The sequence below is a fragment of the Myxocyprinus asiaticus genome, chromosome 3 (genome assembly GCF_019703515.2).
Source record: "Myxocyprinus asiaticus isolate MX2 ecotype Aquarium Trade chromosome 3, UBuf_Myxa_2, whole genome shotgun sequence".
NCBI lineage: Eukaryota > Metazoa > Chordata > Actinopteri > Cypriniformes > Catostomidae > Myxocyprinus > Myxocyprinus asiaticus.
The window spans coordinates 38,834,972-38,969,314 of NC_059346.1; the positions used below are offsets into that span (position 1 = coordinate 38,834,972).

At 39.3% G+C, this 134,343-nt stretch overlaps 1 protein-coding gene and 1 long non-coding RNA gene across 5 annotated transcripts; both read left to right on the plus strand.

Moving 5' to 3' along the window:
• Window positions 1-4,203: 4,203 nt before the first annotated feature.
• LOC127424423 (probable global transcription activator SNF2L2) lies at window positions 4,204-100,376 on the plus strand. 3 transcript variants are annotated; one of them, XM_051669628.1, is made up of 34 exons: window positions 4,204-4,320; window positions 6,670-6,912; window positions 7,084-7,213; window positions 8,203-8,538; window positions 12,114-12,212; window positions 13,703-13,970; window positions 15,490-15,616; window positions 16,151-16,324; window positions 18,845-19,018; window positions 20,864-21,034; window positions 21,416-21,466; window positions 21,612-21,742; window positions 24,166-24,223; window positions 24,467-24,567; window positions 26,926-27,073; window positions 34,700-34,863; window positions 35,539-35,605; window positions 35,727-35,837; window positions 36,155-36,397; window positions 36,499-36,612; window positions 40,291-40,398; window positions 40,493-40,579; window positions 50,103-50,149; window positions 50,336-50,502; window positions 53,532-53,695; window positions 54,391-54,618; window positions 56,687-56,764; window positions 56,980-57,198; window positions 86,198-86,415; window positions 92,228-92,333; window positions 92,687-92,788; window positions 97,728-97,851; window positions 98,127-98,263; window positions 98,995-100,376. In XM_051669628.1, exons 2-34 carry the CDS (start codon window positions 6,685-6,687, stop codon window positions 99,028-99,030), a joined length of 4,716 nt encoding a protein of 1,571 aa, XP_051525588.1. In that variant the 5' UTR covers window positions 4,204-4,320; window positions 6,670-6,684; the 3' UTR covers window positions 99,031-100,376. The 3 variants fall into 3 exon arrangements, with proteins under 3 accessions (XP_051525588.1, XP_051525599.1, XP_051525608.1); XM_051669639.1 differs by having other exon boundaries at window positions 21,419-21,466; XM_051669648.1 differs by lacking the exon at window positions 98,995-100,376 and adding an exon at window positions 98,702-98,988.
• Window positions 100,377-103,134: 2,758 nt separating this feature from the next.
• Window positions 103,135-105,516, plus strand: LOC127424710 (uncharacterized). 2 transcript variants are annotated; one of them, XR_007894504.1, is made up of 4 exons: window positions 103,135-103,889; window positions 104,892-104,970; window positions 105,066-105,158; window positions 105,264-105,516. It is a non-coding gene; the product is annotated as an uncharacterized LOC127424710 (long non-coding RNA). The 2 variants fall into 2 exon arrangements; XR_007894503.1 differs by lacking the exon at window positions 103,135-103,889 and having other exon boundaries at window positions 104,517-104,970.
• The last annotated feature ends 28,827 nt before the right edge of the window (window positions 105,517-134,343 follow it).

The following is a 134,343-nucleotide window of genomic DNA, read 5'->3' on the forward strand; positions in this document are numbered from 1 at the left end:
ATTTATAGCAATGAGGTAGACAAAATGGACACTACATAGATTGAAGAAGTCAGATTTAGGGGTGCTTGGCAGGTTCATTTGTCTCTTCAGATTTTTTTTTTTCTTCTCACAAGTACAGACATATATAAACGATGTCTATACTACAGTAAAAAATAACTCCGGTTCATTAGGGCACAACTTATGACAACAGGGCCTGAAACCATGGGGTGTGTCGTTAATTGAAACATGACCCCACTTTCAAACTTTTAAAAGTCCTCCACAACTGATATTTGTTTTAAGCATATTGGATGTCAATAACATAAAATTGAAAAGTGCATTGGTTCGTGACAGAGCCTGTCACCCCTGCTGGGTGGCTTCATTTAAATACAAAAGGCTTAATAAGGAAAGTTATCCACCTGGGATGCGCAAAATACCAACAGCACCTCTTACAAAACAAACAAGCCCTTGCAACAGATGTCACATGTAAAACTAAATATAACGTGCCTTTGGTTGGGTCACACCTGGAAAACACAGGCAATTAGCCAAAGCAGCCTATGAAACCCGCTCCAATCTATGATATATATAGCTGTGGCCGCTGTGCAAACACAACGTGGTGAATGCCGATACTGCCATAGCGACTGCAATAACCGATGAACTAAGGCACAATGCAAAATGTGTTTATACAATGCCCACGAAAGCTAAAATTGTCTTTTTGTAAATATGTTGTTACATTTGTAAATAAATTGCTATGCATATATGAGATGCTTTGTTCTTATTTATAATATATGTTTTGTTATAGATTTTTCAGCTGGTAGTCTGTAAACAGGTTTGAGATTGAATCCCTTGCCTACATTGATGCCGGCATCAAGCTGCTAAGTGTCATTTAGCCTATTTGACTAATTCAAATATGTATAGTGACACTGTACTATAGTATGAGTGCAGGTTAGGTGACTATGTGTGCCCTAATTGGGACGATGAGCAAATTTCATGGTGGGGAGCCTGAGGAGGTCATGGTTTTAAGGCAAATTGATTTTGAAACCACTGCCCACTGTCATTTTCCATGTCAAATGAACGCTGGTCTGGCCTTTCCTGACCAGTGAATCTGAAGTGGAGGCACAAACCTTTCAGGTTATTTGGAGGCTTTATTTGGATGAATTTACATTCAGGAACCTTGCACACATCCTTTTTGAAAATGGCAAGAAAAGAAAGGATTACTGAGGAAAGGAAGCAGAGACAGAACCAAAACCATATACTTTGTTTACCTGTCCAAAGGCTATGCAAATACAGCCTATGCACTGTGTTGTCACAGCTGATTTGATTCAATTGATTTATTCCCACTATTAGAAAGCATGTTGATTATAGTTTACCAGGAATACGGCAATTGTAATAGATATTTTTTTGAATATCTATTGAGATATATAGAGAGAGTTGAATTAATGGTTTCCTTTAAACAACAACACAATATTTTTGTGTTTTTAAATATTTTGTGCATTTATCTGTAACATTAGGCCTATCCCACACTAGTGGTTTCACAAAAAACACAAATACAGATAAATATCAACTTATGTGCAGTATATTTGACAATAAATTATGCTTTGCAGTTTGATTCAAGTGTTAATTCAGATTTCTGTCTTGTTATTTTATTATTGCTTTTATTTAAAGAATATTAAATATTATTATATTATTAAGAATATGGAACATTATATTCCATTATGTTTATGCAGTTTTGCAAATATTCAAAATCATATCCTATGCTCGGTGTGAACAGTGGACATAAAATCAGTCCACCTGTGTGACAAAGAGTCATTTATTTTACCATGCGGTTAGAATGGACTTAAGAGAAACCACCACAAGAAAATAATCTGTCATTCCAACACTGAGGTCACAATAAACAACATGCCTATCTCACCTGATAGCATCAGCCAGGTGTCAGAGAAAGCTGACAGGCGATAAGGTTACACTGCAACCCAAATTACATTTTGTAAGGGCTGCATGTTACAATTTGTAAATATGTGATTACAATTCAAAAAAGCTAATGTATCAGTACATTTCAGGCACTTTTAATTAACTGTAGGCTATAATTCAATATAAATATTTTCTTACTTCTGTAAATCTACAACTTGAAATCTTGATTACTTAGTAAATAAAAATCACTCACTGATGACAGTAATGAGTCTTGGATTAAACATCATTTTGGTTATTCTGTGTAAAATATGAAGTTTGAAATAAATTGAAATTTGACTGTTTCTAGATTAGAATGTTAACGTCATCACAAATGAAACCTGTTAGAAATGTGCCTCTCTTTGGAAGATACAATCTTCACTTTTCAGCTCATGAAACAAACACAACCTTCTGTCTTCATTGTTATTTACACTGTGTATCAGTTACATTATATATGCTTATGCTAGCCAAGTTTTAGGGACATCTAAAACATATAACATGAGCCTTGAAAAAAATCCATATTCCTCCCATCATTTCACAATGAAGAATAATATGCCCATAAGAACATGATAATGTACTCAGATACAGTAATCTTTAAGTATTTGCCCTTATAGATTAAAACAATTTACATTCAAAACAATAGAATTCAAATTGTTTTGCATATGTTCCTCAGGTACAATAAGGGATTTTTGTATTAGCAGCTTTGCTTTATCTTGGCTGACCTTTGTTATTGTTGTTTCTATGGGGAACAGTAGCAGAGTTTTCCTCAATTGTTTGTATGAATTACTAAAACCGGTGACAAAAAACAAACAAACAACAACAAAAAGCATTATTTTTGCTATGTTTGTTCTTAAATGGTGAAACAATTTCCTAATCAGAAACAGAACATTGGTTCTATAAAGAAAAATACATATATCTGTATTTTTTTTTATCTCAACCTATTGTACATAAACAGTCCTCTCATTCTACTAAATTGCAGTGCATTAATATTGTGACACAGTGTTGTTTTCAGAAGTCTGTGGTTTAACCTCCATTCTCTCAAGCAATACTAATACCACTTGTATCTGTAATGTACTTGTATGTGCGTTCACTTGAACTGTGTTCTTTATGACATTTGAGATTTAATCATAGCTCTCAACTTCTTTCCAATAGCACAACAAAAGGGCTTTTTTGTAAAAAAAAATAAATAAATAAATAAAAAACATTTTTGAAAAATAAAAAAGTGCTGCTCTTGGTAGCATCATGGCTATATTTATTCAGACATATAGTAAATCTGAAAACTACAAATCCTGAAAAAATCTTTATTAATATTTCTTAATACTTTTTTGCAATATAATCGCAAATGAACAGGACCGAAACAGCACAATGTAACCCATGCGTGCAAACTGTAAAATACTGTACATATAGTTGGAAGTATATGTTTTACATAGAAATAAATAAAAAATAATAATTAAAAAAAGCTAAACAAATTTAGTTTTTTACGATGCATTTATATAAATAAACCATTAATATAAATATATTTGATCTAAACTATTATTAACACTATAAAATTTGTAAACCGACAGTTGAGTGACTCGTCGATGCATTTGCATTTCTGTCTCATTGAATTCTTATGCACTTTCTCCCCCGTGTGGTGAAGTCCTAAAACTACAGTTCTGCACCAGTGACTACTTCACATACTAAAGTTCCCAATGTCGTTGAATACAGCATGGTTATTACAAAATCAAATGCAATAAATAAATAAATAAATACTGTATAAAAATTAAATAATCAAAATAACATATCTATCTATCTATCTATAATGAAACATAATCTATATTTGCATTTGTCAGGTTTAAGGAATATGTTAATATAAATATGTTGTCCAGTTAATAAAACGTATTTGCCCAGCAAGAGTAACAACACGCTTGTTGTGATTGTGCATCTGGCATTCTACGTTCCATGAACGTTTTCGTGCTTTAATAAAACTTGTTTCCATTTCGTTTAAGCTCATCTCGCCTCTTTTCCACAGATGCTTGTGAACTCACACAGGCATGAAAACAGGACATTCAGTTTAGTGTGTTTGTGATAACCCGAACATTTTCATGCGTGTGTCCCCAACGACCGGCCAGACGCGACAGTTCCAGCACGTTCGGCGTGGCGAAGTGAAAGTACATTTGCAAGGCCCCGCCCCCAAATACATTACTACGTGATTGACGTATTCCTCAGCCAATCACGCAGCAGAGATGACTGGATTTCCTGCGCTCTCAACAAATCAGAAATTAAAAAACACTGGAAAAACAGCACGAACTTCAACTTGTCAGCAATACGGTGGGGGGAGGGGACCGAGATATGGCAGTCATATTTTTGAAGCTGAAATAATGTGCTAGACCTTGTATTGGGGTTTTTACCTCGCAGAAGGTAATTGAGTTTAAATACGCTTTGCTTGGACATTTATACTAATGTATTTATGTCAATGAGGAGCATTCATGGCGGTTTCTTGTTGATAAAATGTAGCAGGCTAGCATGCTAACATAACTGTACAGATGATTAGCGAGCTGCTGCTGCAGCTCGATTATATTCGACAGGGGGGCTTTACTGCTTGCTTGCTTTGAACTTTGACAAAACAAGAAAGCAGGTTAATGAACTGATTCTCTGTGAAATGACAAACGTTTTTTTCTAATGTTAGGTAACTGAAAGCAGGTATATTGTACATTTGTAGTTCACTGTGGTCGGCAGGTCCCAGAAAGTTTGTTGAGATTGAAGAAAACTGCAATGGCGTGAGGGGGAGACAGTCATGATTGCAGGTCGAGGAAGCCATGATCTCATCAGCGCAACTCTCTCCTAATATCACCCCTGCGGTTATATGCGCGATAAACGCATGTCATTGCTGATCAAATGCATTTATTATTATTTAAAAAATGGTTTTACTTACAGTATTATAGATGACGTAGAATTGTCTTATAAAGTTTCTAGACACCAAATATAGGCCTGCATGGGCGTATTTGTGCATTCAACTGCGAATAAATTCTTTATTTGTTAATAAGAGTTCCTTAATTAAATTTTGCGCTAACGAACTCAAGTTGTTCATCGACAGTCGATTAATTACTGTAATTTTAAATTGAATGTTTAATTAACTTAAACAAATATTAACGTGCCTTTACATTATACATTTTTGCTAAAAATTCACCCTGTGCATATTTTTATATTTGTTTTATAATTTTTTTTTCATTGGCCTCTGTGTAGTGGGCGTGTCAAAGACAAGCGCGGATCACTTTTATGCAAATATCCCGGGAGTTTGCATGCGACCTCGATTTAAAGGTGCACTCAGTAATTTTTCCTTCATAAATAAAAATAAACACTTTACTCCTAAAAAAAAAAAAAAAGAAACATATGTATAAAATCATTGCCACTCACATGAGATGAAGATAACAGGCACACTGTATCAGTAACCTTTTAAAGCTGATTTATTCTACAGGGAGAGGGTCCCCTCATGGGGGCTGCCATGTTAGGATCACATGACCAGTTGAATAATACCAAAGTATTTTTACTACTGGCTTGATCGTTGTAACCACCCTGTTATTTGTCTCTTTCACTCATGGATTAAATTATTCATGGCTGATTGTGAATAGTGAATTTCTACAATGGCATCTGCAACTGACAACGGTTGCGTTTGAATGGTGCTGCATTCAGCCCCCTACAGTAGTTGTCAGTGTAAGTCCAAGCTGACATTAGTGAAAAAAAAAAAAAAAAAATACTGAGAGATGGGTATAGCTGCAGGCATAGCTCCAAAAAGGGGCATGAGCTCCAAATCACCATTAAAGATATAGGGAGCCCTTACCCTTTCCCTAACCTTAACCCTTTTGGAGTTGGCACAGCCCCCGTTTGGTGTAACCCTGCCCCTTTTGGCGTACCCCCGCCCTCTTTTGGAGATTCCGCCCCCATTTGGAGGTCTCGGCCTGCAGCTATACCTACTTGCCTTTAAAGGCTCTCTGTCTATCTCTCATTTATATTACTATGTGGGTGAGCGAGTGCTTTTGCCCTGTTTATTTAAATAAAAAACAAACAAACCAGTAATCAGTCCTCACCTTAATAATAATAAAGCAATAAACAATATTAGAAAATAAATGTAGCGTATGAAATAATAATGGTTTTGAGACTGACTTTTCATAGCATAAGATGAATCCTTATGCTACATATTACAGCATTATGACAACACCAGTCATGACAGTATCAGTGTTTCGGTATGTTGATTTTACCATGGCCTAAAATTTACTTAACCATGGTAAAATAACTAAAGCACAACCTGTGTTCATTTGATGTTATTGTAAATTGGTATGTCTCATCACTGTCACAACTGCTATGTTGATCGGAACTGCACCCAAGAATTTCACACACCATTGCACTTGTGTATATGGCTGTGTGACAATAAAGTGATTTGATTTTGATTTGATTTTTGAAGTTGCTTACTGCGACAGCAAAATGATAAAAGACACCAATGTTCAATAAACGGTGCAATAAATTTGGAATTTATCTGCATTTTACAATAGCTTTTAGCACAGGTTATCCCATCACAGGTCCAAGTGTATTCTAAAACAGTAGAATCCACTTTATAATATAAAATATATTTGACTTACGCAAATACTTTTTTGTTATTTTGCTTCTTAACACAACAGATTCCTCTTTTATGCAACCATTTGACTTTTGGCATTTTTAACAGTGGTGGGAATCCATTATTATGAGTCAAGCATTTGTACACCCTTCCCACAGGTTCTTAGTTAATAGATGTCCATCCCCAACGAGCCACCAGTTGGAATGTCCCATGCTGGTCCTTCACCAGGCGCAGGCCAGTCTCCAGGGCCCATCCTAGGGCCCAGCCCTGGACCCGGCCCCTCTCCTGGCTCTGTACACAGCATGATGGGCCCCAGCCCAGGGCCTCCAAGTGTCGCACATGCTATGCAGGGACAAGGACCTGGAGATTATCCTCAGGACAGCATGCACCCAATGCATAAGGTAGAGGAATGCTTTTGACTTTTTTTCTGTTAAAATAGATCAATAGCTATTTCATAAATGCAAAATCAGAAAAAATAAATACATGTAAATAAACGTAAAATCACTTGTTGCAGTGTCGATGTTGCTAGTATGACAGCAGCATCAATTGACTAATCTTCGGCCTCTTTTCAGCCCATGGAGGGAATGCACGAGAAGGGGATGGGTGAAGAAATGCACTATGGGCAGATGAAAGGGGTGGGAATGAGATCCCTGCACAGTGGCATGGGTCCTCCACAGAGCCCGATGGATCAACACAGTCAAGGTACAGTTACATACAGTATAGGCTACATTGCAATAATAAAACAATCGCTGGTTAAATTTTACCCCTGATTATAGTTCAGCTCACCAAAAGATTTACTTCCACACATTGAAGTATGATAGGTTAAACTTGATAGGTAATTAAAGGCAATTATCTGAGAGAATTTATTTATTTACTGTACAATTATCTTAGGGGGTGCCTTTATGTTCTACTAATTATCCTGATATTTCATACTCTCTTCATTACCAAGAACAGCACATCTGTGGCCTTTACAGTTTCATTTGACTTGGAGTATATTATAAAATATTCATAATTAACTGCAATTAACAGTAACTGTTTGTTTAACAAAGAGATCACATGTTTAAATTTCACTGAATTGTTTATTGTATTTAAAAGTTATTTGTATTTAATTTTGACACATTTATTTTCATAATATATCACGTCTCGTATTTCATCTCAAGCATACTCTTCACTGATACTTTAGCCTCCTTGATAACCAAGTATACAACTTTTGTTATTAATATTATTTATTAGTTTTGCAATTGTTGGTCATGAAATAAAAAGTCGTGAAATAAAAAAGACCACAATTGAGGGACATTCATAAATTGTGAAAATATTTATTTAAATAATTTTAAATGGCTAATGATTATTTCACTCTATTAATTAATATTTATTATGATGGATTAAAAGATTTAAAATCTAGTCCAGGGACATGGGTAAAACAATAATACCTATACAATTAAGGCATTTGAAAAGAAGAAAACATAAATGATGAAGGCATGGTCAAATGTTTCCATGACAGTTTGAATGTGACCTGCATGTTCCAAAAAGCAAAAAAAAAAAAACAAAACAAAAAAACACTTAAAATGTTGTTAGTTTTAATAAAAAACCAACCCCTGGGAAATAAGTGTACATTCTTGAAGAAAATCTTAACTACAGCGTAAAGCTTTTCTTTTCATCATTTATTGAGTGTTTTTATTTTTGCCTCTTAGGTTACATGTCCCCTCATCCCTCGCCAATGGGCCAGGTTCCTGAGCATGTGCCTAGCCCCATGTCAGGAGGAGGGCCAACCCCACCGCAAATGCCTCAGGGTCAGTCGGGCCCAATGATGCCTATGGATCCCCAGGGGATGGGACAGCAGGTCAGGGGTCAGTCTGCCTTCAGCCCAGTCCAGCTACAGCAACTCAGGGCTCAGATCCTGGCTTACAAGATCCTGGGTCGTGGTCAGCCTCTGCCTGAAAATTTGCAGTTAGCTGTGCAGGGCAAGAGGAGCCTCCCCACTATGCAGCAGCAGCCCAGCAACAGCGGCCCCTACAACAGACCTCCAGGTGAATACTGGAATTAGTTGTAGAATTGCTTATAGTGAAGTGAATGTATCTAACAGGAAATTAGTTACGTATGGCTATAGCAGATTCTTTTATTACACTGAAAGTCAGGACTTGTCTGGGCTCAACAGTATGGATTATTAATGCTAGGTGGTTGGGCCAGTAGTCCAGTTAATTGCCTTGCCAATATTTTTACAGACCCCAACATGAAAATTTTGTACTATTTATACACAATGTTTTATACACAAATAATGATTTTTTTTTTTTTTAGCAATATGTGTTTAAAATCTTTTTATTACATTTCTGATTAAAGTTTTTTTTTTTTTTTTTATTATTTTATTTATTTTTACTTTGAAATAATAGCTAGAAATAATACAGTCATAATGTACCTAAATGACAGCAATAAATTCATAAATACACATTATGGTGCAAAACATTACTGACTGGTTTTTAAAAATCATGTTCAACCCATTCTAACTGATACTTCCAACACTATCACAAGTCATTATTGCAATTTCTGTTCTTGTAAATATGTGTTTTGCCAGCTAGATAATGTAACCTTGGATACATACAATATTTAAATTAATCATATTCAATACATTGCAAATGTTTGTGTAAGGGGGTTCAGTGGAAAGGAGGAGGCGAGAACCGGCTTGACAACTTAAATAATAATTTAATGAACAATTTAAACAAAACACACAACCAAACACACAGCACAGCTGTCTGTAATTCTCTCTCTCCCGAACTGTCGTCCCCGGCCGCCTTTATCCCTCGCGCGCCCCATCAGGCTGATTGGGGACCGGGAGTGTCTCATTCCAGCCCGGCCCCGCCCTCCTCGGCTCTACAGTTTGATATACAAATGTATTTATAGTGACAATGCAGCACTGGCTTGATTGAGCAATTGACAGTTCCTTCAAATGGCCTGAAACTCTCTTACACTGGATCTTCGGGCCATCCTTATTGTCTTAGTGTGATCACTGTATATATATATATATATATATATATATATATATATATATATATATATATATATATATATGAATGAAAAATATATATTTCTGTAACTGCTGATCTCCTGGGATTTTCACACACAACAGTCTCTAGAATTTACTCAGAATGGTGCCAAAAACAAAAAAAAAATCCATTGAGGGGCAGTTCTGTGGATGGAAATGCCTTGTTGATGAGAGAACACAAAGTTCAAGAGGGAGCTGGGGGGGTGGAACCATGGCGACATGGAAACATGGTAAAACAACGTGTTGGGTGTGGTTTGGTGAAAACATGGCGTGGAGCATGAGACCAGGGTGGAGCCTGTGGGGGGTGGAGCCATGAGAGGCTCGAGGGGCGAAACCATGGAGAACTGGATACCCGGAGAGTAGCTGAAGACTCGAAGGGCCAGGGTGGAGCCAGAGGCAGGGAGGACCTAGGCGGTGCCGGAGGTTCCGAGGAGCAAAGCCGAGCTGGGGGATCGGAAGTGTGAGGCAGAGCCGGTGGGTCTGAGGACCAAGGTGGAGCCGTAGGGATGGAGGTCCCCGGTGGAGCTGAAGGATCCGAGAGATGAGGTGTAGCCAGAGGATTGGAGAGCCAAGGTGGAGCCAGGTGACCAACAGACCAAGGAGGAGCTGGAGGGATGAGGGACCCCGGTAAAGCCGACAGGCTGAAGGACCTCGGTGGAGCCGAGGGAACATAGAGCTGAGGTGATGTCGAGGAATCGACAGGCCAAGGCGGAGTCCAGGGCTTGGAGGGTCTAGGCGGAGTCGGAGGTTCGAAAGTTCTCTGTGTCTGGGATATCTCAGAGGGGATGTTCGAGCCGGTGGCTTGGGGGGGAACTGGCTGATCAGGAGAACTCAGGGTGGGCACAAGGGCGGGAACCAATTCCAACTCGGATAGCCCTGTGAGAGATGGCTCTGGGATGGATGAGGCTTGCAACGCTGGTTCATTGGATGTGGCAGACGTGGGCGTTGGCTCGTTAACCGTGGCAGGCTTGGGCGTTGGCTCGTTGACCAGAGGTGAGCCTGAGACATTGCATGGAGCAGACTGAAGCTTGGCTGTGACATGGCATGGAGCAGTCTCAGGCATAACTGTGACTTGGCATGGAGCAGTCTCAGGCATAACTGTGACTTGGCATGGAGTAGACTGAGTCGTGGTTGTGACATGGCATGGAGCAGGCTCAGGCGTGGCTGTGACATGGCATGGAGCAGGCTCAGGTGCGGCTGTGACATGGCATAGAGCAGGCTCTGGCGTGGCTGTGACATGGCATGGAGCAGGCTGAGGCGTTGCAATGACATGGCATGGAGCAGGCTGAGGCGTTGCTGTGACATGGCATGGAGCAGGCTGAGGCGTTGCTGTGACATGGCATGGAGCAGACTCAGGATCCAGGGCAAAAGATGGCGCTAGCTCAGCAACCATATCGAGGAACTCTGGCTTGGCGGCCGTGACGTGGGACTCTGGCTTGGCGTCCACCAACCCCACAGTGAACGATGAACCACATATTAGTAGGGCTAGGTCGATATACTGAGCCAGGCTGTGGGTACTCTGACCGCCTGGCATTAGGGAAGAGATTGGCTCGTTCAGTCCAAAGCGAAAACAGTCCTTGAGGGCAATCTCATTAAAATCGACGAGGTAGCAAAGACCACAAAACTCCGTGATATAATCCTCCAGAGGATGATTCCCCTGGCGTAAATGAAGAAGCTGGATTGCTGGGTTCATTTTGGTTGGTCAGGTATTCTGAAACAAAACATAAACTTGACTTGACTTGACTTGACCAATCCAACAATGTTACACTTACAATACCTGACCATGGACAATGGCAGACAGGAGGCTTAAATACATGGACAACGGAGAAACATGACAATGATAACCACTGACAAGACAGAACTGATAACAAGGTAACAAGACAATAAACCAATGAAAGCAAGACACATGAACATGGAGGGAAACATGAAATCACATGACCAGGGAACCACATGACATGAAACAGGAACAGGAACTAAACTTTCAAAATAAAAGACATGATAAACATAAACACACATAACCCTGACACTTGGCTAAGGGAATACCCTTGTGAAACAGGAAGTCAGGGCTGAGCAATTTAATGTTCCTAGGTGTACTAAAAATGTTAAAATATGAATGGGAATATACTTCAGATATATTTTACTCATAAGAATTTCTAGGGGTGCAAAAATTGTGTTTTGGAGAAAAATATTTCTTTAATTATTAGATTTTTCCCTCCTTTCAATTATTTTACTTTAATTACAGGTTAGATTTTTGTGAATATTTTGAATGAAAGATCAAAAGGATAAACAATAAAGTCATATTTTTTTTACAGCTTTCTTTGCTCATATTTACCAAGGGTGCCAATGTTAGTAGAGGGCACTGTGTGTGTGTTTATGTATATGTATATATATATATATATATATATATATATATATATATATATATATATATATATATATATATATATATATATATATACACACACACACACAGTATATAAATGTGGTATATATACAGTATATACTGCATAAATACTATAGCAGTACTTCCCCTAATTATTTTTGCAAACTTATGCTTTTTTCTAGGTATGCCAATGCCTCATGGAGGGCCTGCAACTGGACCCTGTTCCACTCCAGCCATGCAGACACATACACTTAGTTCTGGTCCAAAACCGTGGCCTGAGGGTGAGTGTGGGATGTATTTATTCTCAAAAAGTGGCTTCTGTACATTAGGCTGTTGTGCAAAATGTATTGCGTTATCATCAAATTATTTTAAGGAATGAATGTTTATTGCAGAATTCTGTTCGCTGTTAAGTAAACTGTTCCAAAAATCTCGCTCCAAAAATGTATGCTCGACACTGACCAAAAATATGCAAATCTGGACTGATATTCTAATATGCATGTGCACATACAGTATGTGGTCAAAGTGCTCCATATATGAGATAAACTTTGAAAAGAATTAAAACTTTTAAACAATATGTCATGGGTCAACAGAGGTTAAACAATCTCCCTATCCTTTCAAATGAAAATTCATTCATTCATGGACTGCCACATCTAGGAAGGAAAGTTTCACACAAATTAAATCTGTAACTTTTTCAGTTTTAAAATACTTTCTTCTATCCCAGTTTAATATGCAGACAACTATGATTAAGCCATTCATAGGTAAATTTTCTTGAAAATTGTAAACACAGTGTCTCTGTGGCGCTATAAAAAATCCTGTGTTTATTTGGAGCGACCAGTCTTAGACCTGCCCCAACAGCGTTAGTCAACCAATAGCGTGAGTTGTGGGAAGGATTATCTCTTTGTTTGATCATTGGCAGATGGGAGGCCTTTTCGGAAAGCTGTTTTGAAAACATTGTTTATTTTTGCAATTCCATTCGGTGGCGCTACTGGTGCAGAAATGGCATACTTCAGCTTTAAAGATCGTCGTGCATTTTTCTTTTCAAGTGAACTTCATTGGTGTGTCAATTTGATTTAATTCCAATGCGCTTTGGTTGTAGTTAAAGGTCACTGTTCAGTTGATTGAAAGATACTGCATTTCAGGTTTGACTTGTAGTAGACCTTAATAATTGTGCAATATTTAATATATTTCATTTGGGGTTAGTTGTTCAATGGCGTTGTGTGAGATAATCTAATAAGGCCAATTAACATTTTCAATGCATTTTTGCTTGAGATAAAATGACTTCCCTCATGGTGGGTTTGGTAATAGTTTGTACTATACCAGAAATAGAAAGTGAGAGACTCCACTGTTCTCCTTCTTTTGAACTAAGCCTCTTTTATCCATCTCCTCTGTGTATGCCCTCATTTTGCTTGAGAATTGAATGCCCTTTCAGAAGTTTCTTTAAAGGCATTGAAAACAGCTCATATGAGTCCTGATAAAGATTTTTTGTTTCAGGGGTGGACGGCAGTTCACACTGTGCTTTGACATGTCTTAAAACCTGTCAACAACAGTTCTGAAGAACTTTGAATATGATCTAACATCTTAACGACAATGGTCTACTGACATAAGAAAGCAATATTACTTATGCTGTTGCATTATATTGACATGTACTGACAACCCCATATTGATTGCTGTGAGCATACTGCTTGTTTGCATTAATGAACATACCGTAGCCAGACGGAACATTTTGATAAATCCCAGAAGACGTTCATGACGCACATCTCCTTTCTTTCAGGTCAAGGGGCAGAGACCCCCAGCGCCTCACAGAAGCTGCCAATACCAACTCCCAGCGGCAGACCATCTCCAGCTCCCCCACTGGTCCCCACTGCCATCCAACCTGTCCCCAGCACCTCCCTCACCCCACAACCTCAACCTCAGCCGCAGTCAGTACCGGGCCAGCCCTCACTCATCATACAGCTCCAGCAGAAACAGAACCGCATCACCCCTATTCAGAAACCTCAGGGTCTGGACCCTGTGGAACTCTTACAAGAGAGGGAGTACCGGTATGTGATGAGGAATCTGCACTGCCTTACAGAGATAGTTCTGCTTTTTATTTTGAGTAATTAAAATATTTTGCCAATAGTTTGGTAGCAACCAGGGACTAAAAACGGTTCAAGGAACGAAAATGAACGAAATTTGTAGCAGTAACGTAACCGAAAACTGGAACAAAGTGATTTTCAATTGTTCCGGTGTGAAAACTTTATTTTTAAATGCTTGTAACCAGTTACATTTTGTTCCGATAATTTTTTCATGAAATCAAAGGTCAAAAGGTTTATCACAGTACATTTTTGGAACTATCACATCATGTTGCCCGAAAAAATTTAACGTGCTTTGATCCTGAAGGAAACTGCTACATCACACATTTCTTTGCCTAAGTGCCAGTTGTGGATGTCATATTCTCTGAATGAAGACCTTTTTAACAACTATGTATAATTACTACATATACTGTACATATACAGCTAATCCAGATACAAGGAAAACATTATTCAGTTTTTGCTCAGAACGAACAAAAAAGAAAAACATTTAGTTTTTAGTCCCTATTAGTAACACTAATTAAAATAAAATCAAAGAAAACAAACATTGCTCTCCATTTTCAAATTTCTTAATTTCAAGCTTTGTTGCCTGGCAACAGGGATAAACAGATTCCCATAACACTAAATTAACGGCAAAATCATTTTACAAACATGCCAGGAAAAGGGGGTACAATCAAATTTGGGTTCATACCCAAGCAAACATACTGTGTGTGTGAAAATATGTGTATGTGTGTAAACAAACCCATTGCTCTCCTGTCAGTAAAATGTAGTCAGCACTGTTGTTGTTTTTGTGTGCTATAATGAATGTTAGATGATGAGGAGCCTTTACGTTTTTGAGGTTTTTGAAGTTCTTCAGAAGTTGGTTCAGGGGCTTGCACTATCTGAAACAACAGACATGTGTTGATTGTTTGGTGCTGATGTAGCTTGAGGTAACCTGCTGGGGCTTTACATTTTTTTACAAAGTGAAAGTTTCAGATCTTGCTGGTGATTTATACTTCTTGATTGAGAGGTACTAGAAATTATTAATGCCTGGAAAGTGCATGTCAGTTCACCTTCAGAGGCCTCTGTCCAACAATGTGCCATTATTGCACTACAAAGGTATCATTATTTCACTGAATGACCATAAAACATCTCTATTATTCTGGAACAAAACCAAACTATTAGGTCTTTCAGACTGAACGCTTTCTTGCGTTAAAGATTCTAGACAGAGTGAAATGAATAGACCACAATGCAGGTGTCTTGAAACATGTTTGAAGTTCTTTTTAAGTTGTGCTCCTGCACAAGAAACTGAAAGAAACAGCGTTTTTTTACATGAAACATGCGCTAAACGCAACGGTAAAAGACTTCCGTTTAGCGCATGTTTACATGAAAAAACAGCACAGACAACGCAAAAACCAGTTTAGTGTGAACGGCCCCTAAGAAAGTGTTCAGTAGACATGTCCTTATCGTTTCCTCAATAATAAACAATGTTTATTATGTCTGTTAAAAGGCTCCAGGCCAGGATTGCTCACAGAATTCAGGAGCTGGAGAATCTTCCAGGGTCATTGCCACCTGATCTGCGGACAAAAGCTACCGTGGAACTGAAGGCCTTGAGATTGCTCAACTTCCAGCGGCAGGTACAAATTACTTAAAAGGGCCCCTTGCCCAACGGGTGCTCAGATAGTTCGTACTCCCGATTATCATAATGAGCTTTTCACAAGCGTATTTCCAGAAATGTATTATGCTCTTAAAACGGGAGACACCTTTAATGAAAATCTCTCCCGTTTGCCAGTGCTATATTGTACATTAAATTAAATATGATCATGTACGATAAGCCAAATGAAAATTGCTTCTGCATTTTTTTGATTTGCAGGATCCATTGAGATTTTTCCTATTCACAATTCCATCATTATGTCCACTGGGATGGTGTCAGGAGTTGTGCTATGAATGTGTAATTTACACAGTGTAATAAAAGCCACCATTAGAGGGCGCCCTTGTTGCATTCGTAGTTCACAGTGTCCCACAAGTCAGACCCCTTGTTCTGCTATAATTAGTAGCGATTAAAACTAAATATGTGTAAAATGCATCAGGATATGATTATTATTTGATGAAGTTCATTAGCCTAATGTATTTTGTCACAGATGACTGTGATTGATTCTTCTCTCTTTTAGCTAAGGCTGGATGTTGTAGCCTGCATGCGCAGGGATACGACTCTGGAGACAGCGCTGAACTCCAAGGCCTACAAGCGTAGCAAAAGACAGACACTGAGAGAAGCTCGCATGACAGAGAAACTAGAGAAGCAACAGAAGATTGAACAGGAGAGGAAGCGCAGACAAAAACACCAGGTAATCAATTCATGATCAGGGTTCAAAGTGTGATGAATTCAATGGACTTAACACACAGTTAAAAATAGATTCACTTAAAAATAGACAAACTTCCTCATCAAAATGCCCATATACAAGGACTAGGGTTGTGAATGAATAATTTTTTTTTTGAATTGATAACATGATTTGCTGATTAATTAATCAAATTCATCGTAAATAATCGCTTATATCAATATTAGCTGAGAAAAGTGCCCAAAAGAAGATAATTGACTTAACATGTTTGTGGCAGATGAACATACTATTGAATAGATATTACAAAATGTGGATCTAAAAGTCAATATGTTATTTGTTTTGTTTCCCTATGATTGAACATGAGTCACTGGCCCACAGTCCACAGCAATCAATTTTGCAATAGAGTTTGTCAATCAGGAGCCGTTCACACACATGATGTATTGTTGTAGTCCATTTCTACTATTTTTTTAATTAATTAAATAAAATAAAAAATCTTTTTAAGGACGTGCAACATTGTGTGCATTCTCAAGCATCACGTTTACATGCACTCCAGTAAATCAGCTTATTTAAAAAATATGACAAAGCAAGAAAACCATGTTTACATGTGCTTTGAAATAATCGTGTTATTCTCTGATTTTGACTTCAAACCGTGAAGAGACATGCACTCAACATGTGCGCACATTGGATAAGCTGGTGAGAACACAGTGAAGGTGTTTACATGCCACGCGAAATCGGCGTAATGGGCAAAAATCTACCCGTGATGACCGGTTTATTCTTACACTGTTTATCACCTTACACCGATAAAGGAATGAGGTTTATTGCATTTACATGGCCACACGCATTGCTGGCTTATATAGCATATTCAGTGAAAGAACGTGCATGTAAACGCGCTCAAGATTTAGAGGTCAAGCTCCAGTCAAACAAGACATTTTTTTCAAGTGAGTTTATCTAGCTAGCTAGCCTGGGAAATGTTTGCCAAAATGGCAGTGAAGCATGCTTTTACTCCATCATGGGAGAAGGAGTTTTTGTGAGAGATGACGGGCCAATGCACTGTATGATGTGTGATTGAACAATGAAGCAACTTAATCAATATCAGTGAGGGACCATTGTGGAAAGCGGTGCAAAAAGAGAGCAAAAATAGATGGCAGGTGTTCCCTTGAAAAGGAGCTGTTTTCTAGCAAAATAATGGAGGCAAGAATAGCGCAAGTTGTGTTGATGTCTAGTTTCATCAGTCAAGAGTCAAACAAGTCGAACTTTAAAAAGTCCTTGCATTATCATTTGGACTTGCCAAAGCAAAATAAACATTTACAGCAGACGTTCTGTTTGTTTGTAACTTTTTAATTTGCTTTTCCATTGAGTAGACAAAAGGAAACAAACAAAAGAACATAAATTTGATCTATTTATATTTCTATCTATCTATCTACATATAAATATATATAATATTTTATATGTTATCCATTTTCCTTAGTATTTTTTTAAAAACATCCTTTCTTATTTTCAGACTGTGATATCGAGGCATTTTTTGCTATCAGGGGCATCATTCTTAGCTAATTTTTAGTAATAGTTTTTTTTTACCAGACACATGCTTTCAAGAGACTTCATTAAATAACACACTTTCAGTTTACTTTTATGTTATGTTTGTCTGTGATAAAACCGACAGGATGATGACTCTTGGGCATAAATAAATGCGTTCGTTTTATCACTGTATTTCTTCATAATTAATTATGTAAATTAACATTTTAAATTGATAGCCCTAACAAGACTCAGAACTACATCCCCAGTCTAAAAAGAGAATTTAAGAAAACTATGCAGCAAAACAGTTTGTTCTGAAATCCTTGGATTACACTTCTAAAGTCAAAATTTAAATTTGACCACCTACATTATTAACACCAATGACTTATCAACACTGCCAATTGAGTGATCAGAAAATTGGTTTATCCAGGATAGGATAATAGGATAGGCACTACTATTTCTTAACACCAGAAGAACTAAGGAGAGTAAAAAGTGTAGATATTTGACCAAACCTTGTGCTCTTCATGGCTGTTTGTACCACTTATCCCTCTGCCTAAACTTCTAAAGCATACCAACATTAGAAACAAGCAGCTGAAGTTTATTTTTCCTGGTCGCTAATCGTTTAATTCTGAACGAACCATTTGTGCATCAAATTTTAGCGCTATTGAAGGCTGTTATTTAAGGATGGGGCAGTTAAAAACTATCCTGGACTCGGCAACTTACCCACAGCTGTTGTATAAGCGCAGCACAGCACTGTTTCTCATTTCACTTGCAAAGAATGCATTTATTTAGAGGTTTAAAATTCACTGCAGCAAAAATGACCTGTTTGATTTAATTTAATTTAACCTGAGTCAGAAGAGAGGGTCGAAAATTATCATAAATAAAGAGTTCTTGTTTTTGGTACAAGAACTTTGACTAATGTTATAAGTGCAGGCTTATTAAAAAAAGAAAAAACTGTAAGCACAAATGAGTTTTAGACTAACTACTTTTAGTTTTCTTTTTTATCTCTTCTTGTAGGAGTATCTCAACAGCATCTTGCAGCATGCAAAGGATTTCAAGGAATATCACAGGTCCATCTCTGGTAAAATCCAGAAGCTGTCCAAGGCCATTGCCACCTGGCACACCAACACTGAGAGAGAGCAGAAGAAGGAGACGGAACGAATTGAGAAAGAGAGAATGAGGAGACTTATGGTATGATGCATTGTTTCCTGCACCACTTTTCAGGAGAAATACTTGTTGCAAAATTATTTATTGGCAGTAAATAGTCAACACGACTTTCTAAATAGTCAGCGCGACTTTCTGTTGGTTTGTTTTCGCTGACGGTGAGATTGGTTTTATTGAACTGATTGGCTTGAACACAGGAGTCATTTGTTAGAATCATGGACTGAATCAGTCAGACAACTCACTTCCTCATTGAATCTACTCAGATGACTCACTCATTTACTAAACAGCAAGTTACTGTAGTAGGTTTGCTCGACTTCATGCAGTGCTGTGCAGGTCGATCGGCGGCGGACTTGAAGCAGTGCATGTCGGTTAGAAATGTTATCCGACTTGAGACGGCGCCATTGGCATGTCACTATGAGGTATAACATTAAAGTATCACAAGAGCGATTCGAGAGCAGCCACCTGGCGCAGCTGGCGCAGTTTCTCTGGAGTGGCTGCACAAGCTCTGATGATGACAGCTTTTTCGCGATTGGTCAGATATCTCCGATGACAAAGATGACGTGTGTTTCATGGGCTGCGTTTGCAATTGCATACTACATACTACTTCTGCTATATCAATCTATGGCAGAAATAAGAGTAGTGTGGCAGTATGCCATTATCATGGTGTTTATTCTGACACCTCAGGTTCCACTAAACTATAAAAAATCTGTGTTCTTATAACAGTACATCATGTTCATTGTAATAGATATAGTAATATCTTGTTTATTCATAAAAAATATTTAAAATGATTAAAAATAATCCTTTTTTGTTATTAAAGTATGAAGTGTATAATAGATGAAGTGTCTTTTTGAATTCCACTTCGTCTACAATAAAGCAAACATCGTGCAATCTTTCAGCACATGACGGGATGTGCAAAGTTCCCAGCTTGACGATTCTCTTTTCAACTCCTCCCCCGACTGCAACCGGCAAATCGCGCTGATCGGAAAATTGATTCGCAGTTCAAGTTGAACAAACATAATGTCTGATGTGAAAAGTGCTGAGCACACTTACTACGTTATGTACCGAATGCTTTTTGAAAGCAATGTTAAAAATGCTCAGTTTTAAAGTTTGTGAAACTAGTTATTCATATGACAGCATGTAGTTAAAAATGCATTTGCTACAGAGTTTTAAAGTTAATCTATAATATTGTAGGAAACATATTTTTGTGAAACATAAAAATATTAATACAAAACAAAATCCTGTAGGACAGGGTTTTATCAACCTATCAAGTTAAAAGTGATTCAACCTTGAAAAACGTGTCTTGAGATCCCTGACTTTTTTTCCATTTTATTGTGTGTAAACATAAAAATGTGTTGTGTGTTAATGGCCCCTAAAGGTTTAAAAAGCCATAGCTAAATATCAGAAAGAATGCAGCTGCTGTCAAAAAGAAAATTCTCTGTTTTCACTGTAAAAAATCTCATTCACATAACTTGTCGTGATCAAAATGAAGGCACGCAACAGATTGAAAGGGTGCAGTGATTTTCAGATGGCAATCACTAAAATCATTCTTGACGTAACTCTCCTTACACAACCCTGTAAATGCAGATACAGGGTTTCCATTAAAGAGGAAATGTCATGTAATTTGATCTGTTGGAAATAATAATCTGTCCATGGATGCAGGGCATTTATGTAATTCAAGTTTATTTACATGCACTAAAGAATTTGATTTCATGACTTGTTAAATAGGCATCTCCTTAGAAAAAGGTTTGAAACCACTACTGTAGGAAATACTGGTATGTCTTGCACTTCAAAACCACCTTTCACAGCTCCCCCTGTACAGCAGATGTTCTTTAAATGTTCTCACAGGTTCTCTGTGTTTATTCCCTGATGTAGGCTGAGGATGAAGAAGGTTACAGGAAGCTAATTGACCAGAAGAAGGACAAGCGTCTGGCTTACCTCCTTCAACAGACAGACGAATATGTGGCCAACCTGACAGAACTTGTCTATGAGCACAAGGCCGCTCAGGCTGCCAAGGAGAAGAAGAGGAAGAGAAAGAAGAAGAAGGTGTGAGGCTGCATGTCTATAAAAAAAAAAGTCATGCTCATATGGTCCACATCCTCAAGTTTAATGTAGTATAATTCAACACGTTTAATTCTCTTCAGTTCATTTTAATTTACCCCACTGTGGTTCTTGTAAATCTCATTTTTCTGCGCTCACTTAAGTCAGTCAGTTTAGGAAATGCTCGTGATCATCAAACATTCAAACATTCAGTAATCTTTCATTCCTGTTCAGCACGTTTAATTCCCTTCAGTTCATTTTAATTTACCCCACTGTGGTTCTTGTAAATCTCATTTTTCTATGCTCACTTATGCAAGTCAGCTTAGGAAATGCTTGTGATCATCAAACATTCAATATTTGTTCATTCCTGTCATGTTTAACCTTCAGAAGGAAGCTGTTGATGACGAAGCAATGGTAGCTATCGGGCCCGATGGAGAGGTAAGTGAATCGCAGTGAAAATGAAGCCAAGTAGTTGTGAAATAACCGTTTGATGTGTGTCCCTCTGGTAAAAGCTCACTCTTTCTAAGTGAATCTAACACAGCTCGTCACAGAAAACCTGCTTTATGTTTGTTTATTCCCACAGCCCATAGATGAGAGCAGCCAGATGAGTGAGCTGCCTGTCAAAGTCATTCAGACTGAGACTGGGAAAGTGCTACAGGGGACAGATGCCCCCAAGTCTAGTCAGTTAGAGGCCTGGCTCGAGATGAACCCTGGGTAAGATGTCCTTACATTGCACCTTCTCTGTGCCTGTTAATTTAAAATACTTCTTCACAGAAATCCACTAAGGATATGGCCAATTTCTTGGATCAAGCTGTGAATGCAGCAATGAGCCAAGTGTTTAGAGGAGTGGGTGTTATAGGAAATAACGAAAGGGATCTATCCAACACAGTATGCAACTTTGTGCAAGCCTCCTTTGCAGCATATTTTTAATACTGAGGAGTAGGGGTGGGTGGTATGACTGAAATCTCATATCATGGCATGAGTAATTGTATATCTATCTTAGTAATGGTATTTGCGAAGATACAGTTTTTTTTTTTGCTGGAAGTTCAACCTAAAAAAAATTTCATTACCACGCAGTAATGCCTTTTTTTATATACTGTAATCCAGTTTATTAAATCCTTTACAAATGGTAGTAGGCCTGTCGCAATTATTAAATAACCAACTGATCGCGGTTATTTGAGACAACTGCAATTATTGGGCATTCAAATTTCAATCACCTTTTAAAGCCCAAATAAGAGAATTTTAAGCGAGTATACTGTATAAATGCAATGAACAGTGCATTTGTGTGTCATTCGGCTGAACTCCGAGTCTGAGCGTCACTAAGCCGTACCGTGGAGGTCAACAAGCTCCTGTCCTGAAGAGCACATGAAGCATTCTGATGCACGTGCTGTCAGCAGAGGCTCACGCCAAACTCCCACGAAAATATAAAAGAACAAGTATAAACTTTGATAGTGAACGCAAAGCACTCTGGTTTCACTTTAAACAATCATACATATGAACATAATGACTGCGTGTTAATGACACGCAGTGACAGAGAGGAGGAGACACACACTTACTTTATTTCTGTGGAGAGTTAAAAGGATGAAACGAAATCTCAAATGTTTTGCTTCATGACAGATAAGGGCTCGTGCGTGGGTTTAGTCAGAGCAATAAAATAATGTGTGAAAGTGAAGAAATTAGGAAAGAAATGTTTTATTATTGCATAATATAATAAAATATATATACACATTTATATACACATTTTATAATAATTTTTTTTTTAATTATAAAATATACTGTATGAGTTTAAAAAACAAGTATAAATGTAAAACTGACCAAAACTAAATTGAAAAGGAAATCATAGTTTATTCCTATTTTATTTTTTGATTTATATATTTGAAGTTAAATATGTAAAAATGACTTCTTAAGGTGTATGAAGCACACATGCAGGGGAAAAAAAGCATTCCAGAAAAAATATGACAATTTATGACAATTTATTTGACAATTAATCGCCCATAACGAGACAATTAATCGTCACAGCCCTAAAACATACAATTAGTCGTCATAATCGCAATTATTTGTTTGACAGTTAATCGTCAGCCAAATTTTATAATCGTGACAGCCCTAAATGGGAGGTAATTTAAGTCATTTGATTATTTTCTGTTTTATTTGGAACTTGATAGAGGAAAAACAAAAGATACAATTATTCAGAACAAATGACTGATTAGTCTGGCATCTGTGAACAAGCAGCTGCTTCTCATGATATAGACTAACACTTAAAGGAATAGTTCACCCAAAAATAATAATAATTTAATCAACTTCATGTTGTTCCAAATCCATATGACTTTCTTTTTTCCATGGAACACAAAAGGAGATTTTTAGCAGAATATTAGGCCAATCTCATCTTTTGTGCTCCATGGAAAAAAGAATGTTGTGTTTGGAATGTCATGAGGGTGAGTAAATGATGGTTTGCTACTGTTGTGTTTAACAACCATGGGAACATGCTTTGTGTTGGTTTCAACGGTATTGGTGCAGTGTTTTGGAAAGAGGGGGCATGGCTAAATCATCAGCTCAGTCTCGTTGAAGTTAGAATGGCTAAAATCGCTTACAGCACCTTTAATTTGAAAATAAATACACAAACCAGTAGTACATTATATATGCTGTATATATATATATATATATATATATATATATATATATATATATATATATATATATATATATATATTAAATATATAGATTAAATGAGCAACATTCATAGCCATTTTAAAATAGGTGATATACATACACCTTGGATGGTGTGCATGTACATTAGTCGAATTCTACTATGTGGCAAGTTGTTACGTTGCTTGGCATACATAAACGAACTTCAGTTTCACTATCTGACAGTTACACTATCAGTGCGCACATTGAGGCTTCAAAACTGTATTGCTCCCATTATAATTAATGAAGCTGTCTAAGCTGAAAGCACACGGTAGGTTTTCAGTTTGGTGTTGGATTTTTTAAATCGCACCATGAATATAACACAGTACAAATGATAGAGGAGAATATATATAATATATATTTAATATCAAATACCTTGTTTAAACTTGTGTTGTCAATAAACTCATAAAAGACTTTCAAGTGTTTACTAGTGGATTATGCCCTTTTAAACGCAGCTATGAAGTCGCTCCACGGTCAGACAGCGAAGAGAGTGGCTCGGAATTTGAAGAGGAGGTGAGTGTCCTCTTATTTCTGCTCATTAAACATTGACAGCTCCTTGGAGAGGGAATGAGTCATACATAAATACACAAGCTCGCACATATTATTATTATTTTCTCTGTCTCTGTAAAGCCTTTCCCATATTGCCTGTTAAGACTCAGCCTTAGTGGGTCCTCTCTTGTCAGCGTATTCCGCAATGCTGTGTTACTCGAGCAATCACAATACATTAAATGAACATAATCCACTAATTAATTTTAGGATGAAGACGAGGTGGTATCGAGAGCTGAATCAGAAGAGAAGAAAGTCATCGATCCCAACAGTGATGAAGTGTCTGAAACAGCAGCCAAGCACATCATAGAGTATGTTGCCTTTTCTCACTTCAAAGCAAAAACTGCCTTTTTGAGCTGGAGTGCAAGAAAAGTAGGGTGCCCAGACCTTAGGGTGTTGATGGCTGTTATGTGTTCTTGTTTTTTCCTTTTTTTTTCTTCCTCTTGTTTCATCTCAGCTGTTCAGTTAGCTAGCTTATTTAATATATATTAGATACAGGGCCAAAAATTTACTTTTTGACACCTGCCAATGGTGAGTGAATTGAGATAATTTACAGGCCATAAATATTTCTTAATGGCAATGAAACTGTATTTTGCATTATTATTCTGTAGCCAATTTTTACATGCTTTTGTTGCTTGGCAAGCATTCATTTTTTACTCTGATTATTTTCATTAACTCTAAAATAATAGCTACTGTATATTTAGCTATACATTTTAGGGCTGCCAATAGATAAAAGTAATTAATGGCAATTATCTCATATTTTTTTTTTTTTTTGGAATTAATGCGATTAATCTCACATCTAACAAAACACTCATTGGGCACCTGATTTGTTACACATATGCACCTGCTCGTTCATGCAAATATCTAATCAGTCAGTCACGTACAGGTAGCAGCAATAAAAGCATGCAGACATGCGTGGCAAACAGGGTGGTTACAGTGTCTCAAAAACACACAGCAGTCTCTAGACTTTACAGAAAGTGGTGTGAAAAATAAGAAGCACCCAGTAAGCAGCAGTTCTGTTGGTGAAAAGGCCTCGTTAATGAGAAAAGTCAGAGGAGAATAACTAGACTGGCTCAACCTGACAGAAAGGCAACAGTTACTGAAATAACAGCAGTGCTATGCAGAAGAGCGTCCCTGAATACGCAGCATGATGAACCATGAAGTGGATTGGCTACAGCAGCAAAAGTGCACACCGGCTTCCACTCCTGTCAGCTAAGAGCAGGAAATTGAGGCTTGAGTGGGCATATGCTTACCAAAAGATTGGAAAAGATCTGATGAATCTCAGTTTCTGCTGCGACATGCAGATGGTGTAGGCAGAATTTGGCGTAAACAACAGGAATCGATGGATCCATTCTGCCTTGTCTCAATGCCAATTGAGCATCATGCATCGGGCAGCAAGAATGATATCAACAGGGAGGAGAATCTCAGTGAATATGAATATACAATAAAGAATGTTTCCAAAGGACAAAGAGGTCCTACCCAGTTCTAGAAAGGTTTACCTAATTATTATTTTCCTGTTGAACTGGTCATCTTGTGGGCTGACAGTCAAAACCAAATTTACATTCAATGTACATATTCAATGATTTAAAAACGTTCTTAAATTGTCAAACTCTTTCATTTAAACCATATTGGCGGATCCTGGAATAGCAAGGATAGCACGAGGCTTCCCCCACACAGCTTTCAGATGCTCATTCCAATACCACACATTTACTGCAGTTTTACAGGATTGCACCCACTCTAAGTTCCATGGTGGGAGATGGACGTTATGTTCAGTATAGTCCTGTACAGTTTATTGTAAATTTAAATGTAATCATTTGGGTTTTGGACATTGGTCTCTTTTGTACCATTGCATGATTCTTACCTCTTTAACATTTTAACATGGGTCTTTGTTGATGATTTTTTATTTTTTGTAAAATGCAATGTTAAACTGCCTATTTCACAAATATCACAATACAGTCAAAATGAATATGTTAATCAAAATGTTATATTATATAATACAGCAGGCAATATATATTTTTTTTATATGCATCAAATATATTTTTATCAAATGAATAACAGCGTTACACATATCTACTTAAAACTTATGTGTGTAATTTGTTCAAATGTATTCTTGTATCCCATCATAATATGCAGATACAACAGCACGTAAGCCATTTGTACAGGTAGATTTATTTCACCTAAAAGTGTAACTCTGTGGCTTTGTGGCGATATTAAAACATACCTCCATTTGCTCGGGCGGCCTTTACAGTCCAACACAGCAACATTGGCTCAACCAATGGTGTGAGTTTTGGGTGAGACTATCTGTTTTACAACCAATGGAAGATGGGGGAGTTTTCTGGAATATGTTTGAAAACAGTGATTATTTTTTAAAATCCTGCTTGATGATGCTAGTGGCGCAAAAATTACACACTTTATCTTTAATCTCAAACGTTATATGAACTTTGACAGTCCTAATTATTACATATTTTACTATTAATATATATTATGTTTTATTATGGTGTTTTGGTTGATGTTTTGTATCCTAGTGTGTCAGCTGTCTTGTACAGAACATCTGTTTGTTGTTTAGTAATAGACAGAGAGTAGCTCTATGCTTCATGAGTTTGGAAATCTACCACATTAAATGTATAGACCTGATTGATCACCATACACTTCCTGTTTGTATTGTGCAGGTCTGCTAAGCAGGATGTGGATGATGAGTACAGTGTTCAGGCAGGCCAGACCAGCTCCCAGTCTTACTATGGAGTAGCCCACGCGGTCATAGAGAAAGTGGATAAACAGTCCACCCTTCTTATTAATGGAACACTCAAACAGTACCAGGTAAACCAAGCTCTGAAAAAGTTGTACAAACTCTCCACAAATACATTATGCTTACATTCCATCTTTTTCACAGATTTTCCATTCAAATCTTCATTTGAACGATCTTGATTCTTAAATCCCAAGATCGATCTTTTAATTTATGCGCAACACTCTACTACAATGAGAAGAAATCACTTGCATTTGCAATCAAATTTTGCGCTAGGCAACTAAAATGTATATATTTGGCAACTGGCTGGTAAATGTTTACATTTCACTCACCAGTAATCGCGTAGTATACTGGTGGTGTATTCAACAGCGAGATCCTTTCACTGTGTGTTGAGAGTAAAAGTTGTTCTGTGTCCAAAGACGAGATCCACACGACCCATTTGTCATTGAATAATGTCTCTTTTAATACCCTCTCTGTTCTCTACAGTCAGTTGTTGATCAGAAACAACAAAAAATACAATTTTATTCTAATCATGCATGGCAGAAATGAGATAAAGCTGTTTGAGTCCTCTCTTGTTAACATGCGCTCATCTACAGACACTGTTTACAGAAATGGTGGTTTTGTTAAAGAGACGGTTGTGGTTTTAGCACGTGTTCAACAGATCTATGTAAATACTTGTAAATAGTACAAATTATGCAATTAAACATTAAACACGTAAAAAAAATTATATATGAAATATAATATCTTATTTATTGATTGAATACATAGATTTGTTAATTTTTAAAAAGCCAAAATGATGAAAAACAAATAAAATAGAATTTGTAAAATTAATATTTTCGTAAAGTACCTAGTTAGAAGGTCCCCTGTATAATTACAGTTTTTCTGTGTAATTACAGCTTTGGCTCAGAGTCTTTAACATTCTCTAAACTGTAAGTGCAATTGCCACAACTGTTTTATGGGACATCACAACTCTATAGCATGTCTGCAATATGTAGTAACTCACCCAAAACATTTAATTCATGCTTCAAAACCTAGTTATTTTGTCAGTAAATTGGCCAATGCCACCAAAATGAAAAAATGTTTGTCATCGTGTGAGCCGTACTGGTCAAAATGGTTAGATGTTTTTTCACCATGGCAGTCAACCCTGGAAATATTTGTTATATACAAATTTAATTTATGTTCTATATTTTTGTTGACACTGACTGCTTACTGTACTATAAAGTCAAAACTGTACAATACTGTAGTACACAGAAAAGGATATGCACATTTGTATGTATACAGTAAATTTATTTTTGTAGCAATGTGTTACATGTTAACAGAAAATTCACATTTGCATGTCCATTTTTACACATTTCTTACATGTAAAGTCATATATATTGAACAGAAAATTGCCAAAAAATTTCATCCATGCAAAAAAAACAAAAAAAAACCCTGTAACAATGAAAAAAACCTGCAGTAGTTAAATAACAATAAATTGTACCTCCTCACAGTACGTAATATTGCAAGTTCCCATCCTGCAGCTTCATCAGGCCAAGGCGCTTAGAGATCTGCACGAGGGTAGAACCGACCCAGGGCTCATGCAGGAACTATGCACCACGACCGACCTCGCTCTACGGGCGACGAAAGTCACGGCGCACGCCCTGGGTCGGATGATGTCCACTTTGGTGGTCCAAGAGCGACACCTGTGGCTCAACCTTGCGGAGATGCGTGACGCCAAGAAGGTCCACTTTCTCGATGCGCCCGTCTCCCAAGGGGGGCTCTTTGACAATACTGTCGAGGACTTGCCCATCAGTTCTCGACGGTGAAGGAGCAGACGGAGGCCATTAAACACATCCTTCCACGGCGCGACTCGGCCGCCTACAGGCCTCTGAAGTCCCACACCCTGTCTGCCTCTCGCCAAGGCCGTCCTCTTGCAGTGTCGGCCCCAGCTCCCCCACCATCAGAGCCCGCGCGCAAGCCTCTGAGAAGATCCTCCCACAGGAAGGTGGCATCACCCCTGATGGGCTTCGAAGCGACCCTGGGACAGGCGACCCAGGGACGAGGTCTCTGACTCTGACTTGCCTGACCCAGGTAAGCGTATGGGCTCCACTCCCGCCCCTGGGCCAGCACGAGGTGAGTGCCCTCACATCATCACCACGTGCCTTCTGGGCCCTGGCACCCACTTTGTCAGTAAAAGAGCAGTTTCCTCATTCCCTGGGTCGTTCTCCAATGCTCACGACAGCCAGGCTCTGGAAGTCTTTCCGGTCAATGAGTGGGACGTGAGTATCTCGCGTTCCCTTGTTTTCCGTCGAAGGAAAGCCGGCAAACAGGTAAGTACGGTGGTTCTTGGGGCTGCTCGCCCGCCCCAGCCACCGGCCACCGTTGCGGGCTCGTGAGGCAGCATGCCTCCCCCGGACGATCTTCCCGGTGGTGTGTCTGCTCTGCCTTGCCGCGAACCACCCACCCCGTGCGTGATAAATCCTATCGTCCCCCTGGTGCCGTTAGCGCAGAGGCTAGAAGCCTGGTTAGCGCTTTCCAGCCTGACGCGATGGCTCATCAGGACCATCCGGCTCGGCTACGCGATCCAGTTCGCGAGACAACCACCCAGATTCAGTTGCGTCCTCTCCACCGGGGTGCGAGGCGAGGATGCCTCGGTTCTTCGGGCGGAGTTCACCACCCTTCTGGTGAAGGGAGCGATAGAACCCGTCCCCTTAGCCGAGTAGCACAAGGGCTTTTACAGCCCTTATTTTATCGTGCCCAAGAGAGGGGGGGTTGTGCCCAATCCTGGATCTGCGTGCCTTGAACAGAGCCTTACACAGGCTTCTGTTCAAGATGTTGACACAGAAGCACATTCTAATGTCTGTACGACATCGGGATTGGATCGTGGCCATCGACCTGAAGGACGCGTACTTTCACGTATCGATCCTTCCTAGACAGAGACCCTTTCTTCGGTTTGCCTTCAAGGGACGGGCATACCAATACAAGGTCCTCCCTTTCGGTCTGTCCCTGTCCCCTCGCGTCTTTACCAAAGTCGGAAAAAGGGAAAAGGGCATTCGCATCCTCAATTATCTTGACGACTGGCTGATCCTAGCTCACTCACGAGATCTATTGTGTGCACACAGGGACCTTGTGCTTTGGCACCTCGACCGACTGGGGCTTCAAGTCAGCTGGGAAAAGTGCAAGCTCTCCCCTGCGCAGAGCATCTCTTTTCTCGGTATGGAGTTGGACTCGGTCACCATGATGGTACGCCTTTACAAACAAGTGTTCACAGTCGGTGCTGGCCTGCCTGAGAACCTTCAGGCAGAAGGTAGCGGTCCCAGTGAAACAATTTCAGAGGCTCCTGGAGCATATAGCATCCTCGGCGGCGGTACTTCCCCTTGGGTTGATGCATATGAGACCACTCCAGCACTTGCTACAGACTCGAGTCCCAAGGTGTGCATGGCACCAAGGCACCCAGCGTGTGACTATCACACCACGGTGCCGCCAAACTTTAAGCCCTTGGTCAGATCTGGCATTTCTACAGGCAGGGGTTCCCTTAGAGCAGGTCTCGAGGCGCATCGTGGTCATGAAGGATTCCTTGAATTCGGGCTGGGGCGCCATGTGCAACGGGCAGGCAGTATCGGGGCTCTGGACAGGCATCAACTGCCTAGAGTTCCTGGCGGTATCACTGGCCCTGCGGAGGCTTGATTCAGGGCAAGCACGTGTTGGTCTGGACGGACAACAGAGCGACTGTCCGGGTGTCCTCAACCGTGCGGCGGATGCGCACTCACTGCAGGTAATGCTCCGCGGAGAATGGAGACTCCAACCCCGTGCCGTCCAGCTAATTTGGGAGAGATTCGGGCAGGCGCAGGTGGACCTTTTTGCCTCCAGAGAGTCCTCTCACTGCCCCCTTTGGTACTCCCTGTCCGAGGCTCCCCTTGGGACGAATGCCTTGGCGCACAGCTGGCCTTGGGCGCTGCGCAAGTACACGTTTCCCCCAGTAAGCCTCGTTGCACAGACGTTGTTGAAAGTCAGGGAGGACGGGCAACAAGTCCTGATGGTTGTGCCTTAATGGCCCAACCGGACCTGGTTCTCAGACCTGATGCTCCTAGCAGTAACCCCTCCCTGGCGCATTCCCCTGAGGCAGGACCTTCTCACTCAGAAGCAGGGCATGCTCTGGAATTTCCACATCTGGCTCCTGGATGGGACGCGGAGGACATAGCAGGCCTTCTGCCAGCAATGGTACACACGATCACTCAGGCCAGAGCCCTCTCCACAAGGCGGCTGTACACTCTGAAGTGGCGTCTCTACGCAAATTGGTGTTCTTCCCGCAGGGAAGATCCACAGAGATGCGCAGTCGGGTCTGTGTTGTCCTTCAGGGGCTGGAGAGATGGCTGTCTCCCTCTACCCTGGGGGTGTATGTGGCTGCTATAGCAGCATTTTCACGATACACTGGAAGGGAGACCCTCACGGCAGCACAACGAATCCCCCTAGACCACGCCTGGTTCCGTCTTGTGATCTCTCTGTGGTCCTACCTCCCTTACAGAGAGCCCCCTTTGAGCCCCTGGAGCAGGCCGAGCTCAGCACTTTGTCGTTGAAGATGGCCCTCCTGGCGGGGCTCACTTCTATCAAGAGGGTTGGGGACCTGCAGGCGCTCTCTGTTACCAGCGAATGCCTGGAGTCTGGGCCGGCACATTCTCACGTGATCCTGAGACCCCGGCCTGGTTACATGCCCAAAGTTCCCACCACTCCCTTCTGGGATCAGGTGGTGAACCTGCAAGTGCTCCCTTCAGAGGAGGAAGTCCCAGCCTTGTCATTGCTGTGTCCAGTTCGCGCCCTGCGCATCTATCTGGACCGCACGCAGAGCCTTAGACGCTCAGAGCAGCTTGTTGTCTGCTTTGGAAGGCAGCAGAAGGGGAAAGCTGTCTTCAAACTAAGGTTGTCCCATTGAATTGTGGATGCCATTTCTCTGGCTTACCAATCATAACACCTGCCGTGCCCTTTGGGAGTCCGGGCGCTCTCCACCAGAGGTGTTGCGTCCTCCTGGGCACTGGCGAGGGGCGCCTCTCTAGCAGACATAGCAGAGCAGCAGGTTGGGCTACACCCAGTGATGTAGTGGTAAAACAAAAGGTGGGTAAACTATGAATTTCTCTGGATAATTTTGATACGACAAATCACTCATCAATATAATCGAAAACGTATAAAATTTTTAAACAGTATCAATTAATTGCATTTGATGAAAGTCTACTAAAAAGGAAGGCCTAGTGTAGGCAATTAATCAGGTTATTAATAAAAAAAAAACATCTGGACTGAACACACATTCCACCAAACATATGATTTGCAAATGTTGATATTAAAATATTTTTATTCACATTAATAATTATCTGATATGAGCTACACTGCGAATACAGTAAGTATTTTGAAGCGCTAAAGAGCAATAGTGTGGATACAAATTGTATCATAAACAATGTATTAATGTACAATACATAACTGTTACACATGAAACTGGTGACAACTAATATTTGCAGTTTATCATATTTGCTTGCAGACCTCATTTTCTGAACACTTGCCAGAAAACCAAATAAAATTAATAATTTTGACTAATTGAAGTCAGTATGTTGGCCACATTCAAAATTCTTGTCTGCATGTGTGTGTTTTTAATCACAGATTTCAATGGTAATGACAAAAACAACTATTATTTCCTCTTTAAGACAACAATGCCCAGAGTGCCTCTTTGTACACATCCAGAGGTGTTGGCTTACATGTGCATGACCGTGTATCAGAGGTTGGGTAGTTCTACATCGTCAGTGTATAGCGTGCACGCGGATGAGCGGAGTTTTCTGTTGGATAGATGAATCGGTGCACGCTTGCAAGGCAAATCGAGCATGCACAGGCGAACATAACAAGCATAATTCGCCTGCCTGAGCAATGCTGGGAACGTGGTAATAAGTAGGTAAATGATAATTAATTAAATGAAAATGTGAGTAAACGCTATTTCACAAATAAAAAGGTGCATAAATGGCGAGGCACGCAGCAGCCTGCCCGTGTCCGCTCCTCCGTACCTCCGGTTCAGCGCCTGCGGCATTTCGTATTGGAACCCCTAGTGTCACTACATCGACACAAGGTCGAGTGAGTGAAAGACAGGGAACGTCTTGGTTACTGATGTAACCTCTGTTCCCTGATGGAGGGAACGAGACATTGTGTCCCTCTTGCCGCGGCGCTGAACCGACTGCTGACATGGCCGGGACTCTCTCTCGGCTCCTCAGCACAACTCTGAATGAGTGGTGCATGCCATCTCCTTTTATACCCGTATGTCCGGGGCAGAGAGTGGCATGCAAATTCCACACGCCAATTTTCATTGGCCTTTTCTGAATAAAGCAAAGGTGATTGGGGCTCTCAAGAGCGAACCCCTAATGTCACTACATCAACACAACATCTCGTTCCCTCCATTAGGGAACAGAGGTTTCATCAGTAATCAAGCGCATGTCTATGTGTCTACGGACAAATTATTTGTAATATTAATTTGATAATAATAATAGCCTAATAATAATTTAATGCATTAATGGGAAAACAAGCCAAATATCATCTTGACATCGTCAAAGGCATCAGCTATTGGCGATCACTCTGACCATCGTCGATCTCAGAGATCATCGTCTGTCGGCACAACCCTAATGTGCTTTTCTCTCTATAAATTAACAAAATGTTCAGACAGTCTCCTTGCTGGTTTTTCCGACGCATTCAGAATAATTACCACTTTTGCCGGTGTCGCTGCGGCTCACTTTGTGCGTGCGCTTGTAAAATTTATATTTAAAAGGCTCATTATTACAGTTTAGTATTTCTCTGTAATGTAGAACAGGTTTAGCAATGTTACTTAAAACATTCTTTCTCAGCCCTGGAACTCAAACCATTTTCTGATGCGCCCCCCCAACCAAAAAATATATTTATTTAAGTAATTAAATTAATATCATAAACATGTGACAACTAGTCGACTAATGGCTTAAACTAATGACTACTAGTCAACTAGAAAAATCTTTGGTCGGGCAGCCCTAATCTGGTGTGAACAAGAAACTAATTGTTCAGAGATTTGAATTTATTGTTTTGAAAAAAATAATTCTCATTCGAGAATTGAGCCAAAGCGATTAGCTGAGAGAAAATGTATTTCATATGGAAGCAAAAGGGCCATTACAACTGAAATATACCCATATGAATTGATATCGAATCGAAATCTGAATAAAATCTAATCGTGAGCTTGGGAATCAGAATCGAAACGAATCGGGAAATATGTATACCCAGCCCTACAGATAGGTATGTTGGTTTAAAGATTTAAAGGGATTTTTTTTTTTTTTTTTTTTTTTAGAAATGGAAGAGGTTGCAGGAAAGAAAACAGAAAGGAAATATCAAAAATTGAGTGTCTAGAATTGAATCTGTTATCCCCTTTGGGGCAGTAATGGATTTAGCTATTCAAAAGAAGAAAACAGGCCTCTTATCTCCCAATTTTTTTATCCCCACTTGATTCCTTGGGTGTTACAAAGAAAATTTCAGGCAGACTGTTTAAGCCTTTGATAGAACTATGTCAGCATTAGTGATTCATGCTTTGATTCCACTCAGCAGGTGTAAAACACCAACTGGGTCTATTGTCCCATGTTGTTCATTGAACAATTGTAGAATCCATATCTCCTCAGTTATCAGTTTGTGATGCTTTTAATATTTTACCACAAAATAACACCAGCCTTTTTGTTCAGATCCAAGGGCTGGAATGGATGGTGTCTCTATACAACAACAACCTGAATGGTATTCTCGCTGATGAGATGGGTCTGGGGAAGACCATTCAAACTATCGCCCTGATTACATATCTGATGGAACACAAGAGGCTCAATGGGCCGTACCTCATCATCGTACCACTCTCGTAAGTCCAACAAACAAGCCGTGAATAATGGGATGTGTAATGAGGTTAGCAGTCTAAGAGGATTTACAGCTTAATGGCTTCATTAAGTAACTAAACAGTGTTACACACAGTTCAGTTGACAGCTGATGACTGCAAGTGTGAAAACACTAGTGATAGTGATTTGGGATTTTAGGTTAAAGAGGTGACATATGGCACTTCTACAGGTTGCTGAATAGACATATCGATTGTGCATGGTTAGTTGGATGGGGATTTAATTAAATTGATTCTTTGATGGTAGAACATCACATAATATTATTTGTGTAGTCAGGGTTGGCATCTCACTTTCTCAAATGAAATGGCATATATTTAGATGGCTATAGCCTGTCATTATCCCACCACTGATGTCACAGAAATTTCTTCTCTGAAAGCCTCAATGGAACATGGTAAATCCTCCACACAATGACCCTCAGCAATACCAGGCACCACATTTTAGCTAAAGTTATTGTGATTAATTTGTGGATGGGGTGGAAATCTCTTCAAACTGCCTTACCTCACATCCATCATTAGCTTTGGCCCACGATCACACCATCACATATTATTTAGAGATATGACTTCAATTAGAGTTAAGACATTTATTCCATATAAGTGGTTTCTCATAAAAATGACAGTATTGATTTTTGTCCCTCTTTTTCACAGGACTTTGTCCAACTGGGTTTATGAGCTGGACAAGTGGTCACCAAGTATTGTGAAAATTGCCTACAAGGTAAGGATTGATTTTGTTCTCAGTATATTTTGTTATTGTGGACAGTATAATATTATGATGAAATATAGCATAAAGGTAATTAAATCAGAGCCAATATCTGTTCTGTTCTAATTTTTCAAAGGGCACACCGTCCATGCGGAGGTCTTTGGTGCCGCAGCTCCGTAGTGGGAAGTTCAATGTTCTTCTTACTACATATGAGTACATTATCAAAGACAAGCAGATTCTCGCCAAGGTAAAGGCCACTCAACACAAAGCACATGATTGTAGAAAAAGCAGCACTTTACGCACTTAAAGAGATAATTCACCCAAATATAGATTGTGTCATCATTTACACACCCTTTTGTTGTTCTATCCAAAACTGTATGTTTCTTTCATGGAACATAAAAGGAGATGTTAGGCAGAATGACAGCATTCATGACTGAGGCTAACTTGCTGTTTAACATCTCCTCCTCCAAGTAATTCAGGTTTGGAACAACTTTAGGGATGCTTAATGATGACATAATTTTCACTTTTGTTTAAACTATACTTTTAATTCTCAATCCCTCCCAGATTCGCTGGAAATATATGATTGTGGATGAAGGCCACCGCATGAAGAATCATCACTGCAAACTCACGCAGGTGTTGAACACTCACTATGTTGCTCCCAGGAGGCTGTTGCTCACGGGAACCCCACTGCAAAATAAGCTACCTGAGCTCTGGGCCCTGCTTAACTTCCTCTTGCCCACCATCTTCAAAAGCTGCAGCACCTTTGAGCAGTGGTTCAATGCTCCCTTTGCAATGACAGGAGAGAGGGTAGACTTTTACTGCATATTTCACAATGTAAAATTTGCCTGGCTGTTTTGCACTTGACTCTGAATCTTTATGAGCTTAATCTCTCTGTTGATGTTTGTTAGGTGGATCTAAATGAAGAGGAGACCATCCTTATCATTCGTCGTTTGCACAAGGTATTGCGTCCCTTCCTGCTACGCAGACTGAAGAAAGAGGTGGAGTCTCAGTTGCCAGAGAAGGTAAGGACTCACCTTGTATACACTTTTAAATAATTTTTACTAGATTGCAGAGATGATAGTGAATGATAAGATTTGCCTATCCTAAAGGAAATACCAGTGCTTGCAAGGCAGCAACAGAATAGTGTTAATTGTTTTGGTAAGCTTAGGTTTTAGGCTTTGGTTCTACTGCAGTGAAATACGGCATGTGAGCCACTCGGCCAGTGTCATGATACACAGCACGCATCTTATTTACAGTCGGCTGCACACAAGAATCAACAAATTGTCACTGTTGTTATGACCCCATCCAGGGTGAGGCCATCACATAAACTGGATCACAGAAAAAAATAATATTTTTTATCTTTTATTTACAACACAACAGGTGGAAGCACAAATTCAGGGTTGAGCAAAGGCCAAAGCAACAAACAACACCAAACTAATTCCCGAACAGACAGCTACATTTCCTAACAAAGAACAGACAAATAAAATACAACAAATACCCTAACAGCCAAACTAATAAAAAACAAGATACCCCTTATACCTACCCAAAGTGGATTAGCTATTTACAATATTTACAATATGCAGTACAAAAAAATGTGGTTGACATCCACATCAGCCAACACACAAACACAAAAAAACATTAATTATAAAAACAGTAATAACAACAGGCACAACAAAGCAAGCAACAACAGCACATTAGCATAACAGGCTTTATCAACAGCATTGGCGACAACAGGAAGTCTCAGCTCAGTATGCAAACAGATGTAAGAAAGAAGACCAATCGCAATTTGGTATGCATATATTATGATGATGTAATTACTGTCGACTACATCTTGAACATGCTGAACATTCTATCAGTTTTGTCAATCATGGACTATTTTCAGGTATTAATCTTAATTGTTTTTGTTTTTTGTTTTTTTATTAAAGAAAGGGCTATAAAGTTTAAAGAAAATTAAATAAAAAATTATAGCACACCTAAGATTGAAAGTATCTAAAATCAAAGTTTGAATGAAGTCTGTATGTTTTGTTAATTGCAAAATTAAGGCTGCATTAATTGCAGAATTAAAGGAATATCCTGGGCACAATACAAGTTAAGCTCAATCGACAGCATTTGTGGCATAATATTGATTACCACAAAAATTTACTCCTTCCTCCTTTAAAAACATAAATAAATAAATAAATAAATCTGGGTAACAGTGAGGCACTTACAGTACAATGGAAGTGAATGGGGCCAATCTTTAAACATTAAAATAATCACTGTTTCAAAAGTATAGCCACAAGACATAAACAATATGTTTAACATGATTTTAATGTGATAAAATCACTTACTAACCTTTTCTCTGTAATTGTTATTACTAATTTTACAACTTGTTGCCATGACGGTGTAATGTCAACAAAATCATAAACCCTAAAATTACTGTAAAAATTACGATTTTAACAGAATAATTAATGTAAGTGCTTTTATAAAATTATAAGCTTCACATTTCTGCCTTTAAACCCTCCAAAAATGGCCCCATTCACTTCCATTGTAAGTGCCTCACTGTAACCTCCATTTTTGCTATTTTTTAAAGAAAGGAATGAGTCAAAATTCATTTTTGTGGTAATCAACATTATGCCACAAATAATGTTGATTGAGCTTAAAGGAATAGTTCACCCACTCACCCTCATGCCATCCCACATGTGTGTGACTTTCTTTCTTCTGCAGAACACAAATTAAGATTTTTAGAAGAATATCTCAGCTCTGTAGGTCCATACAATATAAGTGAATGGGTGCAAACATTTTGACGCTCCAAAGGTAGCATACACTGGCAGCCAAAAGTTTGGAATAATGTACAGATTTTGCTCTTATGGAAATAAATTGGTACTTTTATTCACTGAAGTGGCATTCAGCTGATCACAATGTATAGTCAGGACATTAAAAACGTGAAAAATTACTATTACAACTTAAACTACTTCAAAGAGTTCTCATCAAAAAATCCTCCACATGCAGCAATGACAGCTTCGCAGATCCTTGGCATTCTTGCTGTCAGTTTGTCCAGATACTCGGGTGACATTTCACCCCACGCTTCCTGTAGCACTTGCCATAGATGTGGCTGTCTTGTCGGGCACTTCTCACACACCTTAAAGTCTAGCTGATCCCACAAAAGCTCAATGGGTTTAAGATCCATAACACTCTTTTCCAATTATCTGTTGTCCAATGTCTGTGTTTCTTTGCACACTCTAACCTTTTCTTTTTGTTTTTCTGTTTCAAAAGTGGCTTTTTCTTTGCAATTCTTCCCATAAGGCCTGCACCCCTGAGTCTTCTCTTTACTGTTGTACATGAAACTGGTGTTGAGCGGGTAGAATTCAATGAAGCGGTCAGCTGAGGACATGTGAGGCATCTATTTCTCAAACTAGAGTCTCTGATGTACTTATCCTCTTGTTTAGTTGTACATCTGGCCTTCCACATCTCTTTCTGTCTGTGTTAGAGCCAGTTGTCCTTTGTCTTTGAAGACTGTAGTGTACACCTTTGTGTGAAATCTTCAGTTTTTTGACAATTTCAAGCATTGTATAGCCTTCATTCCTCAAAACAATGATTGACTGATGAGTTTCTAGGGAAAGTTGTTTCTTTTTTGCCATTTTTGACCTAATATTGACCTTAAGACATGCCGGTCTATTGCATACTGTGGCAACTCAAAAATAAACACAAAGACAATGTTAAGCTTCATTTAATGAACCAAATAGCTTTAAACTGTGTTTGATATAATGGCAAATGATTTTCTAGTACCAAATTATCAATTTAGCATAATTACTCAAGGTGTTGGGGTGATGGCTGCTGGAAATGGGGCCTGTCTAGATTTGATCAAAAATGACTTTTTTCAAATAGTGATGGTGCTGTTTTTTACATCAGTAATGTCCTGACTATACTTTGTGATCAGTTAAATGCCACTTTGGTGAATTAAAGTACCAATTTCCTTCCGAAACGGCTAAATCTGTACATCATTCCAAACTTTTGGTGGCCAGTGTAAAAGTAATCCATAAGACTCCAGTGGTTAAATCAGTGTCTTCAGAAGTGATATGATAGGTGTGGGTGAGAAACAGATCAATATTTAAGTCCATTTTTGCTAGAAATTCTTCTCCCTGCACAGTAGCAGGGGCGTATGCATGAAGAATGTGAATCACCAAAAACACAAGAAGAAGAATGTGAAAGTGAAAGTTAAAGTGGAGATTGACTGGGCAGGGAGGAGAATTTATAGTAAAAATTTACTTAAATATTGATCTGTTTCTCACCCACACCTATCAAATTGCTTCTGAAGATATTGATTTAACCACTTGAGTCATATGGATTACTTTTATGCTGACCTATATGATTTTTGGAGCTTCAACATTTTGGTACCCATTCACTTGCAATGTATGGACTGAAAGAGCTGAGAAATTCTTCTAAAAATCTTTGTTTGTGTTCTGCTGAAGAAAGAAAGTCATACACATCCAGGATGGCATAAGGGTGAGTAAATGATGAGAGAATTTTCATTTTTGGGTGAACTATTCCTTTTCTTGTATTGAACCTGGATTATTCCTTTAATTAGAACAAACAAGAATGTTTGAAGAATATCAATAACTGCCTTGCGAGCACTGTAATAATGAATCTTTTCTCTCCATCTATTTTAAACTTACGCCATACATATGTATCATAATTATGCATTGAGTATTCATTTGTTACAGGTGGAGTATGTCATCAAATGTGACATGTCAGCAATTCAGAAGGTGCTATATAGGCACATGCAGGGCAAAGGCATCCTGCTCACTGACGGCTCAGAGAAAGACAAGAAGGTAAAGCCAGAGGCTGTGTGCCAACCCAACATCACACTGCTGTTCAGATACGAGCAGCTGTTCAGAGTTTCACCTTCACATGTTTCGTCCTCAGGGTAAAGGAGGAGCCAAGACCTTAATGAACACCATCATGCAGCTGAAGAAGATCTGTAATCATCCCTACATGTTTCAGCACATCGAGGTATCAACATGTGTTTCAGTACACTGAAGTATCAAACTTTGAACTTTACAATAAGGTTTTATAGGTTAGCACTAGTTTAACATATTAGTTAACACAAACTAACAATGAGCAATACTTTTTACAGCACATACAGGAGATTTCTGCAAATACTAATGCATTTTTAACTTTAAAAGATGTATACACTCACTGAGCACTATATTAGGAACATCTGTACACCTACTTATTCATGTGGTTATCTAATCAGCCAATTGTGTGGCAGCAGTGCAGTGCATAAAATCAAGCAGATATGGGTCAGGAGCTTCAGTTAATCTTCACATTAACCATCAGAATGGAGAAAAAATATGATCTCAGTGATTTTTGTGTGAGTATTTCTGTAACTGCTGATCTCCTGGGATTTTCACGCAGTTTCTAGAGTTTACTCAGAATGGTGCCAAAAAAAAACAAAAAAAACATCCAGTGCGGATGGAAATGCCTTGTTGATGAGAGAGGTCAACGGATAATGGCCAGACTGGTTCGAGCTGACAGAAAGGCTATGGTAACAAATAACCACTCTGTACAATTTTAGTGAGCAGAATAGCATCTCTGAACACACAACACATCGAACCTTGAGGATGGGCTACAACAGCAGAAGACCATGTCTGGCATTTATTAGGACCATAGTGTTCTTAATAAAGTGCTCATTGAGTGTACATAAGCATTGATTAATACAATATAAACTAACATTACCCACTTTCCAATATGAAATTTGTAAATGTTAGAACCAGGGTTTTTAAATAGGGGTCTGTGGGCCCTTGAGAATCCGTGAAGGTATTGCAGGGGGTCCACGGAGAAGATATATAATATACAAAGTGTTTTTTTTAATTTATCATGACATTTTTAACTATTCGAAACAACAATAACTAAATATAGCTGCAAGCAGCAATGACATGCCCAAGCAACATGGGTCCATTTCCACCAGGTGGCTTTCGGAAAAAAATGCAAGGTGGGCACATGCATTCGGCATTTGACATTATTCTAAACAATTTGGAAGCAATTTGAGTAAATATAAGAGGACTATTTTAAAGTCCGTTATAAGAGCCACACTTCCTGCTGCCAGGTGGTGGTGCTGTGACCGTAGCCCAAAATAATCACATCCATGTGGTAAGCCCCCAAGACTAAACATACATCTCATTTTTTGTATCTAAATCACACACTGCACACAGAAGATATGAGACACTTTCTGTTTCCCGTTTTTCACCATTAATTGAATGCCTCGCCATGGAAAAACCATTTTTTCACAATTTAGCATCTTCAATGTCTTGGCATAATGTTGGCTAAATGTGGTGACAGTCTCATGAATCCCCTAGGAGGAATATTTAAAAGTTCAGAGACTGCGATGGAGTCACGTGACCCCATACGAGGTTCGGACATGTGAACGGCGAGCTTTGCGTGCTTTGCTAGTTTTAACTCTATTAATGTCATAAACCGGTGAGATTCGATACACCCTGTTCCATAACTGTTCTAGGAAGACAATATGTCAAAAATTCAAAATCCTCGGGCTCTGGAGACATTAAAAGACACTTACGTGCTCAAGCTGACGCCCCTGACAAGGCCGCGGACCAGGGAGCCGATTTGGCCGGAGAAGTGAGGGAAATTCGGCGAGAATTGTTGAACATGTCGGCAATGCTGACGAAGGACGTTGCTGACTTGGAGGATGTAATACATCGATCAATCACTGCCACGGAGATGAAATTCACTGAGATGGTTACAAGAGTGGAGGATGTCGAGAAACGGATCGATTATCTGGAGTCATCGGAGAGGGAATTATCTGCTAATCCGCTAGCGACCAATGTGGATTTGGAGTGTGTCTGGGAGAAGCTGGAGGATATGGAGAATTGTAATCGGTGGAATAACGTCCGTATTGTTGGAATTCCTGAAGACGAAGAAAGTCAGGATATGGTGAAATTCCTGGACGGGCTCTTTCCGAGTCTGCTCGACATAACAGGCCATAAGCTGGAAATCGAGCAAGCTCACAGGGTTCCGGCTCGGCGATCTGCTGAGGGAGACAGGCCCCGATCAATTCTGGCCAAATTTCTGAGATCATCCAATAAAGATCTTGTGTTACGCGAGGCGAGGAGTAAAGGAAGGCTTTCTTGGAAAAGCCACAGCATTTTCTTGTTCCCAGACTTTGCGAATTCAACGAGAGAAACGTGATCGATTCAAGCAATGCAAGAAACTCTTACATCAACGGAAGGTCGCTTTTGCACTGATGTTCCTGGCCAAATTGAGAATAGATGCTAAGGATGGCCGTAAAACATTCACATGCCCACAGCAAGCATTTTCCTTCATAAAGTCAATGGAGTAAGTTATTTTGTGGTACTTACGTTGCAGCCTAGTGGACCGACTCACTGAACATTCACTTGACTGTCCGAGGAACTGAGCGCCCTTTTTATTTCTTTTTGAGCTGGTTCCGCCTAGCGGCTGGAGTTTGTTTTGTGGAGTATTTCTTGCAAGACATTGGAGTGATTAGGTCATTTGTTGCACTCATGTAGCAGTCGAATGGGCCTACTCACTGAACATTTGTTTGACTGTTTTTCTTCTTTTTGTGCTGGTTCCGCCTAGCGGCTGGAGTATTTTTTGTGGAGGAACACACCTTTGGGACAGTTATGTGTATGAATCTACACATTCTTTGTGTTTATTCCACCTATTGGCTGGAGTTTGTTTTATAGATTATCTTTTGCTGTGTAATTCTGTCTCACAAAATTTGTATAGAAACACCGGATTTGAGCATTCCGATGGCAAAGTTGTCGCGGAGGCTCTTGATGGACGCAGCGCTGGGTTAATGCGCATGTTTTTCTTTTTTCTGTTTGTTTGGTTTTGGGGGAAGTTCGGGGTTTGATTGTTGCTCTAATGATGGAATGTGGTCTTTATAATTTTGTTTTTGACACAATACATTTTTTCTCATATGTAAAAATGTCAAACGTTAATATGAGTGGATTGTCTCTCTCCACGTAGAGTGTGAATGGGTTGGAGCACCCCATAAAAAGAAGGAAGGTTATTTCTCTTCTGAAGTGTAAGAAATATGATATAGTGTTTCTTCAAGAAATGCATCTTTCCCCGCAGGAAGCTGAAAAATTCAGGAAGATATGGGGTGGACATGTTTTCTTTAGTGCTGGCTCAAGTAAGAGCAGGGGAGTCATTACACTGATAAGTAAGCATCTACAATTCAAATGTCTCAAACAGATTAAAGATAAATTAGGAAGAGTCATTATTGTTTTAGCAGAAATTCAGGGGCAAAGTCTTATTTTGGCAAACATTTATGCACCTAATGTTGATGATCAGGGCTTTTTAATAGATCTTGAAAGGGATGTTCCAAGCCACTGGCACCCCCCATGATATAATATAGGGAGGAGACTTGACTCAGTCCTTGGTCATTTTGAAGCAAAAGTGTGCAAGCCCCCTAGAGCAACATTGATGCTTCTCAAGATGTGTAAAAATCTTGGTCTTACAGATATTTGGAGACTTTTGAAACCATCTGGGAGGGATTATACATATTTTTCATCAGTCCATAAGATTTACTCTAGAATATATATATATATATATATATAAATTTATATTTACATCTAAGTCCCTCATTTCATCTGTTGTTGATTGCTCAAGTCTCAGATCACACCCTGGTGTGTTTAGAGGTGTTGCCACATACAGAGAAAAATAAATCATATGGTTGGTACTTTAATGTATCCCTTTTGCAAAATCCTGAATTCTAACAAATGCTAAAGGCTGAAATCAATGTTTATATGGAAACCAACTGGTCCTCAGTATCCTCTGTGGGCGTGGCTTGGGAGACACTAAAGGTGGTTCTTAGGGGCTGGATCATACAGTATGCCTCATTCACCAAAAAATCCAAAGCACAAGAACTCGTGGAATTGGAAGGGAATATTAAAAGTGCCGAAGCAGAGCTGAAGTGCCGAATGTCGTCTAATGGCCTCAGAGAATTGACCTGATTGAAATACAGATATAATACTATTTTGTTGCCGAAGGTGGAGTTTTGGCTATTCAGGGCAAGACAGTCATACTTTGAGTCAGAGGACAAAGCAGGGAAGCTTTTGGCTAGATATATAAAGCAGAGAGAGTCTTTTTCTGCCATTCCCTCAGTGAATTCTGTTGGTGATGAAATATTTACCTTGGCCATTGATATTAATAATGCTTTTGAAGAATTCTATCTTGATCTCTATAGTTCCACATCTTCGTCTACTGATGAAGATTTTAAAAACTTTGTAGAACCATTAGAACTTCCCAAACTGACGATTGAGCAAAAAAAATTCTCTTGATTCTGAGATAACCTTGGAGGAGCTTGGTGAGGTAATTAAGGCCTTGCCTACAGGCAAGGCTCCGGGGGCCAGACAGCTTTGCCGCTGAATTTTTTAGATCTTATGCTACAGAACTGGCTCCACTTTTGCTAGTTTATAGTTTATACGGAATCATTAAAGAATGGAAAGCTTCCGCCAACCATGACACATGCCCGGATCAGTCAGAAAGGACAAAGATCCAAGTGAGTGTAAGAGTTACCGTCCAATTTCCCTGATCCAGCTAAACGTTAAAATATTGTCAAATATTTTAGCTAACCGATTAAGTAAAGTTATGACATCTCTTATACATATTGATCAGGTGGGGTTTATTCAGGGCCGTAGCTCTTCTGATAGCATTAGGCGTTTCATCAATATCATGTGGTCAGTGGCGAATGATCAGACCCCGGTCGCTGCCCTCTCACTTGACACCGAAAAGGCGTTTAATATGGTAGAATGGGATTGTCTTTTTAAGATTTTGGAAATATACGGGTTCAGGGATATTTTTATTGGATGGATTAAGTTACTTTATAGACACCCGGTAGCGGCGGTACAAACAAATGGATTAATTTCAGATTATTTTACTCTGGATAGAGGCACCCGTCAGGGTTGCCCTCTTTCCCTATTATTGTTCTACCTTGACCTGGAACCACTAGCAGCCGCGATAAGAAAGGGGGATGATTTTCCAGGGGTGGTGACGGGAGGTGTGGCGCATAAACTTTTGCTTTACGCAGATGATATTTTATTATTCGTCTCCGACCCTACTAGATCTAATGCTTGCCTCCACAGAATTATTCATTCCTTTTCTAAGTACTCAGGATACAGAGACAGTTGGTATAAATCCGAAGCTTTGGCTCTGACAGCGTACTGCCCGGTAACGGCTTTTCAGTCAGGCACCTTCCAGTGGCCCAAACAGGGCATTAAGTATTTAGGCATTTTATTCCCAGCAAATTTGTGTGATTTAGTTAGAGTCTATTTTGACCCTTTAATGAAAAGGTTTTCGAGCGATGTGGACAGGTGGGCTTCATTACATTTATCTATGATTGGGAAGGTTAATATTATTCAAATTAATTGTATTCAAAAATTCAGCTACCTGCTACAGTCTCTCCCTGTAGATGTCCCCCTCTCTTATTTCAAGCAATTTGATAGCATAGTGAAGTCCTAAATTTGGAATGGTAAACATCCCAGATTACATTTCAGTAAGTTGCATAGGCCGTTTATCAAAGGTGGGCTAGGCCTACCCAAGATTTTGTTTTATTATTATGCATTCAGTCTCAGACATTTGGCTCAATGGTCGCTTCCACCTGAGAGAGCCGCTCTCTGGTTTTGTATTGAACAGGAAGTTCTTGCCCCTATTTTGCCATTGCAAAGCCTTTCTATCAAACTAATCGGAAAAGTTGTTACACTCCGTCATCTTGCATTTGCACTCGGTATGGACAAAAGTGTCCAGAGTTTTTAATTCAGACATTTATTTAAATGTTGCCTTGAGCATATGGCTGAACCCCAAATTATGTATTAATAAGTCCCCTTTCTGCTGGTCAGAGTGGATTGTGAGGGAACTTAATACACTCAGTGACCTATATGAGAGTGGAGTGTTGAGAGACTTTGAAAATTTGGTTCAACATTTTGGTATTCCCAGATCTCAGTTCTTTAGGTATTTACAGCTGCGCCACCTGCTCTGTACTATTTTTGGGACTAGCATACACCCCCCTAAAGCGGCAGATACTCTGGGAGTGGTGATTACTGCTTTTGGAAAAGGTCATGAGGCATCAGTCTCCCTGCTAATTCAGAGTCTGGGGAACGGAGCTTTAATTTCTGTGAAGAGATTACGGGAGAAAGATTTAAACTTAGTATTGGAGGAAGGAGTGTGGGCTAGGATTCTAAAGAATGTCAAGTCTGCATCTAGAGATGCAAGGGTGCGCCTTATGCAATTCAAGATTTTACATAAATTCTATTGGACCCCTCTTGATTATATAGGCTTGGTCTTAAAGACTCACCCATCTGCTGGCGATGCCAATCAGAAGATGGAGACATAACCCATGTTTTTTGGTGGTGTGTTAAGATCCAAGAATTTTGGTTGATGGTTCAGAGATTTATGTGTGATGTATTGGGTACTCAAATTTCATTTTGCCCCAGACTCTGTATTTTAGGAGATGGGGCGGTAATCAATATAGGAGATAAACACATAAAAAATTGGGTTCTAACCTGTGTCATGATCGGCAGACAAATTGTTTTAAGGGGAAGTTGGCTGGAGTGCCCTCATTTCAAGAATGATGCACAGAGATGGGGAGGGTGGCGGCTTTCGAGGAAGCGTCATGTAGAAGGCTGGGGAGTTGGGATTCATTTCATGGGAAATGGGGCAGCTATTTGGTGTTTTTGGAGGGCTCTTGGGGAGGGGCAGTGGAGAGTGAAGTTTAATTTTAAATATGTGTGATTATTATATATTTATTTATTTATTTATTTTTTTTTTTTTGTATAATCATGTGTGACCTCAGGGATGTTGTTGAGGGTCAGGGTGGGGTTGGGGATTGGGAGGGGTAATAGTGGGGGTTAAATGTTGATTCTGTATATATATATATATATATATATATATATATATATATATATATATATACACTATATTGCCAAAAGTATTCGCTCACCCAACCAAATAATTGAATTCAGGTGTTCCAATCACTTCCATGGCCACAGGTGTATAAAATGAAGCACCTAGGCATGCAGACTGCTTCTACAAACATTTGTGAAAGAATGGGCCGCTCTCAGGAGCTCAGTGAATTCCAGCGTGATACTGTGATAGGATGCCACCTGTGCAACAAGTCCAGTCGTGAAATTTCCTCGCTACTAAATATTCCACAGTAAACTGTCAGTGGTATTATAACAAAGTGGAAGCGATTGGGAATGACAGCAATTCAGGCATGAAGTGGTAGGCCACGTAAAATGACAGAGCGGGGTCAGCGGATGCTGAGGTGCATAGTGCGCAGAGGTCGCCAACTTTCTGCAGAGTCAATCGCTACAGACCTCCAAAGTCCATGTGGCCTTCAGATTAGCTCAAGAACAGTGCGTAGAGAGCTTCATGGAATGGGTTTCCATGGCCGAGCAGCTGCATCCAAGCCATACATCACCAAGTGCAATGCAAAGCGTCGGATGCAGTGGTGTAAAGCACGCCGCCACTGGACTCTAGAGCAGTGGAGACGCGTTCTCTGGAGTGAAGAATCACGCTTCTCCATCTGGCAATCTGATGGACGAGTCAGGGTTTGGCGGTTGCCAGGAGAACGGTACTTGTCTGACTGCATTGTGCCAACTGTGAAGTTTGGTGGAGGGGGGATTATGGTGTGGGGTTGTTTTTCATGAGCTGGGCTTGGCCCCTTAGTTCCAGTGAAAGGAACTCTGAATGCTTCAGCATACCAAGAGATTTTGGACAATTCCATGCTCCCAACTTTGTAGGAACAGTTTGGGGACGGCCCCTTCCTGTTCCAACATTACTGCGCACCAGTGCACAAAGCAAGGTCCATAAAGACATGGATGAGGGAGTTTGGTGTGGAAGAACTTGACTGGCCTGCACAGAGTCCTGACCTCAACCCGATAGAGCACCTTTGGGATGAATTAGAGCGGAGACTGCGAGCCAGGCCTTCTCGTCCAACATCAGTGTCTGACCTCACAAATGCGCTTCTGGAAGAATGGTCAAAAATTCCCATAAACACACTCCTAAACCTTGTGGAAAGCCTTCCCAGAAGAGTTGAAGCTGTTATAGCTGCAAAGGGTGGGCCGACGTCATATTAAACCCTATGGATTAAGAATGGGATGTCACTTAAGTTCATATGTGTCTAAAGGCAGATGAGCGAACACTTTTGGCAGTATAGTGTATATATATGTTTTGCTTTTTTTTTTTGTCTTTTTTTTTTTTTTTTGTCTATATGAATCAATAAAAAATATTAATCACAAAAAAGTTCAGAGACGGCAATATTCAAAAAATCTAGAATGAACTATATGTGTACCAATTTTGGTGACTGTAGGTGAAAATGGTGGTGCTACAGAGGCCGTCTTACACGCCCATTTTAAAGGGGGTGCTAAGGAGCCCCCCCACACACACACACACGCCCATGTGTGAACTTCTGCCCAAAATTTAATGACATTTTAAGCATGTCAAGTACCTCAAAAACACCCAAATATAGGGTGAAAGGAATAAATGCATTGCCATGGCAACAGTATTTAAGATATCAAATATTCCTTTACAATTTTACATCAGCGGTGTCTTGACATTATTCGAAAGAATTTTGAAGCAATTCATGTAAACACAAGAGGGCTATTTCAGAGTCTGTTAAAAGTGCCATACTTCCTGCTGCCAGTTGGTGGCGCTATGACCGTGACCCATAATAACCACATCAATGTGATCAGCCCCCATTACCAAACATACAGCTGAATTTTAATCAAAATCACACAATGCACACAGAAGATATAAGGCAATTCCTGTTTACCATTTTTCACCATAAATGTATTGCTTCACAATGGCGATACCTTTAGAAATATCAAAAATGTGTTCGCAATTTAGCATCTACAGTGTCATAATGATTGGCATGATGTTGCACAAATTTGGTGCCTGTCACATGAATCCCCTAGGAGGAGTATTTAAAAGTTCAGAGCCTGCGATTTTCAGAAAATCCAAAATGGTCATGTACGCCGTAATGGCTGATGACTCTGTTGTGTGTTCAAAATTTCAGGAGTTTTCACGAATGTTAAGTACCCTAAAAGTACCAAAAACCTTAAAAGAATAATAATAATAATCCTTAGAAGAACAATAGGGCCCTCCACACTTTCAGTGCTTGGGTCCTAATAATAATCCTTAGAAGAAAAATAGGGCCTCCACACTTTCAGTGCTTGGGCCCTAATAATCCTTAGAAGAACAATAGGTCCACCGCCCTTTCAGTGCTTGGGCCCTAATGATGATCTGATAGGTATTGTATAATGTTAATGTTATAAATTAATGTTATTATAAAGTGTTACTGGTAAAATCTAGCTTTTTTGTTTTGGGGGTCCCAGAGTTGGCTGATAGTCTGGATATGGGTTCCCTGGGTCAGAAAAGATTGAAAATATGGCACAATTAAAATAACAGGCATTATTAAACAATGTAAATGAGACTGTTTTATCTTTACTTGTATGTCATCAGCTGTTTTGCACATATCTATTTTGTACCAATTTAGGAATCCTTTGCTGAGCACTTGGGGTATCCAAATGGCATTATCAGTGGGTGAGTAGAGATCAAATCGAGCATTACCTAACCTTAAGAGTTACCATGAAGTGTTAATTTGTCAAAACTCATGTCATATATGGATCACTAAACTCACTGCAGGCCTTTTACTCTACATGACCCAGATAGAGGTATACCATGATAAAGGAGTTGTCATTATAATCATGCTTTTTGTTGTCTACCTAGCCCTGACCTGTACCGTGCCTCTGGCAAGTTTGAGTTACTGGACCGGATCCTGCCTAAGCTAAAGGCAACCAATCACAGAGTGCTGCTCTTCTGTCAGATGACCTCCCTCATGACTATCTTGGAGGATTATTTTTCCTACCGTAACTTCCTCTACCTGCGTCTGGATGGTCAGTAATAAATATCAGTGAAATAAAAATTGGAGTTTTGTAGATTTTAATCCATGTCTATTAGCTTTGAGGCCTGCTATACTGGCCTACAAAGGCTAAATGCAGTAACTATGCCGACATAGTGTAGAAAAGTGGCTTCAAAATTTAAGTGGAGATTTTGTAGTTACCGTTTCACACTCTGTTTTCTCTGAATGTGAGCATAGTTGAGACAAACCTTTCAATCACAGAGCAGATCTCAGTCTAAGAGTCCCAATTTCAGTTTTGACATGTGACTTTTGTATATCAAATCAAATCACAAATCAAATCAAATCACATTTATTGTCACACAGCCATATACACAAGTGCAGTGGTGTGTGAAATTCTTGGGTGCAGTTCCGATCAATATAGCAGTCGTGACAGTGATGAGACATACCAATTTACAATAACATCAAATTAACACAACACAATTTAAAGTCTAATATACACATAATTACACACAACACAATATACAAATAATAACATACACTGTACAGTATACAATACGCACAATATAGATACACATTATTCAATAAAAATAAAAAAGTATATATAGTAGTATATATAGAATGTACAGTAGGTTGTATTGTACTGTATTGACATTCAGGCTGTCGGTTGATAGTAAGTTGTTAAGAGAGAATATAATATAATAATAATATAATTTATGACAGTCCGGTGTGAGATATAAGAGTAAGAGTAATAAAGTGCAGTGCTGATGTATTTTGATCGTGGGAGATCAAGAGTTCAAAAGTCTGATTGCTTGGGGGAAGAAGCTATCATGGAGTCGGCTGGTGCGGGTCCTGATGCTGCGATATCGCCTGCCTGATGGTAGCAGCCCATTGCTCGGGTGGCTGGAGTCTCTGATGATCCTCCGAGCTTTTTTCACACACCGCCTTGTATATATTTCCTGGAGGGAGGGAAGCTCACCTCCGATGATGTGTCTGGCAGTTCGCACCACTCTTTGCAGTGCTTTGCGGTTGTGGGCTGTGCTATTGCCGTACCAGGCGGAGATGCAGCCAGTCAGGATGCTCTCTACAGTGCTGGTGTAGAACCGTGTGAGGATGTGGTGGTTCATTCTAAACTTCCTCAGCCATCTCAGGAAGAAGAGGCGCTGATGAGCCTTCTTCACAATGACTTCAGTGTGGATGGACCATGTGAGTTCCTCAGTGATGTGGACACCCAGGAACTTGAAGCTGCTGACTCTCTCCACTGGTGCTCCATTGATGGTGATGGGACTGTGTTCTCTGTCTTTTCTTCTGAAGTCCACCACAAGCTCCTTTGTCTTACTGACGTTGAGGGAGAGGTTGTGCTCCTGACACCAGTGTGTCAGAGTGTGCACCTCCTCTCTGTAGGCTGTTTCATCATTGTCAGTGATCAGACCTACCACCGTCGTGTCATCAGCAAACTTAATGATGGCATTGGAGCTATGTGTTGCCACACAGTCATATGTGTACAAGGAATACAAGAGTGGGCTGAGAACACAGCCCTGTGGGGCTCCAGTTTTGAGGGTCAGTGATGAGGAGATGTTGCTGCCTATTCTAACCACCTGGCGTCTGCTTGACAGGAAGTCCAGGATCCAGCTGCACAGCGAGCTGTTTAAGCCCAGAGCCCGGAGTTTCTCATCTAGCTTGGAGGGCACTATGGTGTTGAATGCTGAGCTGTAGTCTACAAACAGCATTCTCACATAAGTGTTCTTTTTTCCAGGTGGGAGAGAGCAGTGTGTATTGTAGATGCAATGGCATCATCAGTGGAGCAGTTGTTGCGGTAAGCAAACTGCAATGGGTCAAGAGTGAGAGGCAGCACAGAGCAGATGTAATCTCTGATTAGTCTCTCAAAGCATTTGCTGATGATGGGGGTCAGAGCAACAGGACGCCAGTCATTTAAGCAAGTTATTTTTGATTGCTTTGGAACAGGCACAATGGTGGATGTTTTAAAGCATGTGGGGACTACAGACAAAGAGACGGAAAGGTTTTAAATGTCTGTAAAAACACCAGCCAGCTGGTTCGCACACGCTCTGATAACGCGGCCTGGAATGCCGTCTGGGCCCGTGGCTTTGCGGATATTCACCGTCGGAAGGATCGGGTTACATCCGCTACAGAGACGGAGAGTGAACTAACCTTTGTAGCTTAGGCCGTGAGAGCTCTCTCCACGAGGGCGGTGTTATTTCCCTCAAAACGAGCATAAAATGTGTTTAGCTCATCCGGGAGAGAGGCATCGGTGTTCATGGCGGAGTTTTTATTCCCTTTAAAGTCTGTGATGATGTTAATTCCCTGCCACATGCTTCTAGAGTTGGTGGTGTTAAACTGTCCTTCAATCTTGTTCCTGTACTGGCGTTTTGCTGTTCTTTTTTGGAGGGCATAACTGGCTTGTTTATGCTCCTCCGCGTTCCCGGAATTGAAAGCGGAGGTCCGCACATTAAGTGCCGCGCGAACATCGCTATTTATCCATGGCTTCTGGTTCGGGTAGATCCATATTGTTCTGGTCGGAACGACGTCCTCCACGCACTTTTTGATGAAACACATTACGCTATCAGCGTAAAGCTCGATGTCGTCATCAGAGGCGGACCGGAACATCTCCCAGAATTGTGAACAAAACAAACAAAACACTGCCATGTTGTGTCGGAGCTCACAACACAGCAGCCACAGTCGTACACATTTTACGTACAGCATATACTGTATATGCAGTATATGCTAGCGTAAAAATTTACTTATTTACGCATTTAAAATTTATAGTTATTCACTTCTGGGAAAACAGACCAAAGATTCATGACTTTTATGGCTGTGATGTAACTAAAGCCTATTAGTTATTTTTAAAGAGGAAGAGGAAATAGGTCAACACAGGAAATAAAACTGGCTTTATCAAGTGATTTCATGGGGTCTTTAATGTTATGGCATAACTGCTGTCCTTTAGGATCTTCATGATGGAGTTCACCACTGTTTTAATGAGTTTGATCACACAAATAGGCTGCCCTTTTTGTTCATTAACATGTGTTTGATTCTCGTTTTGTTTCCCAGGAACCACAAAGTCTGATGACCGGGCATTGCTTTTAAAGAAATTCAATGAAGAAGGCTCACAATATTTCATCTTCCTGCTGAGCACCAGGGCAGGAGGTCTTGGCCTCAACTTGCAAGCTGCAGACACCGTTGTGATCTTTGACAGCGACTGGAACCCCCACCAGGTCTGTGTGACTGCTGCTGTGATCAGAGAGGAATTAGACACTCTGAACACTAGTTATAGCTCAGCAGTGATCTGTCATCTTTAGCTCAGACTTTAGCTAAAAAAATCTCACAGTATGCGTAATATAGCTCATAGGAGGTGGGAGGTTTAATCATACCTTGTCCAGGAACTTTTTTTTTTTTTTAAATCAACATCAAGATTTTATGTTACAATCTATATGAATGCTTGAGGGAAAGTGTATATTTTGGGTGCTGTGACTGGTCAAATTTGTTTTTTAATATTTTAAACAGTTTACATGGAGTAAAGTTTATCACATAGCAGGACATTTCAATGATCCATACCAGTATGGTTTTTGATGTTAAGTTTGAAATGTTTGTATTTTCTGTTGGATTATTTATTAATGTATTTCATTTCATGCTGCTGGTTAGATGAAAGGTATTTTATGTAGCAGATTGAAGTTCACGCCTTTTTTCCCACTCGTTTTCTGCAAAAGATACAAAAATTACACTTTCATCCACTTCCACATGCAGCACACACTATAGCGATCTTCTGCCAATTTTGAAACATGCTTATTTTTTCTTCTCTTAAGAATGACTCAGAAAAAGTTGCACTATGCCACTTCTTAATATTAGTCACTTACACTGGTTGTAATTGTTATAAATATGTTCATAACACAACTGTAATTTCAATCACCAGGATTTGCAGGCCCAGGACCGAGCCCACCGTATCGGCCAGCAGAACGAAGTACGCGTACTGCGGCTTTGTACCGTGAACAGCGTGGAGGAGAAGATTCTTGCAGCGGCCAAGTATAAACTGAATGTGGATCAGAAGGTCATTCAGGCTGGCATGTTTGATCAGAAGTCCTCTAGCCATGAGCGCAGAGCCTTCCTGCAAGCTATTTTGGAGCACGAGGAACAAAATGAGGTGAGTCACTTCAACAGGCACAGATGACAGTAAAGTTTCGCTCTCGCTAGTTGTCCACAGTTTTTGATAGACAGGCTAATTACAGCTAGTGATGTGCTAAAATGAAATATAGGATATACTGTGCCAGCAACAAAATGCCAGATTTGTTTCCCCATTTGTTTGCCAGTATGAATGCATTATGTGATAAATGCATTATACATGCATTAGGTGAATTTGAGTTTGTTTTAAATGTATCATTTGCATTTTATTTATGTTTTTAAATTTATTTGTTTTGTAAATCAATAAAGTAATGCAAGACACTTGGACATATTTAAAATAATGTGGAATTAATGTGGAATAAATATGTTTTTAACTACTATTTGATTACAAAGATTGAAATTATACGTAAAGTGTAATACTACCTGTGTAATATTTAGTTTCTAATATCTATGCACAAAGATAACCACATCAAACCTAAATGCACTATTCCAAATGAAGTGCATTAATGTTTAAACATGAATAGCATTGATAGGTACTGATATTACACACATTGTTCCCTTTCAAATCTCTAAAGGTTATGTAATAGAATCTGTTTTCATTTTAAAGACTATGCAAAATGCACTTTTCTTTATTCCAATTTGGATTTCTGAAATTACTTGGTGCTTATGAAACTAACGGCACCTGTTTCAACTTTTAAGTAAATTTGGAAAATTTGGAGTAATTATGGGTCCAGGTGGTTTCTCAAAGCCACTATCCCAAAAATTTGCATTTAGAACAGCTAGTGAATGTTTCACCCTGAACAGTAATACTAACGTATTAAGAATTAGTACACAATTGTGCAAAATAAAATGGTGATTTGTAAATGAATTGATGTTCTTTCCCTGCTCTAATTCAGTTCATTGCCATTCTCATTATAATGTCACAGCAATTTGTTCAACAAATTACAGTTTATCACAGCCATACATTTTAATGCCCCCACCCAATTAAGGAATGCAGTTCAACTAAGACCAAAATCAGTTTTTCTGTTGATTTTGTGTGTGACAAAGGCTAAAGGATTGACATGCAATTTTGATGCAATTAAGTTGAACTGAAATACTTACAGGATCAGTACAAAGGTGCATTTTTCAGTATGATTTTGCCTATACTGGTGCTTTTTATCAGTATGAAAAGCAAAATGGCCCAAGGCGCCCATGTTGAGTTTTAATGGTGTAGTTCACTCAAAAATTAAAACAAATTCTGTCATCACTTACCCTAATGTTGTTCCAAACAAGAGGTCGACCGATAGAGGATTTTACCGATACTGATAACTAAGGTGGTGGAAAAGGCCAAAAAACATTTTCTTAGTCGGCACAGACATAAAGGCCAGAGTACAACATGAATAAAATCCCCGATATAGTTTATTTTCAACCAAAATCCCAATAATAATCATAAACTTAACATGGGACTTTTAACACTAAACAAGCCTGAAACACACAGGGAACTCATATTTTGAAATGAGGTAGACTTGGCTCCGTTAGAATGCTCTATTTTTAATATTTACCAAATTAAGCTTTTTATAGCCTATATATTATTATTATTCACAATATATGAAGTTGGAGACACAATGTATGTGCTGATGAGGGTCGTTTCCATATAGTCAAATTTTTATTTGCATGCTCTCACTTCAATTTAAAAATGTAATAATCAGAGGAACACGGAGGAATAAAAAAAAAACTATCGGAAACTATCGGCATAGATTTTTGCCTATAACCGATAGTTCCAAAAAGCAGCTGTCGGCACTAATTAATCGTAAAACCAATATATTTGTCTACCTCTATTCCAAACACATATGACTTTATTTCTTCCATGGAACACAAATGGAGATGTTAGGCTGAATGACAGCCTCAGTCACCCTTCACTTTCATTGCATCTTTTTTCCATACAATGAAGAGATGCTCTACTGGTCTATGGCCCAGATATATAAAGTGCTAGCCACTGACAAACACTTGTCCCTTTATTAGTAGATTTTGTCATGAAGTAATGTTTTCCAGCTGATGGTGCTAATTTTCTACTTGTGTTTGTTGGTATGTGTGTGTCTGTGTTAAATCAGGAGGAAGATGAAGTTCCAGATGATGAAACTCTTAATCAAATGATTGCCCGTAATGAGGATGAATTTGAGCTCTTCATGGTAAGACTGAAATTGCACAAAATATGCTACTTGCACAGATAGTTCATTGCATGGTCATTAACAGTAATTGTTGTCTCTTTGAAAAGTAAACAGCTACTTTAATTTCTGCATGTTCTCAACTCTGTGAATCTGTGCAATTTGAAGCCATTTAAGGCTAAAGTGGGAAACTCACCACTTACTTTGAAACTTACATTATTCATTAATGGCACTTTAAGCGCATGGATTTAGACCGTCGTCGAGAGGATGCACGCAACCCAAAACGCAAACCTCGGCTAATGGAGGAGGATGAGCTGCCATCATGGATCCTGAAAGATGATGCAGAGGTGGAGCGACTCACCTGTGAGGAAGAGGAAGAAAAAATCTTCGGCCGAGGATCACGTCACCGCAGAGATGTTGACTATAGTGATGCGTTGACAGAGAAGCAGTGGCTGAGGGTACATTGCTTGTGTTTCTTTTCTTTCAACTCATTATAATGACAGACATTTAAAATGACACTGATAATTTACTATAGCATAGATGTAATTCCATCAACAAGATGAGATCTTTTGACCATAGCAACTGGGAGAACTCTTTTTAATGTTCTCTTTTTAGTAAACCTAAAAACATTAAAGATTGAAGTACATCCATAACTGAAATGAAGCCATGATTCATGACATGTCGATAACGATGCTAATAATAATCCAATTCTAAATATGAGTGTCAAAAAATTCTATGCCATGGAATAGGAGATGGTCTGGTATATTTACACTTCAGTCATGACAAATCTCATAATAAATTTGAGTGTTATAATGGATGTGAAAATTTAGCAGGTTTGGTCTTGGCGGACTAGATCTGCTAATGTTGCTGCTGCTGCAGCTGCAGATCAAGTACGGAGACTTATTACTGCTTGAAAATACACAGACATGCTGTGTTCAGCATGTAACACATGGTTCTGCTGCACAATTAGACATTCAATCCCCTTGAAGCCGATCTAGACATGTGGCGCTGGGGAGCAGGAGGGTTTCAGAAATTAAACTCTCTTACTTGCAAACAACTGAGGCAGTTTAAAAGTTAAACAAAGAGAGATGCATTTTGCAAAGATTACGCAAGTGGATTGCCTTAACAGTTTACATTTCAAAGGACCCATCATCTTGGGCCAAAGAGTTCTCAAGCCAATTGGCTAACAGATTATATGTTTAAAGGACCTATCAGCTTGTACCATGTAGGGTTTCATGACTGAACTTAAAATCATATATGCATATTTTACGCATTTTATACAGATTTACAAAAATTACAGTACATTCATTTTTTAAGATCCACTTAATAAAAGTGAAAAGGGTGTATCATAATCAAGCTCTCAAGGAATCATGCTAGCAGATTCACTAGCGGAATCACTAGCATAAATCCACAGAGAGCTCAGTGGATTTCCTCAGAATTATTCGGTAAATTCTACAAATTGTTCAGTCCTTGTGTTTATTAAATATTTTACCTAATTTGATAATACTGTCAGCTACCAATAAGAGTGTAGTACTCTCAGCTCCATTTAACATTTTACCATGTTTAAATCCATTCAGTGGATTTTGTTTGCACATTCTGTCTCCGCCTCGTTTCAAGTCTGTGTCAAAAAGTGAATAGTAAGTCTGAGGTTCTAATAACGATTGGGTGATTACTCCACCTTTAAGGAGCGTCAGTTGAAATGTTTCTTTCTATGATTTGCCAAAATCATTGTTCTGTGTGTACATAATAGAGAATTCAGTCTCAAACATGTGATGTTTGACAATGTTTTTTTAGACCAGCAGGCATTTTTCAAAGTACTGTAAAGGGAGGTTTGATCATGAGTCACGGCTTGATCATGACTAGGGCTGGGTATTGATACAGATTTCCCGATTCGATTCCGATTCACAAGCTCTCAATTCAGATTTACAGTTGTGCTCAAAAGTTTGCATAGCCTTGGAGAATTGGTAATATATGTACCATTTTTAAAGAAAACATCAATGAGCAGGCAAAACACATTTATTTTATTTCTTATGGGATTCATATTCAACTGTAGGTTATAACAGAATGGCACAATCATAAAACATGGCAACAAAGAAAAAAATGAAATGACCCCTGTTCAAAAGTCTGTATACCCTTAGTTCTTAATAGTGTGTATTGCCCCCTTTAGCATCAATGACAGCGTGCAGTCTTTTGTAATAGCTGTCTATGAGGCCCCAAATTCTTGCAGGTGGTATAGCTGCCCATTCGTCTTGGCAAAATGCCTCCAGGTCATGCAAAGTCTTTGGTCGTCTTGCATGAACCGCACGTTTGAGATCTCCCCAGAGTGGCTCGATGATATTAAGGTCAGGAGACTGCGATGGCCATTCCAGAACCTTCACCTTTTTCTGCTGTAACCACTGGAGGGTCAACTTGGCCTTGTGCTTAGGGTCAGTGTCGTGCTGGAAAGTCCAAGAGCATCCCATGCGCAGCTTTCGTGCAGAAGAATGCAAATTGTCTGCCAGTATTTTCTGATAACATGCTGCATTCATCTTGCCATCAATTTTCACAAGATTCCCTGTGCCTTTAGAGCTCACACACCCCCAAAACATCAGTGAGCCACCACCATGCTTCACAGTGGGGATGGTATTCTTTTCACTATAGGCCTTGTTGACCCCTCTCCAAACGTAGTGCTTATGGTTGTGACCATAAAGCTCTATTTTGGTCTCATCACTCCAAATTACAGTGTGCCAGAAGCTGTGAGGCATGTCAAGGTGTTGTCAGGCATATTGTAACTGGGCTTTTTTGTGGCATTGGTGCAGTAAAGGCTTCTTTCTGGGAACTCGACCATGCAGCTCATTTTTGTTCAAGTATCGTCGTATTGTGCTCCTTGAAACAACCACACCGTCTTTTTCCAGAGCAGCCTGTATTTCTCCTGAGGTTACCTGTGAGTTTTTCTTTGTATCCCGAACAATTCTTCTGGCAGTTGTGGCTGAAATCTTTCTTTGGTCAACCTGACCTTGGCTTGGTATCAAGAGATCCCCGAATTTTCCACTTCTTAATAAGTGATTGAACAGTACTGACTGGCATTTTCAAGGCTTTGGATATCTTTTTATATTCTTTTCCATCTTTATAAAGTTCCATTAATTGTTACGTTGGTCTTTTGACAGTTCTTTTCTGCTCCCCATGGCTCAGTATCTAGCCTGCTCAGTGCATCCACTTGTGAGCTAACAAACTCATTGACTGTTTATACACAGACACTAATTGCAATTTAAAAAGCCACAGGTGTGGGAAATTAACCTTTAATTGCCATTTAAACCTGTGTTTGTCACCTTGTGTGTCTGTAACAAGGCCAAACATTCAAGGGTATGTAAACTTTTGATCAGGGCCATTTGGGTGATTTCTGTTATCATTATGATTTAAAAAGGAGCCAAACAACTATGTGATAATAAATGGCTTCATATGATCACTATCCTTAAATAAAAGACAGGTTTTTTTGCATGATCAGTCATATTTTCAAAATCAGTGCCAAAATTTCACAATTTCTGCTGGGGTATGCAAACTTTTGAGCACAACTCTATTTCTATTCGATATCGATTCATATGGGTATATTTCAGTTATAATGTCCCTTTTGCTTACATATGAAAAATTCTCTCCTAGCTAGTGTTGTTAATTTTACAGGGGACCTTCTATCTAGGTACATTATAAAAAAAATTATTTTACTTATTATATTTTAATAGTTTTTCATCATTTTGGTCACATTTTAGCTTTTTTAAAATGAACAAATCCATATATACAATTGCATATATTATTTTTTGTTACATGTTTATTGTTTAGGAACATAATTAGAGCCAGATCAATATGGGATTTCTGAGACCGATACCAATTTTAGAGAGAGAAAATTCACTGATTACCGATATGGTGGCCGATATAGTTAATTTTTGAGCTGGAATGAAAACAGACCTTTTCTATGTGGATTTTCCACCGATTTTGCACCGATATGACTATGCAAAGGTACTCAGAAGGATGCTTTCTTAAACAGATATTTTTTTCAAAGAATATTTGACATTATTATTATACATTGTCAACAAATTCTAGAAATGAACACTGAGAAAATAAAGAATAAATAAAAATACAATAAATAGTTTAATAAACATCAGTACTGTATGTTTAGTATGTCAATTTCTGACCATTAAAATAAAGAATAAATAAAAATACAATAAATAGCTAAATAAACATCAGTACTGTATGTTTAGTATAAGTCAATTTCTGACTAAAGAATAAATAAAAATACAATAAATAGCTAAATAAACATCAGTACTGTATGTTTAGTATCAGTCAAATGCTGACCATTAAAATAAAGAATAAAAATAAAATAAATAGCTAAACAAACATCAGTACTGTATGTTTAGTATCAGTCAATTGCTGACCATTAAAATAAAGAAAAAAAAAATTTGCTAAATAAACATCAGTACTGTTTAGTATCAGTCAAATGCTGACTATTAAAATAAAGAATAAATAAAAATACAATAAATAGCTTAATAAACATCAGTACTGTATGTTTAGTATGTCAATTTCTGACCATTAAAATAAAGAATAAATAAAAATGCACTAAATAGCTAAATAAACATCAGTACTGTATGTTTAGTATAAGTCAATTGCTGACCATTAAAATAAAGAATAAATACAAATAAAATAAATAGCTAAATAAACATCAGTACTGTTTAGTATCAGTCAAATGCTGACCATTAAAATAAAGAATAAATAAAAATTAAATAAATAGCTAAATAAACATCAGTATTACTGTTTAGTATCAGTCAAATGCTGACTATATTAATACTGCCGAGTAAAGATAAACAGCGGCAGCGGTGTTACACCATATTCTGCTATGCAAGTGCAGGGGAAACTTTCAACGGTGGAAACCCAGCCTTTTAAATATTACATTTTGTAAATGCAACGACTGGAATTGTTCGGTTGAAGGGGGTACCAAACTGTGAATCCTAAACAAAACAGTTTGATGAATACATGTTTACTCATTAGCTTCCACTCTGAGCTGAGTGCAATGAATGTAGCTACGTGATTAGCTAGTTAGCTATAAGCTCGTTGTCACAGAGAGTAAAAGACGAACATTGTTTATTTTACTTTCCAACATTGTGTCTCACCAACTAGGTAATAACATAACATGAAATCAACACTCAACAGACACAGTCCACCACCGCACCGTTGTCTGCTGAGCTGCAAAAAGATGCTCTGATGTTTACCTTTCAATCTGCTACATTACTGACTGCGCTGACAAACTATAGCTGACTAACATAGCAAACAATAGCAAAGATAAACGTGAGTGACATGGTGGTCAGGAACAGGGTTAACATTATATTAGTAATATTGAAAAGGGAAAATGATGGGGTCAGTGTTAATTAACTTTCCAGTATGTATTTCACAAACTAGTTAGCAACTTACCGCGAAGACACACAGCTTAACTCCGCCCTGTCTGCAGAGCCACCGTCAGCACTAAACATAATTTGTACTATTAACAGGTATTTACATTAATTTGTTGAACATGTGTTTAAAAACTGGTAATGTCTCTTTAAGAAAGGTGGCATTGAGAGGGTCACGTGACGCCATGCGAGGAGCAGACGTGTGAGCGACGAGCTCTGCGCACTTTGCTAGTTTTTTTATTATTTTCATGTTATAATCCGGTGAGATTCGATACACCCAGTTACATATTTGTTCTTTGAGGTAAACATGGCAAAGAAGTCAAAATCCTCGGGCTCTGGAGACATTAAAAGACACTTATGTGCTCAAGCTGAAACCTCGGATGGGCCTGCAGACCGGGGACTCGATTTGGATGGCGTGGCGGGAGAAATCTAGTGTCAACTGTCCAACATGTCTGTGATGCTGACGATGGTTGTTGCTGATGTAGGGCTTTACTGGTTGTTTAGATCAGTGTTACTATCAGAAATAATTGGTAATTATTTCTTTAGTTATTAATTAATATTTAAATTAAATAATAGAATCTAACTCATTAAAACCTCATATGCGGCTCCAGTTATTGTAGTGTGCTACGTTTAGGAGTGGGTTTGGTTATTAGCAATAAATAATAATTATCAAAGATAATTATTAATTATTAAAATAATAATGTGTGTGTGTGTGTGTGTGTGTGTGTGTGTGTGTGTGTGTGTGTGTAAGAGTACGTCATGCGAGATTTCGCGATCGTGGGAGAGAAAGCAGCTGTTAGTTTATCACTCAGAGATGCAGTGGACAGCTCGTAAACCGTCCCGCGGTCTTTGATTCTTTAATGGATAAACTCAGTGTGTGGTCTCACCCGCAATGGCGGAAATGCACAACAGTCCAATGTGGTTGGACTACAACACAGCAGATCTCATTCGTGATAATAGTACATTACAGTAATACCTTAAGTATTAGCCACAATGAGCGGACTCAGCGGTCCGTAAACTGTACAAGCAATAACCTCGATACACAAGAATAACACACTATAATATTCTATCTCTGCCCAGATGTAAACCTCTTACTTGAATTGCATGAGGATGCAGCTAGAATGTGTGTTCATCCATCCTTTAACTCCGACTCGGTTCCTCGAGGCTCGGGTGATGATGGGAGGCCGTTTCCTCGCTCTGTCGGCGGGCAGTACGGCTGCTGATTCTCAGCGGGCTGGCGGAAAAATCAGCGACGTCGACTTGATTGAAGATGGAAGAGAAATCTTTTCTCTTCACTTCTGCAGGCAAAGGGATGAAGATGCGGATTGCTCAGCGGTCTCCTTCGGATCCGTTAGAGTGTTCGGTGGAACACAGAGTAATCTCAACTCATCCAGCGAGATGGAGATTGTATGGCCACAGTTTCAAGTCATACGTTACTTCCTTGTGCCACGAGGCTACACATGAGAGCAGCGATGAGCTGCATCTACGCACGGCGGGCAAAGTTGCAGGAGGCAAATCCCGGAAGCATTTCAGAGGTATTTCTACTCCAGATGACGTCATGGTTTAGGGGCGTTCTGTCGTGTGCCTCATCCAATAGGAGTTGAGAGTTAGATCCTTTAGTGAGCAAGGCTTCATGGGATTTGTAGTCTGTTTTGAACTCCCTTTGTTTGATTTTGGCACGGTTTTTATCAGTAAGATTATGACTTTGTATGTGGGACTCAGTTAGGTTTTACGACTGGGTTAGGCCTGCCTTTGTCTTCTGTCTGAATACATGAGGCCCAACACTGACTTGGAGGATCTCGCTGTAATACAGCGATCGATTATGGCGATGGAAACCAAATTCTCTGAGTTGGTTACAAGAGTGGCAGATGTTGAGAAACGGATCGATTATCTGGAGTCATCGGAAAGGGAATTATCTGCTAATCCGCTTGCGACCAAAATAGACCTGGAAAACATTTTGGAAAAACTGGAAGATCTCGAAAATAGGAGCCGAAGAAATAACGTACGGATTGTTGGAATTCCTGAGCATGAGAAGGCAGAAATGGTGGAATTCCTAGATGAGCTCTTCCCGAGTCTGCTCGACATAACAGGCCATAAGCTGGAAATCGAGCAAGCTTACAGAGTCCCGGCTCACAGATCTGCTGAGGGAGACAGGCCCCGATCAATTCTGGCTAAATTTCTGAGATCATCCGATAAAGATCTTGTGTTGTGCGAGGTGAGGAGCAAAGGAAAGCTTTCTTGGAAGAATCACAATATTTTCTTTTTCCCGGACTTTGCGAATTCGACGAGAGAAACGTGATCGATTCAAGTGTAAGAAGTGTAAGAAACTCTTGCATCAACGGAAGATCGCTTTTGCACTGATGTGTCCGGCCAAACTGAGAATAGATACGAAGGATGGCCACAAAGTATTTACGTGTCCCAAGCAAGCACTGTCCTTCATAAATATATTGGAGTGAGTAAGCCATTTGGGTTTCTCATGTGAGTGGATTGACTCGCTGAACATACACTCGACTGTCTGAGGAAGCTGGGTGCCATTTTTGTTTCTGTTTGTGTTGGTTCCGCCTAGTGGCTGGAGTTTGTTTTGTGGAATAACACTTCTTCAAGAAACTTTTGCATTGACGGAGGATCGCTTTTGCACTGGGGTTCCCGGCCAGATTGAGAGTGGATGCTGGGGATGGCCGCAAAATATCTACATGCCCACACAAAAGATGTCTTTTATAAAGTTGACGGACTGTGTAAGTCATGGTGTATTTTTTTATGTGGCCTCCGAATGAATTTGACTCTTGACCATCCAAGGATCCGGGACGCCCATTTTGTTTCTTTTAGTGCTGGTTCCGCCTAGCGGCTGGAGTTTGTTTTGTGGAATAACACTGCTTTGGGACAGTTGTGGGTGAATCTGTTCATTCCTTGTGCTTATGCCTCCTGTTGGCTGGAGTTTATTTTCTGGAGTATTTTTCCGGGACATTGAAATGATTATGTCATCTGCTGCACTCATAAACAGCCGGCTCACTGAACACTTGTTTGTCTGTCTGAGGAAACTGAACGGCTTTATATCTGCCTATTGGCTGTTTTTTTTTATTTTTTTTATTTTCTGTTATGTAATTTTGCCTTACAAAATTTATGCAGAAGCACCGGACTTGAGCAATCCGATGGCAAAGTTGTCGCGGGGGCTCTCGTAGGTGTACATGGACCTTTTGAGTTTAGAGGGATTGTGTGCGCGGGGTTAATGCGCACATTTTTCTTTTCTTTTTTTGGTTCAGGGGGGAGTTCGGGGTTTGATTGTTGCACTAATGTTGGAATGTGGTCAGTATAATCTTTTTATACAATTTATTTTGTCTATTATATCAAAATGTCAAATGTTAATATGAGTGGGTTATCTTTCTCCACATGGAATGTGACTGGGTTGGGGCACCCCATAAAAAGAAGGAAGGTTATTTCTTTTCTTAAGCGTAAGAAATGTGATATAGTGTTTCTTCAAGAAACACATTTTTCCTCGCAGGAAGCTGAAAAATTTGGGAAGATATGGGGTGGACATTTTCTTTAGTGCTGGCTCAAGTAAGAGCAGGGGAGTCATTACATTGATAAGTAAACATCTACAATTCAAATCTCTCAAACAGGCTAAAGATAAATCAGGGAGAATCATTATTGTTTTAGCAGAAATTCTGGGGCAAAGGTTGGCTTTGGCTAATATTTACGTGCCTAACGTTGATGATCAGGGCTTTTTTATTGATCTTGAAGGGATGTTACAAGCTGCTGGCACCCCTCAAGATATAATATTGGGAGGAGACTTTAATCTTTTGATGGACTCAGTCCTTGATCATAGTGAAGCAAAAGTGTGTAAGCCCCCTAGAGCAACATTGACACTTCATAGGATGTGTAAAAATTTTGGTCTTGCAGATATCTGGTGACTTTTGAACCCATCTGGTAGGGACTATGCATTTTTTTCATCAGTCCATAAGATATATTCTAGAATATTCATCTGTTGTGGATTGCTCAATTGGAAACATCTTAGTCTCAGATCACGCCCTGGTGAGTTTAGAGATGTTGCCACATATGGAGAAAAAGAAATCATATAGTTGGCGCTTTAATGTATCCCTTTTGCAAAATCCTGAATTCCAACAAATGTTAAAGACTGAAATCAATGTTTATATGGAGACCAACTGGTCCTCAGTATCTTCTGTGGGTGTGGCTTGGGAGGCACATAAGGCGGTTCTTAGGGGTCGAATCATACAGTATGCCTCATTCACCAAAAAATCCAAAGCATGAGAACTCGTGGAGTTGGAAGGGAATATTAAAAGTGCAGAGGCAGAGCTGCAGAGGCAGAGCTGAAGCACCAAATGTCGTCTGATGGCCTCAGAGAATTGACCCATTTGAAATACAGATATAATACTATTTTGTTGCGGAAAGTGGAGTTTTGGTTACTCAAGGCAAGACAGTCATACTTTGAGTTGGGGGACAAAGCAGGGAAGCTTTTGGCTAGATATATAATGCAGAGAGAGTCTTTTTCTACCATTGAAATTTTTACCTCAGCCATTGATATTAATAATGCTTTTAAAGAGTTCTATCTTGATCTTTATAGTTCCACGTCTTCGTCTACTGATGAAGATATTAGAAACTTTGTGAAACCATTGGAACTCCCTAAATTGACGACTGAGCAAAAAAATTCTCTTGATTCTGAAATAACCTTGGAGGAGCTTGACGAGGTAATTAAGGCCCTGCCTACTGGCAACTCCGGGGCCAGATGGCTTTGCCGCTGAATTTTTTAGATCTCATGCTACAGAACTGGCTCCACTTTTGTTAGAGGTTTATACAGAATCATTAAAGAATGGAAAGCTTCCTCCAACCATGACACAAGCCCGGTTCAGTCTAATTCTTAAAAAGGACAAAGATCCAAGCGAGTGTAAAAGTTACCGTCCAATTTCCCTGATCCAGCTAGATGTAAAAAGTCTTTCCAGTTCTGTTCGGGTCCAATTAAGTAAAGTTATGTCATCTCTTATACATATAGATCAAGTGGGGTTTATTCAGGTCCACAGCTCTTCTGACAACATTAGGCATCTCAATATTTTGTGGTCAGTGGCGAATGATCAGACTCAGGTCGCGGCTAATCTCAATTGATGCCGAAAAGGCCTTTAATATGGTAGAATGGGATTATCTTTTTAAGATTTTGGAAATATATGGGTTCGGAAATACTTTTATTGGATGGATTAAGTTACTTTATAGACACCCTGTAGTGGTGGTACAAACAAATGGATTAATTTCAGATTATTTTACTCTGAATAGGGACACTCGGCAGGGTTGCCCTCTTTCCATATCATTGTTCTATCTTGCCCTAGAACCATTAGCAGCTGCAATAAGAAAGGGGGATGATTTTCCAGGGGTGATGGTGGGAGGTGTGGCGCATAAGCTTTTACTTTACGCAGATGATATTTTATTATTCGTCTCCGACCCCACTAGATCTATGCCTTGCCTCCACAGAATTATCAATTCCTTTTCTAAATTTTCGGGATACAGAGTTAATTGGTCTAAATCCGAAGCTTTGGCTTTGACAGCGTACTGCCCAATAACGGCTTTTCAACCAGGCGCCTTTCAATGGCCCAAACAGGGCATTAAGTATTTGGGTATTTTATTCCCAGCAAATTTATGTGATTTAGTCAGAGTTAATTTTGACCCTTTAATAAAAAGGTTTTCGAGTGATGTGAATAGGTGGGCTTCATTACATTTATTGATGATTGGGAAGGTTAATGTTATTAAAATTAATTGTATTCCAAAATTCAGCTACCTACTACAATCTCACCCTGTAGATATCCCCCTCTCTTATTTCAAGCAATTTGATAGTATAGCGAGGTCCTTCATTTGGAATGGAAAGCGTCCCAGGTTACATTTCAGTAAGTTACATAGGCCGGTTGACAAAGGTGGGCTAGGCCTACAAAAGGTTTTGTTTTATTAATATGCATTTGGTCTCAGACATTTGGCTCATTGGTCACTTCCACCTGAGAGAGCCCCTCCCTGGTTTGGAATTGAACAGAAAGTTCTTGCCCCTATTTTACTGTTACAAAGCCTTTCTTTTAAACTAATTGTAGAAATTAAGTCACACTTATCTCGTTAATCTCGCATCTGCACGCACTATGGACAAAAGTGTCCAGAGTGTTTAATTCAGACATTTATTTAAATGTTGCCTCGAGCATATGGCTAAACCCAAAGTTGCATATTGGTGAGTCCCCTTTCTGCTGGTCGGAGTGGATTGTGAGGGGTGTTAATACGCACGGTGACCTATATGAGAGTGGTGGGTTGAGATCGTTTGAAAATTTGGTCCAACATTTCAGGATTCCTAAATCTCAGTTCTTCAGGTACTTACAGCTGTGCCACCTGCTCTGTACTATTTTTGGGAGTAGCATACACCCTCCTAAAAGTGCATATACTCTAGAAGTGGTGATTACTGCTTTTGGAAAAGGTCATGAGGCATCAGTGTACTACTCCCTGTCTGGGGGACGGAGCTTTAACTTCTCTCAAGAGATTATGGGAGAGAGATTTAAACTTGGCATTGGAGGAGGGAGTGTGGGCTAGGATTCTAAAAAATGTCAAGTCTACATCTAGAGATTCAAGGGTGCGTCTGATGCAATTTAAGATTTTGAATTGATTATAATGGACACCCTCTAGATTGTATAGACTTGGCCTTAAAGACACACCCACCTGCTGGTGATGCCAGTCAGAAGACGGGGACACAACCCATGTTTTTTGGGGATGTGTAAAGATACAGGAATTTTGGTTGAAGATTCAAAGATTTATGTGTGATGTGTTGTACACACAATTTTCATTTTGCCCCAGACTGAGCATTTTGAATGATGGGGAGGTCATTAATTTTGGGGATAACCACTTGAAAGGTTGGGTCCTGGCTGGAGTTATGGTGGTCAGGCGAATAAATCTCAGGGGGTGGAAGACGGCTGGGGCACCCTCGTTTCGGGAGTGGTGCGGGAGATGGGTGAGGTTGCGGCATTTGAGGAGGTGATCCATAGAAGGTTGGGAAAGTGGGATTTGTTTAATAGGAAGTGGGGTGGATATTTAGATTTTTTTGTAGGGTTCTCGGGGAGGGGCAGTGGAGAGAGATTTTTGATTTTTAATTTTTTGTTTGATGTGTATGTGCACTCTTGTTTTTTGAATGTATATTTTTTTAGTTTGTTTCAATTATTTATTTTTTTTATAATTGTAAGTGACCACTGTAATGTGTGTTTGTGTTGGGGGGGGGGGCAGTTGTTGCTGCTCAGGGTGGCCCAACCAGTTAATAGGTTTAGGGGGCAATCACTTTTTCACACAGGGCCATGTAGGTTTGGATTTTGTTTTCCCTTAATAATAACAACCTTCATTTAAAAACTGCATTTTGTGTTTACTTGTGTTATCTTTGACTAATATTTAAACTTGTTTGATGATCTGAAACATTTAAGTGTGACAAACATGCAAAAAAATAAGAAAGCAGGAAGGGGGCAAGCACTTTTTCACACCACTGTGTATGTATATATATATATATATATATATATATATATATATATATATATATTTGTAGTTATGCTCAGCTCTAAACATTTTCACCAGCTTCAAAGATAATATACAGTACATTCAGAAATATACATACCCCTTCATTTTTTTCACATTTTGATATGTTGCAGCCTTACGCTAAAATGCTTTAAATGATATTATTTTTTTCCACATCAATCTACACTCCATACCCCATAATGACAAAGCAAAAAAAAAAAAAGAAGAAAAAAAAAAAAAGATTTTTGATAACTTTGCAAATGTATTAAAAATAAAAACTTATATATCACATTGACATATGTATTCAGACCCTTAACTCAGTACTTAGTTGAAGCACCTTAGGCAGCGATTACAGCCTCAGGTCTTATTGGGTGTGATGCAACAAGCTTTGCACACCTGGATTTGGGGATTTTCTGCTATTCTTCTCGGCAGGTTCTCTCAAGCTCTATCAGGTTCGATGGGGACCGTCGGTGGACAGTCATTTTCAGGTCTCTCCAGAGATGTTCGATTGGGTTCAAGTCTGGGCTCTGGCTGGGCCACTCAAGGACATTCACAGAGTTGTCCCTAAGCCACTCTTGCGTTGTCTTGGCTGTGTACTTAGGGTCATTGTCCTGTTGGAAGCCAGCTCTAGGAAGAGTCCTGGTTGTTCCAAACTTCTTCCATTTAAGAATTATGGCCACTGTGCTCTTGGGAACCTTCAACGCAGCCACATTTTTTTTGTAGCCTTCCCCAGATCTGTGCCTCGACACAGTCCTGTCTCTGAGCTCTGCAGGCAGTTCCTTTGACCTCATTGCTTGGTTTTTGCTCTGATATGCATTTTCAGCTGTGAGACCTTGTATAGACAGGTGTGTGCCTTTCCAAATCATGTCCAATCAATTGAATTTGCCACAGGTGGACTCCAGTCAAAGTGTAGAAACATCTCAAAGATTATTCAGAGAAATGGGAAGCACCTGAGCTAAATTTCAAGTGTTACAGCAAAGAGTCCGAATACTTATGTCAATGTGATATTTCAGTTTTTTCTTTTTAATAAATTTGCAATTATACAAAATCTGTTTTTTTCTTTGTCATTATGGGGTATGGAGTGTAGATTGATGTGAAAAAAAAAGAAATAATTTAAAGCATTTTAGCATAAGGCTGCAACATAACAAAATATGAAAAAAATGAAGGGGGTCTGAATACTTTCTGAATGCACTGTATGTATGTCTCTATTATAATTTGTTCCTAATCGAGAGTGACTGGAAACATTTGGAAAAATCATTGTGTCACAGTCTGTCTCCCTAATGTTTTCCTAAGGACTCTTATTTTGAAGTTTTCCCCTGGACTACATCTCCCAGAATCCACTGCCCTCATCACTTCCTTCTGTTTCCAATCCTCCTCACCTGTCCTCCATTCCATCATCAGTCATTGTTTGTATAAATACCCTCCTGTTTTGTTCATTCCTTTGTCAGACCTTAAAGTTTTACATTGTAAGGTTGATAGTGTTACGTTGTGTTGTTATGTTTATGATGTTTAGCTTTATAGTTTGTTCCACTCCAGCGTTTGTTCCACTCCAGCATTTATTATTAAAAGTCCTAAAAGTATCTACTCCTGTGTCTCCTCTCTTCCTCTCCACGACACCAGCGATACAGAAGGACTGACCTACAAACAGACTTAAACAGATTTCTCTTATTTCCATTCGCAAACACCTAAGTCATGGAGCTGACCGGTCCTTTCTTGGAACTTTTCAAACAAGACCTTCCTCTCTTGCAGTACACCGTAAAAGTTCTGTCAGTTCGTCTCATCCACCACTTTCTCGGACCCCTACCTCATTGTCATCTATGGAATGGGCTTGAACTTCCACCGTCCCACTGCTCTTCCAGAAGTGGATAATCTTCCCTCCTTGGAATACGTCCAAGCCATGCTTTTCATCCATCACCCCTCGATATCTTCCATTTCCAAGGTAACTCTCCCAGCTTTCTCCCCTCACATTGTGGGTTATGGTGGGAATCCCGTGCCACCTCGTTGCTCCATGCCTTCCACGGCTCCCTGCCTCCACACCTTCCATGGCTCCCTGCCTCCACGCCTTCCACGGCCCCTGTCCCCATGCCTTCCACGACCCCTGTCTCCAAGGTAACTCCTCTCCATTAAGTTCCCCTAAATAATTTTTTTTGGGGGGGGCTCATCCTCTCCAAGCTCCGGTGGTCAATTCCCCTCCGCAGTCAGCGGTAGTGACCACAGAGGTTGCATTTCCCCGTATGCTGTGAATTATGACGGGAACCCCGGGCCACAACCAGCGCCCGCACCTGCCACGGTTAATGAGCCAGTGCCCATGCTTGTAGCCTCGACCGTCCCAGAGCCAATGCCTGTAGCCTCGACTGTCCCCGTAACCATGCTCCCTGCTGGCCGGAAGAGGAGAAGGAAAAGGACACCTTCTCCCCAGTCTCTGCCCATGCTCACGACCACGGAGGTCATTCCCCAGTCTCTGCCCGTGCTTACGACCATGTAGGTCGATCCCCAGTCTCTGCCTGTACTCTCTACCACGGCTCTGCCTTTCCTGGCTCTGCCTCCCATGGCTCCGCCTTCCATGTCTCAGCCCCTTGAGCCTCCCATGGCTCCACCTTCCATGGCTCCGCCCCTCGAGCCTTTCCTGGCTCCACCTTCCATGGCTCCGGCCCTCTAGCCTCCCATGGCTCCGCTTTCCATGGCTCCGCCCCTCGAGCCTCCCAAGGCTCTGCCTTCTGAGTCTTCCACGGCTCCACCCGCTTCCCCGGGCTCCTGGATCCATTTCCGGCCCTGGAGCCGCCCCCCGGACCTCCTGATCATCCTCCTTGGATCCTCCTTCACTTTCTGCATCACCCTACCCTCCTCATCCGTCTTTGGGTGCCAGGAGTCGGGAGTTGGGGGGGAGGGGGGGGTTATGTCACAGTCTGTCTCCCTCATGTTTTCCTAAGGACTCTTATTTTGAAGTTTTCCCCTGGACTACATCTCCCAGAATCCACTGCCCTCATCACTTCCATCTGTTTCCAATCCTCCTCACCTGTCCACCATTCCATCATCAGTCATTGTCTACCCTCCTGTTTTGTGTTATGTTGTAAGGTTGATAGTGTTACGTTGTGTTATGTTTATGATGTTTAGCTTTATAGTTTGTTCCACTCCAGCGTTCATTATTAAAAGTCCTAAAAGTATCTACTCCTGTGTCTCCTCTTCCTCTCCATGACACCAGCGTTACACATGGCAAGTGATTGGTCAAAATATGTGGGAACCCTGACTCTATGTGGCCTTTGAGCTAAATGATGTCCAGGCCTTTACTATTTTAACACTTGAATTTAATTCTAACAGCTGGGGGTTACTATTTTGAGAATTTCTGGAGGTGAAGAATGAGTCATGCAGCAGCATTTAAGAGGGGTTGTCTTGCATATACTGGTGTCAGGGATAACGGGCCCAGAGAGTTTCTGCAGTGTGGACAGTGAAGATCTGTTGGTCATCCTGGATAACTCACTGTTGGGTGTCGCACGCTTAGAGGCATTGACACGATTTTGTGACCAACCGTGATGATAATATAGCTAGTGAGGTAGATCATGGCTGGAACAAAAAGGAACTCAGCGTAGTCATGTTTCAGTTTGAATAGATGAATACCCATCCAAATCAAAACGTCAAAGTGAAAAACTGAGATGTTCTGGGTGACATTGGTAACTGAATGTGGTTTAGAAGGTGAACCTTTCCAACTTGCTTGGTGAGACTTTTCTTAAAAGTTGAACAAAGCACAGACCCAGATCTTCCTGAATGGAGAAAATCGGTTAGTGTTGGACTAGGTCTATGTCAAATTGTAGCTTAGAGATCCATGAGAATCATTACAGAGTTAAAGAGATAGTTCACCAAAAAATGAAAATTCTGACATTTGGGTCATTTGGGTTTGTGACAACATGAGGGTAAGTGATGACAGAATTTCATTTTTGGGTGAACTATCCCTTTAATTAAAGATACAGTGAGAGTGTTCACATGCAAACCAATACGCTGATAATATCAAAAATCAGCTTATTCTAAAACCTGACAACATCTTATAAGAAAAAAGCATTTACCCAAGATTTGAAATCATCAGATTTTTCTCTGCTTTTGACATAAAAACGTAAATAGTTATGCACACAGACACAACACTTGCGCAAATTGGATAAGCCAGTAGGAACACCGGTACAGTTGTTTACATTAGTGGACATCTAATTTCTTTACACTGACCTTTGAGTCTGATAAATGAAATGTAGGACACAATTTTGGAGAGCTTGTATTTTTTTTATTTAGATTACTGGTGTTTGTGTATGTGGTAATTTTACTATTTGATGTTTTACATTTTTATCATTGTGAAGCACTTTGGTCAAATCTGTTGTTTTAAATGTGCTATATACTGTAAATAAAGTTGAGTTAAATTGGTCAACTGATATATCGCAGAGGCTGATAAATCAGACAATGTTCGGAATTATTTAATTATCACATCAGTTATTCACGTTTGGCCGATTATTTTTTCAACCTGCGAGTGCACCAAGAATCACCTGCTTGTGAGGGAGCATCTGTGATAGGTAAACGACCAATCACAGTTTGTTTTGTTGTAGGGTGCCTTCATGTTAGTACAATAATAGACCGGCGTACAACAACATCTAATTTAACTATCCTGCGTATCAGAGCCGTGACAGACTTGCAGGAGCTCATCATGTTTAAAGTGCTACTGTGTTTCATTCTCTCTCTCCTCAACAGTTCCCTGTAAAATTTTTGTAAATTCTTGTCTGATGATATAAAGGCAAATGTCAGTAAAACTTCTATCATATACAGTCTGACAATATGCAGATAAATCGTTTACGTTGGTACTCCAAGTACATGCAGCGTGAAATTTACAGAAAAGGGGAAAAATCTATGTGTGCCGATTGGATTTTGCTTTAACCGTTTCTGACCTTAACTTGATAAAGGAAAACTGTGGTGGGGTGAGCAAGAGACAGACACAGTGGGTGTGGCGTCAAGCCTCGTAGAGGCATTTATTTGAAATAATAATAACGTAAAATGTCCATAAAGGGGGATAATAAAGTGTCCAAGGGGGAATAGTGTTCATAATAAAGGGGGAATCTGGCATCCTCGCGGTGAGACGGGGCTCCGTGAAGGGCGGGGTAGTGTCCATAGAATGGCCCAGGCATGAGCTGGGTCCGTCGGCTGCTCACGCTCCCCTCCAGGGTCCACGGCGTGAGGGGTGGTGGCATCCTTGGTGGCCTATCTTCCCAGGCCCTGCGGCAGGTGTGAGGGGAAGGCGGCCCGGCATCTAGCCCGTTGGCGGCAACATGAGCTGTTCACCCCCGGCGACTCATTAATGCGTCCGGGGGTCCGAGGAATGGATCCGGCAGCACGTCCAACTCCAAACTCTCTCAGCTCTGGTCCTGGGTGTGCGAGGATGCCAGTGTGTGCATACATGGAGATTTGAAGCCGGCTCCCCGAGAAGAGGTGCGCTCTACATTTTAAAGACAGCGGTGATGAAGCATTATTCCCATCAGGTGTGCTTCATTCACTGCTGTCAGAACGAGGCTTATTAATTATGCACCTCTTCTCGCTCTCCTGCCCAACTCCCGTTGTGTGCCTGGCTGAAGGGTGGCCCTAAGAGGTGGGGCGACGATGATGAGCCGGAGGGACGGATCATTCCGCCACAAACCATTAAAGGTGTTTACATGACCAAACACATTTTCGACTTATCAAAATCATGTAAGATTGTGCATGTAAACGCTTCAGTCACAGCGAGGAAAGCAGGTTAATTTTCAACACCTGATTGGTAAGAACAAGCAGATTGGTTTCAGAGGTTTGAAATCACTGCAGCTATAATGGGATTAGAAGCTGAAAATGAATAAACTCTGTGCTTGATGTAGTGAGATGTACTGTATGGGTGTACCAATCTGTTAGGGTGGGACAGATTTGACAAGAAAACTCACATCAAAAGATAAAGATTTCACGGGAATTATGAATTACAGCTATGAAAAATGAAACAAATACTTCTCATTTACACATCTCAAGAACCATTTGCATGTCTCGCCTTTTCTAATGATATCACATTCATGACAGTTAACTGAATCAGACAAGTTTCCCATGTACTGCTGTACCTTAATGACCGGTAGTGGTGTTTGGTTAGGTTCTGTAAATAAAGAAAGGTGTAAGTGGGTTGGAAAAGGTTTGAAAAGATTAATTTGAGGATAGCGAATAGTGCCAATTATTTTCTCTGTCTGTCTGTCTGCCTGTCTTGCTTCCACAATTTATCCCCAACACAATATGATAGACAAACTATTGCAACTACACAAAATACAGAAGACAAATACAGCTCTCCAGCTTTGTGAGATGGATAGCAAATCAGTGCTCGATCAATCCTAAATAAGTCTTATTCTTATTCCCCATCGAAGCACAAATTGACTGTCCTCTTTCTAACAAGCTTTCTCCGTTTCCTCTGTCATTTTCTTACACAATTTGACTCTGTGATTTACAGTCATCCCATACCATTTCAAAGATTATATCTAAGCTGAGCTGACCCAGTGGATGGTGATGGTCGATAATGAGTGCCGATACTGTTTCTATAGGGCATCATGGTTGTTCTTTGGTGAGGGTTCGTCTACTGCAGGGTTTGGCTGAAAAGTAACAAGAGCAAAATTGTGTTTGAGCACAGAGGCTGAAGGTGTAAAGCAGCAAGGGAGGTAATTATATGTGGAGCCGGCTCCTGCTAAACAGAGACCCACTGAGGAGCAAAAGTATACAGGAAGAGGAAGGAAGTTTGACACACGGCAATCAAATTTTTTTTGGAGAAACAATGTGGAGTCTGTGAGTTTTTATGAGATGGAAAAAGACCATTTTGATTAAATGGATATTTCACCCAAAAATGAAAATACTGTCATCATTTACAACCCCACATGTTGTTCCATACCGGTATGACTTTCTTCTGTGGAACACAAAATGATATATTAGGAAGAACATTAGTGAATGTCAGTCACCATTCACTTTCATTGCATCTTTATTTCCATACAATAAAGTGAATGGTGACTGAGGCGGTCAGTCCCTTACATTTAGTCTAAAATCTCCCTTTGTGTTCCATGAAATAGAGGAATCCGAGTTTGGACTTTAAAGGTATCTTGACAGCTTTACTTTGGAAGTAATCTTATTAAGTGCCTCACTGGTACTCAAGATGTTTTTTGGTGCTTTACGGAAACACACCATGAAAGTGTGAGAAAATATTCAGTGTTTTTGTGTGATGATCTCAGCAAACAAAAACTTGTACTTTTGTAACTTATTTTCAAGATTGCTTTTACACAGGAAATCATGACATAATATCTCCCCATCTACACAGCTCAATGGTGCAACAAATTGATTTGGAGTTTATCAAACAGTCAACTGTGTTGGGAAAACATAGTCTTTTACGGGTAGAGAGAGAACTTTGCCTGTATAAGCATAATACTCTGAAAAGGGCTTTCTGCCTGCAATCTGTATGCATTTGTATGCTTGTATGTGTGTGTCAGTTGGGGACACCCAGAGAAAGGATACTCACCCATGAAGGCTGTTTTACTCCGTCACGGTAGAGCTGGGCGATATGATAATATACACTGATCAGCCACAACGTTAAAATTACCTGCCTATTATTGTGTAGTTCCCCCTTGTGCCACCAAAACAGCGCCAACCCGTATCTCAGATGCCTTGTTGATGAGAGAGGTCAACAGAGAATGTCCAGACTGGTTCGAACTCACAAAGTCTACGGTAACTCAGATAACCGCTCTGTACAATTGTGGTGAGAAGAATAGCATCTCAGAATGCTATTCTGAGATGTGGGTTGGTGCTGTTTTGGCGGCAGGAGGGAAACCTACACAATATTAGGCAGGTGGTTTTAATGTTGTGGCTGATTGGTGTATACCGTGGCGACAATATAAAGTGTCAGTCGATAGAGATTTTGCTATATTGTGTATATTGCGATATGTAAATATCCATGTGCGCAGTGTGGGCTTATCTATCAGTGGGCAGGGCTTCACTTGAGACTGAGAGAATTGAAGAAACATGGACAGGGTCTTTCTGACATTGAACATTTTTCTGCGGCCACCCTAGCAAATGTAATTACCTTCATCACGCATTTGGCACTTTAAAAGCGAATGTTTCCCGTGACTGTGGCGTGCGCTGTCTCTGGAGCTCCAAAGTGCGCAGGAGTCCAGCAGGTATCCAATATTTGTGCTCCAGAGACAGGAAAGCTCAGAGTGGGATCACTCGTGCTACTCAATCATTTTTGACCCAGGAAAACCCCAAATGGAGAACGAAATCTGCACAGAATGGGACAACTCCCAAACAGGTCAAGAAAATGAAGAGGATCTTGTTATTAAAATTGGTTCGCACGAAGATAATCACTCGTAATACAAGCAATCATGTTTCACCACCTCAAAATAAAGCACGCAAAAGAATATTATGAAAGCCAAAAGATGAACTCCACATTAATTTGTCATTTATTTATTTTGCAAGAACTGATATTTATTTGATAGGCCTATTTATTTTCTTCAAGAATTATTATTATTATTTTATTTTTTAAAAGAAATCAGCCAAGACCTCAGAAAAAAAATTGTGGATCTCCACAAGTCTGGTTCATCCTTGGGAGCAATTTCCAAATGCCTGAAGGTACCATGTTCATCTGTACAAACTATAGTACGCAAGTATTATCACTATGGGATCACGCAGCCATCATACCGCTCAGGAAGGATACGCATTCTGTCCTCTAGAGATGAACGTAGTTTGGTGCGAAAAGTGCAAATCAATCCCAGAACAACAGCAAAGGACCTTGTGAAGATGCTGGAGGAAACAGGTAGACAAGTATTTATATCCACAGTAAAATGAGTCCTATATCGACATAACCTGAAAGGCTGCTCAGCAAGCAAGAAGTCACTGCTGAAAACTGCCATAAAAAGCCAGACTACAGTTTACACATTGGGAAAAAGATCTTACTTTTTGGAGAAATGTCCTCTGGTCTGATAAAACAAAAATTTAACTTTTGGCCATAATGACCATTGTTATGTTTGGAGGAAAAAGGGTGAGGCTTGCAAGCCGAAGAATGCCATCCCAACTGTGAAGCATGGGGGCGGCATCATCATGCTTTGCTTCAGGAGCAACTGGTGCACTGCACAAAATAGATGGCATCATGAGGAAGGAAAATTATGTGGATAAATTGAAGCAGCATCTCAAGACATCAGCCAGGAAGTTAAAGCTCGGTAGCAAATTGGTCTTCCAAATGGACAGTGACCTCAAGCATACCTCCAAAGTTGTGGCAAAATGGCTTAAGGAGTATTGTAGTGGCCATCATAAAGCCTTGACCTCAGTCCGATGTGGGCAGAACTGACAAAAAGTGTGCGAGCAAGGAGGCCTACAAACTTGACTCAGTGACACCAGTTCTTTCTGGAGGAATGAGCAAAAATTCCAGCAACTTATTGTGAGAAGCTTGTGGAAGGCTACCCAAAATGTTTGACCCAAGTTAAACAATTTAAAGGCAATGCTACCAAATACTAACAAAGTGTATGTAAACTTCTGACCCACTGGGAATGTGATGAAAGGAATAAAAGCTGAAATAAATCATTCTCTCTACTATTATTCTGACATTTCACATTCTTAAAATAAAGTAGTGATCCTAACTGTGACCTAAGACAGGAAATGTTTTCTACAATTAAATGTCAGGAATTGTGAAAAACAGAGTTTAAATGTATTTGGCTATGGTGTATGTAAACTTCTGACTTCAACTCTTACTATAGCGTTTGCTAATATTTTTATGCAAAACCTCGATTCCTCAATTTAAAAAAAAAAAAAAATTGTGTAAAAACATAAATCCGAATTAAATGGAAAAATCTCCCAGCCCTATGCAGATGAGCAATACACAGTTCGACCTAATTTAGAGAGGACATATCTTATTTATCTTGTGTACTAACACATAATCGCTCGGTTCCAAGCCCTGGTGAGCTGCCTCGCTGCTTACTGCCTTCAAAGTCAGCATCCTATCTGTCATGGAACTTCATAAGTGACTGATTTGGAACGCTCTATATACACAAAATATTATGACCACCTGCCTAATATGCTGTTGGTTCTCCACGTGCCACCAAAACAGTGCCGACCCACCAAGGCATGGACTCTACAAGACACTTGAAGGTGTCCTGTGGTATCCGGCACCAAGTCATTAGCAGCAAATCCTTCAAGTCCTGTAAGTTGCGAGGTGGAGCCCCCTTGGATCGGACTTGTTGATTCAGCACATCCCACAGATGCTCAATCGGACTGAGATCTGGGGATCTCGATCAGGGCAACACCTTGAACTCTTCATTATGTTCCTCAAACCATTCCCGAATAATGTGTGCAGTGTGGCAGGGCGCGTTATCCTGCTGAAAGAGGCCACTGCCATCAAGCAATACCATTTCCATGAAGGGCTGTACCTGGTCTGCAACAATGTTTAGGTAGGTGGCACTTGTCAAACTGATGTCCACATGAATGGCCGGTCCCAGGGTTTCCCAGCAGAACTTTGCCCAGAGCATCACACTCCCTCCACCAGCTTGTTGTCTTCCCACAGTGCATCCTGGTGCCATCACTTCCCCAGGTAAATGGTGCACACATACACAGCTGTCCACATGATGTAAAAGAAATGTGACTCATTGGACCAGGCGACCTTCTTCCACTGCTCCAAGGTCCAGATCTGATACTCATTGTAGTCACTTTCGACAGTGGACAGGGGTCATCATGGGCACTCTGACCGGACTGCATCTACGTAGCCCCAAATGCAGCAGCGTGTGATGCACTTTGTTGTGACACATTCCTCCTGTAACCATCATTTAAATTGTCTGCAACTTGTGCCACAGTAGACCTTCTGTCGGTTCGGACCAGATGGGATAGCCTTCGTTGCCCTCACGCATCGATGGGCCATGGGTGCCCAACAACCTGTTGCCAGTTTTTGGTTTGTCCCTCCTCCCACTGCTGACTGGGAGCACCCCACAAGCCTTGCCGTTTCAGAGATGCTCTGACCTAGTCATCTGGCCATAACAATTTGGCCCTTGTCATAGTCGCTCAGGTCTTTACTCCTGCCCATTTCTCCTGCACTACATTCACTACGAGAACTAATAGTTTGCTTACCATCTAATCTACCCAGACCTTGACATGTGCCCTTGTTATGAGATGATCAGTGTTATTCGCTTCACCTGTGGGTGGTCATTATGTTTTGGCACATCAGTGTAGGCAGCAACTACAGAAAATGCTTAGCATGCGACACTCAAATCACAGTTTATTTCAGTAGAGACACGACACTCTGATGACTTCAGTATTGAAATAAATACAGTTCAATACCTTGTCAAAAGATTATTCATAATCAGCATTTATCTCGCTTTGTCCCTACAAATTGTTCACTGCTCCCTACACCCTGAGCACAGAATATATTTTGAAGTTTACTTCACTCGACGAAATTTGTTAATTTGGAAAACCCTGAAACATGATTATACACAGACATTGCATGAGTTGCACAGATTACGGGTTTAAAGTATGGCATAATGTTTTAAACCATTTATTTGTTGTTGTCGGCAGTAGTAGCACCAGCGCTTGCAGTGCAAAATTGAATGGGACACCTCTTTACTGTCGGCCTAAGTGACGTGCAGCAAGGGACGCTTCCAGTGTAGACAGCATCATTGATTATAATGGGTTCTTTTGCTTTTTATGTGACATGACGATTGCTTTCGGTGTAGACTGGGTGTTACACTCATGCATACACTATATAGAGAGCAAACCTGAGGTGAATTAAGCTGAATAAACAACATTTTTATTTTAGTGTTTATTTTAGCCTAACTACTCTTAAGGCTAGTACTCTCTAGTACTATTATGGCTCTTATGACTGGTGGGTAAATTTCCCTCTTCACTTCCTGTGGAGTGATGTATCGATGTACCCTTATTCCCTATGTCGTTTGCAGTGCTCTTCAAACTGAACAACTGATTAATTCCTCTCTAGAAATCACGACCAAACTTGTGATGGATCACAACAATAAAGTAGCAAATTTTCATTAATGTGTATTTTCTTCTTTTTTGGGGGGAAACATTTACCCATTGATCATACCCACACAGTCTAGAGGTCGAAGACTGTGTACCCCCAACATCACATAACGTCAAGAGTGCACTTCTTTTCACAGGTGTTGCTAAGCTCTTTCCCTCAGATTAGATTACCCACAGGTGCAACCTCACCATGACAACGGTTGAAGGTGATGGTGCAGAGGTTACCTATTATTAGCTCACTGTTACTAATACACAGCCAGAGGCGTCCCCATAGAAAGCCAGTGTTTGAACCCAGGATCACAGCTGTGGGATACATAATTTGAGTGCTCCAGACACAGCATTTTAACGGATGTTGTGTCTGCCGATGCTCTGACCTGGTTGATAATGCACAGTTGATGTGGTGCTAGATGTAAAATAATTACATAAACATAAAGGTACACCGTACATAAAACACTATACATTAATGTATATAATATCATTATGTCAGAACTAAAGTACACTTAATATAGCTATTGGTAAATGGATGTAAGTATATAAGTAAGCATATAATCAGTTTCTGGCTCTTCAAACAGGGCATGAACATTTACATTTGCTTAGTTGTTATTATGGAACGGCAACAACAATCGAAGTATAATTGCCTGGTTGTTTTAGTTGTCGGTTTAATTTGGGAATTCAACCAAAACATGCTCCGTTAGTTCAGATACAGGCCTGGACCCTCATTAATAACATCTTGGTCAAGAGTCAAAATAGTACTGGTACTCGCACCCTAAAAAGTCTCACATTAATTTGTTTCCATAAGTCAGTTTTGGTTTCAAAATACACTATGACATTTTGAAAGATATGTATCTTTAAGGTCTATTTGTTTGTTCATAGTTCATTTAATGTCTGTATTTCTACTTTCTGGCTCTGTGCATTCACATTATGCTCGAATGAGGGCTTTGGCTCAGCTGCATAACAGGTGTGTTGATTTACTCTGTGCAGAAAATCAAGCCTTCTGTATTATGATAGCCTACCCTTGCACCGCAATTCTAGAGCTAATGTTACAAACAAACATAAAATAAATCTAGATTTTTATGTTTCCTGCCCTTCAAAGAGAGTGGATTGTAAAGGCATATCTAGAGTTTAATAGATTTACTGTGGATTTATTTAACTTTGGCAAAGTCTTTCTCAGTCGATAGAGGAATTACATGTGTTCCGGGGTATATTCTGAGATTTTAAGCCCTGCTATGCAGGCTTGGGCGCAAGACTAACCCAGCAGAATCTCTTGTATACTCCTGCTTTACAGTGAAGGGAGGCATTAGGCCAAACTCAACAGCACAAATGCAGTGCACCATACAGTACATTCACTGGAGGAGAATGACTCATTCCCTGTAAATATTCATGCCAAATGTGTGTTCCGAGAGGACCGGAAAGATGAGAGAATCCCTCCATATCCATCTGTGTAACAAAAGGAGAGATGCCAGACAGATGGATTTAATTTAGTGCAGCTCTGCACAAATACTGAGCTCAATCATGTCAGATGTAAGTCTGATGAAACTCCAAATGTCTCCATAATCAAGGCTCACAGTCAGGTTCTCTCTCTAGTTAGTAGTTTCTTTCACCTCTGGACATAGTGTATGCTAATGAAGATGGCTTTCATGAATGTCCTCAAATGAAATATTCACTGTAATACATAGTAGCCTAATCAGTGAAATTTGCATTTGCAGAGTCAAAGCAATGGCATTTATCAATTTGGCTTGATGTACTGGACGAAAAGGTTTTAGTCCCAAAAGCTATACATTCTCCATAAAAAATAAAAATAATAAAAAAAATCACCCTGTATATCTTGCATGAAAATAGCTGAATGCAAAATGACAGTAGACAGTAAACATATTGTCTAGTACAGTAGTTCTCAGATTTTACATTACATTGGACATCAGGTGGCAACCCAACACAGTACCAAAATTCTTACAAAAGTACACAAAAATGTACTTAAAAAGTTTTCAAAAACATTGAAATGCATTCATTTGATGGTTTTATGTTTTACGGAGACAAACATTCATTTTGATTGATTCATGCTCTCAGCAGCCATTGATTCACTGCAAAAAAATATATTGTGGTCAGGACAAACCATGTTTATCCTCATTGCAAGTGAATCTGTATTTAATGTAGTCTGGGCCGTGTTTTCTTTTACCTTCCATAGTTTTGATTAGGCATCCGCCTAGTTTTGTTAACTTCTACCAATTGACCCTTTGCTAAGCCCCACCTTCAAAGCGTTACTGACCAATCTTATCCTAGCAACTGTTGCCGTCTGCCATTTTTCTGACAAGTGTTTTCATTTTTCCTACGAGAGTCAATCGGATTAATATTTTTGAGTAGTTTAATGATGAATTTTATAGAAATTATTCAAAAAATTTAAAAAAGTGTTGTTGCTGGGTCACTTGTAAAAGTGACACGAGGTACGTAGAGATGATACATACAGTGTTTATTTATTTATTTATTGTTAAATCTTGAAATGAACATGTATAACATCAGCAAGGGCGCCTGCATTTGCGCCAAGGAAAATTAAAGCTAATAACTTTATGTTAATTCATTTATGTATTGATTTAGGTCTTAGCAAAGGTGATAGTAAATAAAGAGTTCAGAGCATCAAAGTGAGTGTGTTATGAGGTGTTATGAGCCGTTCTGTTTACTTTCACAAATATTATCAGGTGTGTAATCGCCATTAAATGACGCTTTTCTCATGGACTGATAATCAATTCTTTTTGCCCCAAAAAGATTATTTACAGTCTCCATAGTTTTCAATCAAATTACTGTGTCATTTAACAATTTCTTTTACAAAAACGGCACATAGATATGCTTTAAAATGTCACTTTACATTCCAGCCAACATAAAAATATTATCAATTCCATTTATGAGAATATTTAGCCAAAAACTGTGCAGTTCATGGCAATCTCCCATTCATTCCTATGGGAAGTTCTGCAAAGCTTGTCAGAATGAGCAACAGTAGCCAAGGAGGGCGGAGCTTAGCGAAGGGTCAATTGACAGAGGAATTTGCTCCAAAATACTGTAGAGTTTGATTGGAGACACAGCCTTTGATGTCAACAAGAAAGATATGGGAAGCCCATTTATTGTGCTATCCTACCTATGTATGATTATATGGTTAGTAAATTACATTTTATTACCCTGAGTAGTTACTATGTGTAAAAAAAAAAAAAATGCAGCTATTTGCACTCAAGTAGTCTAGTAGAAACAAACAAGTTAACGCCCAGTGTTGCTGCAATGGCTTAGTGTGTGAAGACAGTGTGGATGTGCTTTTTCATGTGAACGACCTGGGTTCGATTCCCCACTTTACCCCATTCTGTTTCCTGTTTCCACTCTTAATATTTCCTTTAATACTACTTATCAAAATAAATAACAATTAATATAATGGTTGGTTGCCTCGCAGTGATTTGGTCACGGTGATGGTCAGGGAGTTGAGTGAAAGGTTTGATCTGGGTCAAATTAACCATGGTTTTAGGGGCGGCCTGGGTAGCTCAGCAAGTAAAGATGCTGACTACCACACCTGGAGTCGCAAGTTCGAATCCAGGGCCTGCTGAGTGACTCCAGTCAGGCTTCCTAAGCAACCAATTGGCCTGGTTGCTAGGGTGGGTAGAGTCACGTTGGGTTAACCTCCTCGTGGTCGCTATAATGTGGTTCTCACTCTTGGTGGGGCACATGGTGAGTTGTGCGTGGATGCAGCGGAGAATAGCGTGAAGCCTCCACACATGCTAGGTCTCAGTGGTAACACACTCAACAAGCCACATGATAAATTGCACAGATTGACTGTGATACAACTGAGATTCTTCCTCTGCCACCCAGATCGAGGCGAGTCACTATGCCACCACAAGGACCTAGAGTGCATTGGGAATTGGGCATGCCAAATTGTGGAGAAAAGGGGAGAACATCCAAAACACAAAACATGGTTTTACTATAGTAACATTGTAGTAACTATGTTTTTTGGCAAAATAGTTTTAAAGCAATTAACAGTGGTGTTACTACAGTAATATTGTGTTAATATAGTAACATTATTAATTTTGTGGTTACTATGATTTTGCAACAAAATACCTTGGTGATACTATGGTTACTGTAGTAAAACCATGGGTAATATGTTAATTTGTAAGGAAAGGTTAGGCTTAAGGGTACTGGGTTGGTGTAGAGTATCTGTGGGACTCTAAATAAGCACACTGCAGTGATACTGTATGTTAGTATTTAATTAGGAATGCAAATAGTATCAACCACTATTTGCACCGGGGTGCAAAAAGCATCTGTCGCAAATAGCCTCTGTCTTTATCATTTGTTTCATTCCTGCCGATTGCGACCCACATCAGACAAATTCTGCAACCTATTTTTGGTCACAACTAACCAGGAATTAATCTCCTTGCAAATGAATGACCAGATCTCAAGGACTTCAGATCATTTGCTTTTGACTTTGTTACCTAACCTGACCTTAACTGTTGAGCTTGTTTTCTGGCAGGCCATAGAAGATGGCAACCTGGAGGAAATTGAGGAGGAGATACGCCTGAAGAAGCGCAAGCGTAGGAGACACGTGGACAAAGACAGCAGGCGTGAGGATGTAGAGAAAGCCAAGAAAAGGAGAGGACGCCCTCCTGCAGAGAAGCTCTCCCCAAACCCACCCAAACTCACAAAACAGATGAATGCCATCATCGATACTGTTATCAATTACAGAGACGTGTAAGTGCTATTCAAGACCTGTCATTTTTTTTTCATTGTCAGTTTAATCCCGTTCAAAAATTTTTGTTGCACCTTAATCTGTCTTGAATACTACTATTCTGATGCTAGTGATGCTACTTTTCATACCACTGTCTCCTTAAGATGATTCGCTTACAATGAATTCCTCTTTTGTAAGTCGCTTTGGATAAAAGCATCTGCCAAATGAATAAATGTAACTGTAAATGTTAAAAATGACTCATTATACCAGCAAATTTTTTTTAGAAATAATTTAACTGCACTGTATTGTTGCAACTGATTCTTTGAACCAGTCTACCTTAATCACAGAATAATCAACCATTTCAAGTTTCATTACAAGTGCAGATGAAATGCCAAAAATACCTAATTTTTACAGTTGAATTCTTAGTGGTTTTGTATTAAACATGCGGTTTTTTACTTTTTCCTGGAATTCGCAATATAGAGATACGCAAGCAGTACTTTGGCAGGTTTAATATTGTGCATGTGGAAAGACTCCTGACTGGGGTAACAACCAGAAGTAATGTAAGGGTGGCCATGGCAGCAGTCTGAAAAGTTCCTCCATGGTGTCTCACTGTTGTAATTGTCGTTTCTGTTGATTGTGATCATTCACTGAGCATAATTGTTAATTATTGCAATTAGGGATGTCAGTGTTCAGGAATTTAAATAATCGATTGTTATGCAAATTAACTGTACAAATTAATTGATAAATCGTTAATTGTCAGAGCACTCATTGATGTGCAAAAAGCAGGACTCATTGATGTGCAAAAAGCACTTTTTCATGTATTTAATATTTTGAGAGGGCTTTTTGCCACATATTATCGATAGACACAGTAGTAGGGAGAGACAGGAATTCAAAGGTAGACAGAGAGAGGAACAGGATAAGCCAGACTTGATTCGATCCCAGATCTCCCAAGAGCACCACAGCTAAATATGTTGCCACACTCACACTGACCACAGGCCACTGCTCTGAAATTGTCCATTTTTAAACTGTAGTTTTAATAAATATATTTAACGTGTGTGATTATTATTTTCCTACCGTTGAAGTTTAAAAACACCTTAGCCAAATACCTTTAAACTCAAGGATGAACCAGACTTGTGGAGGTCCACAATTTTTTTCTGAGGTCTTGGCTGATTTCTTTTGATTTTTCCATGATGTCAAGCAAAGAGGCACTGAGTTTGAAGGTAGGCCTTAAAATACATCCACAAGTACACCTCCAGTTCAGTACACCTCATATCAGAAGCTAATTGTCTAAAAGCTTGACATCATTTTCAAGACATCTTGACATCAAGCTGCTTAAAGGCACAGTTAACTTATGGGGCTTTTCCACTGCACGGTACAGCTCGACTCGACTCTGCTCGCTTTTTGGGGGTTTTCCACTGTGGATAGTACCTGGTACCTGGTACTTTTTTTAGTACCACCTCGGTCGAGGTTCCAAGCGAGCCGAGCCGATACTAAATGTGACGTCAAAACCCTGCAGATCACTGATTGGTCAGAGAGAATCGTCACTACCAGCGTCACTGGATTTGCGACACGGGACATCAACCCGCTAGTTTTAAAGTTAGCAACAACGACAGCAATATCATTTGTTCATGCAACTTTTGAATTGTAAAAAGAAAAGGCTGTGTGCAAAACCACGGCGTGGTCAATAAACGAGGTGCAGACGTTCCTCTTGTTAGCGACAAACGAAAGGACGCGAAACGAAAAAGTATTTCAGGAAGTGTCTCAGCTGTTGGCCGCACACAGCTACCACCGGACCTACCAACAGTGTAGGGAAAAGTTAAAAAAACTTTAAAGTGACTACAGAACCATCAAGGACCACAACAGCCGGACTGTTCAAACAGAAGAAAGTGGAAGTGGTTCGACCAAATGGAGGCTATCTATGGCAATAGACCGACGAGCAATGGGAGGGAGAGTGCCCTGGACTCGGCATTGTTGGAGTCCACGATGGAGGATGGTACGTTTTGTTACGTTAACTCTATATTCTGCTTGAAAGCTTCACTTTATTTAGTTGACCAGCTACTGGAAAGCTTGCTTCTACAACCAGGCCAATTTAACAGTTACCACTTGTGTAAAATCACCATGCAACAACTGCTTTATGCAGCACAATGAGCTAGTAGCTAACAGTTAGAGGTCGTGTTATTTTGTATGGTCAGTAATGTTTGTGTCGTGTTTAAGATGATGTCATGGCAGTAGAGGCGGCGCAACTATGATGATCAGCCTATAATCCCACCCACGTTGAGGCGGCACTAAACTGCAGTGGAAAAGCAAGCTCAGAAAAGTAAAGCGAGCAGAGTCGAGTCGATTCGAACCGTAACGTGCAGTGGAAAAGTGCCATTAGTGTATGTAAACTTCTGACTTCAACTGTATATTAATACAATTTCAGTTTGGTGTATTTCACTGCATTTATGTGTAGCAGTGTTGGAGAAGCTACTTTAAAGCTGTTGCTTATTAAGCAACGCATAACTTAAAGTGGTTAAATAACAGTCAAGCTACTTTTAAAAAAGTAGCTACATTACAAGTTACTAACAAAATGTAGCTAACTAAATTCAAGCTATTTAAAGAAGAAAGTAGTTTAGATGATATTATTTAATAAGGGTGACATTTAACAATGAGGGTGACAACATTAAATTGAACACATTTGTATTGAATATAAACTAATAAAACTAGAAAACACCCTATTTTATACAACTGAGTCGAAATATAGTAATAGAGAGCAGCAATTATCTAAATAAATTATGTATTTTATTGTTCTTATTTTTATAGTATTTTTGCCTCTGTGCCTTTTAATACATGTACTGTATGTAATGTATTTCTAATGTAAGTTTGTTATTATTGAGCCTTGTCAAAATAACATTTTCTACTCCCTGTGGAATAGACAGTTTTTTTGTATTGTTTTAAATACAGTATTTCACTTCAAGCAAAGTAGGCAAATTTAAGGAAGTGCAGGGGCTCAAGTGAATTAGTTCATTTACATGAAGCATCCGAAAGACCAATTCACTTAAATGATTTGGACTTCCCAGTGGTGCATATGAGAGGGTTAGTTACTCCTCAACACTGATGTGTAGTATCAATTACATTTTTGTTTTATAATTTATTACCTCAATAATAATGCTAGTGCCAGTAATGATACTCACTTTCTCAAATGAAGTTTTATTTTGTGGATCGTAAAATATTTACTTTAAAGAGAAATTATCAAAAGCTTTATGAGTACATTGAATAAGGTGCCATTACACTGGTCACAGTGAGATTTCAGTTTAGCAGTCCTACATGCTCTCCTGGTAGGCAAAAGTATGATGCATCAGGCCTTTTTAGGAAGGCTGATGGATGGTTACAGCGCTTGTTGTCATGTTGTTAATACAGTATTGTCATGCTTTAATACACTATCACAGTGTTTAGTAGCGCTCCCATGCCTGATTGCATAAGCTCACTTCATTTTTATAAGCCAAGGGTGCACGCGTCATTTCTGGAGCACGTGTGTGTGTTTGTGTCATGGCTGTTACAGTGTGCGCTGTAGCTTTGGATGCCTGTGTGTTTTCCTGCACTGCAAGGATGAATAATGAACACATTTGCACTGAAATTGATCGCTCGTTGATTAATCATTAACATCACTAATTGCAATGACTCAAACTGTTCTTGTGATGAGCTGGACTTAGCCCAGTCTCATTCTAGGATGTTGGAATGTAATAAAGTGCTGACTGCCATGCTCCCTTGAGAATTTTAAACCAGTTTCAGAGTGACTCTCATCACACTTGCCATGGTGTGATTTCAGCAGAATGGAGGGCTTGGGATTACAGGAACGCCACTTGTCAGGAAACAACCCAAAGCCTGATTTGAATGTGTTGCCTAATTAAGTGGCAATTCCACAGATTGAAGGGTAGGATTGATCATACCCTTGACGTCTCTCTCTATTGGTGGTTTCCATGACAACGAACAAGTTAACAGCATACTTCAGTTGATGAATAACGATTCTGGTGTCTAGATATGGCAGTAATTTTACATGATACACTAATATTATCAATCTATATTTAAACCAAGACATCCAGACATGTCAGTTAAGTAGTATTTAAGTGAAACGGAAACAAACATCCTTAGTCATTATTTAAAATATATGCCTATTTGAAACTTGATAGGTTACATAATACAGCTGCATTTTAAGTCCCCTAAGTGCACTCTGTAAAATTCCTCCCAATGATTGTGCTATTTATTGAGAGACATTTATATTAATTGCTTATCATAATGATGGCATAGTTTGCATAGTGAGCCATATGACCAGTTCAGACATGTTAAACTGTAGTTGCCCCAAAAAGTATTCGGACTACTATGCCACACTAAAAAAAAAAAAATGATGCATGTATTTGGATTATATAACAAAATAGTGTACCAAGTGCTGTTTATTTTAAATAAATACATCACACTTTGAAGTAAAAAAAGGTTGCAAATTATAAAACTACAGTATATATACAAGTACATGAAGTTAGTTCAGAGAAAAGCTCTATCATCATTTATTTGCGGATGACACTTGATTTGATATTTTGTTATCTAATGAAATTAAATACATTTTATGCTAAAGTTGATAAGTTTGCGATAAGCAGAGTCCAGCCTTCAGCTTTGTTGAAAGCAGTTTAAAATTGTATTGGACTCTGAGCACCGAGACTAACGCTAAACATGCATCTGCAGCAAAAACTAAAAATTGGGGTGCATATGAAGGTCGACACACCATAATTGCACAAATATGAGTACAGATTTAATCATGGAATGGGTAACGAATCATCTGCGCTGTGTCATGAATATTTAGAGCAAATGTTACAGTCAGATATGGGCTGAAGACAGGATCCCATTAGTTAAAAAACACTCCATGTCCAGTCACTAAGTCCTTATGAAAAACTCAATATCTCAAGGAATGTTGCTGCTGGAGACCTTTTATACAATTTACTATAATTCCCGATTTAGACACAGTCTTCTGTTGGTCTGGGGATAAAGGAGTCCTTATTTACCTATGTGACTTTCTTTCTTCCAAGGAATTTGTGTGGAATTGTCAATTTCTTATGATTATCCCGGCCACTCTTTTCCATATAATGCCAGTCAATGAGGCCTTGGGCTGTCAAGCTCCAAAATGGCTAAAAAAGCACTTTAAAAACTTAAGCCATATGATAGTGATTGTGTGAGGAACAGACTGAAATGTAATTGTTATTCATTGAAAATCTTGTCATCCATCCAAGAGAGAGTAACGCTGTCCAATTCATGAACAAATTGTTCTCTTGAGTCGGACCGTCTCAATAAATCGATTGATCCAGCTCACAAAACCAGTCCGAATAATTTATTTTAACAGTTAACAGCTTACTGGAGGGGAAGATTATCAGTGAATAACAACTTAAATTTCAGTCTGTTCCTCATACGATTGCTTTCGTAGGGCTTAAGAAGACTTGGAATATAGTGCATGGGTCATATAGACCACTTTTATGATTCTTTTATGATGGTTTTTTTTTTTGTGTGTGTCATTGGTAAGCTTAACAGCCACAGTCCCCATTTACTTCCATTATATGAAAAAGAGTGGTCAGGACATTCATAAAAAATTTACCTTTTGTGTACCACAGAAAAAAGAAAGTCATACACGAGTTGGAAATACATAAGGTTTGTTTTTTGTTATGTTTATTCCATAATGGTCAGTGAAGCTCCATAATGAACTTTTTGCACATTATTCCACTTAAGTTGGAAATAGGCTCATCACTTAGTTTATTTCTCACTGTATAGCCAGAGGAACCCAGGATAAGCTTCAATCTCTGTCTCTGATTACAGATCAGGCCGTCAGCTCAGTGAGGTCTTTGTACAGCTGCCCTCCAGGAAAGAGCTCCCTGAATACTATGAACTGATAAGGAAGCCAGTGGACTTCAAGAAGATCAAGGTAAGTGCAAAGGGAGCTACAGTAACTGTTTTTTTTTTTTTTTTTGTGTGTGTGGTCCCACATCCGAACATCTATTTTTATATCTTCCCACTGTGACATACAGTACTATTGTATGATCAGTAGAGGCACACTCATTACTCCAGCTGGACGGTAACAGGATTAGACAATTGCTTTTTGATGCACGAGTGATGTTTTTGCCCTTACTCACCTAATGCACTTTTCATGTTAATTTGATGACATCGAAGGCTCTTATATTCTGTTGTAATTCTAATTGCCAATTTTCTCAGTTGCTAAAGTTGCACCCTACAGGTGAAGGATGTTTTTGTTTTAGAAGTGTTTGCTTGTTTTTGCAGGATCGTGTGCGTAGCCACAAGTACAGAAGTGTGAGCGATCTGGAGAAAGACGTCATGCTTCTATGTCACAATGCTCAAACTTACAATCTGGAGGGCTCTCAGGTGAGTGAATAAATGGATTGAACTACTTATATCATTGTCTTTGAGTGGTAAGAACCTCCTTGAAACACTACACACCATTTTGCAGTGATTAGCCTATATCAGGGGTGCACAATTAGAATTCAAAGAGGTCCAGTGACTAACATTTTCTCCCCCCAAAGGTCCAAACCATTAAAATGTCTAATGTGCACTATGATTTGGGGGCATATGTCGTTCTTGTATTTGTATAGCTAATAAACAAATTACTACATTTCAGTAACATTTCAACAATATTTATTGCACATTTTCAATGCAGACACATTAAACATGAGGTAAAATAAATATGCAGCCTAATCATAAATAAAAGTAGGCCTATCATAAATGTTCTCATTTCAAGCAAAACAAGACTGCATCTTCATAAAAAAATAACAAAAGTGCCTGTTTCTGAAAAAAGTACTTTGATTTTTGAACATATAAGAAAACACAGGTTTAATATTTATCTTTCCTACTCTCTCACACTTCACTTCTCCATCTCTCTTCTTTAGTGAGAGAAATGGGCTTTTGCTTGCCCTGCCAGTAGTTTGAACCTTGGCTAGAATGGAGTCAGTGCCATTCTCATGCACATATGTAGGTGCTCAGTGGTGAGTCTAGAACGGTACTTATTTTGAATGATGTTCATAGTGGAGAAAGAAGACTCACAACTGTTTATGGAGCCAAACATGGTCAAGGTATGTAGTGCTACTTTGGTTAGACCAGGGAAAACAGTCTCAGACACAGCCTGCAGCCAGAAAGCATCATGATCAGTTAGTTGAAAGTGCTGTCTTAGTGCAACATTTGCTTGCAGATCAATCAGTTCCATCTGTAGAGATCCAGCATGTGCCCACTTGAAGGTCTGTGTCACTCCCTTTGAAAATCCCCTGACATCTGTGATGAGGAATGAATTCTCAATGAGAAGGAGCTGCTGTGCAAGGCTGAAGCTTTCAAAGCAATCTCTGAAGTTTCCAATCAGCTTACCTATGAAGTCAAAATGAGGAGAAACATCTCTCTCACCCTGAATCTGTTCCTGCACTTTTGGGAAGTGTGCACAGTCTCCTTGAAGATCTTTCTTGAACACTTCCAGTTTCCTCTGGAAGGAGCAGACAGCTGTCATCAAATCACAAACTGAATTGTTCTTGCCCTGTAGATTCACGTTGAACTCATTAAGGTATGATGTGATGTCTACCAAAAAAGCAACAATATCCATTTTGCTCACGTCTTGCAAAAAAAGTGAAAACTGTGTTGCCTTCTGACTCTTGAGCTGTACTAGGAAAGCTGTTATTTCCTTTTGAATGGACCAAAAGCATTCCAACACCCTGCCTTTACTGAGCCATCTTACGTTGTTGTGCAGCAGTAGGTCATTTGCATTTGCCTCAACTTCTTTCAGGAATTCTCTAAGCAGGCGATGTTTATGAAATGAAGATGCCCTGAGGAAGTTGATGAGTTTCACCATTGTATTCATCACTTTAGCATACTCTTCTGACAGATTGGCGCACAGGACAGACTGATGAATGATGCAGTGGTAAGCTGTGAGATCAGGGTTGTCCTCTTTCAGCTGTTCCACAGCTCCTCTCTCGCTTCCTATCATTGCAGGGGCCCCATCTGAGGTGATAGAGACCACTTGTTTTAGATCTATCCCCCTCTTTCTCAGCATCTCCTTTATGGCCATGTATATGTCCTTTCCTCTTGTATGTGTCTCGAGTGGTGTTACACCTAACTGGTCTTCACAGAATTCCTTCTTCTCTGTGTGGTAAAATCTAACATACACCAGAAGGTGGGCATTATCACTCACATCAGTAGATTCATCAACAGCTAATGCTATGCAAGATGCACTCCGAATAGCTTCATCAAGCTGTGTTAATACATCCTCTGTTAGTATTTCACTCTTTCTTGCTGTTGTTGTACGTGATATTGGGATTTGCTTGATCTTTTCACACAGCTCGTCTTTTTGTTTACCGTCGAGTAAAGTTTCAGCAACAGCATTCACGCACTCCATCACCACTCCCCCGTCAGTAAATGGCTTTTGGTATTGACCCAAAATCCAAACTATTTTTAGTGAACATTCGTTTGCACGTTGTTGGGCAGTGAATGCATGGGAGAGGACTCTGGTGGACCGATCATACTGGGCTTTGAGTTCGTTTATTTTGCGTGCCCTCACCTCAGACTTCTGTGGATATGTTTGCTCAAAGGATCTGTGCTTTGTCTCGTAGTGGCGCTTCACGTTGGCACTTTTTATTAGAGCCACGGTCTCTGAACATATCAGGCAGAGTGGTTTGACACTCGCTGCAGGAAGGATAAAGGCATATTTGTCTGTCTACTCCTCTTTGAAAGCTTGATTTTCTGTATCGACTTTCCTGACTTTTGCGCACACCATTCTATCATTTCTCCTCTCGTTTCCGCTTTTGCTTCTCTCTCTGTCTCTCTCTCTCTCTCTCTGACAACATCAGTCTCCTAACATGTATTGTATACATTCACTTTGATTGGCTGAGTTTCGTGAAGTGATTTAAATAACGCACATGATTGGACAACACACAGTAGTATGGGGCACTGTCTGGGAACTTCCCAGCTGCACTGAGCCAGTGCAGTATGTGTACATTGAAAAAAAGGGTTGCTTCATCAGTATTTAATTTATGAGAATTGTGTCGAGGTCCAGATAGCACCTTCACTCGGTCCGGACCCGGCCAATTGTGCACCTCTGGCCTATATGTTGCATATGTGACTGTTATTACTATACAAAGAAAACACTTGAATAGACTCATAAGTTTTCAAATATATTAAGAGCAACTTTTCAATATGAATAAATAATAATAGCTCCTGCACATCCTTATAAATAATAAATGTGTAAGTTGCATTCATGGATCATATGTTTTATGAAACTATGGCTTTATGCTGATCTGTCTACACTTCATATCGGTTTAAATCAGACATTTTATTTCAGTGGTGGATTTGTTCATTTTGGTAGTTTTCAAAGTAGTTTGGTAAGTAGTAACTTTGAAAGAAAGACTTGGATTACTTAACAGATTTTCTTTGTGTGTCAGAAATCAACATTTTATCAGTTCTGAAATGAGTGGAGACAGAGTCCAGACCTCTATAAAAATATTAGAACTTTGAGTGTAAGAAAAGCACATTATAATAAAATGTATTATTATTATTAGAATAAAGTATTTTTCCCCTTCACAGAAACATTAAAGGGGTCATGCCATCCATTTTCTTTTTACTTTATTATTTTCCTTGAGGTTCACTTATAATGTAAGTAAAAAATGTTGTCATTATATAGTATTTAACAAGCTTTTTCCACCCTTTGTCTCTGGCCCTCTGTCTAAAACGCTCGGTTTTCTTTGCTGTCTCCTTTAAGACTTCAGTATACACGCCCACTGTTTAATGATTGGCTAATGTCTTGCAGCACAAACATCCTTTGCCAAAACACTCGTGGAACTGTTTTTTTTTTTTTTCAAGATAATACAATTTAAATGGGCAAGCAATTTACAAAATCCCCTGAAAGCATTCAGTCCAGGCAGTCATTCATAGCTATATGTCCTAATTTACGTATGTCAAGCATGCAATCAAACTACTACAGTTGTCCCAGCTGACATAACAATCGAAAACTGACAAAGTCAGCATACCGTTGCTCCCAAATACATATATTACTAGGCATACAAGATATGGTGATACAGTAATGCTATATAAAGCTGAGAACAGTGAAAATAGTTCAGATTAACACAAGCTGCGAATGTGAAGGGTTAATAAATCTGTATCCAACTGTAATAGATGGTCGACCCGGGTGTTCACCTCTCGAGTGGCTGCTTCAATACACATCCCATGTAATGGGAAATGCAGGATGTTCGCTGGGTGGGGAATCCCCCTAGACTTTTTGCTGCCTAAATAAGGGACAATGGGCATCCCAATACATTCATTTCGACCAAAATAAGGGATGTCCTGGCTAATGTGAGACAGATGAGACGACATGCTTGTACTACACCATTGTCTTCCGTTGCATTTCACGCTACGTGTTCTTACATACTACAATAATTTAATCTCACATCAATATTTCGTGAGCAATTATGTATTTATTTGGTAAGTAACGTGTAATAAGCACAATCTGTTCTGCGTTGGAGTCCTGATCATGGCTGACTATACAATTCCTTAAATTTCAAACAAACAAAGTATTCAATTTGTTAATCAACTGCATTACTGTCGTGTCCAACTGGCACTGCTTCATCTTTCTATATAAGTTTCTTTGCAAAGCCTGAATCATAATGGTTCTCAATACAATCCTTATAGAAATGTGCCGAACAAAGTTAGTACTCATTCCTAATGTTGGGATCCTTCAGAAGGCAAAGCAGAGATGCAGTTTTTCCACAACCAGGAACACAGCAAAGTCTGGGGACCTTACTCCACATCATAATCTTTTATTTGGTTAAAAGCAGACTACAGAAACAATAGTACCACTTTCAGTGTTGGAGTACCTCAGCCACTCTCTCTAACAGTTCACCGTAATGATGACGTATGTTGTGGAGGCGCAGGTATTTCAATGAACATCCCATTCCTAAATCACTATGCGGCCGATTTCAAAACGAACAATAAATGCTCTTTTTGGACTGGAGAGCAAGTTTTGAGTTCTGAAACTTACAATATGTTTTTGTAGTACAGTGACCTCTTTTATGTCAAAATATCAAGGGAAATTTGATTCCTCATGACATGACCCCTTTAAACAGTTCTTAGCATCAGCTCCCACTCTTTTATTGGAAAGGGGTGCTGCATTTCTGTTTTATTATTATTATTATTATTATATACATGCATTCATGCATTTTGCTGTAACCTGGATTTTTAAATGATTTCCTGATTTGTAAGTTTAGGTTGCTGATAATGCAGATAATTGGGGATCACATGAGGAAATGTGTTTAATTATAATTAACCCTTTTTGTAGATCTACGAGGACTCCATTGTTCTCCAGTCAGTATTCAAGAGTGCCAGACAAAAGATTGCTAAGGAAGAAAGCGAAGATGACAGCGACGATGATGACGATGACGAGGAAGAATCAGAGGCAGAGTGTAAGATGAACATTTCTAGTTAACAAATGACCAATTTGCTAATACTGAAGGAAAGCTTTAATATTCAGTTTGCAATTGATAAATCTTTTTCACAGTTAACGACAAAGTATAACGCTTGAAAAAATGTTGAAGTTTTAAAGTTTTAAGTATTATCCTGTAAAAAGTTGCACTAATTTCTAGAAGCAAATTTGTATTTATATCTCTTCTTTGTTGTAGAGTTGTGTTAATTTTATTTTAATTCTCTTTTATTATGGTTGTTATTTTTTTAATCCAAGCTAAGTCAGTGAGGGTGAAAATTAAGCTGAGCAAATGGGAGGAGAGAAGTCAGGACAAAGGCAAGAAGAGACAGAGCCGTGGAAAGGCTAAGCCCGTGGTCAGCGATGATGACAGCGAGGAAGAACAGGAGGAGAACGTAGGTCCACCTCAACAGAACACTTCTCTAATCAGTTAGGCCTGTCATTCGTATTTTTTTCAGATACTTGACATTTACATTAATTACGTGTCTTGTAATCAAAAACCTCAGGTGCATCCACTGACATTTTGATAGAATATGCTTGAGGGGATATTACTGCAAAAAAAAAACAGGCTTTGATTGAGCACTTGTGGGACAATTAACCGCAAAGGGGTGATGCCACTCAAAATCTAGCCCGCAGCCAGCCACTATCAACTTATAAACAAAGAGAATTATAGATGCTTAGCCACATGTCCTTATCTTTCATCATCCAAAAGCCCTTTAAAGTGTTGTTACACAGTTCCCAGAGGAAAACATTCATCTGAAAAAGATGTTTTTGTGCCCTTATTTGCTCTTGAACACTCGCTTATTTCTCTCTCTTTATCCCATCTGCTGCAGTTCAAGAGGAAATTGTAAGTCAGTCTCTTTCTTGCTTTTGAAACCTCCTTTCCTATGCGCTGTCTTCCTCCCTTTGTGTGATTGCTTTATGTCTGAACATAAGTAAATTGCAGGGGCTGCTCTTACAAAGAACATGTCAGCGCTGTGTGACCAAAGCCCATGTTGGAGAGACAATATTAGATTTTCTCATTATCCAGAAATAAGGTGCATCAGTAATCAGTCACAGAACCCTCTGCTGTGGGGCAGTCCACGATGTGCATATGTGTGGGATGTCATGGCATGTTTGTTTGCAGGAGCAGTCAGATGGGAGCCACAGTGACGATGAGTGAGGCGTCGAGCTGATGATCAGCATTCCTTTCACATGTTTTTATCCTTTTCTTTTCTGCTGTCATCCAGTTGAATTATTCTGTGCTTCACCTGAGGCTTGCTATATGAGTGTTTGTTTTTTTTTCCTTTTTTTCGTATCTTCTATTTTTTTGTATTGTTGCACACTTTGTCTTGTGTTGCTGTCCCACTGTTTTGAATGCAGTCAACTGTGAAAGAATCTACAGTGAGGAAACATTTTCTTTTCACCTTTAGTATATTGCTTAGTTCTTCCGAAATTTCACTACACACAGTGATGTATTTTAGGAATGACTTCCATGTGCTTGTATACAATCTACATTTATGCAATGTTTTAAAGCAATCTAAAGATTTTCTTTTAATTAAAAACGACAGAACTGCATCAAAGAACTTGATATATAAGCTATCAAAACCCTTATTTTAGACTGAACAGTGCAGAGACTTAAGGTTAAACCAGTCATTTCTAAATTATTTGCAAAGCATATCTTCAAGTCTTCAAGTGATACTTAAAGTGAAGTCCTCATTACACGAGCATTTCGTATCGTCTTGATTAAACCACATACTGTAGTGACTTCTGTATTGCATGCAGCACAAAAGCCAGAAGAGATTACAAACGTGTTTGAGAATGGACTGCTGATCAGCCCTATACTGTTTCAGTGATGCTTGAAAGGATTTTGCAAGCATTATATGATATCTGGTGATGTGACAAACATTTCTCTTTTCTGTGTCTTGTTTTACTCATCGCAAACCAACCAGCTTGTTACAAGGACAAATACAGAATTAATTGTTGCAATGTTATTTGCCTCGCTTTTCAAAATTGCAGTGCTTTGCATTTACATTTGAAATGAGAGTTCTTGTCTCACAATATCTGAATACTCGTGTAGATTGTGCAACCAGTTTTTTATTGAAAATTGTATGTCGGATTATAAACCAGCTCTAAATTGCTAACCTTACCTACCGTATATGGATATTTTTCACATTTTTTTTTTTCTTTTTTTTAAGAAACAGTGTTATTAAGTGAGAAACTTAAAAAAAAACAAAAAAAAAAACATTCTTTGCCCTTATACCTTATTGATATGGATTTTTTTTAATTGAGTGTTATTGCTTTAACATTTACTCATCAATACACTTGCTTTATTGACAATGAGAACTCTTTGTGGTCTATTCTCTTATGTGTCATTGGTCATTTCTAACATCTCTTCTAAACGTGCTTTGTGCTTGGAAACTATTCTAAAGTGTCATAATCTTTGCTCTTCTTGCACACTTGTCTTTGTGGTTGTAACTCATAGTCCAAAGTAAATAAAAGTCACCATTGGTGAACCTTCTCTTGCCAGTCTTTGATTATTTTTTTGGTGGAATGTCATGCAAAATTGTTGTCTTAATGAAATAATTGTTATTAAGTACTGTGCACCTCTGCTGATTGATACAGTATATTTACACATACTATTATTTAGTAGTTCTAAGCAATGTACCACTATTGATAGACATGTGCAATCCAGTTTCATGTTTTTTGTGCTATTAAGGTTTATAATATCCCCATGTAACAGTATTTATTTTAATGGCTCCATTTACTTTATTCAAATGGAATCTTAATATTCCCAATAGTCATTTGAGATATTTTCTTGGATTCATTTTCACTTGCAGATGCTATTTAACCTGAAGCCAATAAACTACAGTAATTGCTGCAACTGTTCCCCTGCAACAACCAAAGCTTAAGTGCCTTGCTCAAGGGTGCAATGGTAATGAGACAGGACTAAGTAACACTTCTTAGATCTGACACATGGTATCAAAACTGCAACTTCTAGAATAGATAATTCTGCAGCTATCCTACAAAGACAAAACACAGTGACTACACTGAAACTGGCTTTAAAGTTTTTGGATTGCCCAGCCAAATACATAGTATAGTTGAGCCAAGTCTGACAGATCATATAGTTTAAATGGATTGTTAACCCACAAATGAAAATCCTGTCATAATTGACTTACCCTCATGTTGTTCCCAACCTGCTGAACACAAACAGAAACTTTAGGCAGCCTGAGTCACCAGTCATTATTTATTTATTTTTTTTTGTATGGAAAAAGTAAAAGCTGAATAAGGCTGTCATTCATTCTCTCTAACACAGGGGTTGGGAACCTATGGCTCGTGAGCCACAAGTGGCTCTTTGTTAAAAATCAAGTGGCTCGCCGGGTGTCTCACCATTCACCAAAACATGATTGTTTAAAACTTTCTAGAGATAATTTTCCTGCAGAAAGTGTGGGTGCGATTGCAAAGCTTGAAGTCAATGACACTGTTTTGATTTCCTTTCTTCCGAATTTGTCGTACAGCCTACTCCTGATGAACAAGGTTTGAAATGAACATCCGGCAAATGCGGATTTTTCATGTAGAGTATTTTGCTGATGTACCAGCTACTGTGGAAGGTGACCTGTAAGACTTCTCGAAGTGATATGTTACAAGAAATTAGACACAAAGACGTGCATTTGACAAAACGTGATTATATTTGGAAGAACAAACGAAAGAAAAGCCGCCGATGCGCGTCTGATTTGATATGTGTGCGCGGTGAGCTTTGCTATACATGAGTACATGAAAGTGCTTCTCCAAGACACACACATTCATAGAGTTCGGGGCCTTGTTTCCCAATAACTATTGATCTTAGCTGTTAAGGGCATTTTCTACGAGCGATTTTATGAACGTTCATTATTTTTTATGTGCGCCAGGGTGTGAAATAGCACCCGCAAAATGCGACAAGGCTCAATCCAGTTCGCAAGCTCCTCCTCCAAATGTATTTCATGCGCAAGTAATTTTGCTCATCTACCCGCAACAGGTGGGTGACCTGTAAGACATCTCAGAGTGACACATGACAAGAAATGCTGTTAGTCAAAAAGACGCACTTGAAGAAACACACTTTATTATATTTTTAAGAACAGACAAAAGAAAAGCCGTCAGTGCTCGTGTCTGATTCGCTCTTTGTTAGAGGTGTGCGGCGGGACACTGTCTCGTGGAACACGCATGTAAAGAGTTATCACTCCCTTTTCTCTGTTTTTATTCGACTGAAAACTGTTTGCAAGAATAATGTAATCTATGAGAATGCTGCAAATGATCTCCAATCATCTCGTGAGGTGCTGTGAGTTTAGTTTGCTTTATTTCCACGGAGCAGGTTGCTCTTGCATATTGTGAACGCAACTCTGCAGGTTCAGTAATATATATCTTTGTATTAAAGACAAAAGTGATTAAATCATAAAGTAATACAAGACATGTTCACCTTGAACCTTTTGTTCTATTTTCTTTTCTTTAGGTAACATAAACTGTTATTACCAAATGCAATACAAACACATTCGATAAGAACACACATTTGGCAGCATTTTTTGGGAACACAAGGGAATTTATTAGGCTTATTTATTATGATGATTATTATAATTATCTTTACATTTATAATTGTCTTTGGTTCTTAATTTGTAGCTATTAGTCATTGTTCACCTGTTGTACTGATGTTTGCGTGATGGCAAATGGGGCCGTTGGAGATGGTAGATGTTTGGATTTGGGGAGGTGGTTATATATAAGATTTTTTAATCACTTCGTTATTAGGATTCCTCCGGTAGAAGGAAACCTATTGTTATTGGTGGTTTTATTAGGATTCTTCCAGTAGGAGGAAACCTATTGTTTTTGGTGGTTTTATTATTATTATTATATTCTCCTTGCGCCCCAATATTTCAAAACATTTCACCTGTCAAAAATTTTCTAATTTGGCACATTGATACTACAGGACACCGGGAACCCCCACACCAAGAATGGCCCACATTCGCCCTTAGGGGGCGCTACAGGCCACGCCCAAATGTCCCATTTTCAAAGTGATGGCATTTCCACCCCATTTGTCCAATTCTTCTGAAACTTGGTGTACATGCCTCAAGGACCCATAAGGTCCGCCATGGTGGATTTTCCTATACAGTGAAAATTTGGGAAAACCTACAAAAATAGTATTCTCTTGAACCGTAGATCCAACTGACTTGAAATTTGGTACCCATGTGTAGAATTGATGTATTTCAATTTGTTACTTAGCAAAAATGAATACAATACAAAATGGCTGAAAGGGGCATATTTATGTAAATGTCCACATTGCCTCAATATATATGTGTCAATAAATCAAATGTCATTTTGACTGATGGTTTTTCAAACCTAACATGCTTCAAGATGACATCGCTCTGAAGTACCGTGCAAAATTTCACCTTAATATGTCAAAAGATGACTGAATTACAGCTGTTTGAACTTGGGCCAAATCTGACAATGCTAGCGACTGGTTCTTTTTTTATACAGAAACTGAAAGCAGAAATACTCAGCAATGTGAATAGCTAATTTGGTTAAGATGTTGTACTGGTAAGTGAAGGGTCAGAGGTTCAAATCCAGCCATAGCCATAATTTTTTTGTTTAAGATTCAGACAAAAAGACATGTTTTTTAGGATTCCTCCATCGGGAGGGTTTAATCCTTTCGCACGTAAATTGTAAATGATTTAACTGATACCCCCAGCATGAATTTTTTTTCGGTGGTTATTTTACAACGTATCAAATTTTAAACTCCAGTGTGATGCACCAAGCTTGTCACATGACACTCTGGGCAGTCACATGACGGTTCACCGCTGACTAGTCTCGCTTGGAGCTGGAGGACAGAGTATAGGTAAGCGTTGCAAGTCATGTTTTTTTTCTTCAGTTTAAAACCTTCCTCGTTGGTTTAAAACATGTATAAACTATAATAAATGTTTTAACCACCGGTTTATATTGACATTTATTTCTTTTATTTTCTCGGGCTTTGAATTTCACTCCCACGTGTCACTCCAGCGCATTACAGGATTGCTACTGGTGAGTACATTTTAAGTCTTTTTAGATTAAGAATTGTTGAAAATTGTTTGCAAACACATGTAGAATAATATGTTTATGATCTGTATTTATCGTACTTTGATGTAGTTTACGTAATGGCTCGTGCGGTTCACTGCTTGTGTAATATTGTGGGCATATTGCACATATCTAATGTTTTATCGTGTTCACTTTGATCAAATGCTATTGTGTGAGGTATAGCCTATATTCTAATGCTAATATTAGGAATGGGTTGCAATTGAAAGTAGCATGATATGTAATTCATCAGCAATAAACTCTAATGCACAGGCAAAATACACATTTTACAAAATTGAGTTATGACTGAAATCGGGTCTCTTGGATTATGATCTGTCTTTTGTCAGATGGGTTTCGCTCAACTATGCTCATATTCCAACAAACAGAGTATGATAATTGGCTTAATTAAAATAAAGTTTGAAGCCATTTTTGTTTTTGTTTCTGTGTTGGCATAGTTACTATTTTTGACCTTTGTAATGCAGTATAGTCACACTGTTTCCTTCCATCACCATTAGATGCTCAAATGTGTTACTAGAGTATATAGGGAATATAGAGAAATAGCCACATGATGTCAAAAAACATGTACAGTATCTTTGCTCTGTGAGAGACAAGAGATAAGTTCCATATTACCATTATTCTTAAAATTAGATTTTATTTAATTTTATCTATTGATCTATGCTTTTTATATGCATTTGTTTATAGATAATCAACTTTTTTTTAATTTTATTTTTTTTATAAATATCATTGTAATGAATAACAATATAAATATTTTAACAAATAAAAGCAACATAACCATAACAGCTACTAAATAGCATTCATAACATTCAATTACATTGCATTTGTGGTAAACAAAAGCCCACAATGCACACATTTTATAGATTACAAACCAATTACAAGGACAAAATACACAATTTACAATACATAACAATTGAAATATAACCATAACTAACATTTGCTGATTTTATTTCACAGTTCTCAGTAATGCTTTTGTGTGTGGTATCAAAACATGGGCTAACACAAAAGGGAGTGTTGCACAGCTCTCATGTACTCGGTGAGTACCTTACTACTTTACTACTCTGCTTTCTCTTTGGTCATTTTTCAGGTGATCATGGTCATTCTCATCCTATTTGCCCCCCTGTACCACAGGCCCTGTAACATGGCTGGGAGAATGTGGGACTGGTATACCAGTATCCTTCCTCACATTACATCAGACATAGAGATCCCAAGCCTCTCATAATGGTGAATGTCTGTGGTGGATCTGATATAAATAATCATGTTTTGCAAATACTCAGTGTGCATGTCACACACACACAAAAATAATGTGAAATCGGTTTCTTTTTGCAGGTGTAAACTGTTGAAATGCCAGCCTGCCCTTCCACTTTGTCACTGATTCATCCATGGAGAGGAACAAAAACATGCTGAAAGAAGTGTTATTCACTTGTAAGTTGTAAATGTCCTGAGTCTGCGCGATGTGAAGTACTATGTTACTTGGCTCTGCTTCATCAAGAGGCATAATAAATGACATATTGAATAATAATGAAATGTTAGTTAGTAATTTTAAGAACTACTTACAAATTTCATTAAAAAAAAACAACAAAAAAAAACAATATACATATAATAATATTTACTAAGCAGTATGAAATAACATTACATATTAACTATAAAGAACATTTAAACAACCTTTTATAGGTTCAATAATGTTTGAGTGTGTGGTGCTCCTCAAAGAATATAGTAACACACAAGGGAGTGTTGCACGGCACACATATGTATTTTGTTAAAGTGCCTCTTCTTTGTCTTCCTTGTGCTGGAGACGGACCTTGCAGTGCCGCCTGGTCCTGCTACCCTGGGAAGTGGTTTGAGGCACTTCAGAGGGGAAATGCCTGGCTGTCTGAGGCAGGACGGCCCCTGAACTGTGCTCCTCAAGCAGCCCTCTCATCAGGCTGATCCTGAATTGCAGGGAATCAGTGGAGTGCCCTATCAATAGTAAGGGGCCAGTAAGGACATGACGACGGACCCAGAGATCCCAAGTCCCTCATTCTTATTAGGGGTTCAAGCGCTTAGCGCTGAAATCCTATTGTAATTGTTAAGATTTTTATTATTATTATTATTAGGGGTTCAAGCGCTTAGCACTGAAACCCTATTGTAATTGTTAAGATTTTTATTATTATTATTATTATTATTATTATTCTGCCATAAAACTGATCGGGCAGAGCAAACCGTAAAGCCTAGAGACTTGAAACTTGGTCAGATGGTAGTAGTACTGCTCGCTACTCAGAAACATGGACTCGGCCAAATCAGTCAATGGGGGACACTACAGCGATCAAAGACGCGAAACTGCTCATAACTCCTAGACCGTTTGTCGTAGACTCAAGTGCTTTATACCATTGGAATCCTTGGCTGAAAACATCTCCGATTTCTCATAAAATATACTTTTGCGAACTAGTCATAGGTTTTTCGTCCGATCGTGACCAAACCAGTGCCAAACGATTCTATGGAGTCTCAATATCAAAAGTTATCAAAAAAAGTTTGAACTTTCGACTCGAGCTAGCTACGGTATGCGAAAACATCGGAAGTAGGAGTGGCCAATTTTACGTAAATGGCTATAATTCTTGAAGAAAATAAGATATCTTCACCAAACTTGGCATGCTTATGTAAGAGGTCAATCTTTGGTCGCCCAGAAAAGTTGGCGTGGTTTTGCCACATGGTGGCGCTATAATACCAAAAAAACCTGAAATTGGCTGTAACTATGAAACCGTTAATCCTATTGACTTCAAAATGTGCGTACATTGTTCTCAGCTGCCATCATTGTCTATATGGACATTCACGTATGTTGAAAAACATGGCCGCCATCGGCCAATCAAATTTCAGCAGCTATTACACAAGATTAACAATGACCAATCAGAATGAAACTTGGTGGACCTATTTGATTCTTGGTCTGAGAGGGTTGTGCAAAGTTTAAAAAAAAATCGGCCACTAGGTGGTGCTATCACGATTTTTGTAGGTGTTGATGGTTGTATATAATGCAGTGTTGTGACAAATCACAAGTAATATATATCACCTGATAGCTCTTCTCATTCTAAACAACTTTGCCTCAAGAAGCATTGGTATCTGTCAAACCGTAAATATTTCAGATAATGTTAAAAACCTACTTTAGCGAGCTAGTCCTAGGTTTTTTGCCCAATCGGAAGTAAACCAGTGCAGAAATATACTCTGGAGTTTGATTATCAATAATTATAAAAACAAAGTTGAAATTTCGACTCACGGTCGCTAAGGGGTGCCAAAACATTCGAAAAGGGTGGGTCATTTTTACTAAAATGGCTATAACGCCTGAATGAAATGAGATATTTTCACAAAACTCGGTACACATGTGTATGAGCTCAATCTGATGTCACAGTAAAAAAAAAAGTTTGGCTACTTAGTGGCGCTATAACAGGAAAAAAACATGAAAACAGCTCTAACTTCGCTACCGTTAGTCTGATTGAATTGAAAATCGGCATGCAGTATCTTTGTCCAAGGTGCAATGAATTTTGAGCACCTATTAGACAAGGTTAACAGAGGCCGATCGGCACAAAACTCGGTGGGCCTGTTCGACTCCTGGCCGTAGAAGTCTGTGAGAAATTTGAAAGAAATCAAACACCCATTACCCTTTGGTAGCTATAACAGTGTCATTTAGAAAATGGGCGTGGTCAAGTGTACAAATAAGCCCATAATTCCTAAACAAAAACTCAAGAACTTCACGAAATTAGCTGAGAACATGCGACATATGATTCTAAACAAGCATGCAGACTTTTATGGAGATCGGACCATAGGTGGCACTATGAGCTTTAAAAAGCTTTAAAAACCATGTATTTCCTTAGTAAATTGCCTGTATTGGCTGTAAATGGTCTATTCCATCTATGATCTAGGTGGTTATATGCTTGCTAAATAAAACATAATACCTTTTTAAGCATTTGATTAAAGTCCTTAAACAGCTTGAACCCCATTAATTGCTGCTCGCAGCTATATTTATTATTATTCCTGTAGCTCTAAATTGCCCAATAACTCAAGATCTTCTTGGTAAAAAGTTTTTAAATTTGGCACATTGATACTACAGGCCACGAGTAACTACCACACATGGCCCTTACACTAGTACACATGTGAGCCTATAGATGGCGCAACAGGCCACGCCCCAATTTGTCCATTTTCAACGTGATGCCATTTCCACCCCATAAGTCCAAAATTTCTGAAACCTGATATATATGCCTCATTTCTCATGAGGAACAAAAAGCCTCTAGAACCCATAAAGTCCACCATGATGGATTTTCCTGTACAATACAAATTTGTCCAAAACTACAAAAATCTACTCCTGAACCATAGCTCCAACTGACTTGAAACTCGGTATGTATGTGTAGGATACATGTCTATCAATTTGTTATTTAGCAAAAATGAATACAATACAAAATGGCTGAAAGGTGCTCATTTATGTAAATGTCCACTTTGTCTCAATATCCATATGTCAAAAAAAATCTAGTGCCATTTTGACTAATGTTTTTTCCAACCTAACAGGCTTCAAGATGACATCACTCTGAAGTACTGTGCAAAATTTCACCTTGATATGTCACAAGATGACAGAATTACAGTTTACTATTATTTATTGCTAACGCTAAAATAATGCTTTACAAATTCGCTAGTCATAAAACCGATACTTTGATTCAATCACCAGTTCATATGAAGACTCTTGCAATGTTTAATAAAAAATTAATGAAATGTTGTGTACATGTGTGAAGTACATGTCTCTACCATGTCAATTGTTACATAATTTGCAGTTTTGAGGAGGAATCCACATCGCTGCTTACAGCTTTAATTTTAATTGCTTTTTTCGTTTCATTTAAAGTGCAATTTGAATTTATAAATGTCTTTAAGTTTTTCGTGTTTCAATAAATTAATTAAATTTTTAAAGCAAAATCAATAAAGCAAAAATATTCACCGACCTTGGGGGTTGAACATTAAATCGGATATCGTGATATTTTAAATGCGATTATTATTAAAATATTTTTGTACATATCGCCCAGCCCAAAAGGGGTTACATTTTTCATGAACAATTGTAAAATGAAGTCATTTTATGGAGACCCGCACAAACACGTGTACTCAATTCCATATTGCAATATGTTATTTATTAATTTTTGCATATTTGTATGTTTTTGAGTAGCCTATGGGCAATATAAACATTTTATTTTATTGAAAAACATTGTTTTTGAAAATAGTAAATTATTCGTTTGTGGTATGGCTCTTTCGAAAAATGCATCAACCAAAAATTTAAAAATTGGCTCCTTAGTGAAAAAAGGTTCCTGACCCCTGCTTTAACATCTACTTTTTTGTTCACAGAAGAAAGTCATATGGGTTTGAAACAACATGAGGGGGAGTAAATGATGACAGAGTCAACTGTCATCAGTGTAGTTACTGTGTTTTGCCTTTGAACACAAATTGTTATTAAGATACTACGACCCCGTAGTTTAACATATCTTACTGTATGTGTGATTTGCAATGTTTTACTGATTTCAAGAACAATTATTTGATTATTTGTGCATCCATGTGTGCCGCACCAGTATAGTATATTTGATTTGTATACATATACTTTACATCAATGTATTTTCATATTAAATCAGACGTTCATCTTCCTTAAAGTGATAGTTCACTAAAAAATTTAAATTTTCTCATAATTTACTCACTTTTATGTCACCCCAGATGTGTATGAATTTCTTCTGCTGAACACAAAACAAAAGCGAAGAATTTTTAGAAGAATATCTCAGCTCTGTAGGTCCATACAATGCAGTTGAATGGTGGCTAGAACTTTGAAGGTCCAAAAACCATATAACGGTAGCATAAAAGTAATCCATGAGACTCCAGTGGTTAAATCATGTATTCTGAAGCAATATGAGAGGTGTGGGTGAGAAACAAAGTAATTTTTTTACTATAAATCTCCACTTTCACTTCCACATTCTTCTTTTGTTTTTGACGATTTGTATTCTTCGTGCATATCGCCACTTACCTGGCTGGCTGGAGAATTTATAGTAAAAAAGGACGTAAATATTTATCTATTTCTCACCCGCACCTATCATATTGCCATTTGAAGATATGGATTTAACCACTGGAGTCTTACGGGTTACTTTTATGCTGCCTTTATATGCTTTTTGGAGCTTAAAAGTTCTGGCCACTATTCACTTGCATTGTATGGACCTACAGAGCTGAAATATTCTTCTAAAAATCTTTGTGTTCAGCAGAAGAAAGAAAGTCATACACATCTGGGATGACATGAGGGTATGGCATGAGGGTGAGGAGATGAAAGAATTTTCATTTTTGGGTGAACTCTCCATTTAAGTGTCCTACCTCATATGAGCACTTAGGGGCACTGAAGAGGTCCCTCTTAGATTTTACAAGATTCTTTTTGTCCCCAGAGATCAAAACGCCTCTTCTTTGTGTGCTCCAGCTATTTAAATAGAGTTCTACTAAGCTCATTCTCTTCTAGAGTACACAGTCCATTTCTGGCCTGTTTGTCTTGCACTTTGAAGTGGCAAGCTGTTTAGATAGCGGTAAGCCTCAGGAAAAAGAGATAAATTGGACAGTAATCTTTGTCTCTGTGCCAGAGATGTCAGCTGGAAATAGTCAGGTGCATGTGCAATCCCTGCTATTCTTCTGTAGCTTTTGTGAGCCCTTTCCCGCTCTTCAGAACGCTCAATGTGGTGATAACTGAGGCTGTTTCTCAAAGAAACTCTCAGAAGTGTAGAGAAATGAGTCATGTTTGACTAAATGAAAAGGCCAGGTGCTCCCTATTATCAGAAGTTTTGCTTCTAATAACGTTTTTATCGTATTTAGTTTAGCTGGGTCTCAGGGACTATGAATACCCAAAATGCATCACTTAAAAGGGGTTGGGGAGAATGAATTGATCCCACTGGGATTCCAGAGTTCGTGATCAGTTAACTGCATGACTGAGGAAGCCTCTTCATCACATACCATCTTCATACCAACATAACTCCTAATATGAATAGAACTTTATGGCATAGGCCCAGGCAATTTATATCTGCTTCACCATAATCTGTCCGCTGAACCAGTATTTATATAACTTGACCTACAACTAAGAAGCAAGATCAAAGCTTAAATTATGGTCAGCAGAATTTCCATCATACAATCATAAAGAGCAGCAGTTGTATTGTATTGAATCATCTTATCGTCTGCTTTACCAGAGGCATCTGAAGCCTAGCCTGAGATTAGAAAGTGCCTTTAAAGGGGAATCTATAGTCTAATTTATTCCATGATTAAGTCTTATCTGGGTCTGGTATATCTAATTGGCCCAGATAACTGCCTGTTAGATAGCAATAGTTCTTCTCAATATCATCTCAAAGCAGAACATTTAAAAATTAAAGAAGGAATTGAAGAAAACACCATATATTCAGGGGCAAAATGCAGGAACAGTAGGACATTTGACAGAGATAAAACAGTACTTGGGGACCTGTCTAAATCTACTGCCTTTTTAAGAAACCAGCAGAAAGATGTTCTTTATTCAGATAGGGTCTTTCTGAGATGTAAGTAAATCCGTACCAACAAAGAGGATGAGATGCTAAACGCAAGCAGGTCTGATGATGGCTGAACCATCACATTCACTTTCACATGCTGCCATACAAAAACCAGCAGGAAACCTTAAAGTGGCTTCATCTGTATTTTGTGGGCTAGCGAGGATTGCATATTAACTTTTGAGCTGCCTGTCCAGTCACACTCAGTCTAAAACAAGGATGTCTATAATACCTATAATAAGTCTATAATTTCTTTAATTTCCATTAGCATTTCTATTCATTTCAATGGCTGTTGCTCGGCTGGTTCAAGACCAGAGGATGCACAAAAAAAAATCTTTATCTGACAGACTGAGTTGTAAAATGTCCGTCATGGTCTACTTTTATCCATCATACTTGTTTTCATTTCATATGTATTAGGGCTATACATTCAGAGGGTAGCATCCATTATAATGGTATACACATAACATTGGATATATAAAAGATTTTTGACTCCCCAAGTGAGTGTGGTGAAACCAAGGAGTTCCAGGTTGAAAGTTCTACCTGTCAGTCAACCGCTGCGCTAAAATACGATTTTTAAGTTTTGCCAGTTATGTACGGCTTTAAAAGGAAATTATCCAGTTGGAAATTTTGAAAAGGCACATGCACACGTACACAAGTTAACCAAACTGTTTCAGTGTGCCTGATATCAACATAAAGTGACCAAGATGAGAAGCACATACATGTGAAGCTCAGGTTGATACAGCTACTCCACTAAAATAACGGAGAATTCTGCTCTAAACATAATATTTGCGCTTAGATAACATGCAAGAATATATGGCAGAAATGATATGCTTCTTTTTTGTACTTTTGTTTTGTTTTTATACTTTTTTGTATTTTAATATCATGCAGTAAAACACTGACGCAAATATTTCTGTATGTAGTCATGAATTCAGAGACCCTACACTCAAAATCTCAACACAGGAGATTACAAGTCATCGGATCACCCAAAATGCTTCTTAATACCAGGCAATTAACAGGGCACACACAGTGAGAGAGAGAGAGAGTGAAGTCAAATTTTATGCAATAGGTTAAAAATGGTTGTCATGTTTCTTTTTTGTTTGTCAAAATGATGGACAGCATTTCAAATTATCCGTCAATGTTTCAAAAATCTTCGGTTATTTTCGGGCAACAAAACCCCTGCTCAAGACCCTGCGGAAGTATGTGAGGTGTATGCAAATTGTACTATCTTTGCTTGTAGGCACTCAGTTCTGACCTTTTTTTTTGAGCCAATCTCTTAAGCCATAATGCCATGTGACTAATGATTGTGGAGAAACAGGAAAATTACATCCTGACAACGCTGATTGGGTGATGGCGCCACAAGAACACGCACAGTCCCAAGCCCTTAAATAGCAACTATTCAGTCAGTGCATGAGCTCTGACATCATAGGCAGCAGATAGGAAAAAATAAAAAGTCTATTTTACCCTTTTAAGAGTGCTCCAAAAGCCGAGTACTGATAAAACATCCATAATGTACTGAAATACTTGATACAAAACGATTTTGCAATTTTATTTTGAACATTATGAATAACCGTCAACGGAGATGCATTTTGCCCACAGAGTGGTGTAGTTATGGCATATACCACCAGGGGATAACTGCCAATGCTAACCAGCCAAACCGTGACTAAACAGTTTAGCCATATGGTACACACTACACAGATGCCAATGTCTAGAGATACATTTGGCCTTCACTTGACCGTGATGCAGGATTTCCTGTTCTCAAGGTGTGAAACAGGAAAGAAATGGAACACAGACATGTTAATGGTAAGTATTACTTAATTATTCCAAAGATTTTTGTGTACTGCTTCTCTTTAAATCACTGGCTTACAATACACCATCTGTGAGTCTCATTTGATTGTATGTACCACTTAACCCATGTGGTAGGATGTAGAGAAAATGTCAGGGCTTTCTGGGTCATTGATTTTTTTTTTCCACCTACAACAAAATCTTTGTTTCCTGTCTGCATACTTCCTCTCTATGCATTCTTGCTGCTTGTAAACAATGGCTGATTTTCAGTCAACTGTGCTTGAAAATAATGTACAACTACAGAGCCAATGAAATACAGCACCTATACAGAAGTGCAAATAGAAAAGAAAATATAGGATTTTACTCAAAATTATGGTAACATAAATTGGCAATTGGAGGTATAAATGGCAGTATAGTGCTATTGATCATTGTAGTACAAAATACTTAATATTTAAATACTAAATACTTTTTGGGGTCACTGTATATACATATATTTAGTGTTTGAAACTGAATTCAAGTTGAAATCCTTGTATGTTCCATTTCAAGGCCAGCTGTGCTGACATGGCTGACTGCCGACAGTGTTGGAAGACCCTGGGATGTGAGTTCACTTTGGGTAACATTGAGGTATGGCATGCAGAGGGGTGCCGAGGCATTAGTCGGCCCTGTGCTTGATGTGCTTTAGAGGAATTTAAGTCTGAAAGAGAGGGCGGATTAAAAGAAACAGCCCCAGCAGGTGGTTTTATTGTATGTAGGCGAAGGGGATATGTGAGGTCTCTACTGTCCTTTCTCTCATTCTCTCTTTCGGTCTGTCGCTTGCTTGTGTTGCTCTTGTTCACATTTTTTATCCTCTCTCTCTCTCTCTCTCTCTCTCTCTCTCTCTCTCTCTCTCTCTCTCTCTCTCCCAGTCTTTTCCTGCAGGTTTTTCACCTCCTCTTTTTGGACAGACTTTCCTGAACACAAAGAGTAGTTTAAAATTCCATTACTGTATTCAGTATTTGAAGAACAGAAACAGATATTTAGTCACACTCACAAAACCAATCTCAAATCTCCCTTTTTAAAATGTATAGTTCTGACAAAACTTCGGATTGGGTGAGCCATATTCAAAGCAGTTGTAGAATGAATACAAATGCACATCTGTGACTGCACATTCTATATTAATGTGCTAAGTTGGTACTTTCTTTGCAACGGTAAACAGCTGTTAGGATAATGAACTACATTCAGCCTGAACTCATGAAAATGACTGAAATATCATGAAAGTTTTGCTAAATTAAAGTGCGTGGTTCATTACATGTATTGCTGCAGTTTCAAGGTAAAATGTCCACTGACAGATGCTAAAAACAAGTTAAATGTTATCTCAAAAAGATGTTAATGCTGTATGGAGTTTTAAATGAACAAAACCTACCTCCCTAATCTAAACTTTTAACTGAAACCTAACCAATAGTGTCATAAAAAAGCAGATGCAAGATATTAGAGCATTAACCTTATAATTTGTTCTACTTTTAAATAAACAAATTCGACATCCCTACCCTAAACCCTACTTTTATACCTAACCAATAGTGTCATGAAAGCAAATGTGAGGTGAACAAAACAAACATCCTTATCCTAAACCCCACACCTAAACCTAACTGATCATGTCATAAAAAAGCAAATTGTGAGATGATAGAGCATTAACCTTAAAAATATTTTTCCCCCCAAGTTTTAAGCAAACAAAACTGATATCCTTACCCTAAATCCTACATTTAAACCTAACCAATAGTTTCATGAAAGCAAATGTGAGTTGAACAAAACAGACATGCTTACCCTAAACCCCAAAACTAAACCTAACCGAGAGTGTCATAAAAGCAAATGTGAGATTAAAACACAATAGCTGAAGCAACCAAGTCATTTTGTGGCACTTCTATGACGCTATTGGCTCAGGTGTCAATTAGCATGCTGTGCTGATGTCAAACCCAGGACTTCCATGTTAAAAATTCAACATTCTAGCAGTTTAGTCACGCTTGAATAAGCTTTAAATGTAGTTGCTAATGTAATGCTAGCGTTAAAATATCGTCTTTGAAATCACACATTATAGTAAAAGCGTTTCAATGTCATAAGATTGTACTGTGTGGGAAACAGAGGAAAAAGTATGTGTTTATGAAGTGTTAATCTGGTGTTTTACTCGTGTTTTGAGTGAAAGTGAATAAAACTTGTTGCACCTCTAGTGTTCATTTCACCAAAAACCTGTAGCAATACGCAGAACCTAAAACTAATTTAGCAAATATGTAGTTATAGTAACGTGAATCTATGAGACCAGGTTGCCTACATTTCATCAATAATAAATGTAACTCTTTTTTGAACATTTGTGTCTTTTATCTTAGAGCTGTTGTCGCTTAGTGTCATGCCTAAAAACACCCTTTACCCATGTTAAGCCTAAACACAGATCAAGGATACCGATGGGATGAACAACAAAACTAATCCTGTATCATCAATATTTTACAAGTGATGTAATACACGCTGACAAGAATATACAGTATTATTTTACATTTGTGTTAGTAAGCATGTATTTGTTCTGAAGTCTACATTCTTACCCTGCTAACAAAAACAGCTAAAAACAGCCTAAACTGGTTATCTGGGCTTAGCTGGTGTCCCAGCTAAGTAAGGCTAGACTGTTGGCTGGTTTTAGAGGGGTTTTGGGACTTTTCAGCTTGTTCAGGCTGGGAGCTAAATCAGCTGGGAGCTAAATCAGCCGAGCACCAGCTTACACAGGCTGGAGCCCCAGCTTAAACCAGTCTGGCACACCATTTTAGGCTGGTTTAAGATGTTTGTTTGTTTTTTTCCAGCAGAGTATAGAAGTGTGTCTGAGAACCCTGATGAACGTTTATACATCAATTACATGAAGATGACAGAAGGCAGTGATGCCATTTTCCTTCTGTCTGGTGCTTCCTTCAAAAAGTCTAGAAATGTATTGTCTTTCCAATGTAAACAGGGTGCACACAACTGGAACCATCTTCTCTCAGTTATTCACATTCCTGATTCCCTTTGGGAAAATGTGTTATAGAGCTTCAAGTAGCTCAAATGCAATTCCAGATGGAATCTGCAGACTTTTTCCGCTTTTTGGGGAGAAATCTGTGGAATTCTGTGGAATGGATTTGAATATGGTAAAATGTGTTAAACGGAGCTGAGAGTACTACACTCTCATTAAAAGCATACTTAAATTAGCTTAAAGATTTAAGGGGGAAATGTCAACTTGATCACACAGGAAATTGGCATGTTGCTAACGAATGTTGCGGTACCCTGAAATTGTCACCATTCAGCTGAATTACTGACAAGCGGCATCTCCCATCATACATTTTTTAATCTATTCAAATGTGTTTACCTTTTTCTATGTCATTTGGGTTAGGGTGTATGGTTAATAAAATATGCATTCCTCATTACTGTAGCACATAATTTACAACTAAACTCAACTCGCTTTATAGCTTTTGGCTCCACTCTGTGAACATTTGACCTGGAAACTGGAGATCACACATGCCCTTATGCTCAACAACAAACCCAACTTTGGCCACTGGGGTCCAAAGACTGATATCAGCTGCAGAACTTTCGACCTACTGTTGCCGAATTCACAGTGAGATCAGTACAGATGTGTATAACTTTGTGAGTCATACGCATTCAAGTTCCGTGGAACTCTGTGGAACTTTTTGCTTGAGCTCTGCAGGAACAAACCCCATATGTGAGTGTGATTTTGCCAAGTAGGACATATTCCTGGATCAGTATTCTTGATTGTCCTGGAACAACATTACTATCAACCAGTCAGACTTTAGGGATAGCGAAATGGGTGGGGTTAGAACATTAAGAATGTTGTTCCTGGGCCAACAAAAGTTTGGTGATTGTGGAACATGTCTTACTTGGTAAAATTACAGTGATCAATTCCATGTGACATGCTCATAGGTTTAATGTGACTGCTGCTGAGCCCCTAAAACTCAAACTGCACATTTACCTACAGACAAGAAGTAAAATATATCAGTAATGCTACATTGAATTTTAATGAAGATAATAACAAAACTAGCCATGCTTTGCAGTCTATTACTCTTGAGCAAAAGGCAGTCTCTGACAGGAAACTGAAGGGAATTTGATTTCCAAACCATCTCACACTGGTAATGGTGCAATTTTTTCTCTTCCAAAGATGAGCTGTGTAAACGAACTGACTCATTCAGATTGCGGTTGTGTTTTTCAGGCTTTTGTTGGATATTATCTCAGAAAGGTAAATGTAAGCAACTCGCTGGGATAAATTACTATATGGAATCAAATTGGTGGGTGGGTTTTTCATATTGAGATTTATATTCACACCTGTTAGCCATGTTGGCAATGTGCTGGAGTTGTTAAAATGATCACAACTAAAGATCATGCACCAAGAGGCAAATGTTAAATGAATAAAACAAATGTATTTTAGTTGAACAACTAAAACAACAGTTGATGATAAAAGTGATTGTGTACTGTAGCACAATTAACATTTTTCTTTATTTCAAGGAAAATTTTCACATTTTTTGTGGCTCATTTACATGGTTGTGCACAAACATTTTGAGGTGCAGTGGCCCAAACCATGACAAATGGTCAATGTCCAGTAGCATCAAATCATTAGGCTATGTATCACCTCTAACTGCTAATCATTCAGAGGAGAAAATTGTAGAAAAAACTGTGAATTTCACTTTATTATATCTTTTGTGTCCCTGTTGTCATTATTGCCATAAGCAACTTGCACAAACTTAAAAATGTCAAATGTCCTGCATTGCTCTGTGACAGTTGTGTCAATCACAGAGGCAGTGTCATCTGAAAAGCACAAATTCGCTTGTATGTGAGAGAGCCAATCCCCCGCACGTACTGTTCTACTGCTTTAATGCAACACAACACATTAAAGAGTTTATCTGTAATTCTGTAGCTAAAAATAGAATATCAATATATCACACCAAAATAATAAATGGGCACTAAAGTTTTTAGTATATCTTACATTAATATTTCCCCCAAACCACTGATCTGCATGGGCCGTGTGTTTGACACCACTGATATGATTGTTTGATCACTTGTTAAAGAAAATAAAGGTAATGATAACCAAAATGAAAATGTGTTACGGGATTATTTGAATATGTTTATTGGCATTCTGAATATGCAAATAGAAATATTGGACTGTTTGTATGATATGAATTATAATGAAGGACTGGAGACCCAATTAACAAAACTACCTGACCCGATTAATGTATAATAGTAGGTTTCTACAAAATAAATAATGACATTTTGCATAGAATAAAACACCACACAACAATCACATGTAATACATTTTATTGTAATGCATTCTGATGTGTAATTTGCTATTAAAGCCTTTGATAAGTGAACAAAAGTAAAGTAAGTTATTTCACCCAGAGAGACACCTCAGCCCTTGTGGGCAAAGGGGGCAGTGGCTCGGGCCACAGTGGCCAGCCCCCTGGGCATGTCCCTGCTCATTTAGCGACAACCTCAGAAAAACAATCTGCCTAAAGATATCTCTGGTGACATCTGTTAGATGAGCCAAAACAAAAATGAAAAAAGAAAGAAAAGAAAACTCAAAAAATTATTGTATTCCATGCTTTTCTTCCAACAGTTTACTTTTAATTTTTGACTTTAGTTCACCATTGTTTTAAAGCACAAACAAATCACAAGGCCTTTTCAGAGACTGGCACAATGCCCTGTTTTGCTACAATGGTAATGGTGACGCATGTTGTTCTCAGTCATTCTTGTCATCTGAGACAAATTCAATGTTGTTTTCTGATTAACAATTTTTTATTGATTCACATAAATGTACCTCTTAGAACAAAACACATATACATAGAATCAAACTTAACCCCAACTATTACTCTTCCCCCTCCCAATCCCACCCTAACCCCAGCAACATAACAGTGGTCTTAAATGACAGACACACATGCACACACATAAAAAAAAAAATACATAAATAAAATAATTTTTTTTAAAACAGAACAACAATAATCACACATCCACAAATGACAAATACCTGCTCCGTTTCTCCATGAACACTTTATACCTCCCCGTTCCTCTGAATGTAACTTCCTCATAGGCCGCCACCCTTCCCAACTCCGAGCACCACTCCTGAAAGGTGGGTGCTCCAGCCAACCTCCAGCCCCTCAAAATGATCTGCCTGGTGATCATGACACTGGTTAAGACCCAATTCTTTATGTGTCTACTTACAATGTCAATGACATACAGAGTCTGGGGCAGAATAATACCTGAATACCTAACACCTCGCATACCAGACTCTGCACCCCCCCCCCCACAGGAAATCTCCATAATCTGATTGGCATCTCCAGCAGAAGGGTGTGTCTTTAAGACCAAGCCTATACAATTTAGAGGGGGTCCAATAGAACCGATGTAAAATCTTGAATTGTATAATGCGCACCCTTGCATCTCTAGATGCAGTTTTTATGTTTTTTAAAATCCTAGCCCATTCTCCCTCCTCCAATTCCAGGTCTAAATTCCTCTCCCCTAATCTCTTGAGAGTGGTTGAGACTCCTTCCCCCAGACTCTGAATTAATAAGGAGTAATACACTGATGCCTCATGGCCTTTTCCAAAAGAAGAAATCACCTCTCCCAGAGTATCTGCCACTCTAGGGGGGTGTATGCTATTCCCAAAAATAGTACAGAGAAAGTGTCGTAGCTGAAGATACCAAAAAAACCGAGATCTGGGGATCCCAAAATATTGAACCAAATTTTCAAAGGACCTCATCACACCACTCTCATAAAGATCACCGAGTGTATTAACCCACCTCGCAATCCACTCAGACCAACAAAAAGGGGACTTATTAATGCATAGTTTGGGGTTTAGCCATAGGCTCGAGGCAACATTTAGAGAAATATCTGAATGTCTGAGACTGAATGCATAATAATAAAACAGAATCTGGGGTAGGCCTAGCCCACCTTTGTCCATCAGCCTATGTAACTTATTAAAATTTAACCTGGCACGCTTACCATTCCAAATCAAGGACTTTGCTATGCTATCAAATTGCCTGAAATAAGAGAGGGGGACATCTATAGGGAGAGATTGTAACAGGTAGTCGAATTTTGGAATACAATTCATTTTAATTACATTAACCTTCCCAATCATCGATAAGTGTAATGAAGCCCACCTGTCCACATCATTCGAAAACCTTTTATTAAGGGATCAAAATTAACTCTATTTAACTCTATTTAATTCTAATTTGACTAAATCAGACAAATTTGCTGGTAATAAAATTCCCAAATACTTAATGCCCTGTTTGGACAACTGGAAGGCGCCCGGCTGGAAGGCCATTACTGGACAGTACGCTGTCAAAGCCAAAGCTTCGGATTTAGACCAATTGACTTTATATCCTGAGAACTTGGAAAAGGAATTAATAATTCTATGGAGGCAAGGCATAGATCTAGTGGGGTCGGAGACGAATAATAAAATATCATCTGCGTAAAGCAGAAGCTTATGCACCACACCTCCCGCAATCACCCCTGGAAAATCATCCTCCTTTCTTATCGCGGCTGCTAATAGTTCCAGGGCAAGACAGAATAATAATGGGGAAAGAGGGCAACCCTGCCAAGTGCCCCTATCCAGAGTAAAATAATCTGAAATTAATCCATTTGTTTGTACCGCTGCTACAGGGTGTCTATAAAGTAATTTAATCCAACCAATAAAAGTACTCCCAAACCCATACATTTCCAAAATTTTAAAAAGATAATCCCATTCTACCATATCAAGACTGATCATTCGCCACTGACCACATGATATTGATGAAATGCCTAATGTTATCAGAAGAGCTGTGGCCCCAAATAAACCCCACCTGATCTATATGTATAAGAGATGTCATAACTTCACTTAATCGGTTAGCCAGAATTTTTGACAATATTTTTACATCTAACTGGATCAGGGAAATTGGACGGTAACTTTTACACTCGCTTGGATCTTTGTCCTTTTTAAGAATCAGACTGATCCGGGCTTGTGTCATGGTTGGAGGAAGCTTTCCATTCTTTAATGATTCCGTATAAACTTCTAACAAAAGTGGAGCCAGTTCTGTAGCATATGATTTGAAAAACTCAGATTCAAAGATTATCTCAGAATCAAGATAATTTTTTTGCTCAGTCATCAATTTAGGGAGTTCTAATGGTTCCACAAAGTTTCTAATATCTTCATCAGTAGACGAAGACGTGGAACTATAGAGATTAAGGTAGAATTCCTTAAAAGCATTATTAATATCAATGGCCGAGGTAAATATTTCACCACCAGCAGATTTCACTGAGGGAATGGTAGAAAAAGACTCTCTCTGTTTATATATCTAGCCAAAAGTTTTCCTGCTTTATCCCCCAACTCAAAATATGACTGTCTTGCCCTGAATAACCAAAACTCCACTTTCTGCGACAAAATAGTATTATATCTATATTTCAATCGGGTCAATTCTCTGAGGACATCACATGACAAACAGTGCTTCAGCTCTGCCTCGGCACTTTTAATATTTCCCTCCAACTCCACGAGTTCTTGTGCTTTGGATATTTTGATGAATGAGGCATACTGTATGATTCGACCCCTAAGAACCGCCTTCCATGCCTCCCAAGCCACACCCACAGAGGATACTGAGGACCAGTTGGTCTCCATATAAACATTGATTTCAGTCTTTAACATTTGTTGGAAATCAGGATTTTGCAAAAGGGATACATTAAAGCGGCAACTATATGATTTCTTTTTCTCGATATGTGGCAACACCTCTAAACTCACCAGGGTGTGATCTGAAACTAAGATGTTTCCAATTGAGCAATCAACAACAGATGAAATGAGGGACTTAGATATATAAAAAAATCTATTCTAGAATAAATCTTATGGACTGATGAAAAAAAATGTATAGTTCCTACCAGATGGGTTCAAAAGTCTCCAAATATCTGTAAGACAAAGATATTTACACATCCTGTGAAGCAACATTGTTGCTCTAGGGGGCTTACACACTTTTGCCTCACTATGATCAAGGACTGAGTCCATCAATAGATTAAAGTCTCCTCCCAATATTATATCATGAGGGGTGCCAGCAGCTTGCAACATCACTTCAAGATCTAAAAAAAAGCCCTAATCATCAGCATTAGGTGCATAAATATTAGCCAAAATCAACCTTTGCCCTGAATTTCAGCTAAAACAATAATTACTCTCCCTAATTTATCTTTAATCTGTTTGAGATATTTGAATTGTAGATGTTTATTAATCAATATAATGACTCCATTGCTCTTACTTGAGAACTAAAGAAAACATGTCCACCCCATATCTTCCCATATTTTTCAGCTTACTGCGGGGAAAGATGCGTTTCTTGAAGAAACACTATATCATATTTCTTACGTTTAAGAAAATAAATAACCTACCTTCTTTTTATGGGGTGCCCCAACCCATTTACATTCCATGTGGAGAGAGATAGTACACTCATATTAACATCTGACATTTTGATATAGTAGAAAAAATAAATTGTGTGTGAAAAACAAAATTATACAGACCACATTCCCCATTAGTGAAACAATCAAACCCCGAACTTCCCCCCGAACAAAACAAACAGAAAAAAGAAAAGCACGCGCATTAACCCAGCACACGACAGCGCCAACTGGCGACAATCCCTCTAAACTCAAAAGGTCCATGAACGCCCACGAGCCCCCACGACAACTTTGCCATCGGAATGCACAATTTTGCCTCATACATTTGTGAGGCAAAATTACATAACAGAAAATACTTTGTAAAATAAACCCCAGCCAATAGGCAGAATGAACACAAAGAACATGTAGATTAATTCACCGAACTGTCTCAAAGGTGTCATCTTCCACAAAACAAATTTCAGCTGATATAAATCCGTTCAGTTTCCTCGGACAGACAAACGAATGATCAGTGAGCCAGCTGTTATGAGTCCAGCAGATGACGTAATCATTCCAGTGTCCCGTAAAAATACTCAACAAAACAAACTCCAGCCAGCAGGAGGCATAAGCATGAAGAACGAAAGATTAGTCCCCAGCTGTTCCAAAGGAGTGTTATTCAACTGAACATACTCCAGCCACTAGGCAGAACCAATGCAAAAAGAAACAAAACCGGCATCCCGGTTCCCCGGATGATCAAGTCAAATTCACTCGGAGGCCGCATAAAAGTATATACCATGAATTACTCAATCCGTCAACTTTATAAAAGACATCCTTTGTGTGAGCAGCATGTAGATATTTTGTGGTCATCCGTAGTGTCCACTCTCAAACTGGCCGGGAACTTCAATGTAAAAGTAAAAGTGATCTTCCGTCAATGCAAAAGTTTCTTTAAGGAAAAGTGTTATTCACAAAACAAACTGCTAGGTGGAACCAACGCAGAAAGAAACCAAAATGACGCCCAGCTTCCTCAAAAGCCGTAGTAAGTACAGCAAGTTGACCCACTCTGATGGTTTACTCACATCTGATGGTGTACTCACCTATTGATTCTATAAAAGACATTGCTTGATTGGGACATGTAAATACTTTGCAACCATTCTTCACTTCTATTCTCATCTTGGCCAGAAACATCAATGCAAAAGCGATCTTACGTTGATGCAAGAGTTTCTTGCATTCCCTGAACCAATCGCGTTTCTCTCGTTGAACTCGCAAAGTCCGGGAACAAGAAAACATTATGATTCCTCCAAGAAAGCTTTCTTTTGCTCCTCACCTGGCACAACACAAGATCTTTATTGGATGATCTCAGAAATCTGGCCAGAATCGATTGGGGCCTATCTCCATCAGCAGATCTGTGAGCAGGGACTCTGCTTGTGGCCTGTTATGTCGAGCAGACTCGGGAAGAGCTCGTCCAGGAATTTCACCATATCTCTGCCCTCCTCATGCTCAGGAATTACAACTATTCGAACGTTATTCCTGCGGCTTCTATTCTCAAGATCTTCAAGCTTTTCAAGAACCCGTTCCAAATCAACTTTGGTCGCGGGCGGATTAGCGGATTATTCCCTCTCCAAAGACTCCAAATAATCGATTTGTCTCTCAACATCAGTCACTCTCGTAACTATCTCAGAGAATTTTATTTCCATCGCCGTAATCGATCGACGTATTACAGCGAGATCCTCCAAGTCAGCAAGAAACTTCGTCAGCATCACCGACATGTTGGACAACTGACACTGGATCACCTCTCCCGCCGCGCCATCTAAATCGAGTCCCCGATCTGTAGGCCTGTCGGGCCTTTCATCCAGAACACGTAAGTGTCTTTTAATGTCTCCAGAGCCCGGGGATTTTGACTTCTTTGCCATGTTTTACCTCAAAGAGCAAATGTGTAACTGGGTGTATCGAATTTCACCAGATTATAACATGAGAATAATAAAAAATTAGCAAAGTGCACAGAGCTCGTCGTTCACACGTCTGCTTCTTGCATGGCGTCACGTGACCCCCCAAATTCAATGTTGTTTTGGAGATACTGTATTAAGCTAATGACGATGTCTGGGAAATATGGGCTGAACAAAGAGGATATCTTCTTTAGCATCTAATTTTTCAGTGTATGTCCACTGTATGAAAACAGTGGACATACAATTCTACAATAGGGTGAGAATGGCGTGTCACATACCCCTATCAATAAAAAAATAAATAAAATAAAAATAAAAAACGCACATAGGAGGCTCACAATTGTTCAAGGAATAGTTGACAGGCCCCATTTCCAGCAGCCATCACTCCAACACCTTATCCTTGAGTAATCATGCTAAATTGCTGATTTGGTACTAGAAAATCCCTTGCCATTATATCAAACACAGTATTTGGTTCATTAAATGAAGCTTAACATTGTCTTTGTCTTTGTGTTTGTTTTTGAGTTGCCACAGTATGCAATAGACTGGCATGAAAGGCAAAAAAATGGCAAAAAAGAAACAGCTTTCTCTAGAAACTCGTCAGGCAATCATTGTTTTGAGGAATGAAGGCTATACAATGCTTGAAATTGCCAAAAAACTGAAGATTTCATACAAAGGTGTACACTACAGTTTTCAAAGACAAAGGACAACTGGCTCTAACAAGGACAGAAAGAGATGTGGAAGGCCAGATGGACAACTAAACAAGAGGATAAGTACATCAGAGTCTCTAGTCTGAGAAATAGATGTCTCACATGTCCTCAGCTGACAGTTTCATTGAATTCTACCCACTCAACACAAGTTTCACGTACAACAGTAAAGAGAAATTACTGAGCACCTAAAACCTACCTTTTCTCCTCACGATATCGTTCCTATGCAATTTCTTAAACAAATCTGATACTGTTGGTCCTGACATCCTGTGTATTATTAATAACTGCCTTTCTACTGGGACTGTTCCTAATTGTTTTAAATTTGCTACAGTGTCTCCTCTTCTTAAAAAACCCACTCTTGACCCTGCTGTCCTTGCTAATTTTAGATCCATTTTTATCTAAAATTTTGGAAAAAGTGACGCAGCCTTAAGTTTGATAAGCAAATTAATGCTGTCATCAGCTCGAGCTTCTTTCACTTACGGCGGCTGGCAAAAACTATACCCTTCCTTTGCAGGAAGAGCTTCGAGATTGTTATTCATGCTTTCATCTCCTCGTGCCTTGATTACTGCAATTCTTTATACTTTGGTTTGCCCCATTCTTCCATTTATCATCTCCAAATGGTTCAAAACGTGGCTGCTCGACTTCTGACAGGCAGCCGTAAACGTGATCATATCACCCCCATTCTGTGCTCTCTGCATTGGTTGCCAGTCAGATATCGTATTGATTTTAAAATTCTTAAAATCCCTTAATAATTTAGCCCCACAATATTTTGCAGACTTACTACGCACACACAATCCTTCCAGATCCCTCTGATCAGGTAATTGCCGGCTTCTGTATGTCCCTAGATCCAGGTTGCAGTGCAGAAGGGACTGAGCATTTGCTGTGGCTGCCCTAATCTTTGGAACTGTTTGCCTGTGTCTGTTAGAGCTGCTTCCACATTGTCCGTTTTTAAATCTTTGCTCAAAACTTATCACTTTCATCAACCTAGGTTGTTTTTAAATGTGATTAAAAAATAAACTTGACCTTTTTTTATTGCATTAAAAATCAGTTTGCCACAAAAATTGGAGGGGGCACGCATTCCATCAGTTTCAATGGGAATGACGCGACTGAGTTGGATATTTTGGCACATATGTGTTTGGCAGAGAGGAAAGGGGAACACTGGCCACATGTGTTCTATCCATTCAATTAAATGTGGACTGTATGCAATGAAATGTTATATGGTAGCAGGATGAGAGGGATGTGTCACATACTTATTTTGTCAGATAAAAGGATCACAAAATGTTACGAGACAAAATCGTCTTAAAAACATTGTGTTATAGATTTTTATATAGGATGTATTATCCATTATCTACACATCGACTAGACTATTTTTGTTTTGAGGTTTCTTTTCACACCAAACTTGAAATATCAATATTGTATTTTATCCTCTTTGTTGGCAGCTATAAACGAATAAAAAAGGAGGCACCAAATAATTGGATATTTTGAGAAGTTGAAGTGGTATGGATTTCCTGTCATGATTAATGTAACCTCTACTACTTTGTGCCTTATAGTGAATTTGAAGAGTATTGTCAGTGCATTTAAAGTATGTGAGCAGACATTATTTAAAGGATTGCAGTCCTATCACTCATATTTTTGTTTATTTTTTTCTTCACTCACCGGAACTGCCTTGAGTTAGAAGTGTGTTTAGGACCACGGTCAATGTTTTTAGAAGTCCCTATCATTCTAGCTTCCTTGTCATTAGCTGAAACATCTATCCATAATTATTTTGACAAGCTGTTAATGTCTGGTAGCAGAAAGTGTTTTTGAATATAAATAATTTAAATGAGTCTACAGGGCACACATTTGGGCCCTCTATCAATCAACAGACATTGACCACGTTTACATGCACTTAAGGAAACTGTTTATTCAAGGGTTTTTGCAGAAAGCAGTGTTCTGAAACGTCATGTAAACAAGAACGATGATATCCTTATGCCATTTAAGGGATTAAGAGAAAGCGGTTTAACACATCCAGGTTTCTCACGGAGAACGCAGCTTATGTGGTCATGTAAACGCATAAGCGGTGTTCCAACAGGGTTTTGAGGAGTGCGCATGTGCGTGAACAGACCGGATAACATACGTCATAGGATGGAGCCCAACAACAAATTAACACAGTGCAAAGAATTAAACATTTCTGGAGGTACAGTGGGAAAAGCACATACAATATAAACTATACCCATTTATACACACCAATGTAAAATATTGACGGCCCCTCACGTTCGTGTGTATTACGTAAGAGGGAAATCTCACTATTGCAGCGTGATTCCACTGCAGGTCACGACAAAAAGTTAAGAAAACAAACACAGCAACTACTCTGGAATATCTGGAAATAAAGCAATAGCAACGGGGAATAAAATGGTGAAGTCTTTCTCAGATGCCATATTTGTTATTTACACAAGCGGGGCAATTACATTGCTGTGGTTTTACAGTGCATGTAAATGGGAGCGCTGCTTTCTCACACAGCTGCTTTCTGGTGTCCATGTAAACGTAGTCCTTGTGTTCACTCACTGAGCAGTTTATTAGGAACACTATAGTCCTAATAAAGTCCCAGACATAGCCTTGTGCTTTTGTAGCACACCTGCCTCAAGGTTCGACGTGTTGTGCATTCTGAGATGCTATTTCTGCTCACTACAATTGTACAGAGTGGATATCTGAGTTACCGTAGCCTTTCTGTCAGCTCGAACTAGTCTGGACATTCTCCATTAACCTTTCTTATCAACAAGGCATTTCCATCTGCAGAACTGCTGCTCACTGGATGTTTTTGTGTGTGTGTGTGTGTGTGTGTGTTTTGGCACCATTATGAGTAAACTCTAGAAACTGTTGTGCGTTAAAATCCCAGGAGATCAGCAGTTACAGAAATACTCAAACCAGCCCGTCTGGCACCAACAATCACCAAATGGAATTGGAATGGAAATTACACGCCCACTTCTATTAGTTAGCAAACAGATAGTTCCGCCCAATTCTCACATCATTAGTTGAACCAGTGTTGCTGTGTCGGGCTGGTCAGGATTCTTTACAAAAGGAGTAATGTTTTGATAGCGCCACACAGCCACACTATTTACACTTTTCTGGGGAATAACCCTATGAATGGTTTACTTATAGTCTGCATATCAAGTTGGGATAGGAGTATTTTAACATCAATAATATTACACGCTTCAGCTTAAAGTAATTATCTGTATTACTTCAATATACAGCAGACCTTTATTGACAGATACATGGTCAGTTTTGATTTTTATAAGACTGTAAAACTGGCTGCCCTGGGCAAATGCTCAAAAGTTTAGTTGACTTGAAATCCACTAATCATATACCATATCCAGGCTAGAGGCCTGCACGGGCCTTAAAATGAAACCCGAACCCGACCCTACCCGGCCCAAACAATACTGTCAGATTTTAAGCATGAATCCGATCCGAACCTGAAATCGCTTACTATCTAATTTCTTCTCCTAGCAAGTACTGTTGCAATAGGCTGTATTTTATGTAAGCATATAGGCAACATTCGTAACACTGCCAAAACAGTAAACATACACAGTTTTAACAAGGCACAATAGCCACTTAATACACTACAGCAGAAGGGGTGAAAAAAGCATTGACTTACCATTTATTTGCTGAAACTCACTTGGTGCAGAACAATCTGGAATAATATGAAACACTGCAACAGTCCCCTCTATGCAGCCTGAACTTGTTCAGATTGTTGAATCTTTGTGAAAATTGCACTAAATCAATCTAGACTCAGCGCAAAGAATGAAACAGAGCGCAGGTGTCTAAAATTGAAAATTTTAAGTTCTTTTTAACTTGATGGTGTTTAAAATGTACCGGTCCTGCACGAGACGCTGAAGAAAAAGCGAGACGTGGTGCAAATGTCAAAGACATTTGTCCAGCATGTGTTTACATAGGAAAACAATGGGAAAACTGAACAGACGCATGCAAAAATACGTTCGGTGTGAACGGCCCCTAACTCGTCTGTTCGCGCGTGTCTGTGAATGAGAGTGCATGCGCGAAACAAGTTCGGTAAGCCTGTTTATTTTTTCAAGTAGAACCCGAAGTTCTACTTTGAAAAACTGACCCGAACCTGGCCTGAAATCCGTCGGGCCCGGGTCGGGTTGCAGACCTCTAATCCAGGCCCAGTAAAGGGTCCAATGTATTGTACAACCTGAGCGGACAGTTCTTCTTCTGCACTAGGTTTATAAAAAAAATTGCCCTCCCATTTACAGCAAATGGCAGTGTAACAGTGGTGGAAAGGAGAATGCTGGGTCCGGCTTGACAAAACACATAGACATTTATTGTTGCACTTTTCAGTTGCGCACAATAAGACCGCTTTTCAGCAGTACACAAAAGGTTTGCTTTTCAGCAACACCACACTGACACGCAGATACACACAAACAGCTTCGTGCATCTCTCTCTCCCGTCTGCTGCTATCTCTTCTCCTTAAATACTTCCGCCGCCCCTCACTGGAACGCGAGACCAGTGTGGCATGCAGGTGAAAGTAATTCGGCACTTATCTTCCTGGCCTCGCTCTGCCCAGACGCCGTTTGCTCCGCCCTGCTTACCACATACCCCCATTGCCAAACTCAGGTCGGGAGAGGAGAGAGAGAGGAGCTCGCCGGCCCCAGATATGCCATCAAGTGGTCCTCGGCCTGCTGTCCTGCTTCTGTCTGCGACGCCGGGTGACGGCACTGGACCCATTCCTTCTGGTTGCCTGTTGACGTGGGGCTCCAGCGCCACCGGCATCTCTCGGCATCTCGACCACCAGTCAGCGGCAAGGACTCCTTGGATGGTGCATCCTTCCTTCCCTGGTTTCAGCACCAGTGTAAAAGTTCATGGAAAGGAGGATGCTGGGGCTGGCTTTACAAAACACGTAGACATTTATTGTTGTACTTTTCATTTGCACACAATAAGGCCGCTTTTCAGCTCCACACACACCTTCATTGCATCTCTCTCTCTCCCAGAGTCTTTCTCGACTACAGCTCTCATTGCAGCTTTATCCCCCGCCCGCCAACACTGCAGTCACCAACAGCTGGGCAGGATAATTCGCTCCAGGTGTACATCCCGGCCTCACTCCGCACAATCGTCGCTCGGCCCGCCCCACTCTCCACAGGCAGATCTAAGCTGGGCCGTAGCAAGGTCTGCCGCAGAATCTGGTTTGCATCGTATCCCTGAAAACAATGCTGCCTGTATTCCTGACATCCCAGACACCAGAACCACAAAACCATCCCAAATATTTAAAAAACGATGACCTTAAAACTACACATATTTAAAATGACTCAAATCTAACCCATGAAACAGAGTTTTCTTCTAAAGACACAAAAGAATCCATGATTTTCCTGGACAGTGAAATTACCCATTATGCTTAGCGCATGCTTCTGCTTCGCAGCTTCTTCCCATTACCAAGCACTGAAACATCCCAAACAGCAGTCAAAACATGTAGAACAGTCCATGTTTTCTAAACATAAATCTTTTTCTCACTGAAAGCTACGTATAGACATACACTTTCAATGGCAGTCCCCAAATGAATAAGCCTTCTGTAGCTGTTATAACACCCTCTAACAGCACAAACTCTTCCAGAGCCTCCGCTGTTCACCATCATCAGCTTTGTCTACAGAAGCTAATACCAACAACTAAGAGGAAGTGCGGAGCATCCTTGAGAAATTCTCTCATCGCAACGGTGCCACCCGTGGAGATGTGAGGAAAAAGGTGGATATAATTGTAATAGTATTAAATGTGTATTATATGTATACTGTATGATACATAAAGGTCATTTTTGTTTCTCTTTTTAACAGCACAAAAAATGTCACATAATCATAAAAAGTCAGGTGCTAAATGTGAAATAAAAAATAAATAATAAATTTCTCCATAAGGGAATTAGATATGCTTAACCCTCCTATTGTCTTAAGAAACAGCACCCTCCTTTTGTCTTATGGATCATTTTTTACCCGTACTGAAAACCATTCAAAATGCATATACATTGTATTCTTGATCAGTGTACAATGGCACTAAAGACCCCCCTTTTTGAAAATTTGTTTAAAAAATAATAAATAAATAAAATGTTTAAAAACTTGACAAACATTGGCCAAGGACATCAAAATGTACATTTATTTCAATCGCTTTTGGCATTTTATAATATCTTAACTGTGTTACAACAATTTCTGATTTATTCTGCTTGTAGAAAATCAACAGTGTTATAGTTACAGTGCATTCAGAAAGTATTTGTTATGTTGCAGCCTTATGCTAAAATGCTTTAAATTATTATTTTATTCACATCGATCTAGACTCCATACCCCATAATGACAAAGCAAAAAACAGATTTTTGATAACATTGCAAATTTATTAAAAAGAAAAAAAACTGAAATATCACATTGACATAAGTATTCAGACCCTTAACTCAGTACTTAGTTGAAGCACCTTTGGCAGCGATTACAGCCTCAAGTCTGGGCTCTGACTGGGCCACTCAAGGACATTCACAGAGTTGTCCCTAAGCCATTCTTGCATTGTCTTGGCTGTGTGCTTAGGGTCATTGTCCTGTTGGAAGGTAAACCTTCAGCCCAGTCTGAGGTCCTGAGTGCTCTGGACCAGGTTTTCATTAAGGATATCTCTGTATTTTGCTACCACCACCATGCTTCACCGTTGAGATGGTATTGTGCAGGTGATGAGAGGTGCCTGGTTTCCACCAGACATGATGATTGAAATCAAGGTCAAACAGTTCAATCATCTTTTCATCAGACCAGAGAATCTTGTTTGTCACAGTCTGAGAGTCCTTTAGGTGCTTTTTTATGTGTCTTGCCCTGAGGAGAGGCTACCGTCTGGCCACTCTGGCATAAAGCCCAGATCAGTAGAGTGTTGCACTGATGGTTGTCCTTTTGTAAGTTTCTCCCATCTCCACACATGATCTCTGGAGCTCAACCAGAGTGACCATCGGGTTCTTGGTCACCTCTCTTACTAAGGCCCTTCTTCCCCGATTGCTCAGTTTGGCCGGGTGGTCAGCTCAAGGAAGAGTCAAGAGTTTCAAACGATCTCAACCCACCACTCTCATATAGGTCACCGAGTGTATTAACACCCCTCACAATCCACTCCGACCAGAAGAAAGGGGACTCACCAATAAGCAGCTTTGGGTTTAGCCATATGCTTGAGGCAACATTTAAATAAATGTCTGAATTGAACACTCTGGACACTTTTGACCATAGCGCGTGCAGATGCGAGATAACGGGGTGCGACTTAACTTCTTCAATTAGTTTAATAGAAAGGCTTTGTAATAGTAAAATATGGGCAATAAGTTTCTGTTCAATTCCAAACCAGGGAGGGGCTCTCACAGGTGGAAGTGACCAATGAGCTAAATGTCTGAGACTGAATGCATAATAGTAAAACAAAATCTTGGGTAGGCCTAGCCCACCTTTGTCAATCGGTCTATGTAACTTGTTGAAATGTAACCTGGGATGCTTTCCATTCCAAATGAAGGACTTCGCTATACTATCAAATTGCTTGAAATAAGAGAGGGGGACATCTACAGGGAGAGATTGTAGTAGGTAGTTGAATTTTGGAATACAATTCATTTTAATAACATTAACCTTTCCAATCATCGATAAATGTAATGAAGCCCACCTACTCACATCACTCTGACTAAATCACATAATTTTGCTGGGATTAAAATGCCCAAATACTTAATGCCCTGTTTGGGACATTGAAAGGCGCCTGGTTGAAAAGCCGTTACTGGGCAGTACGCTGTCAGAGCCAAAACTTCGGATTTAGACCAATTAACTCTGTATCCTGAAAATTTAGAAAAGTAATGAATAATTCTGTGGAGGCAAGGCATAGATCTAGTGGGGTCAGAGATGAATAATAAAATATCATCTGCGTAAAGTAAAAGCTTATGCACCACACCTCCCGTTTCTAATATCTTCATCAGCAGACAAAGACGTGGAACTATAAAGATCAAGATAGAATTCTTTAAAGGCATTATTAATATCAATGGCTGAGGTAAAAATTTCACCACCAGCAGATTTTACTGAGGGAATGATAGAAAAAGACTCTCTCTGCTTTATATATCTAGCCAAAAGCTTCCCTGCTTTGTCTCCCGACTCAAAGTATGACTGTCTTGCCCTGAATAACCAAAACTCCACTTTCCGTGACAAAATAGTATTATATCTGTAGATCAAACGGGTCAATTCTCTGAGGCCATTAGACGACATTTGGCACTTCAGCTCTGCCTCTGCACTTTTGATATTCTCTTCCAACTCCACGAGTTCTCGTGCTTTTGATTTTTTGGTGAATGAGGCATACTGTATGATCCGACCCCAAAGAACCGCCTTAAGTGCCTCCCAAGCCACGCCCACAGAGGATACTGAGGACCAGTTGGTCTCCATATAAACATTGATTTCAGCCTTTAACATTTCTTGGAAATCAGGATTTTGCAAAAGGGATACATCAAAGCGCCAGCTGAATGATTTCTTTTTCTTCGTATGTGGCAACATCTCTAAACTCACCAGGGCATGATCTGAGACTAAGATGTTTCCAATTGAGCAATCGACAACAGATGAAATGAGGGACTTAGATATATAAAAAAATATATCTAACTGGCTCTAACAACTGGCTCTAACACGGACAGAAAGAGATGTGGAAGGCCAGATGTACAACTAAACAAGAGGATAAGTACATCAGAGTCTCTAGTTTGAGAAATAGATGCCTCAGATGTCCTCAGCTGACAGTTTCATTGAATTCTACCTGCTCAACACCAGTTTCATGTACAACAGTAAAGAGAAGACTCAGGGGTGCAGGCCTTATGGGAAGAATTGCTAAGAAAAAGCCACTTTTTAAAACAGAAAAACAATAAGAAAAGGTTAGAGTGGGCAAAGAAACACAGACATTGGACAACAGATAATTGGAAAAGAGTGTTATGGATCTTAAGCCCATTGAGCTTTTGTGGGATCAGCTAGACTGTAAAGTGTGTGAGAAGTTCCTGACAAGACATCTATGGCAATTGCTACAGGAAGCATGGGGAGAAATGTCTCCTGAGTATCTGGACAAACTGACAGCTAAAATGTCAAGGATCTGCAAAGCTGTC

What these genes read in the sequence shown, in the direction of transcription:
- LOC127424423 (XM_051669628.1), top strand. Translation starts at nt 6,685, where the DNA reads ATGTCCATCCCCAACGAGCCACCAGTTGGAATGTCCCATGCTGGTCCT. An exon ending in CTCATCATCGTACCACTCTC is followed by an intron (nt 34,864 to 35,538) that starts GTAAGTCCAACA and finishes TCTTTTTCACAG; the next exon opens with GACTTTGTCCAACTGGGTTT. An exon ending in TGGACTTCAAGAAGATCAAG is followed by an intron (nt 92,334 to 92,686) that starts GTAAGTGCAAAG and finishes TTGTTTTTGCAG; the next exon opens with GATCGTGTGCGTAGCCACAA.